This window comes from Mesoplodon densirostris, chromosome 19 (assembly GCF_025265405.1).
Source record: "Mesoplodon densirostris isolate mMesDen1 chromosome 19, mMesDen1 primary haplotype, whole genome shotgun sequence".
NCBI lineage: Eukaryota > Metazoa > Chordata > Mammalia > Artiodactyla > Ziphiidae > Mesoplodon > Mesoplodon densirostris.
Genome location: NC_082679.1, coordinates 922,584 through 1,049,314, shown reverse-complemented (window position 1 = coordinate 1,049,314; position 126,731 = coordinate 922,584). Strand labels below are relative to the sequence as shown.

Sequence of the window (126,731 nt, the reverse complement as noted above, 5' to 3'; positions counted from 1 at the left end):
AGGCAAAATTGGGGGTGAGAGCCGCAGGGTGTGTGACTTTCTTCTGACTGGTTGGTAGTGAGGTAACAGGGTGGGAACCTGTGCTCAACCTGAAGTTGCCATCTTCCACCTGGGTGAGGGCCTTAGTTGCTGCAGAAGAACTCAAAGATACTGAGTTCTGCAGCATTATGCAGGATTATGTATATCCCTTGAGCAGCAACCAGGATCTTGCTGCATTGCCACACTCTTGTTTGTTGACGGCTCTTCCTTTGTTTCTGCATCCCCTCACTTCCCTGATCAGCAACTGTTTGAATCTGTTCTTTGGAACTCAGGGAATGTCTAGGAGGCTGAAGGAAGCCTATCTCCTACAAATAAGAAACAGGGGGCAAAAAGGGTCCTGCTTGGTTTCAGTACCTTGCCCTATGCATTTCTTCCATTTGGCTGTTCTTTGGTATACTTTATCCTATCCTTCAGTAAAGTGGTAAACATAAGTAATGTTTCCCTGTGTTCTGTGAGCCACTCTAGCAAATAATTTGATCCAAAGGGGAGGAGGTCATGGGAACCTCCAATTTGTAGCCAAGTTGGAGAGAAGTTGTGGGTAACTTGGGGACCTACTACTTGAGATTGGCATCTGAAGTGAGCTGCAGTCTCTGGACTGATGTGGTCATAGACTTTTTTCATGAAGAATGTCAAAGGCCAGATTCTGCTCACAGAGATTTATACATGGATGTGACTTGCAGTAATATGAGAACCTGTTGTTTCTAATTTTCTGCCACTCTGAATTGCCAGGGAACCTCCTAGGTAAATGCCCGAAGTTCTGTTCCATGTTCCCAAGGAAACAGGCAGCTCCACTTTGCTACTTCTGAAGCTTATCTTCCCATTTCAATAATATCTTTCAATTTTCCCTCTAATCCTTCTTGTGATGGCCTCTCCTCCCTGAGGACTGTAACTGTTTCATAGCACTAAGGCAGATGTGACCATCTTACTGGAGGAAGGGAAGGAGGCTTAGATGCTGGCAGAAAAACCTGTCAAAAGGTATGTTTCTGGGTAAGTTGTGGTGAATTAGCCCAAGTAAGTCTTTGTAGAAAAGATCCTTGTAGGAAGCGTGAAGACATTTTAGGATATTGTAGGGATACTGTATTCTAGGATCCCAGATGAAAAGGAAGTTGAGGGATCTTCAGCATAGGCTCCAAAAGGACCATTCCTCTATCTCCATTTATTATCTGTCTATATCTGTTATGGTGTCACCAGAAGGGGGACCCCTTTCAGGGTCTGAGAGTGGGGTCTTGTCTAACACCCAGAAATGAATTGTCCGAGGAGACACACGTACTGACAAAGCAAAAGACTTTATTGGGGAGGGGCGCCCGGGCGGAGAGCAGCAGGGTGAGGGGTCCCAGGAGAACCACTCTGCCATGTGGCTCCCAGTCGCAGGTATTATGGTGATGGGGTTAGCTTTCCAGGTTGTCTCTGGCCAGTCATCTTGCTCGTGCCCATATTTGGTCTGGCTCAGGGTCCTTCCTGGTGGCACGTGTATCGCTCAGCCAAGATGGATTCCTGCGTGAGGGTTTCTGGGAAATTGGCAGGACATATGGACTGGCATCTCCTCCCTCCTTTAGGCCCCTTCTGAATTCTTCTGTTTAGTTTTTTTTTTTAACATCTTTATTGGAGTATAATTGCTTTACAATGGTGTGTTAGTTTCTGCTATATAACAAAGTGAATCAGCTATAGTATACGTATATCCCCATATCTCCTCCCTCTTGCGTCTCCCTCCCACCCTGCCTATCCCACCCCTCTAGGTGGTCAAAGCACCGAGCTTTCTGGTTAGTTTTACAAGACATATTCTGGGCTGGCGTCTCCTCTCTCTCCCTTTCTTTTTTTTTTTTTTGGTCACGCCAGGAGGCAGATGGGATCTTACTTCTCCACCCACGCCCCCTGCATTGGAAGTGCAGAGTCTCAACCACTGGACCATCAGGGAAGTCCCCTCCTCCCTCCTTCTGGCCTCTCCTGATTTTTGGCAGCAGCACCATGTTCCTTATCAGGACCTCCTGCCATGAGACAACTCCTGCAAGCGGTTATTATCTATCATGCCTGGCCAAGGCGGGCAGTTTCGGTCAATGGTTCCCTAGCAATGGCATCTTCTTTAAGGTGGAGGTGTTTACCATCATAACAATTTACATAGGTACTTTATTTATTTATTTTTTTGTGGGGCCTCTCACTGTTGTGGCCTCTCCCATTGCGGAGCACAGGCTCCGGATGCACAGGCTCAGCGGCCATGGCTCACGGCCCCAGCCGCTCCGCGGCATGTGGGATCTTTCCGGACCGGGGCACGAACCTGCGTCCCCTGCGTCGGCAGGTGGACTCTCAACCACTGCGCCACCAGGGAAGCCCCGTACTTTATTTTTTTAATGGCAAATCATTCTTCTTAAGTTCACTGAAGGTAAATATACTACTGGGTTTTGGCTAAGAAAAGCTGTCAATTAGGTTGAAAAACACTTTTCCTCTAAAGCTGAGGTTCAGAGACCAGATATGACCATCTGTGTTAGAGGAAATGAAGAGCACACGCAGTGGTTTCCAGGGACAGCACGGCCAGTCCCCATAAATGACTGAATGTATTCACAGACCCTGAATAGAAGCCGATGTCTAAATCTTTGTTTGCCCTAGGGGCATTTACATTATTTTGTTGGCACTCCTATTGTTTTTCCTTAATGCAGCACTATAAATTGCCCATCTTAAGCCAATTAAAATGGCAGTAAATTCATGGTAGTTGTAGGTTGGAGAGCCAAGGCAGTTAGACAAAGTGTGACCTTTTCACATGAATATAGGCTCAAAATGATGGTTCTGAATCTAGAATGCCTTCCTCTCTTTCTGAGTCTACCATTTTTCACATTTAACATATTCCCTTATCACTCTCTGTTTATGCCTCTGTGTTTGGACTGTATTCTCTCTGGTGTGTTTAATTATCATTGAAATGTCTGAGTGGAAGGGGGCTTTATTTTTGTCCCATTCTCTAACTTCCAGCATAGAAGTTTATTTTCAAGAAATATAGGGGAAAGGGCAATGATTTGCTTTATTGATATATTTCAGGTTGGAGTTCAAGATGGAAAATCAATGAATATCAGAACAGGAGGGTATTTATCCAAACAATTCATCCCAAAGTATAGTAACAGAATAAAAATCATAAAGTAGTATCTCAGATGCTCTAAGTGTGACAAGGACTGTGAGTATCTGGTGCAGTTGGATGGGCAGTATGGAAAACAGGTAGAACACTTCTTGCAGAAAGCCCCACTGGGGAAAGAGTTTATTTATACAGTATGTTTGTAAGCAGCTTCTCTTTAAAATTAATTTATGAATGTGTGAAAGTGTTTGACCATCCTGATCCATTCCTAAGATGAAACAACTTCTCCAGGAAGTGTGTTTGGGCAGCTGAAATACAGTCAACACCATTTAGAAGCCATTCATTATATATCTGAGAGTATTTTATGTTTGTTATATTTTTCCCATTCTCAACAACATGAGCATTTTAAAATGTTGATCATAGAGAGAATGAAGTTACCAGAGGCAGGAAATAAGTGAAGCAGTGAGTTCCCTGAGAAAAAATGAAGGTGACATTTAGGTTCAGATGCAGATAATGGCTTCAGCCAGAGTCAGGACCACTTCTGCAGAGGTGAGAAAGGAAGAAGCAAGGAGGGTACAGCTCTACATGAGTGTGTAAGGGTCAAGGAGTGAACACAAAAGTACAGACTCCTCATTTTTTTTTTTTTTGCTGTACGCGGGCCTCTCACTGCTGTGGCCTCTCCCGTTGCGGAGCACAGGCTCCGGACACACAGGCTCCGCGGCCATGGCTCAGGGGCCCAGCCGCTCCGCGGCATGTGGGATCTTCCGGGATAAGGGCACGAACCCGTGTCCCCTGCATCGGCAGGCGGACTCCCAACCACTGCGCCACCAGGGAAGCCCCAGACTCCTCATTTTGAACATGAAGTAGGTTATATGAGGAGTGAGCAGCTGTGTGGGAGGTGGTGGCGGTCTGGAGCAAGGTCTGTGTGGATTTGGGAGCTGATGCAGGAGTCTGAGCTGAACAGTGCGCAGTGCAAATGTGGGGAAATCACACTCAGGCAAGACACGATACCTTGGAATAGGATAGTAGTGTCGGAGCTCATCGAGTTGGTTGACGTGGTGAATCTAGGGGGTGAAAATAATGTCAGATGGACAAGACATGTGGGTGTCTATGGCTTCATGTTGGGTTTCATAGAAGAGGGACTGAGGAACCTGAGTTTGTTTCCAGCCTTCTCAACCTCTTGGAAGTCAGGGACCACTAAAATTGGGGGATTTGGAGGACTGGGAAAGATTATGGGCCCTTTTTAGGAATAAAGAGTCTGTTAGCTTGTCATATTAAAGTGGAGACGTGGTACTGAGGAGAGGGGTGAAGATTGGGAAAAGCGTTTGAGGAACAGTGGAGAATCTGGCCAGCTGGAGAAGCTACCAGAGGGAAGAGACCATGACTCTGCGTGATAGCTATCAATATGCCTCATGGCTCCAGCTGCCTGCATCCACCCAGATACGAAAGAAGAGCAAGTTACCTCTTGATGTTTTACAGGACAGTGAGAACAGGATGACATGGGGGAAAAGACTTTTTCAGTGTCTCACTAATAAACAGAAGGATAAACATATACAGTGAAGGTATAAGGTGCGGGATGAAGAGTATTCATGGGTGTACACACACACACACACACACACACACACACACACACACATTGGCTGCTCTGGGTCTTAGTTGCGGCATGTGGAATCTTCATTGCGGCATGTGGGATCTTTAGTTGAGGCATGTGGGATTTTTAGTTGTGTCATGTGGGATCTAGTTCCCTGACCAGGGGTCGAATCCGGGCGCCCTGTATTGGGAGTGCAGAGTCTTAACCACTGGACCACCAGGGAAGTCCCTTATGGGTATATTTAACTAGGAAGTGTGACTTTTCAAGTGAGTCTGCAAATAAATTTGAGATATTAATATTATTCATTATGACTATCATTGTTACATAACTAATATTAATAAGTAACTTTTGTTGAGCCACACACTGTGACCGAGGTCCTATGTGGATCATTTCCTGCGTTATCTGCTTACACGGCATCGAATCTATTACGGCTGTCCTTTTTCAAGAGTATGCGGCGTGCAGCCAACTACGTTCACCAGACTCATTTGGTCTTCTCTTGGGCACACAGCTCAACCTCATTTTCCTGCCCATGCACAAAGGGGTGGCCAAAAAGACTAGTTCTTGTCAACAGAATGTGATTGGAAGTCAGGTATGTGATAGTGGGTGTGACTTCTCCCTTTCCTCTTGTTTCCTCTTGGTCAGCTGGATGGTGCCAGGAAACGTTAAAGCCACATGTTTACAATAGAAGGCATCTTGGTCCCTGAATCACTGTGTGGTGCTGAGTTCACTGCCCTATACATAGGAACATATCTATAAATGAGAAAAACTCATCCTGTGCTAAGCCAAGATGAGTTTTGTACATCTGTGAAATCAGCTATATTGAACTTAGGCTAACTTTTATCTTGAGGTACAAAGACATTTTACAACTCTTCCAGGGTCCAGAGCTGGTGGGGACAAACCCATATGATAAGTTTCAGCAGTTGGAAAGCAGAGCTAACTCTTACCTGATGCAAACATTTCCTTCCCCAGTAGTGGCAAAGAGTGGGTTGGGCAGAAGGGTAAATGGACTACAGGCCTCAGGGTTCCATATCCTCCTGTGTCCTTAGGGAGGTTACAACAAATTTCCACTGACTGGTAGCTGCAGTGGGCCCACCACAGTCTACAGGCTGCAGTGCCTTCCACCTACTTGGCTCTAGTGTGCCCACACTGAGTGGGTACCTATAGGTTAATAGACTAACAAGGCACAATAATTGGCTAAATATATATTTTGTTTCCAGATTGCAATAAATCCTCCCTAAATAACGAATACGACAACAAGAAAATTCAGCGCTAACATATTTATAATTTTATTTATTTTTTTAAATATTTATTTATTTATTTGGCTGTGCCAGTTCTTAGTTGCTGCACACGGGATCTTTGTTGTGTCGTGCTGACTCTTAGTTGCGGCATGCGAACACTTAGTTGCAGCATGCATGTGGGATCTAGTTCCCTGACCAGGGATGGATCCCGGGCCCCCTGCATTGGGAGTGCAGAGTTAACCACTGGACCACCAGGGAAGTCCCTATAATTTTAAATATTATGATTTTATGTGCTAACGTTATTGGATTTATGAAAGAACCCTTACATTTAAAAAACACATTCTGTAGAGTTTACACATTAAAATACAAGCTGTCTAGGATTACAGGTGAAATATTATACTAAGGTGCATGGGGTAGATGAAACAAGACCAACCATGAAATGATAAATAATGATGGAATATGGCAAAAACTGCAGCCATTGTCCCATGCCAAAATGGCATTTGTTTTGTTTTTCTCTTTTTGAGACTGACGTCAGATTCAGAAAGGAATTGAATACATGTGAGGATATGGAGTAAGATATATTAAGTAGATGAAAGTGTTGCTCAATGAAGTGGACACAGTATTTAACTGTACAGGCAGGAGACCTGTACTCTGTGGGAATCACCGTCAAAGACCCATCTTTGTACTCCTTCCTCAAGGTGGCGCAACATCCTTCTATCTTTCTTATCGCTACACTTTCTGGGGTGTTTATTTTGTCTTTACCAAACATACTCAGACGGAGAGTACACTATTGTTTATTAGCTTCAGTTTCCAGTGGCTCCATTATTTGTCTAAATGACTCTGCAATGGTATGTACATTTGGATTAATGGATTTGAGAGCATCTCGAAAGATACTCTTCGACTCTAGGAACACGCTGAGCTTCACAGAGCCTGAAATAACGTCTCCAAACACTTGGGTGATCAGCTACAGTTAGTATTCCTGAAACATCTGAGTGCACTCTCTTTAAGAAGAGGCAATGCCCGTCCTCCGTCTCTGGACTTTGGTTGGTTTTCCTAGCGGTAAGTCCTCGCGGTGTAGCTTTGCCTTTTCTCCAAGATGTCAGAGTTGTAACATACTGGACCTACGTTTGTGGATCTGTGGGAAATACATTACCCAGACGGCTGTGCGATGGGTGGCTGCGAAGATCAGCCAATTAAGGCAAGAGAAGCCGGGTTTTCCTGGGACGCATTAGCGTCAGGGCGGGACTTCCGGCCGCCTCGTTGTGGACGTCATTTTGAATGTGCTTGAGCGTTTTCACAATTTGAAAGCTTTGGTTACCGGTGCTGGGAAGAGGTGACGAGACTGAGAAGGTACCCGCTGCACAGAGGCGGGTCTGAGGCTCGGCGACGCCGCCTGGGGTCACCGCACCAGGCCCGGGAGAGTGACCGCCGTGCCCGCGTCTCGTTTCCTCTCCCGCAGCTCCGGCCCCGCTCCGCCCACAGAGTCCGATGGCGGCGGCAGCGCCGAGGGACACGCGTCAGGTAAACGCTCGTCCTCCGACCACTCACCACCCTCACCCTACCAGACACCAAAGCCCCCAGTGCGGGGCGCCTGCTCACGTGCCCGCAGCCCAGGCCCCGGTGTCCAGGACGGTGAGGCGGCCGTGGGTGGGGCCCTGTTTCTTCTGACTGTGCTGGCGCGTGGCAGAGGGTCACAGGCGGAGGGACCGGCACCGTCACGTGCAGAGGTTTGGAGGTCTGACTGATCAGGGACTGGGGCAATTCTCGATTTTTTTCTGCTAGGATCAAGATGCTGCTGCCCAGAGTTAAGCTTGCAGCGTTGCTGCATGAAAAGTTGGCCGGTTATGAGACTTCCCTGGCGGTCCAGTGGTTAGGTCTCGGCTCTCTCACTGCTAAGGGCGGGTTTCAATCCCCGGTCGGGGAACTAAGATCCCACAAGCCGCATGGTGTGGCCAAAAAAAAAAAAAGTTAGCCGTTTATTACACAGGTGATATAGGGTTGAATCGCAGGTGGGAAGTGATGTCACCCAGACCAAAATAGGCTTCCTCTGGCCGCGAAGAATAGAACAAATCAGGGGGGTAAGGGAGGAGACAGGAAGCACAGACGGATTAATAGCAATAGCCTAGGTGAGTGTTGATGGACCAGAGTGACTGTCTTGGATATGCGAGAAGTGGTTGAATTCTGGATCAATTTTTTGAGAAGGGACAAAGCAAATTGTGGGTGTTGCTGGTGCCAAGAGAAAAGAAGTAGTGAGGGATGACCCTAGGGGTGTTGGTCCTAGTAGACGAAGGGAAGGAAGACCCATGAGCTGGATGGGGACGTCAGCAGCAGGTTAATTTTTCTTGGGAATGTTATACGTTTGTTTGGGCTCTATTAAGAGTCTGAGATGTTTCAGAGAAGAGTGAGTAGTGGGCAGTGGGCAGGCAGGTCTGGAAAACTGGGGAAGGCGTTCAGGAATGGAAACTTTCAAAAGTGATGGCCATTGTGTGGACCAGGGTGGAGCTGTGGATCACATTTAGGAGGAGATGCAGGTTATAGTGGCCACAGTATTAGTAGGTCAGAAAGACTGGTGTGTGCTGAGGAGTGGTTCTCTGGCTCAGGGCCTGGTTGGTTTGCTGGGCATTGCAGACCCGAGTGAGGTGGAGAAGTGGCGGTGGGAACGGTATGGGAGAGAGGTTGATCTGGCGGGAGGCCGAGGCTTCCATGGGACGAGTGGACAAGTGACGGCTGAGGAGACTTAGGAGTCGTTGAGACAAGAAGGCAGTGAGACTGGGTCTGTTGCTTATTTAGTATTACTGCTGTGTGGCTTCTCCAGAATTTTGTGGTGAGCTTTGACGGGGTCTGGGACGTTTGAGGCTTGCCAGTGGATCTGGTCTGCGGCAAATGTCGTCATTTGTGGGTCACTGTGCCTGGCAGGGAGGTTTTTAGGACTGGGTTTGTTTGTTTGTTTGTTTGTTTATTTCAGAGGTTGAGTGGAGAGAGAGAGAAGTGTTGTGGCTGCTGAAAGGGCAGAACTGGCAGTAAGAAAGTTGACGAGAGTTGAAGGAATATGAAATTCACCGTGGTTCTGGGTGGCTAACACTGAACCAAGGATTAGAGGCAGTTGGGGAGATCTTGTAAGCAGCGTTTGTGGCTTACTCCGGTGTTGGATCCATCAGAGGACTGGGGTTGTACCAAATCTTGTCTGAATTTCTTAGCCCTCTCTGGATGCCAAGCGCCAAATGTGTGGGTATGTTCAGGGAGAATTCTGTGGTGTGGTGCAGGGATGCAGCAGTGCTGTGGAAGCGCAACTGTAGGGTCAATTGTGAGAGAAATGTCATCTACAGAATCGTGTGCACGTGGAGAGGAAGTGTGAGCTGATGGCCCCCAGGCCCTGGTGTTGAGGCTTTACTGGTGAAGCATGAGCTGACATTTGGCTGTGTCTCGATTCCCACAATTTGGGAGACTCCAGGGGAATTGCTTGGCTGGAGGGACGGGATATTACCGGCCAAGCCCAGAGCTTAGATGGCATCTGGGTGCCACCCCCCTGCCAGTTACTGCTGAGGGCTGAACACAGTGGTAAAACGGGATGATGAAGAGAGAGCAGGCATCAGTGGCCAGGGCCTGGTATCTCCTCTGAGGTGGGGAGCTCCAGTGGAGGATGGGAATGGCATAGGTGTGTGGGGAGATGTGTTGTGATTTCTCATGTGTCCCCTTTGTGACAGGTTGGTGTGACCTTTGAAGACATTGCTGTGTACTTCTCCTGGGAGGAATGGCGGCTCCTTGATGAGGCTCAGATATGCCTGTACCTTGATGTGATGCTGGAGAACTACGCACTTATATCCTCACTGGGTAAGACCCTCCCCCTCCCCAGTGACCTGGGCTAGCGTCTGTATTCTGCCTCACCGCCCCCAGAAGGTGCTCTGTGCTGCATGTGGTGTAGGCACTGCTTGCTTCCCCAGTGTTCTGGGTAGTTGTGGTAGTTATTAGGGCTGGGGTGTTTGCACTACCCTCTTTTCGCCCCTACAGCCCTAATTCCTGTTGTACCAAACCCTCATAGGGAAGGATTTGAGGTCAGTAGTCTTGCAGTAAGGCTAATGGATGCAGCTTGCTTGCCCTTTCCATGGATGCATCAGTGTGTCCAGATCCATGCAGTTTCTGTGGCCACTCCTGTGTCTGACAATTTCTCGTGCCTGCCTGTTTATGGAATTGCAGCCGCTGTCATGGTGACTACGTACGTGGACTACTATTGAACTCTATCCTATATACTTCTTTTTGTGATGTTTAGACCTCTTCTATCCATTTCATCCTGCCCCAACTTTATGGAGGTATAATTGACAAAATTTCTGCATTTAATATATATAACGTGATGATTTGATATACATATATATTATGAAATAATTACCATTGTGAAGTTAATTAACACACCTATCACCTGACATAATTACTTTTCTATGTGTGCGTGTATGAGAACACCTAGGATCTACTCTTTTAGCAAATTTCAAGTGTACGATACAGTGTTAATAAATAACTATAGTGGACTTCCCTGGTTGCACAGTGGTTAAGAATCCACCTGACAATGCAGGGGACCTGGGTTCGAGCCCTGGTCCAGGAAGATCCCATATGCCGTGGAGAACTAAGCCTGTGTGCCACAACTACTGAGCCTGCGCTTTAGAGCCCTCAAGCCATAACTACTGAGTCCACGTGCTGCAACTACTGAAGCCCATGCTCCACAACAAGAGAAGCCACTGCAATGAGAAGCCCGCGCACTGCGATGAAGAGTAACCCCTGCTCCCTGTAACTAAATCCCACATGCAGCAAGAAGACCCAATGCAGCCAAAATAAATAAATTACTTAATTAATATAGAAAAAAAATAAAAATAAATAACTATAGTCACTATGCTACACATTCGATCCTTAGAACTTACTCATCTTATAACTGAAAGTGTTTTTGACCAACATCTCCCCATTTCTTTAACCCTCAATATCTGGCATTCTGCTTTATGTTTCTCTAAGTTTTACTTTTTTTAAGAGTCTATATATAAGTAATATACAGTATTTGTCTTTCTCTCTGTGGCTTATTTCACTTAGCATAATGTCCTCTAGGTTCATCCTTGTTGCAAGTGGCAGTTTTTCCTTTTTCATGGCTGAGTATTTGTACACACATATGCATGGGAAAGTTGGTGCGTGTGTCTATGTGTATATCGTATTTTCTGTATCATTTCATCCCCTGATGAACACCTTATAATGTTTCCATATCTTGGCTCTTCTGAATAATGCTGCACTATTATATATGTATATGTATGTGCGTGTGTATGTATATATATATATATCTATTTGTATACATGCACGTGCATGTGTTTCATGGAGATACTGGTTTTGTTCCTGTTGGCCATCTGTATGTCTTTTGGAAAGATGTCTCTTCAGCTCCTCTGCCCATTTTTAACTTGGGTTGTTTTGGTTTTGTTATTGTTGAGTTGTGTGAGTTCTTTATATATTTTGGATAGTAACCCATTATTACATATATCACTTGCAGATATCTTCTCCCACTCAATAGGGTGTCTTTTTTTTGGGCGGGGGGTGGGGGGGTGGTTTGCTGCATGGCATGCAGGATCTTAGTTCCCCAACCAAGGATCGAACCCGTGCCCCTTGCAGTGGAAAGGCAGTCTTAACCACTGGACTGCCAGGGAAGTCCCAGGATGTCTTTTCATTTTATTGATGGTTTCCTTTGCCGTGCAGAAGCTTTTTGGTTTGATGTAATCCCATTTGTTTATTTTTTCCTTTGTTTCCCTTCCCTGAAGAGACATATCTAGAAAGTTATTGATTGGTAAGACCGATGTCAAAGAGTGTGCTGCCTGTGTTTTCTTCTGGGAGTTTTATGGTTTCAGATATTACATTCAAGTTTTTAATTCTTTTTGCGTTGACTTTTGTGTATGATGTGAGATAGAGATCTAGTTTAATTTCTTTGCATGTGACTGTCTAGTTTTCCCAACACCATTTATTGAAGACCTTTCTTCATTGTATGTTTTTTTCTCCTTTATCAATCTTAATTGTCCACATATCTGTGGGTTTATTTCTGGATTCCCAATTCTGTTTCTTTTGATGTATGTATATGTTTTTCTGCCAATACCATGCTGTTTTGATTACTATGGCTTTGTAATATAGTTTGAAATCAGGGGGTGTGATACCTATAGCTTTGTTTTTGTTGTTGTTTGGGGGTTTTTTTGTTTTTTGGTGTTTGTTTATTTCTTTGTTTGGGCCATGTAGTGTGGCTTGTTGGATCTTCGTTACTGGACCAGGGATTGAACCCGGGCCACTGCAGTGAAAGCGCTGAGTCCTAACCACTGGATTGCCAGGGAATTCCCCTAGCTTGGTTTTGTTTTTGTTTTTGTTTTTGTTTTTTTTTTGCGGTACGCTGGCCTCTCACTGTTGTGGCCTCTCCCGTTGTGGAGCACAGGCTCCGGATGCGCAGGCTCAGCAGCCATGGCTCACGGGCCCAGCCGCTCCACGGCATTTGGGATCTTCCTGAACCAGGTCATGAACCCATGTCCCCTGCATCGGCAGGTGGACTCTCAACCACTGTGCCACCAGGGAAGCCCTGATTTTTTTTTTTTTTTTTTTTTTAATTTCAGGTTGCTTTGGCTATTTGTGATCTTTTGTGGTTTTATATAAATTGTAGAATTTTTTGTTTTATTTCTGTGAAAAATGTCATTGGGATTTCAATAGGGATTACATTCAATCTGTAGATTTCTTTAGGTAATATGGACATTTTATTTTATTTATTTTTATAAATTCATTTTTTTATGGGATTTCAATAGGGATTGCATTCAATCTGTAAATTGCTTTAGGTAATATAGACATTTTATTTTATTTCGTGTTTTTTTTTTTTTAGCTGTGTTGGGTCCTCACTGCACACGGGCTTTCTCTAGTTGCGGCAATCGGGGGCTACTCTTCATTTCAGTACGTGGGCTTTTCATTGCAGTGGCTTCTCTTGCTGCAGAGCACAGGCTCTAGGTGTGTGGGCTTCAGCAGCTGTGGCATGTGGGCTCAGTAGTTGTGGCTCACAGGCTCTAGAGCACAGGCTCAGTAGTTGTGGCGCATGGGCTTAGTTGCTCCGCGGCATGTGGGATCTTCCCGGACCAGGGCTCGAACCTGTGTTCCCTGCACTGGCAGGCGGATTCTCAACCACTGCGCCACCAGGGAAGCCCCTATTTAGTTTTTATAAATTTATTTATTATTTATTATTATTATTATTATTTTTGTCTGCGTTGGGTCTTCTTGCTGCGTGCAGGCTTTCTCTACTTGCGGCGATTGGGGCTACTCTTCATTGCGGTGCGTGGGCTTCTTATTGTGGTGGCTTTTCTTGTTGTGGAGCATAGGCTCTAGGCGTGTGGGCTTCAGTAGTTGTGGTGTGTGGGCTCAGTAGTTGTGGCTCGCGAGCTCTGAAGCACAGACTCAGTAGTTGTGGCACACTGGCTTAGTTGCTCTGTGGCAAGTGGGATCTTCCTGGACCAGGGCTCGAACCCATGTCCTCTGCATTGGCAGGCGGAGTCTTAACCACTGCGCCACCGGGGAAGTCCCAATATGGACTTTTTTTTTTTTTTTAAGTATATTTATTTATTTATTTATTTAGGCTGTGCCGGGTCTTAGTTGTGGCATGCGGACTCTTAGTTGCAGCATGCATGTGAGATCTAGTTCTCCGACCAGGGATTGAACCCAGGCCCCCTGCATTGGGAGCTCAGTCTTACCCACTGGACCCCCAGGGAAGTCCCTAATATGGACCTTTTAACAATGTTAATTCATCCAATCAATGAGCATGGAATATCTTTCCATTTGTTTGAAAAGATTTCTTTTTCAATCTTTCAATAATGTCTTATAGTTTTCATTGTACAGGTCTTTATCCGTAGTTAAGTTTATACCTATGTATTTTATTCTTTTTGTTGCCATTTAAATGAGGTTGTTTTCTTAATTCCTTTTTTTTTTTGCTAGCTCATTGCTCGAGTTTAGACATTCAACTGAGTTTTGTATGTTGACTTTGTACTCTGCAATTTTATGTGTTGATTATTTCTAATAGTTTTTTGGTGGAGTCTTTAGAGTTTTCTATGTGTAAAATTATGTTATCTGCAAATAGTGAAAATTTTACATCTTCCTTTCCACTTTAGATGCCTTTTGTTTTTCTTGCCTTACTGCTCTGGCTAGGACTTCCAATACTGTGTTGAAGAAGAATGGAGATAGTGGACATCCTTTTTTTGTTCCTGATTTTAGAGAGATAGCTTTTGACTTTTCACCATTGAGTTTGATGTCAGCTGAGGGGTTTTTCATATATGGCCTTTATTATGTTGAGGTATGTTCCTTTATCCAATTCTTTCAGAGTTGTTAATCATAAATACATGATGAATCTTGCCAGATACATTTTCTGTATCTATTGAGATGATCATATGGTTTTAATCCTTCATTTTGTTAATGTGATGTATCACATTGATTGATTTGTAGATGTTGAACCATCCTTGCATCCCTGGAATAATCATGGTGTACGGTCCTTTTAATGTTGTATTTAGTTTACTAATACTTTGTTCAGTATTTTTGCATCTGTGTTCATCAGAGATGTTGTCCTATAATTTTCTTTTTTTGTATTGTCTTCGTCTGTTTTTGGTATCGGGTGATGTTAGCCTAGTAAAATGAGTTAGGAAGCATTCCTTTTTCTTCAATATTTTGGAAGAGTTTGAAAAGGATAGGTATTTAATCTTCTTCGAGTGTTTGGTAGATGTCAACTGTGAAGCCAAGATTTTTATTTTTCTATAAATGCCTACATTAGGCATTTATTTATCTAAATTTCCTTCTTTGAACTGCTTTTGCTGTGTCCCATAAGTTTTGGTACTTTGTGTTTCTGTTTTCATTTGTCTTAAGGTGTTTTTTTGTTTCTTCTGAGACCTATTGTTTTTTCATGATTGTGTTGTTTAATTTACACATATTTGTGAATTTCCCCACTTGTGTTACTGATTTCTTGTTTCATACCATTGTGGTCAGCAAAGATACCTTGTATTATTTCTATCTCCTTAAATTTGTTAGATCTGGTCTTATAACCTCTAACATATGATCTGCTCTAGGGAATGTTCTTTTGTTGTTGTTGTTTGTTTGGGGTTTTTTTATTTTTATTTTTTAGGGAGTGTTCTGTGTGCACTTGAGAATGTGTATTCTGCTGCATTTGGATGGTATGTTTTGTATATGTCCATTTGATCTAAAGTATAGTTCCAGTGCAAAGTTTTCCTGTTGAATTTCTGTCTGGATGATCTACCTTTTGTTGAAAGGAGAATTTTGAAGTCCCTTATTATTGTGTTCCTGTCTATTTCTGCCTTCAGATTGGTTAATATTTGATTCATATATTTTTGTGCTCCAATGTTAGTTGCATATACACTTACCATTGTTATAGTCTCTTGATGAATTAACTCCTTTATCATTATATCACGAACCTCTTTGTCTGTTGTGGCAGATTTTCACTTAATGTTCATTTTGTCTGATATAAGTATAGCTACTCATGCTGGCTTTTGGTTTTCCATTTGCATGAAATGTCTTTATGTTGCCTTCACTTTCAGCCTATGTGTGTCCTTAATCCTGAAGTGAGTCTTTTTTTGGCAGTGTATGATTGGGTCTTGTTCTTTTATCGATTTGGCTGCTTGGGTTTTTTTGTTTTGTTTTTTGTTTTTGGCCACACCACATGGCATGTGGAATCTTAGTTCCCCGACCAGGGATCAAACCCATGCCCCTTGTGGTGGAAGCATGGAGTCTTAACCACTGGACCGCTAGGGAAGTCCTTGCTGCTGTTTTCTTTTTCTTTTCTTTTCTTTTTTTTTTTTTTTTTGCGGTATGCGGGCCTCTCACTGTTGTGGCCTCTCCCATTGCGGAGCACAGGCTCCGGACGCGCAGGCTCAGTGGCCATGGCTCACGGGCCCAGCCGCTCCGTGGCATGTGGGATCCTCCCGGACCGGGGCACGAACCCTTGTCCCTTGCATCGGCAGGCGGAGTCTCAACCACTGCGCCACCAGGGAGGCCCCTCTTTTTATTTTGAAATAAATAAATGAATGAATGAATGAATGGCTGCATTGGGTCTTCGTTGCTGCACATGGGCTTTCTCTAGTTGTGGTGAGCGGGTGCTACTTTTCGTTGTGGTGCATGGGCTTCTCATTGCGGTGGCTTCTCTTATTGCAGAGCATGGGCTCAAGGTGCATGGGCTTCAGTAGTTGCAGCATGTGGGCTCAGTAGTTGTGGCATGCGTGCTCAGTAGTTGTGGCACATGGGCTCAGTGGTTGTGTCTCACAGGCTCTAGAACGCGGCCTCGGTAGTTGTGGTACACGGCTTAGTTGCTCTGTGGTAAGTGTGATCTCCCTGGACCAGGGCTTGAACCCGTGTCCCCTGCATTGGCAGGCAGATTCTTAACCACTGCACCACCAGGGAAGTCCCCTTGCTGCTGTTTTTGAATTGTAGAATTTTGTAAGGACTTACTGTTGCCACCTTGTTAATTGTTTTCTGGCTGTTTTGTAGTTGAGACAGGTGCACATCTGTGATGAGCTTGACCCTTCCCTATAGTCGACATGCACTTGACCAGCATTTCTTTCTGTTCAGGTTGCTGCTGTGGAGCAGAGGCTGCAGAGGCACCTTCTGAACAGATCGCTTCTCTAGGCGTGTCACAGGCTAGGACTCCCAAGGCAGCTTTGTGTTCCCAGAAGACGCACCCCTGTGAGATGTGTGGTCCAGTCTTGAGAAACGTTTTCCACTTGGCTGAGGATCAGGAAACACAGCACAGCCAGAAACTGTTGAGGTGTGGGGCGTGCGTGAAACTATTTCATTTTAGTGCAAACTTTAAACAGCACCAGGAGCAGCACATGGGAGAGAAAACTCTCAGAAGCAGTGTGGATGAGGCCTCGTTTGTGAAGAGCTGCAGGTTCCATGTGTCACAGAAGCCATTTACCTATAGGGAGTTTGAAAAGGACTTCCTGACTATTGTGGGACATCTGCAGCAACAGGCCACTTGTACTGTCGAGAAGCCAAACACAATCACCCAGTGCGGGTCAACTTCACAAGGCAGGAGAAGTCATCACACCTGGGGAGAATGCAAGAAAGCCCTCAGCCCCAAACACACACTTCTTCAGGACCAGGGGTTCCACACTGGAAGACCTTGTTTTGTGTGCAGTGAGTGTGGGAAAACATTCAGGTACAAATCCTCATTTGTTGTACACCAGAGAGTCCACGCTGGAGAAAGGCTTCATGTGTGTGGTGAATCTGGAAAATCCTTTAGGCAGAGCTCAACCGTCAGTCAACATCAAAGCATTCATACTGGGGCAAGGCAGTACAAGTGCAGCAAATGTGGGAAATCCTTACCCTACAAATCTGTCCTCATTTCTCCCCACACATGGTGCAATGGAGAAAACAGTTACGTGTGCAGTGAATGTTCGAAATCTTTTACCTCTAGCTCAGCCCTCACTTATCATCAGAGATCTCACACAGGAGAAAGGCCTTATGAGTGTAGTGACTGTGGGAAATCTTTTATCTCTAGGCCTGCCCTCAGATACCATCAGAGATCTCACACAGGAGAAAGGCCTTATGAGTGCAGTGAATGTGGGAAGTCTTTTACCACTAGCTCTAACCTTCATTATCATCAAAGAGTTCACACTGGAGAAAGGCCTTATGAGTGCAGTGAATGTGGGAAATCTTTTAACAATAGGTGGGTTCTCATTCAACACCAGAGAGTTCACACAGGAGAAAGGCCTTATGAATGTAGTGAGTGTGGGAAGTTGTTTAAATATGGATCCCAATTGAATCAACACCAGAAAGCTCACACTGGTGAAAAGCCTTTTAAGTGCACTGAATGTGGGAAATCTTTTAACAATAGGTGGACACTCATTCAACACTGGAGAGTTCACACAGGAGAAAGGCCTTTCGAGTGCAGTGAATGTGGGAAATCCTTTAATCGGAGAAATAACCTCATTTTACACCAGAGAATTCATACAGGAGAAAGGCCTTACGTGTGCAATGAATGTGGGAAATCTTTTACCTTCAGCTCCAGCCTTCGTTACCATCAGAGAGCTCACACTGGAGAAAGACCTTATGAGTGCAGTGAATGTGGGAAATCTTTTATCTCTAGGTCTGACCTCCATTATCATCAGAGAGTTCATTCTGGAGAAAGACCTTATGAGTGTAACGAATGTGGGAAATCCTTTATCCAAAGAAATAACCTCATAATACATCAGAGAATTCACACAGGAGAAAGGCCTTATGAGTGCAGTGAATGTGGTAAATCTTTTACCTGTAGTTCCACTCTCCATTATCATCAGAGGGTTCACACTGGAGAAAGGCCTTATGTGTGCAGTGCATGTGGGAAATCTTTTATTACCACGTCCAAACTGCGTTGTCATCAGAGAGGTCACAGTGGAGAAAGGCCTTAAGAGTGCAGTGAACGTGGGAAACCTTTTACAGAAAGTCTCATATGAACTAACAAGTTCTGTTCCGAGAGTGAGTTTGTAAGTCCTATTTGTTCTTAAGTCCAACAGAGTTAGCCTAGGTACCCAACTAACACAATGAGCTATATAGTACTGTACTGTAATAGGTTTATAATACTGTTCGCACAAATAATACGTAAAAAACAAACAAAAAATAAAACATTTTTTTTTCTTTCTTTTTTTTTGCGGTATGCGGGCCTCTCACTGTCGTGGCCTCTCCCGTTGCAGAGCACAGGCTCCGGACGCGCAGGCCCAGCGGCCATGGCTCACGGGCCCAGCCGCTCCGCGGCATATGGGATCCTCCCAGATCGGGGCACGAACCCGTATCCCCTGCATCGGCAGGCGGACTCTCAACCACTGCGCCACCAGGGAGGCCCAAAATAAAACATTTTTAATCATACTTTACAGTACCTTGTAAAGTACAATACTACCAGCTCCATCACCATTGCTTTTTTTTTTTTAATCAAAAAAGGAAACAATTCAGTGTAAAGAAAGAAACCCAGAAGTTGTCTGAAAAAAGTGGGGCAAATGAACTCCTGAAAAAGTTCTGCATCTTGGTGATCACATTTATTGGAAGCGTTGGAGAAAATGAAACTGCCATTTAGCCTAAGAATTTGTGACTTATCTGAAAATCAACTTATTTCAGGAGTGGAAGAATTCTTGGTTTTTTCTTAATATCAAACTACGCCAGTTTCTCTTTTGAATATCTTCTACATTTAAAGAGGCAATCATACAAAATCTCATTTTCCACATAAGGTAGATTCTTTGTTTCAGCCAACTCTCAATGGTGGGGCAACTAGGACAACACCATCTCCCCAGGAAAAGAGCATTGGAATAGTCCATTTTGTTGATTTATATATTTTTTCATATGTTTGTTCATCAATTTCTATAGTTGTCACAGTTTCTTCCACATCTCCCAATATCATTTAAATGTAACCTGCCTTGAAGCTCTGTGTTGTTTCTCATTTTCACTCATCCAGGCTGAGCCTGATGAGATCCAGGGGCTTTTCTACAGTGTTCGTAGTTTGTTGCTGGTCCACATCGTCCAAAATCTTTCACATCACCTCTGCTTTTATACTTGTTCCTGGACATCCTGGGCTTGAAATAAAGAGACTGTACTACTATATACAGTACTGTACAGTAAGTACGCAAAAGCACAAGCACTTGTAGAGGATAAACACACGTTAAAATATACACCAGACACATGAACTAACTCGTGATTGGACATGGGAACGAATGTTCACATTTCGAAAGCTCACTACTTGAAGGTTCGTATGTAGGGGAGTTACTGTATAGGAAAATGTAACCTCTTTCAACACCAGAGAGTTCACACTACACAATGGCATAGATGGGCAGGAAATGTGCAGTTTCAGTGGTCAGTATAAGGGCACTTGAGGAAACTATCTGAGGAGCCATCTGTCTGAATTGACTCTCATACATCTGAGCATGCACAGTGGGGAGAATCCCCAGTTATGTGGGGAGGCCATTTTATCTCTACCGGCCAGCAGGCCCACACAGTGTGCATCAGTCACCAACCCAGTTTGCTCAGGGAAGCTGACTCTGTCCCCTACTCTGTTGGCCAAATTAGGAGTCGCCTGAGCCCTAGGGGATATTTCCCTCCTCTTTGATTACCTTGGGCATGGACCTGACCCAATGTTCTTCCATAGAACATCATTTGAGTTTTCTGGCAGCACTCCAACAAAGACTACAATTTTCAGGGACATGTTGGTGTCACGTGATACTTGTGTTGTGTCTTTCCAGCTTGCAAGTCACAGACTCTAGAAGTCTTGGCCACACATTGCCTTGGCTTGAATAATAACTAAGGCCTTTAAGTCCTCATTAATTTGGGGAGTTCTATTCCGGTGTAGGGTAGTTTATAAATGAGTACAAATTTGTGCTCTACAGGCATGAAGGGGGGAAGAAGATTTTATGGGTCACACGCTGTGCCTGAGGAGGGACAGCATGATGGCAGAAAACAGCTTGGCAATTTTTACCAAATTTGCATTGCTCCATAGAGCCTCCTAGGAAAGAAAGACTGCTGGGCTTTCTCTTCCTCATTTGAGGCCTGTATCCTATGTTTTTTATGAGTCTTGGATGACTCTAAGGAGGGGGACATGTGAGAATCTTAAGAGTGCTTCTGAGAGCCGCATGATTTTTTTCTCTTACTCAAGGTAGATATCACAGGGTATCCCAGCACTGTTGAGGGGATATTTTCCCCAGGTCTACAAAGATCCACATTCCCTGATGGCCACAAGTCACTGGGCTAGTCTCACTGGTTATAAGACTGTTGGTTCCAAGGGAAACCATAATAGGTATGGAAACCCTACTTTAGTAGGTAGTGGAGGAGTCTGCAGCCAGCTAGATGAAATGTTCCTCTTCTAAAAGTGTAGCCAGAAATGTTTCTGTGACCGCAGGATCTGTGTGTACACAAATCTTGGGACCTCTAGGCATGCTTATCTTGTGTAGCTGAGGACATTGTCAGAGAAATTAATCAGGTTTTGTGGATTGCTGTAGCCTCTCGGTGGTGTTTGCCTCAAGGCCCTTACTGCGCAGGGAAGAAAAAAGAGAAAAGGGGATTCATATTCTGAGGATGTGGCTCTCTAGACCCATGCAGCACTCCTCTTGACTTGGGTGGAGACGTTCATTGCTCCCTATATTTGCTGCTACTGAGACAAGACTGACCTTCCAGAGGGCATGAGGAGAGAGATGCTGGAGTCAATACAGGGTTGCCCAACCTATTTTCCATAAAGAGTGGGACATCGGTTTTTTTCTTCTTTTTTATCAAGCTAATTTTTAAAGCCTTATAAAGATATAATTTACATGTACTCAACAGCTTATATTTAAAGTGTACAGTTTGATAGCTGTTGACATAGGTATGAACCTCTGAAAACATCATCCTAGTCCCGATAATGACCATATATGTCATTTACTTCATGTCTTTTTATAATCTCTTCTTACTTTTCCAGCTTCTCCAGGTAACCATTGGTTTACTTTCCCTTACAATCGATAACCTTTGCATCTTTTTGTATTTATATGCTTGGAATAATAAGCTGTTTATTTTTTTCTGATTTCCTTTATGTTTTGTAATTACTTTGAGATATGGGTAGCTCATCTCTTTTTTTTTTTGAGTAATATTCTTATCCTTGGATATACCACTGTTGGTTTACTTATCCATCTCTTTATGGGTCTTTAGGTTATTTCTAGGTTGTGACTATTGGAAATAAACCTGTTACAAACATTTGTGTCAGTTTATATGGATGTGTGTTTCTTTGATCTTGTGCCAGTAACTTAAAGTGGAGTGTCTGAGTCACAGGGTAGATCTAAAGTGACTGTACTTTTTTTTGCATATTAACCAGCAGTATGTTAGAGAGTTCCATTTCTTTCACATCCCTGCCAGGGCTTGATATGGTTAATCTTTTATGTCAGCCTTTTCATAAGTGTATAGTGCTCTCTCAGTGTGGTTTTAATTTCATTTTTCTAATGATTCATGATTTTGAGCATTTTGCAGGTCTTTGCCACCTGTATGTATGTATGTGTATATATATATATATATACATATATATATATTTGTGTGTGTGTGTATGCGTGTGCTGTTTCAGTTCTTGTTATTTGCTTATTTTTTTAAAATATGCATTATGGCTGTTTCCCGTTTCATTTACAAATAAGACATCGAAACAACAAAGACATGTGGAACTTCACTCATTCTTAAATGAAGTGAGCAACATTTGCCATACAGAATAATTGTTTTTAATACAGGTAGGATATACCTGTATTAAGGTAGGATTTTTCCTCACATTTTCTGTGTTGTGCAAAATGTCATGACCACAAATCCCACACATGTTTAAGATCAGTATGTATTATTAACATAATCTCCATCACTTAAGTCCAGGCATTCAGTAATACATTAAATATAGTCCTGCTTTGTAGTATTTCCCAATTTCTGAAGTGTAAATTCTCCCACCACTCATTTGGAATGTGATCAGAGAAGGAACTGAAAAATTCTACTCAAGGTCCCCCAGGTTTTTTGATGGAAAACTAAACTTAGCATGTGCAGGAGGAGACTTTACAAGGCCAGGCAGACAACAGCTGCGGGGGCTGCGGGCTGGTTGGAGGCTCAGACGCCTCAGAGACATAATTCTGACTGGCCAGGGGGAGGTATGTCCCTGAACATCCTGGGGGGTCAGTGGAAACTCTAGTTGGCCTCACCTTGTTAGTGACAAGGTATCAGAGCAGTCACACTATCCTGAGTTGCCTCTTCTGACCCCACCAGTTACCTTGCAAGGGATTCTCACCCTCTGAACTCTCCAAAGTTCGTTTCATCTCTACCTTTCTGTAATTGTTGACTGTTTATTTCCAACTGTGTTTACCTTCTATGGGTCTCCCCACCTACTTGGATACTATTTCAGACACCTGCACCCCAGGACCGCATTCTAGATGCAGGGCCACTGCCTACCTTCACGGTTTAGGCAGTGTTTCATAAGTACTGGGGCTGGGAGTGTGCAGGGCAGGGGTCTGGCGCACGCTTTCTCTGCTCTACACCTTAAGAAGGACCTGGTTACATCTTTTCCTCCAAGATGCACATGTGTCAAGTCAGCGGGGACACCTGTGATCTGAGGTTGCATCTCTAAACAGAGGGAGGAGGAGTACAGGTTTGGTGGTGATGGAGGACCACAGCAGGGAGAGCCAGACCCACAATGCTGGGTGGGAAGGCTGGGACAGTGCAGGGACCAAAGGAGACACCTAGCATTTGTCTGCCCCATGTGGAGACTCAGGAAGGACCCACTGGGCTGAATCCCTGCTTCTCCCTCTAGAAGCTAATCGTCTAAGGCTGTGTCCTTCCCAGAGTTCTGGTAGATCTGCCCCTGGAGTCCCCTGAGGGATGCAGCAGAGTTCATGGGGATCCACAGGCTCCCCACCCTGCCCAGGAGCACCCCACCGTCCACCGCTCGTGCATCTGGTAGGGACACTCAGTCGTCCATGTCCACAGCTTGGGCACACCCTGGTAACGGCATGCAAAAGTTGGGATTCTGACTCTGAGGTGGAAAAACAGGACTCAGTCTTTGAGTCAAAAATCTCATATTTGGGGACTTTCCTGATGGTGCAGTGGTTAAGAATCCACCTGCCAATGCAGGGGACATGGGTTTGAGCCCTAGTCCAGGAAGATACCACAGCCGTGGAGCAATTAAGCCCGTTGAGAAACTAAGCCCTACTGAGCCTGTACTCTAGAGCCTGCAAGCCACAACTACTGAAGCCTGCATGCCTAGAGCCCGTGCTCCACGAGAAGCCACCACAATGAGAAGCCTGTGCACCACAATGAAGAGTAGCCCCCGCTCGCTGCAACTAGAGAAAGCCCGTATGCAGCAAAGAAGACTCAACACAGCCGCAAATAAATGAATGAATGAATGAATGAATGAATTTATTTTAAAATCTCATATTTGGTCTCTGGAGCCAACTAGGGACTCACACACTTGATTGGATTATCCAAGATATATTGTTAGGGGAGAAATTAATGTCAGACAAGGAACCACAGAACCAGGAAGTTCAGAGAACACTAAGGAGGATAAATGCTAAAATTCTACGTGTGGTATCATTTTCAAATTATAGAAAATCAAAGGTAAATCCTGAAAGAAGTCAGGGCAGGGGGAGGAGGGAGATCCCTTACCTATAGCAGAACAAAGATAAGAATTAGATTCATTTTCTTAGAAACTGTGCAGGCAAGAAGAGATTGAAGTGAAATAATTGAAGTATTGAAAAAGAAAAAAAACAACAACCTAGAGTTTTGTTCCTGGCAAAATTATCCTTTGATAGTGCAGGGTAAACAAAGCCTTTCTCAAATAAACAAAAATAGGGAATTTGTTCCCATTGAACCTGCAACCTTAGTCCATTCTGGTTGTTATAATTAAATACCACAAACTGGGTAGTCTATTAAAAAAATAAACATTTATTTCTCATACTTTTGGAGGCTTGGGAAGTCCCAGATCAGGGTGACAGCATGGGTGATTCTGTGCTGAGGTCCTGCTTCCTGGTTCATAGCTGGCACCTCCTTGCTGTGTGCTCACATGGTAGCAGGAACTAGGGATCTCTCTGTAGCCACTTTTATAAAAGCACCATTCATGAGGATTCCACCCCCAGGAAACGCCTCTTAAAGTCCCTAACTCCTTATTTATTTATTTATTTATCTATCTATCTATCTATTTATTTGGCTGCGTCGGGTCTTAGTTGCGGCACGTGGGATCTTCGTTGAGACATGCAGGATCTTTAGTTGCAGTGTAGAGGCTCTTCGTTGCAGTGGGCTTCTCTCTAGTTGTGGCACAGCGTCCTCCAGAGAGCATGGGCTCTGTAGTTTGTGGCACGCAGGCTCTCTCGTTGAGGCACCCGAGCTCAGTAGTTGTGACGCGTGGGCTTAGTTGCCTCACGGCATGTGGGATCTTAGTTCCCCGAGCAGGGATGGAACCCGCGTCCGCTGCATTGGAAGGCAGATTCTTTACCACTGGACCACCAGGGAGGTCCCTCAGAGTCTCTAACTGCTAATACTATCATCTTTGGTGGTTAGAATTTCAACATAGGAAGCTTAGGGGACATAAATATTTAGACCATATCACTTGCCTTGGAGGAAATGTTAAAAGAACTTTAGAGACAAGGAGAATTATAGAGGTCAGAAAATTAGACCTGCATAAAAGAACATCAAAGAAGTAATAAGGTAAAATAAAAGTTTACTTTTTTTTTTAAGCAGAAGGAATTTTTTTAAATTAATTAATTAATTTATTTTTGCCTGCATTGGGTCTTCATTGCTGTGCGCGGGCTTTCTCTAGTTGTGGCGAGCGGGGGCTACTCTTTGTTGCGGTGCACAGGCATCTCATTGTGGTGGCTTTTCTCGTTGCGGAGCACGGGCTCCAGGGTGCGTGGGCTTCAGTAGTTGTGGCCTGCAGTCTCCAGAGCTCAGGCTCAGTAGTTGTGGTGCATGGGCTTAGTTGCTCTGTGGCATGTAGGATCTTTCTGGACCGCGGATCTAACCTGGTCCCCTGCCTTGGCACGTGGATTCCTAACCACTGCGCCACCAGGGAAACCCCAAATGTTACTTTTCTTAATTGATCCCCATCTTAATTGATGTGCATCCTGTGTGTGTGTGTGTGTGTGTATGTGTGTATTTATATGTGAAATGAATGACATCAATGATACGAAGTATTGGAAGAATTCGGAATATTTTATTATTATAAGGTACTCGCTGTCTGTGAAGTGATACAGTGTTATTTGTAAGTGGACTTGGATTAGTTGTCAATGTTGATTGGAAACTAGAGCAAGCACTAAAAAATGTTGAAAAAGAAGTGTAACTGATACGGTAAGAAACAAGAGAAAATAAAATCTTATAAAAGCTCAATTTAAACCACAAAAAGCAGTAAGAGTGGAGTACAAAATGTGGAACAGAGAACGAGGGTAACAAATAGAGGGACGTCCCTGGCGGCGCAGTGGTTAGGAGCCACCTGCTAATCCAGGGGACACGGGTTGGATTCCTGGTCCAGGAGGATCCCACATGCTGTGGAGCAACTGAGCCCGCACACAGCAACGAAGACCCAACGCAGCCAAAAATAAATAAGAATTTACAAAAAGAAATAACAAATATGGTAAATATTAATCCAACTGCATCAATAATCACTTTGATGGGAATGGTCTAAATGCACTAATTAAAAGATTTTCAGGGTGGATCAAAAAGCAAGACCAGGGCTTCCCTGGTGGCGCAGTGGTTGAGAGTCCTCCTGCCGATGCAGGGGACACAGGTTCATGCCCTGGTCCGGGAAGATCCCACATGCCGTGGAGCGGCTGGGTCCGTGAGCCATGGCCGCTGAGCCTGCGCATCCGGAACCTGTGCTCTGCAACGGGAGAGGCCACGGCAGTGAGAGGCCTGCGTACCGCAAAAAAAAAAAAAAAAAAAAAAAAAAAAGCAAGACCAAACTATATGTTGTCTACAGAAACTGTGCAATAATACATCTGTACTGTTTTCAGGTTCTACATTTATAGTAATTTGTTGCAGGGGCAATAAGAAATGAATAGAGGGATAGGCATGCGAAGAAATGAAATAACTGAGAAAGACAAAGTTAGAGCAAGTTGGGGAGTGCTCACTTTGTGAAGGTTGTGTGTGTGTGAGGTGGTGGCATCAGTATGGTTAAACTAAACTGTTTTATCTGTTGGGGCTTCATTGTTTAACAGTATTCATTAGCTATCATTGGGCAAAGGTATAATTTTATATTGGGGGCAAATGTTAGTTGGTGATCCATTTAGCTAATTGGAAAGTATTCAAGTCTTTGTGGTTTACCGAAACACACCCTTGACCTGATTATAAAGATTCCGTAAATGGAGGCATGGGAAGGACACAGCCTCATTACAGCTTATTGCATGAACTTATTCCCAATAAATATTTACAGACTGTATGAAATTGTATAAATATGAAGTCATATTCCAAGAATAATATGAGAGTTGGGAGTTAAATAAGCTTTTACATCTCAGCATTTTGGCATGCAAATGACTATAAGGTTGTACATTCTCAAGGAGTGGAAATCAATCTGAGGGTTTATTGAGATAAAATATAAAGCAGCTGCATAAAATGTCTGACTGTCAGGTAAACTAAAAGATCAAATTGAGTGGTTGTCAGAGCTGGGGATGGTAGTGGAATGTGACTACCCTCAGAATATCCGTCTTCTTTCTTCCCAGTCATGGTTCTGTACGGACTGTTTTGCTCATAGCCAATCATAATACAACTAAATGCACACACACACTTCCAATGGATAGCTTCAGGCTACATGCATTTGAATGACAAGTATATAATATATCCAGCTATGCACTGAATCATTTTATGTCTGAATGACTCTATAGTAAAATGGCTACTTAGAACAGTAGATCTGAGAGCATCTCAAATGATTTTTTTTTTTTTTTTTTTTTTTTGCCACGTTGCGCGCCTTGCGGAATCTTAATATCCCGATCAGGGATCAAACCCGCGTCCCCTGCAGTGTTAGCACTGAGTCCTAACCACTGGAGCACCAGGGAATTCCCTTAAATGATATTTTAATCCTTTGGCAGCTGAGATTCACGAAGTCTAAAATTATGTCTTTTTGCTGCAGTTAACAAGCAAAGCCCTGCCTTTCTTTCTTTCTTTCTTTTTTCTTCGGCGGTACGCGGGCCTCGCACTGTTGTGGCCTCTCCCGTTGCAGAGCACAGGCTCCGGACGCGCAGGCTCAGCGACCATGGCTCACGGGCCCAGCCGTTCCGCGGCATGCGGGATCTTCCCGGACCGGGGCACGAACCCGTTTCTCCCTGCATCGGCAGGCGGACTCTCAACCACTGCGCCACCAGGGAAGCCCAGCCCTGCCTTTCTTGAGGCCGGATCAGCTCGCAGCATCCTTCCTGGATCCGCGTGGAACAGGTTCTAGTTGGTCAGGAACGAGAATACCCTTCGCTGCGGCCTCTAGGACTCTAGGAACTCTATTACCCAGAAGAAATTGCGGCAGGTTGAGCCACTGATAGTTCAGGATAATGGCTCTTCCGGGAAAATTCCTCGGCTCGGGGCGGGAGTTCCGGCCTCTTCCTAGTGACGGCTGTTTTAATTGTCCGGGTCTGTTTTGGCTCTGGGGCGCTGGGTCGGGACCAGGGTGACAAGGTGAGAAAACGCGACAGGAGGTGCTGTCCCCGCGGCACAGAGGCGGGTCTGAAGTTCGGGGACGCCGCCCGGGGTGCCCCGCGCAGGCCCGGGAGAGGGTCCGACGTGCCCGCGTCCCGCCTGTCCCCGCCCCGCTCCGTCCACAGGGTCCGATGGCGGCGCCGGCGCTGAGGGACCCGCCTCAGGTAAACGCTCGTCCTCCGGGCCCTCACCGCCCTCACCCCATCAGACACTAAAGCCCCGAGTGCGGGGCGCTTGCTCACGTGCCCGAAGCCCAGGCCGCGGTGTCCAGGACGGTGAGGCGGTCGTCGTTGGGACTCTGTTTCCGACAGTGTGATGCCGCGTGGGAGAGCGTGCCAGGCGGAGGGACCGGCAGGTGCAAAGGCTTGGAGGTCGGACTGAGGCGGGAGGATTCGGGAAACCTAGGATGAGCCTTCCGCTTGCAGGGAACAGAGCGTGTGGTAGAGTGGCGCCTGGTTCGGCAGAGAGGTGGCTCCTTTTTCTGAGGGACCTGGAGGCCACGGAGGGTAGTGGACAGAAGGGAGACATATTATGTGTTAGGGTTTTAAAAGTTATCACGGACTTACCTGGTGGTCCAGTGGTTAAGACTGCGCGCTTCCAATGCAGGTGTGCATTCCTGGTCACACCCTGGTCGGGGCACGAAGATCCCACATGCTGTGGGGCAAGACCAAAAAAAAAAAAAAAAAAGTAAAAATAAATAAAATGAAAAAAAATGTTATCAAGAGGCTGCCCAGAGGGGGAACAGACTGGAATGTGGTTGATGAAGACATTGAGGCAAAGAGAATAGAGCCTTTGTCCAAGGTCAGAGATCTGGTAAGAGGCAGCTCTAAGATTGAGACACAGACGTTAGTAAGTTACCCGAGGTCCAGGTTCCGGGGTCGGGTAGGAATACAGGGGAGTCCTGTGCACATGGAGCCCAGCCATGGTTGCCTTCCTCTTCCCACAGGTTCTGAAGGTTGAAAAAGCACTTGGGGGAGGGTGGGAGGGAGACACAAGAGGGAGGAGATATGGGGATATATGTATATGTATAGGTGATTGACTTTGTTATAAAGCAGAAACTAACACCATTGTAAAGCAATTAGACTCCAATAAAGATGTTTTTTAAAAAAAGCACTTAGGGATCCTACACAAGGCAGGAGAGGGTGTCCCAGTCCCTCACTAGTATTGACACCACCCGTAGGTTATCTGGGTATTGTGTCTTGAGACTCTTCCCTAGATACAGTCTCAGCTCTTGGGTATGGGGGCCCTGAGGATATCCCCAAGCCCGGGGTCCTGAGTGCAGGACAAGGATAACATACAGGAGTTCCCATTCCTGACAACCAGTATAGAATGGTATGGAAAGTTATCCCAGGAATAGATACCAGCATGTGCAAGTACTTGGAGGTGTGACTGAGCTAGAAACAGGGTACAGCAGGTCTTCATTCTTTTAGTTAAGAACAAAGAGCAAGGGCTTCCCTGGTGGCGCAGTGGTTAAGGATCCGCCTGCCAGTGCAGGGGATGTGGGTTCGAGCCCTGGTCCGGGAAGATCCCACATGCCCAACTAAGCCCATGTGACAAAACTACTGAGCTTGCACTCTACAGCCTGCGTGCCACAACTACTGAGCCCGTGTGCCACAACTACTGAAGCCTGCGCACCTAGAGCCCGTGCTCTGCCACAAGGGAAGCCACTGCACTGAGAAGCCCAGGCACCACAACGGAGAGTAGCCCCCACTTGCTGCAACAAGAGAAAGCCCAAGCCCAGCAACAAAGACCCAACACAGCCAAAAATAAATAAATAATTTTTTAAAAAAAAGAACAAAGAGCAGGGGATCAGTAATCAGGCCTGTAATCTGGCTAAGAACTTCAACATCATTTATGGAGGTAATGAGAGGTTTGGATAAGAGGAAGTAAGTGGTATTAACCAGGTTTTCGTAGGCTCCATCTGGCTGGAGAGAAAAGACTGGAGTTAAGGAGGGCGGCAGGGAGCCCCGGAAGAGGTCACTGCTGTAATCCAGACTCGTGGTGAAGCCCCAGAGTTTTGGCCATGAAGGTGGGAGACAAGTTTGGATTCTAGATACATTCATTCATTCATTCATTCATTCATTTATTTTTGGCTGTGTTGGGTCTTCATTGTTGCACGCGGGCTTTCTCTAGTTGTGGCAAGCGGGGGCTACTCTTCTTTGAGGTGCATGGGCTTCTCATTGCGGTGGCTTCTCTTGTTGCGGAGAACGGGCTCTAGGTGCTCGGGCTTCAGTAGTTGCAGAGCGCAGGCTCAGTAGTTGTGGTGTACGGGCTCAATAGACGTGGCTCGCGGGCTTTAGAGCACAGATTTAGTATTTGTGGCACATGGGCTTAGTTGCTCTTCCTGGACCTGGGATCAAATCCATGTCCCCTGCATTGGCAGGCAGATTCTTAACCACTGCGCCACCAGGGAAGCCCCTCTAGGTACATTTTTAAAGAGCCAAGTAGATTTTTGGATGTTGTAGGTAAGGGAGAAGTTAAGGATGACTCCAGGGTTTTGGCCCTAGGAGCTGAAGGAATGGATCCTTCATCAACTTGGATATGACAGGTGCAGTATGTTTATTTCCTTGTGCGTATCAGAAATTTTGTTTTGGGCTTTTTATGGGTCTGGGGTGGTTCAGAGTACAGTGAGTGGAGCCATCAAAAGGGCAGCTGGACATATATGTCTGAAATTTAGGGAAGGTCTCAGGATGGAGACTTACAAGAGTGGTGGCTATTATAAGGACCAGAGCAGAGATGTGGATGACATTTCAAAAGTGGAATGCAGGTTAGAGTGGTAATGCTATCAGTGGGTCAGAAAGACGGGTGCATGCCGAGGAGTGGGTCTCTCGCTTAGCACCTGGTTGAGGTTCCTGAGTATAACAAACACAGGTGAGAGAGAGAATGGCTCTGGTTGGTCTGGGAGAGAAAATGATCCGGCAGGTGGCCAAGGCTTCCATGGGATGAATGGGTGCAAAGTACGTGGTTTGGGAGGCAGAGAAATAATTGAGACAGATTGACACTGAGGCCAGGGCTCCTGCTAATTCACTGCTGTCCAGAGTCTCCAGAATCGTGTAGCGAGCCTTGTTGGGGTCAGGAGTGTTTTAGTCTTGCTGGTGGATAAGATCCAGGGTAAATGGAGTCATTTGTGAAAGTCGTCATGCCTGGCAGGGAGAGTGTAAGGGCTGGGGTTGTGAGGAAGTTTGAGTAGAGAGAGGAGGGTTGTGACTGTTGAGGGGACAGGCAATCAGACAGTGCATCACAGAAGTAGAAGAATGTCATGGGTGTCTGTAATTCACATGTGGTTCTGAGTGGCTGATACTGAAGCAAGGATAGGAAGCAGGTGGAGAGGCCTGCAAAGCACCATGAGGGGCTTTCCCTGGTATTGGGATGCATCAGAGGTCTGGGATTGTACTGAATAGTTGTTGAGTGTCAAGCAGTCTCGAAGGAAACTATGGGCCAGGTATATGGTTAAGTCCAGGGAGATACCTGTATTGTAGAGCAGGAAGGTAGGCAGCACTGTGGGAGTGTAAACCTGGAAAATGATGATGTTAGAGAGTGAGAGTCTACAGAAGGATGTGCACATACATAGGTAATGTGAGCTTATGGCCCCCCAGCCCTGGTATTGGGGACTTAATGGTGAAGCATGAGCCCAGGTTTGACTGTGTCTTGTACGTACAGTCTGGGAGACCTCAGGGGAATTGCTTGGCAGGAGGGATGGGGCTCTGCTAGCCAGGCCCAGAGCTTACATGGCATCTATATGTCTCCCTGACTGTCATTGCTGAGGGCTGAACACAGTGGTTCATGGGACCTGAGGAGAGAGTGAGCATCAGTGGCACCAGGTCCTGGTATCTCCTTTGAGGTGGGAAGCTTGGGAGGAGGATGATAGTGGGGTAGATGTGTGACGTGATGGACTGTGGGTTCTCAGAGTGTTCATTGTTTCATCTGTCCCCATGTTGACAGGACAGTATGACCTTTGAGGACATTGCCCTGTACTTCTCGTGGGAGGAATGGAGGCTCCTTGATGAGGTTCAGGGCACTTGTACCACGATGTGATGCTGGAGAACTTTGCACTCATATGCTCCCTGGGTAAGACTCTCACAGGCTTCCCAGTGACCTGGAGGGAGCTCTGTATTCTGGCTCACCCCCCTTTTCTGCAGGGATGCTCTGTCCTTGTGACATGTGGACCTCAGGCACTGCTTGTTTCCCCAGCTTTCTGGGTAGTTGCTGTGGTAGGTATGCCTGGGTTGTTCGCAATTCCTTCTTCTCTCCCCTGCAACCCCAATATTTGCTGTACCGGATCCTCACGGGGAAGAATTTGAGGTCTGTAGTCCTGCAGTGCGTTTAATGATCTGTACCATCTTGTAACAAGGTTTGTGCTTTTCGAGCAACAACTTCCCATTTGTCCCATCCCACAGCCCCTGGCCTTCTACTCTCTGTTTCTATGAGTTCAATGTTTTTTGTTTGTTTTAAACTCTACATATAAGTGATATCATACATTATTTGGCATAGTGTCCGTCTGGTCCATCCATGTTGTCCCACATGGCAGGACTTCCTTTGTTTTTAAGGCTAAATGATATTCAAGATGTGCACGTGTATGTGTGAGTATATCACACCTTGTTTATCCATTCCTACGTGGATGGACACTTAGATTGTTTCCACGTCTTGTGTATTATTCATAATGCTGCTGCAAACATGAGAGTGCAGGTTATCTTTTCCCCATTGGATTTCATTTCTTTTGGCTATATTCCAAGCAGTGAGATTGCTGGATTGTATGAGATCGTTCTGTTTTGAATTTTTGAGGAACTTCCATACTGTTTATTCATAACACCTGTACCAGATTATCTTGCCAACAAGTGTACAAGGGTTCCCTTATTTCTGTACCTTTGCCAACATTTGTCTTCTTTTTTTTTTTTTTTTTTTGCGGTATGCGGGCCTCTCACTGTTGTGGCCTCCCCCGTTGCGGAGCACAGGCTCCAGACGCGCAGGCTCCGGACGCGCAGGCTCAGCGGCCATGGCTCACGGGCCCAGCCGCTCCGCGGCATATGGGATCCTCCCAGACCGGGGCACGAACCCGTATCCCCTGCATCGGCAGGCGGACTCTCAACCACTTGCGCCACCAGGGAGGCCCTGTCTTCTTGATGATAGCCATCCTAACAGTTATGTAGTAATATCTCATTGTGGTTTGAATTTACATTTCTGTGATGATTAGCGAGGAAGAACAATTTTTCTTATACTTGTTAGCCATTTGTATATCATCTTTGGAATAATGTCTAATCAGATCCTCTGCCCATATTTTAATCAGATCATTCTGTTTCTGCCGATTTCTATGTGTATGCTGTGTGTTTAAAATATCATCCCTGGGGTCTTCCCTGGTGGCACAGTGGTTAAGAATCTGCCTGCCAATGCAAGGGACACGGGTTCGATCCCTGGTCCGGGAAGATCCCACATGCCAGGAAGCAACTAAGCCCGTGCCCCACAACTACAGAGCCTGCGCACCCCAACTACTGAAGCCTGTGAGTCTAGAGCCTGTGCTCTGCAACAAGAGAAGCCACCACAGTGCGAAGCCTGTGCACTGCAGCCAGTATCCCCTGCTCGCCACAACTACAGAAAGCCCGCACACAGCAATGAAGACCCAGCTTGGAGCAAAAAAAGCTGATGTAAACATTCATCTGAGGATTTTGTGTGGACATAAGTTTTCAGCTGCTTTGGGTAAATATTAAGGAGCTCTATGCCTAACTATATGATAAGAGTATGACGAGTTTTATAGGAAACTGCCAAACTGTCTTCCAAAGTGGCTGTACCATTTTGCATTCCCACCAGCATTGAATGAGAGTTTTTGTTGCTCCATATCCTCGTCAGCATTTGGTATTGTCAGAGTTCTGGATTTTGGCTATTTCTAAAAGATATGTAGTGATACCTCATTGTTTTAATTTGAAATTCCTAATAACAAATGATATTGAGCATCTTTTCATATGCTGTTTGCCATCTATATATCTTCTTTTGTGAGGTGTCTGTTTATTGTTATATAAAGAAAAACAACAGCAAAACAAGTTTATTAACCACATTTACATGAAAACAATTTTTTGTCTTGTTTTTTGGCTGCGCTGCACCGCATGCAGGATCTTAGTTCCCCGACCAGGGATGGAACCTGTTCCTCTGCAGTGGAAGCATGGCGTCTTAAGCACTGGACCGCCAGGGAAGTCCCAACAGCAATTTTTTTAAACCACCTAAAATTTAGATGCTTCCAAAGAATTCAAATTAGGATTCATCATCACATCACATCCTTCAGATTCATATTTTACTTGTTTATGTTAATGGTCAATAAATTATTAAATAAATTATTTTATATTTACTTATTTATTTTTTGGCTGCATCAGGTCTTAGTTGCAGCACACGGGATCTTTCATTGCGGTGCATGGGCTTTTCTCTAGTTTTGGTGCACGGGCTCCAGAGTGCACGGCCTCTGTAGTTGTGGCACGAGGGTTCCAGAGCGCATAGGGTTTGTAGTTGAAGCACGTGGGCTCTCTAGTTGTGGTGCGCAGGCTCAGTAGTTGCACCATGGGGTCAGTAGTTGTAGCATGTGGGCTTAGTTGCCCCATGGCATGTGGGATCTTAGCTCCCTAACCAGGGATTGAACTGGGGTCGCCTGTATTTCAAGAGTGATTCTTAACCACTGGACCACCAGGGAAGTCCCAGTCAATAAATTATTAAATAACAAATGGTTAATTCAAACTAGAGCTTAGGGGACATCTAACTTTTGATGAAGTACAGCCTAGTTATCATGATTATATGCTAACAAATAAAATATTTCTGGCAGGATACACAGTAGTTGATAACAGAACTTAACTCCTGTATTATAGAGGATGGGGAGTAAACAGAAGAATGAGGAAATAGCATTTTATGTATATGCACTTAAATCTACTCAAAAGTTTCTAAACAAAAAGTCTAGGTTTTATAGTACAAATTGAAAAAATAATCAGGAAAACACTGGTAAAACAAAATAAAAAATGTGTGGAGGGATATGTATGAAATTAATCAATACATGCAAATTATAGAAAGATATAGAGAATTATAATAAAGAGAAATTACATAAATGAATTTAATAATAACCAGATACATCATTTAAATGGGAGTGAGCACCACAAAGTTTGGGTAATTACAAGAGATCACAAAATATCTTTGAATCCTGGATCAGTTGTGGTCACATGTCTCATCCCCATTAAAAACTGCAGTCATTCATGAAAAAAATCTAGTCTGTGTCCTGCCTTTTTTGGAGTGATTGCTGTTGAAGGACACTTAGGGACTGAATCAAGCACATCTTATTTTCAGGGGATGTGACAGGAAAATCCCCCCCCAACCCCCACCCAGGTCTGTGGCTTGAATTTTGGAGGTCAGATCAGACCAAGTTATCACTGCTCAAAGAAGGAGTGGGGTGAAATCGTTAAAAATCCTCAGATCTGGAGCCACTGGTGACTTTCAGGGAAGCACTTAGACCTTAACACCATTATGCACCTTCATTAGTCCTTCCCTCTAAGCTTGGCAATCTTTCATTCATTCTTTCTTTTATCAAATGAAGTGTTTATTATTTCGAATGAGAGGTACCTTCTTTGCACTGATCCCAGTAATTTGCTGTAGACATAAAATTACTGATAAAGTGCATCCTGTTCCCCAGAACCAGTAAGAAAGAAGATGGAGGTGTTCAGTTCTATACTAATCACAGAAAGTTTACAGAGACTATTCAGAGTTCTCTGTAGTAACAGAACCGATATATAGACAGGGAGAGAGAGAGACTTAATTTATTATTTGTTTATCTGTTTATCTTTTCTCAGTGATAACAGTGGTAAGAGAGAGACATTTTAACGAACTGGCTCACAAAATTGTGGTGGATGGCAAGTCCAAAACCTGCAGGGAAGGCTGGCAGACTGGAGACCCCGGGAATAGCAGATGTTGCAGTCTGAAGACAGCTTATAGGCAGAGTTCCCTCTGTAAGTGTCTGTGTTCTAATCTCCTTCTATTATAGGGACACCAGTCATATTGGGTTAGGGCCCACCCTAATGAACTCACAGTAACTGAATTACCTCTTTAAAGACCCTGTCTCCAAATACAGGCTTATTCATAGGTCCTGGCGGTTAGGATTTAAACATATGAATTTGGTGGGGGGCATGGGAGGACACAACTCAGGCCATAATACTTCATACTGTGGCATCACTGAATTCATGTCCTTCTCACATAAAAAATACATTGACTCCAACCCACCTGCCCTCAAAGTCTTAACCCCTTGGATCATGCATCACATGCCCATCATATCTTCAACAAATAATCATCCAGCCACAGCCTTGATGTTCTCTCAGGAGCAGCCTTCCCCAGTTTTTAGAAGAGAGATAGGCTTAGAATTCCCCTAGTCTTCAAGTTCCTGTTCCTTTTTGCTTAACAATTCCTGCTTCAGTTTCTCTCTCTCTTCTTGCATGTACTGTGAACAGCAAGGAGAAACCAGGCCATGCCTTCAAGAGCTTGCTTAAAAATCTCATGTCAGTATCCAGGTTCATCACTAACCAGTTCTACTTTCCACAAAACATGAAAATGCAGTTTGGCCAAGTTCTTTGCCACTGTAACAATGATTGCCTTTCTTCCTGTTTCAAATAACATGTTCCCACATTTCTGTTTCAGGCCTCATCAAAAGCAGCTTTAATATTTACATTTCTACCACTCTTCTGTTTACGATGATGCATGTATATCTGTAAGATGATAGGAGCTTTTTCTACAGCTCTTCTTTTTTTCTCTCTGAGCCCTCTTCAGAATCACCTTTAACTTTCATGTTTCAATCAGCAGTCTCTTCAGGGCAGTCTAGGCCTTTTCTAACTTGTTCTTCAAAACTCCTTCAGCTCTGCTCATTACCCAGTCCTAAAGCCACTTGAATATGTGTAGGTATTTGTCATAGTAGCACCACTCTTCCTGGTGCCGAAGTCTGTGCTAGTCGGTGTTCTTCAGAGAAACAGAATCAGTGGTTGTGTGTGTGTGTGTGTGTGTGTGTGTGTGTGTACACAACGTGGAGGCACAATTCCTTCTATCCTTGTGTGTACCCTTATCATCTTACAATATATTGCATATTTTATTTATTATTTGTTTTGTCTGATGTATATCTTTTTTGTTGCTAGTATTGGCTTAATAGAGGCAGGTCCTTTACCAGATATTTTTCTTTCTGATACCTCTTACAGACAGGAATAATGTTTGACACACATCAGATGGTTAACACATGCCTATTGAATCAGTGAATAAAAGTATACCCATTTTGTTCATGTTCCTTTTTAAGATTCTGTAAGTTCTTCCTACTTCTCTCTTTTCTTCTTCTTCCAGGCTGCAATAGTTCTCAGAAATCAGAAATGAAAAATAATAATATTTTCTAGGTAAAACACTTGGGTTGGCGAGAAACACAGCCCATGAAGCCCATCCTTTGTCTTAGCTGTTTTCTGTCACTTTTTAGACTGTGTCTTGCCTATCAGTTTTACCTGATCTTTTCCAGCCGTTTCAGATATGTTATGGCCTGGGTTCCTGGCTTCTCCCCCTCCTCAATAAATTACTTAATCACTACTAATAGTTCTCAATAATTTGATCATTTTAAAATGTTTCTCTAAGATCACCTCAAGTCCCCATGCTCACACTACCACTGCATTTGTGTGTGGAATAAAAATTCCTTCCCAGCAAGTACATGACCTGATGTTGTCCCAGACCTTTATCTACCGGGTAAAACGACCCCTGTGTACATGTGCAAAGATAGGAATTTGGAAAATTTTGGCTTACAGTGGTATTCATGCCATGACATTGAATGAGATCACTAATGTGTGCAGATTGTGAGGAGAGATGACTATTGATTAAACTCTCAGGAATTCCATTACTAAGTGGATGAGAGAAAATGAAGAATCAGCAAATTTAAGTTAAAAATACAAAAATTATCAATGGTGTCTAAAGCTACTGAGAGGAAGTTTAACCAAAATCTTACCTATCACTGTTATGTTTAGGAGTTTGCTCATGACATTGGTTTTGTGAGGATAAAACCACATGTAGAATGAGTGAAGAATTACCTGAGAGTTGAAATAATAGAATAAGAGAGGGAAAACGCTCTAAAAAAGTGGAGTTGTAGGGACTTCCCCAGTGGTGCAGTGGTTTAGAATCCGCCTGCCAATGCAGGGGACACGGGTTCAATCCCTGGTCCGGGAAGATCCCAGGTGCTGTAGAGTAAGTAAGCCCATGCGCCACAACTACTGAGCCTGTGCTCTAGACCCTGCGAGCCACAACTACCGAGCTCACACGCTGCAACTACTGAAGTCCGCACGCTCTAGGGCCCGCGTGCCGAAACTACTGAGCCTGCCTGCCTAGAGCCCATGCTCCAAAACAAGAGAAACCACAGCAATGAGAAGCCGGTGCACCGCAATGAAGAGCAGACCCCACTCACCACAAGTAGAGAGGAAGCCTGTGCGCAGCAACGAAGACCTAATGCAGCCAAAAAATAAATTAAAAAAAAACAGTGGAGTTGCAAAGGGTGTGAGAAATGGTAGAATCAGAAAATGTACTGGATGAAAGAGTGTTGCATAATTGTTTCAAGGTGTCCAATATTTATCAAGTTATTTTTAAGTGATTCAAAGAGACTGAAGTGCATTGATGGGATTATCTTACAAGAGATTTGATAAAACAGCTTGTCTTGGCCAAGAGCTTCTCCTTAGGGTGTCTCCGTAAAGGGTCTTTGAAAACAGTGGCACTTTTGGAAGGAAATATTTTCTAGATGATATTGGATATAAACTTGTCCTTTGTCTTCACAGAGTGGGCAGGAGGAGTTATCTTAGCCATTAAGCTTTGCCCCAGTATTTCAAGGTGGGTGGAATTCAGAGTGACATCCCCCAAGTGCATTGGATTCTGCTCTTTCCTCTGCTGGATACTGTAGCACCTGATAAATACCTTTAGTTGCTGTGAGTAAACTGGACCAAGAAAGAGGAAAAACAACTACAGAAAAAATTCATAGGTACTGTTTTTCAGTCATTTCAGAAAGGTGTATTGCCTCACTACATGCATTCATGTTGTTCTTCATTGACCTGATATGTTACGGGCTCATGGTCTACCAGCGGCTCCATGGGTTTTCTCCCGCACAGACACAAGCAGAGAATCCAATGCGTTCACAGCAGCAGCCTCTCCCCTAGACTTTCCCATGAGACCAAAGCACCATTCTTATCGTGCTGAGGAAAAAAGCCGTGTTCACCATTCTCATTCTGGTGAATATGTTGTCTGCTTTTACCCTCTCTTTTTATTTTATCTTTTTGGATAACCCTGATCATGAACCCACACCATTTTCAGGTTTCCCGACATTCATCCCTTAGTGCTCTTTGGCAGTGACACTCAGCTCTCTCCGTTTAGCTTTCCTGTTGGGTAAGGAAAACAAATATTCTGAGTGTAGTTCCTGGGCTATAAGTTCTCTCTAGAACACCCCACCATTTATTTAATCAACTTTATATGTTTGTAGGCTCATGTTTTATGTCATTTCATCTTCCAGAATATTTCATCTTCCAGACGCAAAAGTGATAACAGTGATAATAGCTCTGCTTCGTATTACATGTAGAGTGTAAAAACACGAAAGCTACTCATAATTATTCAAAAATAATTTTCTAAAATGATATACTGTTATTCACTACAGGTTCAGGGAATTTTACGATAATATAGAGAATGTTCAAGATTTAGGAGTATAGGTTATAACAGCACTTTAATTTAAACGTTAAACTTTATGTTGACACTTAAAAGATTTATTTGAATTTACAAAGCATAGTGGGGAAAATAGATGTTTCATTTGGAGAGCAAAAGACCTGGGACTACTCTTGAGCTGTAAAGTCACATATGGAATTCAAAGACTGAAGGAAGATCAATGTGTTTGTGGTATAGTGTGCGATGGGAAGAGTGATGAGGAAAGAAGCAGGGGAAGCAGGTGAAGGCTTCTTTTGCCAGGTATCAGAGGATACCTCAGTGATGAGAATGATCCGAACTTTTTGTAGGGAAGATGATGAGTTTGTGAGGGATTAGTCAGGTGGGATAATAATCAGTGTTGTAGATGATAACAAGTGTAAGTATTCGATTCAAATAAATTTACTTTATTAAACTCTACATTTTAGCCTCATTTAATATTTGTTTTAATTGAAAACTTTGTGTTTGTTTGAAGTAGTTCTTAGAAGTGATGCATTTATAGTATTTAATAGGCATATTTTGGAAATTAATACTTTTATGAAAGTGAATTTTAGAAATTGTGATCTATTGGAAATTGGAGGATACTTTTAAAAGTTGAATGCTCTTTTCCTCTTTATTACCCAACTGTAGTAAGTTATTTGCCTTTTATTACCACTAACATTTATTAACATAATACCTGTCAAATGTTGAAGCACTAACTCACAAAGGGACTATATTTGGACACAGGGCATTTATAGAGGTAAATAAGGATAAGTGAGGTTATAAGCGTGTGGCTGTATTCCATTAACACTGGTTTCCTTCTGTTGACAAAAACTCAGTTAACAATCAAGAAGAAAAAAGTGAACTTTATTCAATTAAACAGGTTTATAACCCGGGAGACAGAGTCTCAGAATGTCTGAGATCTGTTCTGCCTGTTAGAAGTTGAAGGCACAACGCTATACATGTATGAGACAAAGGATCATACAACAAAATGACATGCTGGCATTTTACACAAAGTTCATAGGCCAAGTAAGCATGTACAAAGCAGTCAGTGAGTCACCGTAACTCCCAATAGAGTTGGGAAACAATGCTAATCTTTTAAGAAGTTCCATTGCTAGCATCAGAAGAAAGGGAAAAAAAATTGATCTTTCCCGTCAAGAAAGCATTCCCATCTTTGAGGAAGACTAGTTAGTGTGTAATGCAGAGGCACACTGCACATTCAGGAGGTAGAGAGGCCAAAGCAGAAAATTTTATGTTCAAATTTTCTTGTCCTGCCTTGAAATATAAATTTCATTGCATGACTCATAAGATGAGGGATAGACACCAGGAGTATGCACACGGGGAGAAAAGGCCATGTGAGGACAGAGCAAGACGCTGGCTACCCCAAAGCCAAAACAGAGGCCTCCGGAAAAACTACACCTTTTGACAACTTCCTGTTAGACTCTCAGCATCCAGAACTGCAAGAAAATTAATTTCTGTTATTTAAGCCACCCAGTCTATACTCTGACTAAACCAGTTTCATTTGCCCGATGCACAGCAAGCCAAACGCTGAGACGCTGAGGTTTGCAGCAGAGAAACTGTTTATTCATAAGGCAGCCAGTCGAGCAGAAGCAAAGACAAATCTCAGATCCACCTCCCCAAAGGGGAGGGGCTAGGAATGTTTATGGGATAAAGCTGGGGGTGGGTGGGGGCGATGGGAAGTGAAGATAAGAAAAGGTGATTGTTGTCCTGCACAGGTAAAAGTAAGCTACAGACTTTTTCATGAGACACCTGTTCAGAAAATGGCAGCGTTAGCATGTTCTGAGGGTGGCCTGTTGGCCCTCTGACATCAAAAGGTCACTGAGCCGACATTTGCACGTGCCCAGATCGGGTCGGTGGGGTCGGCGGTCTTAACCAGTTTTAACCAGCTCGAGCGCAAACTGGACACAGCTGACTCCCAATTTCCTAAAACACAACTTGGGCGAAGATCTTATTGTTTAGGCTATTTGCCGCTTGGGGGTACCCGCAAGTTTTTGTAAAAGCAAAGTGAGCTTGATCAGTGAAGGCAGGTTACAGTTCATAACTTATGACTCCCCGAGGTTTCAATAGTATTCAAATGTTATGGCAGCCCTAGCAGACTAACGCAGTTCTCATTCAGTATTTTCTCATCACCAAGTAGATGAGCTCAACACCCAAGAAATATAGTTAGCCTACAGCACCACGTCTGCCGTCACAGTCAAGTCTGCCATCAGACAACTGAAGGAATCGAAGGACCATAGAAGCACCGCCATTCGAAACCTTGCTAGCCTTTAATAATATATATATATAGAGAGAGAGGGGACACAATTGTAACAATTCTAAAACAGCCACAAAATAAAAATTAGCTTTTATACAGTTTAGGGCGTTTAGTTCGGCAGCTCCTGTTTTTCTTCCGCTTCTGATGATCCTGTTCATTTTTGCTTCTACTCCTCGAAATGACTGATAACACAGGCAGGGGAACCGTTTTCTGTGGGAACCAGAGGCGGAGCTCCTGCTTGTCCCTCCGCTTCGGGGCAGCCTAACATCGCACTACTTGCTTTTCTGTCGTGGACCTGTCTGGAGTCTTTTCTCTTCTTCCTGACCAAACAAACGGAAACTTAAAAAACTGAATAACACTTCAGGCCACATGCATTTGAAGAGCAATGAACAATGTTGCTAGCGATGTGTGGACTCCTTTTATGTACGAATGACTGGAATGATACGGCCACTTAGATGAGTAGGTTTGAGAGCATCGCAAATAATAGTTTTATTCTCTGGGAGCTGCCTGGGCTTCCTGGAGTCTGAAGGTCTTCGCGGCCTTCAACAACGACCAAAGCCCCTCCCTCCTTTGAGGTAGGAACACCACCAGCAGCGTTCCTCAGGGGGCTGCAAATCCAATGCTCCGGTTGAACATCATGAACTAGCTCCGCCGCGGCCTCTGGAGCGCTGGGAACTACATTACCCTGAAGGCAAGGGCCGAGAGGCAGCCGTTACGAGGCAACGGCCAATCAGGGTGAGGGGTTCCCGCGCGTGCGCGTCTGGGCGGGACTTCCGGCGACCCCGTTGTGGCGGTCATTTTTGCTTCCCTACGGTTTGTTCGCGTTCCGGAGCGTCGCGTCAGGATCGAGGTGACTGGACCGAGAAGATCCGAGAGGAGCGCCTGTCCCCGCAACAGAGAGGCAGGTCTGAGGCTCGGCGACGCTGCCCGGGGTATCCTGCGCCAACCCCGGGAGAGTGACCGCCGTGCCCGCGTCTCGCCTCCTCTCCCGCAGCTCCCGGCCCCGCTCCGTCCACCGAGTCCGATGGCGGCGGCGGCCCTGAGGGACCCGCCTGAGGTAAACGTTCGTCCTCCGGCCCCTCACCGCCCTCACTGCACCAGACACTAAAGCACCGAGTGCAGGACGCCTGCTCACGTGCCCGCAGCCCAGGCCGCGGTGTCCAGGACGTGAGGCGGCCGTGGGTGGCGCGTGGTCGAGGGTGACAGGCGGAGGGACCGGCAGGTACAAAGGCTTGGAGGTCGGACTGAGCCGGGAGGATTCGGGAAACCTGGGGCGCATCTTACGACTGCAGTAAAGAGAGTGTGAGGGGGAATCACGCCTGGACCGGCAGAGAGAGAGGTTGCTCCTTTATTCTGAGGGACCTGGGGGTCACGGAGGGCTGTGAACGGACGAGGAGCGGTGTGTGTGCGGGCTTTAAAGGTTTTCAAAAAGCCGCTCAGAGAAGAGAACGAACGGCTTGGGTTGGAATGGGGGTGACAGAGAGGCACAGGGAGCTGAGTCCTCGTCCGAGGCCACAGGATCCGATGAGAGGCCGCCGAGGTTGGTCAGTCAGCCTGAGGCCGCTAGGTTCCAGGGCTGGGTGGGGGTGCGAGGGGGTCCTGCACACACGGCGCCCAGCCATGGTTGCCTGCCTTTTCGCCCAAGTTCTGAAGGGTGAAGAGGCACGTACGGAGCCTGTGTAAGGCAGGAGGGGGTGTCCCAGTCCCTCCCTGGTTCTGGGTGGCTAATACTGAAACAGGTCAGAAGCAAGGCAGGCAGGGCTTTCCCTGGCTCTGGGCTCCGTCGAGAACTGGGATCGTACCCGATCACGTTGGATTTTGTTCAGCGCTCTGTGGGTGCCATGTTCCAAGTCCCGGGGGGCGGGGTCCAGAGAGGTGCCTGTGACGTGGGGCGGGGGGGCGGTAGGGCCGTGGGAGGGCGGCTGTGAGGCCGGAAGCTGCGAGAGAGGTTTGGTCGACCGGACGCCGTGCACGTCAAGGGCGGGTGTGAGCTGAGGGCCCGCAGGCCCGGGTGTGGGGTTAAGGGTAAAGATGAGCCCATGTTTGGCCGTGTCTTGGAGGCACAGTGTGGGAGCCCTCAGGGGAGTTACTTGGGGGAGGGATGGGACCCTGCAGGCCAGGCCCCGAGTTCAGATGGCGTTTATCCCCCCGGCCACCGCCTTCTGTTGCTGACGGCTGAACGCAGGGAGGAGAGATCAGGCATCACGGGCACCAGGCCTGACGTGGGGAGCTCGGATGGAGGAGGACCGTGGAATACACGTGTGAGGAGATGCACTGTGGGTCCTCCGAGAGAGAATGTTGATGTTTCATCTCTCTCATTCATGACAGGGTGGTGTGACCTTTGAGGACATTGCCCTGTACTTCTCCTGGGAGGAATGGAGGCTCCTCGATGAGGCTCAGAGACGCCTGTACCGTGATGTGATGCTGGAGAACTTGGCGCTCATATCTTCACTGGGTGGTAAGAGCCTCACCCTCCCCAGTGACCTGGGCTGGGCTCTGTATCCTGCCTCACCCTCTTTTCTCCAAGGTGTGCTCCGTCCTTCTCACATCTGGACCTTGGGCACTGCCTGTTTCGCCAGCTTTCGGGGTCGTTGCTGTGATAGGTAGGGCTGGGTTGTTTGCACTGCCCCCTTCTCTCCCCATAGCCCCAGTACAGTCTGTACTCAACCCTCGTAGGGATGGATTTGAGGTCAGCAGTCTTGCAGTGAGGCTAATGGATTGCATCTTACTTGCCCTTTCCCTGGTCAGGTGGTGAATCCAGGTCCATGGCACTTCTGTGTCCCAGATTTTGTTCTTTCTTATTATCTGACATTTCCTTCTGCTTCCATATGCCAGGAATTGAAGGTATTGTCATGACCATTACTTACCTGGACCATGGGCTGTTTTCCAACGCTGTCCTTAATGGTTCTACTTGTGGTGTTTAGATCTCTTTTCTTGTTTCTTTTCTCCAGCTTATTGAGGTATAATTGACAAATAATACTGTATATATTTAAAGTGTACAGGGAGTTCCCTGGTGGTCTAGTGGTTAGGATTCAGCGCTTCCACTGCCGTGGCCCGGGTTCCATCTGTGGTCAGAGAACTGAGATCCCACAAGTCGCGCGGTGTGGCCAAAAAATGAAAAAAAATTAAAAAGTACAGGGAAGTGTACAATGTCATGATTTTATATATACACACATACAGTATGAAATGATTACTATAGTCAAGTTGATTAACACATCCATTACCTCACATAATTGTATTTACATTTTTCGTGTGTGTGAAAACACTTAAGATCTACTCTGTTAGCCCATTTGAAGTATACCATACAGCATTATTAAGTATAGGCTCCATACTGTATTAGTTCCTCAGAGCTTATTCATCTTCTAAAACTGACCAACATCTCCCCATTTCTCCTAGACCTGAGCACCTGGCATTCTACTCTTTTTTTTTTTTTTTTTTTTTTTTTTTTGCAGTACGCGGGCCTCTCACTGCTGTGGCCTCTCCCGTTGCGGAGCACAGGCTCCGGACGCGCAGGCTCAGCGGCCATGGCTCACGGGCCCAGCCGCTCCGCGGCATGTGGGATCTTCCCGGACCGGGGCACGAACCCGTGTCCCCTGCATCGGCAGGCGGACTCTCCACCACTGCGCCACCAGGGAAGCCCTCTACTCTTTGTTTCTATGGGTTCAACTGGTTTTTTTTCAAGATCCCATGTATAAGTGATAGCATACAGTATTTATCTTTCTCTGGCTTATTTCACTTTGCATTATGCCCTCCAGGTTCATCACTGTTGTCACAAATGCATGATTTCCTTTTTTAATGGCTGAATAATACTCCATTGCATGTAAATACCAGACTTTATTAATCCATTCATTCGTAGACAGATACAGGCATATTGCAGGTTAGGTTCCAGACCACCGCAATAAGGTGAGTAACACAATAAAGCAAGTCACAGAAAGTTTTGTTTTCCAGTGCCTATAAATTTTATGTTTACACTGTATAGTAGCCAGTAAGTGTGCAATAGCATTATGTCTTAAAAAACAGCATATATACCTTAGTTAAAAAATACTTTATTGCTAAAAAAATTTTAATCATCATCTGAGTTGTATCTTTTTGCTGCTGGAGCAATTTATTTAAAAAAATTTTTTTAATAAATAAATTTATTTACTTATGGCTGCGTCGGGTCTTCATTGCTGCGCACAGTTACAGCGAGTGTGGCTACTCTTCGTTGCGGTACAGGGGCTTCTCATTGCGGTGGCTCCTCTTGTGGAGCACAGGCTCTAGGTGCGTGGGCTTCAGTAATTGTGGCGCGCGAGGTCTAGAGTGCTGGCTCAGTAGTTGTGGCACACGGGCTTAGTTGCTCCACGGCACATGGGATCTTACCGGACCAGAGCCTGAACCCATGTCCCCTGCTTTCACAGGTGGATTCTTTTGTTTGTTTGTTTGTTAATTTTATTTATTTATTTTTGGCTGTGTTGAGTCTTCATTGCTGCACGTGGGCTTTCTCTTGTTGCGGCAAGTGGGGGCTACTCTTCGTTGCAGTGCGCAGGCTTCTGTTTGGGGTGGTTTCTCTTGTTGTGGAACCTGGGCCCTAGGCACACGGGCTTCAGTAGTTGTGACATGCGGGCTTAGTAGCTGTGGCTCGCTAGCTCTAGCGCTCAGGCTCAGTAGTTGTGGCGCACAGGCTTTGTTGCTCCGCGGCATATGGGATCTTCCCAGACCAGGGCTCGAACCGTGTCCCCTGCATTGGCAGGCAGAATCTTAACCACTGCGTCACCAGGGAAGCCTGGCAGGTGGATTCTTAACCACTGTGCCACCAGGGAAGTCCCTTGCCTTAATTTTGACTGATCAAGGTGCTGACTGATCAGGTTGCTGAAGGTTTTGGTGGCTTTGGCAATTTCTTCAAATAAGACAACAATGATGGTTGCCACATCAATGGACTCTTCCTTTCAGGAATGATTTCTCTGTAGCATGTGATGCTGTTTGATAGCATTTAACACACAGTAGAACTTCTTTCAAAATAGGAGTCAATCTTCTCAAACCCTACTGCTGCTTTATGAACTAAGTTTATGTAGTATTCTAAAGCCTTTGTCATCATTTCAACAATCTGCACAGCATCTTCACCAGGAGTGCATTCCATCTCAAGAAACCATTTTCTTTTCTCATCCGTAAGAAACAACTCCTCATCTGTTTTCTCTTGAGATTGCAGCAATTCAGTCATCTTCCAGCTGTACTTCTAATTCTAGTTCTCTTGGTTTTTCCACTACATCTGCAGTTACTTCCTCCACTGAAATCCTGAACCCCTCAAAGTCATCCAGAGAGTTGGAATCAGCTTTTTCCCAACTGCTGTTAATGTTGATAGTTTTACCTCTTCCCATGATTCATAAATGTTCTTAATGGCGTCTAGAATGGTGAGTCCTTTCCAGAAGGTTTTCAATTTACTTTGCCCTTATCCATCAGAGGAATTGCTATCTATGGCAGCTATAGCCTTATGAAATGTATTTCTTAAGACTTGACAGTGTGAACTACTTGATCCATGGGCTACAGAATGGATGTTGTAGTAGTAGGCATGAAAACAACATTAATCTTGTACGTCTCCACCAGAGCTCTTGGCTGACCAGCTGCATTGTCAGTGAGCAGTAATATTTTGAGAACATTTTTCTTTTTTCAGAGCAGTGGGTCTCAACAGTAGTCTTAAAATATTCAGTAAACCATGTTATAAGGAGACGTGCTGTCATCCAGGCTTTGTTGTTCCATTTGTAGAATATATGCAGAGTAGATTTAGCATAATTATTAAGGGCCTAAGATTTTCAGAATGTTAAATGAGCATTGGCTTCAACTTTCAGTCACCAGCTGCATTACCCTTAACAAGAGAGTCAGCCTGTCCTTTGAAGCTTTGAAGCCAGGCGTTGACTTCTCCTGTCTAACTGTGAAAGTCCTAGATGCCATCTTCTTCCAGCATAAGACTGTTTCATCTACTTTAAAAATGTGTTGTTTAGTGTAGCCATGTCCATTAATTATCTTAGCTAGATCATCTGGATAACTTTGGTACAGCTTCTACATCAGCACTTGCTGCTTCACTGTGTACTTTTTTTTTCACCTTGTACTTTTATGTTATTGAGACAGCTTCTTTCCTTAAATCTCATGAACCAACCTTCATACTTTTTTTTTCCAGCTTCTCACCTCTCTCAGCTGTCACAGAATTGGAGAGAGTTGGGGCCTGACTCTGGATTAGGCTTTGGTTTAAGGTAATGTTGTGGCTGGCTTGATCTTGGATACAGATCATTAAAATTTTCTCCATATCAGCAATAAGACTATTTTGCTTTCTTATTATTTGTGTGCTCACTAGAGTAGCACTTTTAATTTACTTGAAGAACTTTTCCTTTGCATTTATTGATACAACTTGGTTAATACTGTTTGGTCCAAGGGCCTGGCTTTCAGCCTGTCTTGGCTTTTAACTCGCCTTCCTTACTACGCTTAATCATTTCTGGCTTTTGATTTAAAGTGAAAGACATGTGATCCTTCCTTTTCCTTGAGCTCTTAGAGGCCATTGTAGGGTTATTAATTCGCCTAATTTCAGTATTGTTGCATCTCAAGAAATACGGAGGCATGAGGAGAGGGAGAGAGACGGATTGGCCAGTTGGTAGAGCAGGCAGAACACATACAGTGTTTATCGATTAAGTTTGCTGTCTTATGGGTCCAGTTCGTGGCACCCCAAAACAAAGATCACTGATCACAGATCACCATAACAAGTATAACAATAATGAGAAAGTTTGAAATAGCGCAAAAATTACCAAAACGTGACGCACAGACACAAAGTGAGCAAATGCTGTTAGAAAAATGGCGCCAGTAGACTTGCTTGACACAGGGTTACTGCATACCTTCAATTTGTAAAAAAATGAGTTATCTGTGAAGCACAATAAAAGAAGGTATGCCTGTACTTAGGTTGTTTTTATACCTGGGCTATTGTGGATCATGCTGCGGTGAATATGGGGGTGCAAACACCTGTTTGAGATACAGATTTTGTTTCCTCTGGAAATAGACACAGAATTGGGATTATTGGACCATGCAGAGTTCTATTTTTAATTTTTAGGAAATTCCATACAGTTTTCCCTAATGGCTGTACCGATTTACATTGCTACCAACAATGTAGAAGGGTTTCCTTTTCTTCACATCCTCAAGAACATGTATCTCTTGTCTTTTTGATAGTAGTGTTCCACACAGGTGTGAGGTGATATCTCATTGTGGTTTGGATTTGCATTTCCCCGATGTTCGTGATGTTGAGCACCTTTTCATGTACCTGATGACCATTTGTATGTCTTTGGATAAATATCTGTTCAGGTCCTGTTGCCCATTTTTAATTGGATTCTTTCATTTTTTATTGTTGAATTGTATGAGTTCTGATATTTTCTGGATATTAACCCCTTATCAGATAAACCCTTTGCAGGTATTTTCTCCTTTTCCTTAGGCTGTGTTTTCATTTTGTTTCCCTTGCTGTGCAGAAGCCTTTCCATTTGATAGACTCCCACTTGGTTGTCTTTGCTTTCATTGCTTGTGCTATTGGTGTCGTCTAAAAAAAATCATTGCCAACACCAATGTCAAGGAGCTTTTTCTCTGTATTTTCTTCTAAAAGTTTTACAATTTCAGGGTTTATGTTTAAAATTTTTAATCCAATTCAAGTTAATTTTTGTGAGTGGTGTGAGATAAGGCTCTAGTTTCATTGTTTTTTCATGTGGATAACCAGTGTTTCCATCACCATTTTTGGGAGAAGCTGCCCTTTCTCCATTGTGTGTTCTTGTTGTGCCTATCAAAGATGAGTTGACCATATATGCGTGAGTTTATTTCTGGGCTCTGTATTCTGTTCAGTTGGTCTATGTGTCTGTTTTTATGCCAGTACCATAGCATTGTAATATTTTGAAATCAGGAAGTGTGATGCCTCTAGCTTTGTCCTTTTTCAAGATGGTTTTGGCTATTTGGGATTTTTCATGGTTCCATACAAATTTTAGGATTGTTTATTCTATTTCTGTGGAAAATGTCATTGGAATTTTGATATGGATTGTTTTCAATCTGTAAATTGCTCTTGGTAAAATTAACAATATTAATTTTTCCAATCCAAGAATGCTGTATATCTTTCCATTTATTTGTGTCTTCTTCAGTTTCTTTCATCGTTGTCTTATGATTTTCAGAATGTAAATCTTTCATCCCCTAGGTTAAATTTGTTCCTAGTATCTTATTCTTTTGATGCTATTTAAAATAAGACTGTTTTCTTAATTTTCTATTCAGACAGTTTTTTATTAGTGTATATAAATGCAACTGAAATTTGTATATTGGTTCTTTTTATCCTGCAATTTTACTGAATTCATTTGTTAGGGTGGAATTTTGGGATTTTCTACAGATAAGAGTGCGTTACCTGCAAACAAACACTTTTCCTTCTTCCAGTCCAATTTGAATGCCTTTTCTTTCTTTTTTCTTCTCTTCTTACTCTCGGTGGGGCTTCCTGTACTATGTTCAATAAAAATGGATAGGGTAGGCATCCTTGTCTTGTTCCTGATGTTAGAGGAAAACCTTTTAGCTTTTGAATATTCAATATGATGTTAGGTATGGGCTTGTCAGACATGTTGAAGTACATTCCTTCTATACCTAGCTTTTTTTTTTAATAATTAATTAATTAATTCGGCTGTGTCTGGTCTTACTTGTAGTGTGCAGGATCTTTTACTTGTGGTGCACAGGCTTCTCTCTAGTTGTGGTGTGCGGGCTCAGTAGCTGTGACCTGCAGGCCCTCTAGTTAGAGCGCATGGGCTCACTAGTTGCAGCACAAGGCTCTCTAGTTATGGCGTGCGGGCTCCAGGGCACGTGGGCTCAGGAGTTGCAGTTAATGGGCTCTCTAGTTGTGGCGGGCGGGCTACAGAGCGTGTGGGCTCAGTAGTTGCAGTGCGTGGGCTGAGTAGTTGCAGTGCATGAGCTGAGTAGTTGCCGTGCGTGGGCTGAGTAGTTGCAGTGTGTGGGCTTAGTTCCCCAACCCAGGACCGAACTCGTGTCTCCTGCATTGGAAGGTGGATTCTTAGCCACTGGACTACCAGGGAAGTCCCCCTTCTATACCTAACTTGTTGAGAGTTTTTATCATGAATGGATATTGAATTTTAAAATGGTTTTTCAGCATCTATTCATATGATTATGATTTTTATCCTTCGTTCTGGTAATGTGGTGTATCACATTTATTGATTTGCACATGATGTTGAACCATCTTTGCATCCCAGGGATAAATTCTACTTGACTGTGATGTATGATCCTGTAAATGTGCTGTTGGATTTGGTTTGCAAGTATTTGGTTGGGGATTTTTGCATCTATATTCATCGGGGATTTTTTTTTTCATTTACTTATTTTATTTATTTATTTTTGGCTTTGTTGGATCTTCATTGCTGTGCGTGGGCGTTCTCTAGTTGCGGCAAACAGGGGTTCCTCTTTGTTGTGGTGGACATGCTTCTCATTGTGGTGGCTTCCCTTGTTGCAGAGCACGGGCTCTAGGCACGCAAGCCTCAGTAGTTACAGCACGCGGGCTCAGTAGTTGTGGCTCGCAGGCTCTAGAGCACATGGGCTTAGTTGCTCTGCGGCATGTAGGATCTACCTGGACCAGGGCTCAAACCTGTGTCCTGTGCATTGGCAGGCGGATTCTTAATCACTGTGCCACCAGGGACATCCTCATCAGGAATATTGACCTGTAATTTTCTTCTGTTTTATTCTTCTTAAATGGCTTTGATATCAGAGTAATGCTGGTCTCATAAAATGAGCTTGGAACTGTTCCTACTCCAATTTTTTGGAAGACTTTGAGAAGGATTGATATTAATGTTTTAAAAATTTAGTAGAGGGCTTCCCTGGTGGCGCAGTGGTTGAGAGCCCGCCTGCCGATGCAGGGGACGCGGGTTCGTGCCCCGGTCCGGGAGGATCCCACATGCGCGGGGTGGCTGGGCCCGTGAGCCATGGCCACTGAGCCTGCGCGTCTGGAGCCTGTGCTCCGCAACGGGAGAGGCCACAACAGTAAGAGGCTAAATAAATAAATAAATAAATAAATATTTAGTAGAATTCCCAGTGATTTTGTCTAGTCCTGGGCTTTTCTTTGTTGGGAGATGTTTTTATTAGTGATTCAATCTGCTTACCAGTTATAGGTTAATTCAGATTTCCTATTTCTTCACGATTTTATTTTGGTAGGTTTTATGTTTATAGGAGTTTTATTCATTTCTTCTGAGTTATCCAATTTGTTGGCAAATAATGGTTCATTCTAGTTTCTTCTGATTGATTGTATTCCTGCAGTATCAGTTGTTATGTCTCCTCTTTCATTTCTGATTTTGAGTCATGTCTCTTTTTTTCATAATCTAGCTAAAGGCTTGTCAATTTAGCTTGTCAAAAAAACCAACTGTTGGGCTTCCCTGGTGGCGCAGTGGTTAAGAGTCCGCCTGCCGATGCAGGGGACGTGGGTTCATGCCCTGGTCTGGGAAGATCCCACATGCCGCGGAGCGGCTGGGCCCGTGAGCCATGGCTGCTGAGCCTGCGTGTCCGGAGCCTGTGCTCTGCCAACGGGAGAGGCCACAACAGTGAGAGGCCCGCATACCACACACACACACACAAAAACCCAACTGTTGGGCTTCCCTGGTGGCGCAGTGGTTGAGAGTTCGCCTGCCGATGCAGGGGACACGGGTTCGTGCCCCCGTCTGGGAAGATCCCACATGCCTCGGAGCGGCTAGGCCCGTGAGCCATGGCTGCTGGGCCTGCATGTCCAGAGCCTGTGCTCCGCAACGGGAGAGGCCACAGCAGTGAGAAGCCCACATAATGCAAAAAAATAAAATAAAATAATAAAAAAAAAAACCCAACTGTTGAGACTTCCCTGTGATCAGTGGTTAGGACTCTGCGCTTCCACTGCAGGGGGTCCAGGTTCGATGCCTGGTCAGGGAACTAAGATCCCAGAAGCCATGCAGAGTGGCCAAAAAACAAAGTAAAAAGTTAAAAAAAAAAAAGCCTCTTAGTTTTATTGGTGTTTTCTGTCATTTTTCTAGTCTCTATTTCATTGATTTCTGCTCTGATCTTTATTATTTGTTTTATTTCTGCTAACTTTAACCTTAGTTTTTTCTTTTTCTCATACCTTGAGATATAGAGTTAGGTTGTTTATTAGAGATCATTATTTTTTCTTAATGTAGTCATTTATTGCTATAAACTATCCTCTTACAATTGCTTTTACTGCATCCCATAAGTTTTGGTGTGTTATGTTTCCATTTACATTTGTTTGAATATTTTTTTTTTAATTATTTATTTAACCCATAGGTCGTTCAGGAGTGTGTCATTTCAATTCTACATATTCGTGAATTTCCCAGCTTTCCTCCTGTTAATGATTTCTAGTTCCGTACCATTGTGGTTGGAAAAGATATGTAATATGTTTTCCATCTTCTTAAATTTGTTAATACTTGTTTTGTGACCTAACATGTGATCTATCCTAGAGAGTGTTCTCTGTGTACTTGAGAAGAATGTGTTTTCTGCTATAGTTGGATGGCATCTTTTGTACATGTCTGTCAGGTCCATTTGGTCTTAGGTGCAGTTCAAGACCAACATTTTCTTATTCAGAGTGGAGCATTGAACCCCTAATATTACTGCACTGCTGTCTTTTTCTGCCTTCAGATTTGTTTGTATTTGCTTAATATATTCAGGTGTTCCAATATTGGGTGCAAATATACTTGTAATTGTTATATCCTCTTGATGAATTGACTGCTTTATCATTATATAATGACCTCCTTTGTCTATTTACTTGAAGTCTGTCTTTTCTGACATAGTATAATTACCCCTACTCTTTTTTTGTTTCATTTGCACGTTTGTGGTTGGGTTGCCCCTTCCAATAAAGTGAATGTGTACCTCATCGGTGTTTCTTTGCATTCAGGTTTCTGGAGTGGAGAAGAGAATGTTGAGGCATCCTTTGAACAGAGTGTTTCTGTGGTAATGTCACAGGTCAGGACTTCCAAGGAACCTTCATCTTGCCAGAAGACTCACCCCTGTGAGATGTGTGGTCCAGTCTTGAGAGACATTTTCCATTTGACTGAGCAGCAGGGAACACAACACAGCCAGAAACTATTCAAGTGTAGGGCATGTGCAAAAGGATTTTATTTCAGTGCAGACACTCAGCAGCACCAGGAGCAACACATGCAAGAAAAACCGTTCATAATCAGTGTGGACAGGGCCTCATTTGTGAAGAGCAGCAATTTCCATGTGTCAGGGGAGCCTTTTACCTGCAAGAAAGTTGCAGAGGACTTCCCAGCCACCTCAGGACATCTGAATCAACAGGCCATTCACACTGGGGAAAAGCCAAACACAGTCACCCACTGCATGGAAACTTTACAAAGCAGAAAAAGTCATTGCACCAGGGGAGAATGCAAGAAAGCCTTCAGCCCCAAACACACACTTGTTCAGGCCCAGAGTGTCTACACTGAAAGACAGTGTTTTATGTGCAGTGAATGTGGGAAATCATTCAAGTATAAATCCTCATTTGTTGTGCACCAGAGAATTCACACTGGTTACAGGCTTTATGACTGTGGCGAGTGTGGAAAATCTTTTAGGGGAAGCTCAGCCCTCATTCAACATCAAAGAATTCATACTGGGGCAAGGCAGTACAGGTGCAGCAAATGTGGGAAATCCTTTAGCCAAGAATTTGTCCTCATTTATCCTCAGAGGAGTCACACTGGAGAAAATTGCCACATTTGCCATCCGTGTGCACAGTCTTTTAGCCATAGCTCCATCTTTTTTCAACAACAGACAGTTCACACTGGAGAAATGAGTTATGAGTGCACTGAATGTAGGAAGTCCTTTAGACGAAAATCTGACCTCATTGAACACTGGAGGGTTCACACAGGAGAAAGGCCTTATGAGTGCAATGAATGTGGGAAATCCTTTACTTCTAGCTCTGCCCTCCGTTATCATCAGAGAGTTCACACTGGAGAAAAGCCTTATAAATGTGGGGAATGTGGGAAGTCTTTTACCTCTAGCTCTGGCCTACGTTATCATAAGAGAATTCACTCAGGAGAAAGGCCATATGAGTGTACTGATTGTGGAAAGTCTTTTACCCAAATAAATCACCTCATTATACACCGAAAAGTTCACACAGGAGAAAGGCCTTATGAGTGTAGTGAATGTGGGAAATCCTTTAGCTACAAATGTTACCTGTCTCAACACCAGAGAGTTCACACTGGAGAAAAGCCTTATGAATGTAGTGAATGTGGGAAATCTTTTACCTCTGGTTCCGCCCTCTGTTATCATCAGAGAGTTCACACAGGAGAAAAACCTTATGAGTGCAGTGAATGTGGGAAATCCTTTACCAGTGGACCGATACTCATTCGACACCGTAGAGTTCACACAGGAGAAAGGCCTTATGAGTGCAGTGAATGTGGGAAATCCTTTACCCAAAGAAATCATCTCAACATACACCAGAGAGTTCACACAGGAGAAAGACCTTATGAGTGCAGTGAATGTAGTAAATCTTTTACCACTGGTTCCGCCCTTCGTTATCATCAGAAAATTCACATGGGAGAAAGGCCTTATGAGTGCAGCGAATGTGAGAAATCTTTTTTCTCTAGCTCTGCCCTCCGTTGTCATCAGAGAGTTCACACAGGAGAAAGGCCTTTTGACTGCAGTAAATGTGGTAAATCTTTTAGGGGCAGTTCCCAATTGAATCAACACCAGAGAGTTCACACTGGAGAAAAGCCTTATGAATGTAGTGATTGTGGGAGATCCTTTAGCCAGAATTCATACCTCTCTAAACACCGGAGAGTTCACACTGGAGAAAGGCCTTATGAGTGCAGTGAGTGTGGGAAATCTTTTACTTCTGTCTCTGCCCTTGGTTATCATCACAGAGTTCACACTGGAGAAAGGCCTCATAAGTGCAGTGACTGTGGGAAGTCTTTTACCAATAGCTCAATACTGATTCGCCATCGGAGAGTTCACACAGGAGAAAGGCCTCATGCATGTAGTGACTGTGGGAAGTCCTTTACCCAAAGAATTCAGCTCATAATTCACCAGAGAGTTCACACAGGAGAAAGGCCTTATGAGTGCAGTGAATGTGGGAAATCGTTTACCTCTCGTTCCACCCTTCATTATCATCAGAAAGTTCACACAGGAGAAAAGCCTTATGACTGCAGCGAATGTGGGAAGTCTTTTAGCCGAAGATCTAACCTCTCTCAGCACCAGCGAGTTCACACTGGAGAAAGGCCTTAAATGTGTAAGAAATGTATCATTTCCTTGTTCAGTGTAATGACATTGGATGAAACTGTGAGGCACTAGGTGTCCCATGCATCCAAACATCAGGAGTAGAGAGATTCCTCATAATTTTCAGCTTTGTGGGAAGCATGTGTGACTGTGTTGCACTCTCTAACCTACCCAGGGCTCTTGATAGATTTATGTCACTGCCACTTTCTGTAGCCAGATCCATTTCGCCTTTATAACCTGGCATGTCCCCACAGTGCGCATCAGTCACTACTGCAGTGTGCTCAGGGAAGCCAACTCTTCTCTCATTTGTGGGAGGAAATTAGGAATAGCCTGAACCTTTAGGATGTCCTCATTCTCTTTCTGACCAGCTTGGGCATGGGCCTGACCTACTGTTAGCCCACAGAACATCATACGAGTTCATCTGGCAGTTTGCAGAGAAGGATTACCATTTTCAGGGACACGTTGCTCTCAAGATACTTGTGATGAATTTTTCTACCTTCTGAGTCACCAGCTAAAGAACTGACAGCCATTGCTGGCAGATCTGCCAGAATATTGCTTTGGTTTGAACAGTAACAAAGACCTTACTGTTTAAGTCCTCTTTAATCTTGGATAGTCTATTTACCAAATAGGGTAGGTTGTAAACAGATTTGGGCATGAAGGGGTGAGCAACTTTTATGGGGATATCAAACCTTCTAGGCCTCAGAGGAGACATTACAAAGGCAGAAATTAACTTACTAGTTTTTGCCAAATTTGCATTTCTGCCTGTGGCCTCCTAGGAAAGACTGCAGGACTTTCTTGTCCTCATTTGAGGCCTGGATGCTATGAGTTTTAGGAGACTCAGAGGGCACCCTGAGGAGGGGTCAAGTGTGAAACCATCATTGTAGTCATAGTAATGACTGTATCTGTTACTGTATATTTATCTCATGACCTTTTATAATCTCTCTCTCCTTGCCGCTCACACCCCTTCAAGTAAGCATTGATTTACTTTCCATTATAATATATAACTTTCCATTTTCTAGAATTCATGTGATGGGAATCAAAGTATTTACTCTTTCCTGCTTTTATTTATGTTGCATAAATACTTGGAGAGTCATCAATGATATGTAAGCAGCTCATACTTTTTTTTCTAAGAAACATTCTTATATTTGAATATACCACTATTTATCCATTCGTTTGCTTATGGACATTTGGGGTTTTTCTAATTTTTGACTATTGGGGGAAAAAAGCTGGTACAAACATTTGTTTATAAGTGTTTATGTGGATGTATGTTTATCTTCAGTAACTCAGAGTGCAAAGTTTGAGTCATAGGGTAGGTGAATGCTTAACTTAAACAAACTAGCAAATTGTGATCTGAACTAATTATACCTTTTTCTTTTCTTTTTTTGACCGCGCTGCACAGCTTGCAGGATCTTAGTTTCCCAACCAGGCCTCATCAGTGAAAGTGCAGAGTTCTAACCACTGGACTGCCAGGGAATTCCCATTTTTTTCATTCTTACCAGCAGTGTATGAGAGCATTTCTTCCACATCCTGGTGAATACTTCATTTGTTCAATCATTCTTTTTTTTTTTTAACAAAAGTTGTCACTTTATTATATTGTACATATGTGTCTTTCTACATAAATGGGATAAAAGATAACATTCCAGAATATTAGTGTTTTTATTGGGAATGTGTATTTCTTTTTTTTATTATTTGTATTTTTTTATAGTCGATCATTCTTAATTTTAACTCTTTTTGTAAGTTTGTCCAGCTATCTAACTGTTGTTTTATTTGCATTTCCCTAAAGATTCATGATGAGCATTTCTTCAGATGCATATTTGCTACCTCTATATCTTTAGTGAAATGTTCATATCTTCTGCCTATTCTATGAATTTTGGCTATTTTCTTCCTTTCACAAAAGAACAGTGAAACAGCCAAGCTGTATTGGAATTTCACTCATTTTGTGACTTTAATTTATGGAATAAATTTATGGAATAATTGTTTTTAATACTGGAATAATATGTTCTCATTTTTTCAATTTTTTATGCTATGTGCAATGTAATGGACACATATACCATATACTTTTAATTTTAATCTGTGTTATTAATGTACTCTCCATCACTTTCTAAAGTCCAGACATTTAATAATACCACAAACCCTTGCCTAGTAGTGTTCGCCCCTTTGCCTGGTCTATCATCATGGGGGTTGGTGGGTTGGAGCAGAACTCTTGGGGAGGGAGACGAGATGGCATCGGGATGAACAGGGTGTTTTTTGAGTCCCAAAGCCTAGCAGGACTGGAAATAGGGCAGTAATCAGACTCCCCAAGCCCTGGGTCAGGCAGCCTGGGTTTGAATCCTGATCCCAAAATATCATTGTGACTCACAGGCAAATGACCACCCACTCTGAGCCTCAGCTTCCCCCTTTGTAAAACAGGTATAAGGTGTGGCTCTCCCAGTGAGCTGTGAGAGGTGAAGAGCTGAAACGTCCATTTGCTGTGCCATGGCTATACCCGCAACCTCATTGAACCTCGGCAGCACTAGCCCTGCCTGCCGTGACATTCCCTGGCCAGGCACCCCTCATTTTCCCCAAAGTCCCCGGGTACATTTGGGAAAGAAGTGGGGCCTCTCAGAAGCCACTGACCCACCCACTCCGCCCACCCACAAGGAGGCAGAGGCTGCAGAGCACTGACCTGTCAGTGTGGGTTCCCCACCTGGGAATCTCGGGACGACTTGCTAGAGCTCCCTGAGCTTCCGTTCGCTGACTGACATGGAGGTGATGAGGCGCTTACCTTGGTCCCTGTGAGGATTAATAAAAGTAGCAAAACACTGAGTACCTAACGGTGCCAGGATTTCAGGGTTTGTTTTATGAACATATTCTCTTTAATTCTCACAACAAGCCAAGAAAGTGGGAACTATTATTGTACTGCCGGGGAAATCCAGGGTCAGAATGATGTTGTGGGTTCCCCAAGGTCACACAATGGACAAGTGTCTGATTCAAGATGCTGTATTCATACCCCTAAGTCTAGCTCCAGAGCTGGGGATGTTTAATCCCTTTACCTCAGCACGTGAAGCACTCATCCCTGGGCAGGCACGCACAGAGTTCAAGGAGTCTCAGCTGCTGTTACCTTTGTTGGAGTTACCAACATGACCATTTCCCCACTTACCACCTGCCCTCACAGTTCTCACAGGAATGCCCTTGTCTGTCATTACCAGTGGCTTCCCCCATGGGAGGTTTTTCTCTCAGCTGCAATTGCATTCTGTCCAAAGGCCGCACCTTCCTCCCCTTTGAGCACAGCACAGAGCTTAACCCTCGAGAATCAGTGATTCAGGGCTGGGTCTCTCCACCTTCATCAGAGACTGAGTGACAGCCTCTGATGCCATCTAACATCCCAATATGAGGTTTGACTTTTTCAGGTGTTTGTAACCTTCATCCTGGAGGAGTAGAGACAGCCCAGCCCAGAGGACCTGGTACCAGGAGGTGATAATGGAGACCTTTGGGCTCCTGGTCTCACTGGGTAACAGCTCACCTCTGCTCCATTCATGGACCTGCTGCCTATTTGGTTCTGTCCTCTCTGTCCAGGACTGGCTGGTTGAGAAGACCACTGGCACGCACCATCATTCTTCCCTGCACTCCTCACCATGTTCTGGACCGACATCCTCTATTCTAACCTTTCTGTCTGCACCCAGGGTCTTTTGGTAAAAAACACAAGTCCTCATCTGAGTGCCCATCACACTCTAACCATATCTGAGGTCCCCACTCCAGATTCCACAGAAGGAGAACTGACTAGCCTATCCTGGTTGGGTCATGTGTCCCCTGGGTCCAGTTAGCAGGGTCATGGGTGATAGGCTGCTTCAGAGAAGAGGGTGAGTCAGGCAGTACTTCTTTAGAACCATATAGCATCAGTTCATCCAGGGTATCTTCTTAAACCATACAATCCCAGTTAAAGCAGGCTCCTGGTGACTTCCCTGGTGGTCCAGTAATTAAGACTTCACACTTCCAACGAAGGGGGCACTGGTTCGATCCCTGGTCGGCGAAGTAAGATCCCACATGCTGCGCAGCACGGCCAAAAAAAAAAAAGGTGGGGATAGCTCCTGAATGCTACACCATTGTCCCTTGTTTCTTAAGGCCTAGACCATGCTCCTGTGCTGCTTCAGGAGATGATTTTAGAGGGTGCACAGATCCGACATCAAGTGGAATGCTTGGACACCCTGAGAAAGCAATTCTTTTTCCCTGCTCTTTCCCTTGCTGCTGTCAGGAGAAAGTCTTCTTGGTATAGTGCTAGATCTCTATTGCCCACTGTTACTAATATTCCCCTCCCCTTTTTTGGTGCCCAAACAGGGACATGAAACTAATATCCCTTTTTAATAGAGGGGGCACCCGTGAGCATACCCCATGAGGTCCCTGGGACTTAAGAGCATTATTTTGATTTCATTGTATTTTCATGGTAAACTTCCACTTGTCCCAAGTCAAACTGGTTTTCCCAATTAGAGAGATACAGATACTTTTTTAAAGATGCAATCTATATAAGAAAAATAAAATGTAGGTCATTTAAAAGAGAATTGTAACACTGGCCACAGCCAAGTTCCCGTAAGCACAGACCAGGTGTCAGGTTTGTTGCAGGCACTGTTGAGACTCCATTCCTTGAATTCCAACATTCTGTCCTCAGCAAAGTAAGGAAAATACAGCCACTGAGTGAGTCCCTCAGAAACCTCAAGTTATTCAATGTAGAAGATGTGCCTTCTTTATGAGGTGCAACCTGTGCTTTCTTTGCTGCTAAAAGTCCTTTTTGTGCCCATGCTGCACGGCATGCAGGATCTTAGTTCCCAGACCAGACCAGGGATCGAACCCCTGCCCCCTGCAGTGGGAGCACCGAGGCCTAACCACTGGATCAGTAGGGAATTCCCTAAAAGTCCTTTTTAAAAATGAAATGTGAGTGAGTGTAGATGATAGTTGATGTCCTCTCTGCACCAAATCACCATGTAGATTTTCTGATTTAAAAAAAAATTTTACAAGTCCATGAAATGTCAAAATCTGGGAATGACCAAGTCATCCCCTCACACAGATTCCCCTTTCTCGAGGATTAAATACTCCAGATCACCTCCCTCTCACATGGCTACCTTCTCCAAGAATGCTGGCCCTACACAGTGCTGTGCACTGTTTCCTCCTCAGTGTAGCACTCAGGAGGCCGAGTCCTGGAGCCAGAGCTCCAACTCTGCTTCTCACAGGCTGTATGGCCCCAGGCAAGTTTCTGAACCTCTCCCTGCCTTAGAGTCCTCCTTGACAGAATGGGGTAATATGGTATTTATGTCACAGTACCATTGTTTGTCTAAATGGGTTCATGTATGAAAACAGACCAGTCTGTTACTTCCTGACTGCAGGTCTGAGGTATGATCTCTGTTGCCATCACTGCTCCTGTTGATATCACTGTCATCATCATCATTATCCTCATTATCAACATGCCTGAACTTGGCACCTTCTAGAGCAGTGTTGTGAAGTGCTGTAGTTCAATAGTACAGATGCCAGAGACAGCCAACCTGGGTCCCCAATTGGATCAGCTGAATATCAGTTACATGCCATTCACCCGTCTCAATTCACTTGTTATTGATAGTTGAGTTATTTCTAGCTTGGGGATGTTAAAGATAAAGCTGCTGCAGACGTTTATAGCTAGTCTTCATGTGGAAATGTGTTTCATTTATTTTGAACTAAGATTTGTGAGTATAATTCCTGAGTCAGATGGTAGGTGAATTTTTTGTTGTTAAGAAACTAACAAAATTTCAAGTTTCATTGACCTTTTCAATTTTTTTTTAGTCTCTATTTCTGCCCTGATCTTTATTATTTCTTCCTTCTACTAAATTTGGGTTTTGTTTGTTCTTTTTCTAGTTCCTTTAGATGTAAGTTTAGGTTGTTTGAGATTTTTCTTGTTTTCCTGAGGTAGGCTTGTATCACTATAAACGTCCCACTTTGGACTGCTTTTGCTATATCCCATAGATTTTGGATTGTTGTATTTTTGTTTTCATTTGCCTATAGATTTTTTTTTTTCCACACTGGGCAGCTTGAGGGATCTCAGTTTCCCAACCAGTGACTGAACCCAGGCCACAGCAGTGAAAGCCTGGAATCCTAACCACTAGGCCACTAGGGAACTCCTGATTTTTTTTTATTTCTTTGATTTCTTCAGTGATCCATTGGTTGTTAGCAGCATATTATTTAGTCTCTATGTATTTGTGTGTTTTGCAGTTTTTTTTTCTTTTTCTTGTAGTTGATTTCTAGTCTCATAGCATTGTGGTCAAAAAAGATACTTGACAAGTAGGAAAAGTTATGGTCAGAGAAGTTTCTTTGAAAAGAAAGATAAAATTGATAAATCTTTAGCCACACTCATCAAGGAAAAAAGAGGGCCAAAATCCATAAAATCAGAAATGAAGAAGCAGAAGTTTCAACCAACACAACAGAAATACAAAGGATTGTGAGATTAATATCAAAAACTATATGCCAATAAAATGGACAACCTAGAAGAAATGGATGAATTCTTAGAATGTACACTCTCTCAAGACTGAACAAGGAAAAAATAGAAAATATGAACGGACCAATTAACCAGTAATTAAATTGAATCAGCAATTTAAAAAAAATACCAACAAACAAATGACCAGATGACTTCACAGGTGAATTCTACCAGAAGTTCAGAGAAGAGTTAACACCTATGCTTCTCAAACTATTCCCCAAAACTTACAGCAGGAACACTTTTGAACTCATTCTACAAGGCCAGCCTCACTATAATACCAAAACAAGACAAAGATATCACAAAAAAAGAAAATTACAGGCCAATATCACTGATGAATATATATGCAAAAATCCTTAACAAAATATTAGCAAACCAAATCCAACAATACATTAAAAGGATCATACACCATGATCAAGTGGGATTTATTCCAGGGATGCAAGGATGGTTGGATATCCACAAATCAATCAATGTGATATACCACATTAACAAGTTGAAAAATAAAGATCATATCATCTCAATAGAATGCAGAAAAAGCTTTTGACAAAATTCAACACCCGTTATGATAAAAACTCTCTAGAAAATGGGCATAGAGGGTACATACCTCAACATAATAAAGGCCATATATTATAAGCCCACAACTGGTATCATACTCAACAATGAAAAGCTGAAAGCATTTAATCGAAGACAAGGATGCCCACTCTTGCCACTTTTATTCAACATAGTTTTGGAAGTCCTAGCCACAGCAATCAGAGAAGAAAAAGAAATAAAATGAAATTCCAAGGGATTTCAGAGCTTGGTGGCAGGAACTAGTGGTAGAGACCAACATATTTCCACTGTATTTTACAGTATATTAAAACACACCGCCTCATCCATAAAAAGGAATGAAATTGGGTCATTTTTGGAGACATGGATGGACCTAGAGAGTGTCACACAGAGTGAAGTAAGTCAGAAAAGCAATTATCGTATAATAACGTATATATGTGGAATCTAGAAAAATGGTATAGATTCTATTTGCAAAGCAGAAATAGAGACATAGACATAGAGAACAAATGTATGGATACCAAGGGGAAAAGGGTGGGGAGGGAGGAATTGGGAGACTGGGATAGACACATATACATTATTGATACTATGTATAAAATAGACAACTGATGGGAACGTACTATATAGCACAGGGAACTCTACCTAATGCACTGTGGTAACCTAAATGGGAGGGACGTCCAAAAGGGAGGGGATATCTGTGTATGGATGATTCATTTTGTTGTCAGTGGAGGCTAACACAACATTGTAAAGCATACTCCAATAAAATTTAAACAAAACAAAAACACACCAGAAAATATCTCTAGCACCCTGGAACTGGCACAATGGTCATATGAGTGGTCTGGCACTCCAGGCAAACAGCTACCCTTGGGAAAGTGTACTAGCTATTTCTTCTCCATGTAACATCTTTCTGATGTATCCTTGTCACTCTCTCCATTAAATATTTGCTCGAATATTATCTGCACTATGAGAACATCTCTGACCCCTCTATTTCCTACTGAAATCCTCAGACTCCACATGCCTGCATTCCTCATTGCTGCTCTTTTACATTTCCACACCACCTATCACCTTATAATTACTATAATATAGAATATTTTCTTTGTGATTTATTGACTATTCCTTCAATAAAGAGTTGGATTGAAGGCTGCATGAGAACACATTTCTTTGGTTGCTGATGTATAACTCATATCTAGATGAGCCTCTGAGCCAGATGAGATGTTTAGTAAATGATTATTGATGGAATAAAACATGATGCCTTATCTTTCCTTCCATTCTTCTACCTCTTTCTGCTCACCTTACTATTTCTTTTTCTCAAGTTTGTTTTCCCAGGATTGTCATGAATGGAAAGGATTCACACTTTGTGGAAACAAGAATTTCATGGTAGCCAAGTCTCCAGCATAACCACGGACTCAATTCTCTCACATTTTAGGACTCAGTGTTAGGACTTCATTTGTCACCCATTGAGACTTACCTGTTCTCAGGTTTCACAAGTCCTTTTCTCTTCTAGTGATTTCCACAGTGCTTAATGGATGACTCCATTAATCAACATTAATAACTTTCTGTAATTTGCTCACTCTACAACTATTTTTCAGAGATATTCTTGAGTCCCCTTACAGACACTGCCACTGCATTTACAGGTGAAATAATAATCACTGCCCAGCAAGGAGATGAGATCATGGAATTAAAAACCTTTATCTCTTGTTTGGATGCCCACTTTTTACCCCATACACAGATGCCGATATTTTGGCCATCCTGGCAACAAATGCAAATTTGGTAAGTAAGCACTATTCCCAGATACATGTCATATTCTTAGAAGAAATAGACCATATCTCAGAAAGTTCAATAAGAAACATATGGGGGGGGCTTCCCTGGTGGTGCAGTGGTTGAGAATCCGTCTGCCGATGCAGGAGACACGGGTTCGTGCCCCGGTCCGGGAAGATCCCACATGCCGCGGAGCGGCTAGGCCCGTGAGCCATGGCCGCTGAGCCTGCGCGTCCCGAGCCTGTGCTCCAAAACAGGAGAGGCCACAACAGTGAGAGGCCTGCGTACCGCAAAAAAAAAAAAAAAAAAAAGAAACATATGGTGGGGGGAAGTCTGCTTTCTGGGATTGGAACACAAATACTGACAGAGATAAAAAAGGGATGCATTCTGAGGGACCAAGAGGCATGGTGCCACTTCATCTACTTGCTTTAGGGCTGCCTAGTGTCTCTCCATGTTTCCTCTACAACCTGTCTAGATTATACTTGCTCTTATTGCTGACCAAACACATTGAACCTCACAATGTCCATTCTAAGAGCTTTGCTCCCCACGAAGAGTAAGAAGACTGTTTTATTCAGTTTTTGAGTGTACATTTATGTCAATTGTTGGATGTGCATTTTTTATCTTTTGGGTGCATGATTTGCAAATGGAATCTGTAGGAGTGTTTTACTAAGATGTCTTTGATGAGTGCAAGTGTTAAAACTTCCTGTCAGATTTCGTGAAAGCAAGACACACTTAAAAACATGTGAATAAAAGACTGTAAGATACAAAGAGCAAGATAATCAGGGATGTAAAGAATCTCAAAGCTAAAGGTTATCTTGTATGACGGCATGTTTTATATACATAATACCTTCATTATTATTAATATTTTGCCTCCTCTCTCTGGAAAGATCTCCGATGATTCAGTGGTGAATCAGTAGGTATCTAGTTCATTATCTAGAAGTCATGAGACGGTTCTAACAAATCATATCCTGATCACACACACTGACAGGTATCTTTCAATCACTTTGTGGAGAGTGAAGTTTTCTTGATTAAACCTTATTTGTGCTCACATAGAACCTCTCTAATCAGGGGAATTTTAAGAGCCTTTGTTATCAAAACTGCAGTTTGTAAAGGGCAATGTGTACAATAATGAGAGCAAGTTTAGAATTTGCAGGCCCTTGTCTCTTTAAATAAAACAAGTTTTGTTACGCCTCACAAAACAAGTAGTGCTGCTTGTATATGACTTAAATTCATTTCAAAGGTTTTATATAAACTTTCCATTTTTTTCCTTTTTATAATTCTCTTACTCTAATTTAGTATTTTTATTGGACTACCAATTTGCTAGTGTTGTTCAATTTTATAGAATGCTATATAAATTAAAATACTGAGAAAAAAATTTTAATTTAATTAATTCATTAATTTATGGCTGCATTGGGTCTTTGTTGCTATGCACGGGCTTCTCTAGTTGCAGCGAGTGGGGGCTACTCTTCGTCGTGGTGTGCAGGCTTCTCATTGTGGTGGCTTCTCTTGTTGTGGAGCACAGGCTCTAGGTATGCAGGCTCAGTAGTTGTGGCTCGCAGGCTTTAGAGTGCAGGCTCAGTAGTTGTGGTGCACGGGCTTAGTTGCTCTGCAGCATGTGGAATCTTCCCGGACCAGGGCTCAAACCTGTGTCCCCTGCATTGGCAGGCAGATTCTTAACCACTGCACCACCAGGGAAGTCCCATCACAGAGAAAATTTTTACCCAATCCATACAGATATGATTTTTCATGTGTAGGTTTGATTAAATTATTTTCAATTTGAGAATAATTTTCCATCTCTCTTTTTTTTTTTTTTTTTTTTTGCGGTACACGGGCCTCTCACTGTTGTGGCCTCTCCTGTTGCAGAGCACAGGCTCCGGACGCACAGGCTCAGCGGCCATGGCTCACGGGCCTAGCCGCTCTGCGGCATGTGGGATCTTCCCAGACCGGGGCACGAACCCGTGTCCCCTGCATTGGCAGGCGGATTCTCAACCACTGTGCCACCAGGGAAGCCCTCCATCTCACTTTTTAATCCATTTTAATATTTCATTGCATTATATATTTTCTTTCCAAATTGATAATCAAGTTTAATATATATATGCCCCCTTAAATTATTCAATATGTACATATCAATAAGGTGTGTTTCCAGGCTCACTGCTATGTACTGTTAACCCCACTACTATTTTCTCTGCCAGAATAAGCTGTTGGATATATTTATAATTTCTTCTAATAAATACTTTTGTTATCCCTTTAAGTAAGCTTTAACTAATAAGCTCTGAAACACTAGCATTTTGTTTGAAATACATAAAGTGAATGACCTCTTTTAGTATTTTTATTCATAATAGCCTTTCTATATAGAAACTTGCTTTATATCTATTTTTATTTAGAGGTGGTTTTTATAATTTCTGGTTTAATTTCTGTGGTTTTCAATTTTCTTCAATTCTTTCACATTTCTTTAATGTTTTTCAAATTTTTGTTTGTATTTCAGTAACATTTGCTTTAAATTTTTAAATAGGAGAAAGCTTCTTACAAGATTAATATTGATTTTTAATTTTTATTGCATATATGCATACCCATAATCTCTTGTTAACTATAATATTTCAAATGATTTTAAAAGGATTCTTAGCTATATATAGGTCAACTTTCAATATAAATATGTACTTTTTCATTTTCTCTATATATAATTCATAAATATGTTCCTAAACTTACAACATTGAAAATGCCAGACACATCACCTCACTTATAAATCTTTCCAGTATGTCTATAAAGTACACACTCTCTTTCATTATGACAATCACAATATCATTTTCACACTAACAGAAATACCAATAACTGAAATTCAATTTTCCTACTTTTTCTAAAATTATTTTTTCATAATCATTATGTTTAAATCACAAACAATATACTCCCATTTTATGTGTAATTATGCATCTTAGTTCTCTTTTATTTCAAAGATTTGTCTTACATTTTTGTGTTATATTTGTCATATATTTGGTGGCATAACTAGGTCATTTGGTATAATTTCCCACATCTTCTAATTGCATTTCTCTGATGGCCTAACATGTTCTGCATTGCTTCCAATAAATGTATAACTAGAGCCAGAGGCATTGATCAAATTCACTCTGGTCACTGTACTCCACAGGCAGGGCTGAGACTTATGACTTCATCACCAACAGATGCTCTGAAGTCTGAGTGTCTCTGCTTTTCAAAGTTAACGACTGATGCAATAAAAATTTGTATTCTGAGGCAAGTCAAGGATAATTTAAACATAAAAAATTTTCTGTGTCCTCTGGCCTCCTCTTTCCCCTCTACTGTGCGTTGTATATCTGCATTATGCATCCACCAAACCTCCCCATTGGCAGAAATACCTGCTCAACCATAAAGAGCAACATTCTCCTAGCACCAACAAGAAAACTCCTTAAAAGATAACATGCCTTCTTGATCTTGTAAGGTGTCACGATGACCCACCATTTTGTACTTACAGATCTGGATGGTGCAAACTATCTACGGCATTTAAAGTACAGCCCTCTGTCTATATAATTATAAACCTATATAACTGCTTTGACCTTTAACGACCAGAACAGTTCTTGGAGCTTTCTGAGAGGGTGTTCCCGGATTATAATCCTACTTGGCTTGAATAAAATTTTCCATTTCTTTCTTAGGTAGACCGATTAAATTTTCTTGGACACTTCACACAGTGGGTCCAAATGTTATTAGGTTTTTTTCATCCAATGTCATTTTTCCCTCACTGGACTTTTATCTGTTGTGTTAGCTGTCCCTTGCAGTTATTTGGCTGAAGTAATTGGTTGGTGATCATTGATTAAATTCATTACTTTATGCGCTGTAGACCAGTCCCTATTCTACCTAATTCTTATCAGGAATTCTGCATATATAAAGAAGAAACTCCTAATTTTCTATTTGTTTACCCCTAAAGTGCAGTCTGTACAGCAAAGTAAGGAAAATGCTTGATGCCTTCGCTTTCATTAGCCATTTTCAAAGTGTCTCTTACACGTTTTGCACGCGATTTTCCAGCGCATCCTCGCGGTGGATCTTGGCCTTTTCTCCTGGAAATGGGAACTACATGACCCAGAATGCCTTGCGTCGAAGGCAGGGTCCCTGAGCCAATAAAGGCTCAGGAAAAAGGAGTTTCTGTTTGGGCACAAAGGGTCGGGCGGGACTTCCTGTCTCCTCCTTCAGGCGGCCATTTTAATTGGCATTGGTCTGTTTCAGCTCCGCAACGCTGGGTAGGGACGGAGGTGACGGGACAGAAGAGGTGCGAGAGGAGGGGCTGTCCCTGTGTCATAGAGGCGGGCCTGAGGTTCGGCGCTGCAGCTCGGGGTGCCCAGCGCCAGACCCGGGAGAGGGACCGCCGGGAGAGGGACCGCCGTGTCCGCGTCCCGCCTCCTCTCCCGCCGCTACCGGCCCCGCCCCGCCCACAGAGTCCGATGGCTGCGGCGGTGCTGAGGGACCCGCCTGAGGTAAACGCTCGTCCTCCGGCCCCTCACCGTCCTCACCCCACCAGACACTAAAGCCCCGAGTGCGGGGCGCCTGCTCACGTGCCCGCAGCCCAGGCCGCGGTGTCCTGGACGGTGAGGCGGTCGTGGGTGGGGCCCTGTTTCAGACAGACAGTGTGATGGCGCGTGGGAGAGGTTTCAGGTGGAGAGGTTTCAGGTGGAGGGACCGCAGGTGCAAAGGCTTGGAGGTCGGACTGAGGCGGAAGGATTCGGGAAACCTGTTCTGTCCGCAGGGAACAAACAACATGAGGCGAAGCCTGGAATAGCAGGGTGAGGGTTCTTCATGTTAGAACTCTAGAAGCCATGGGGAGTTTTAAGAAAAGAAATACAGGATCTACGTCAGAGGTTAAAATTTTCCCAAAAGCTGTTAAAAGAAAAATGAGAGAGGCTTTGACAACATTGAGGTACTGGGAGGTTGAATCTTTGTTCAGGTTCTCGCGCAGCTGGTAAGGACACTGATCATTGAGATTAGACCATCAGCCTGAGGTCACTTGGCTCCAGGGTCAGGGAATGGTACAGGGAGGCGATCAGCATACGGAACCCCACCATGGATCCCTTCCTCCGAGACCTGCCTCTTTGCACAGGTTCCCATGGCTGCAGAAGTGCTTGTGGAATTCACACAGGTAGGTGGAGCGTGTCCCAGTCCCTCAGGGCCACAAACCCCACTCCTGTGTTTTCTGAATTGTGGTTTCCTGGGACTCTTAATGCTATCCCTCCAATTCTTGAGTCTGGGAACTCTGGAGAAACTCCAAACCCATAGCCCTGAATCCATGTGAGGCTTTATATAGAGGTATTCTCATGATAGGCAACCAGTGTAAACAGGCGTGGAGGGTTCTTCCAGGAACTGGTTCCAAGATTTCCAGATGTTTAGAGGTAAAACTGAGCAGGGATTGTTCAGGAAACCACAGGTCTCCTTTCTTTCAGGTGAGAACAAAGAGCAGGGACAGGAGTCAGTATAGAAATGGTTCTCTGAAAAGGTGGATGTCTGTTCTAGAGGTGAAGGGAGATTTGGATCAGAGGAGGGAGGTGTTCTCACCAGTGTCTATAAACAGGCTCCATTTGGCTGTAAAGTGGAGAACAGACTGAAGTTGAGAGAGGAGGAGGGGAAAATCAGGGTAGAGGCTCCTATCATAGTCCAGGAGAGGGTTAATGGACCATCATGGTGGCTTAGGAAAAGTGGTTGGATTCTGGATGCATGTTTTAAAAAGGGACTAGATTTTTTCCTAATGTGAACAGTGAGGGAGTAAAACACAGGAGTCAGAGATTACCCCAGGGTTTCCAGCCTTGGCAGTTGTAGGGATGCAAACTCCATCATCTGGGATGAGAAAGACTGTAGTCAGTGATAGTCACTGGGGGTAACAAGAGCTTTGGTTTAGCCATGTTTAAAGTCTGAGGTGTATCAGAGATCACTGAGTGGAGGCGTGAAAGGAGTAACTGAACACATAGGTGTGGAAATGTGCGGAGGGGTTCAGGGTGGAGACGTCCAAAACGTGCTCGGTACTCTGTAGACCATGATGAGCAAGCTGTGGTGACATTAAGGAGGGGCCGTCTTCAGGTTACGGTGTAAAGCGATTAGGCGCCCAGGAAAGGGAGGGTGGGGCTGTGGACTCAATATCTGGCTTCAGTACTTGGGTCATGGTATTGGGCTTCACAAACAAAAGTGAGGAAGGTAAGTGGCCATAAAGGGAGGTTGTGTTGGGGACAACACAGTGTGGCAGATGACTAGACATTCTGAGTGGCCAATGGAAGTGAGATGGATGCAGAGGCCTAGAAGTAATTGAGGCAAGATGACAGTCAGGCTGGAGTTGGTGCTTACTTCCCTATGGATGCTCCAGGACTTTTGGATGACTTTGGTATGCTCTGGCGTGTTTCATTCAGCCTGGAGGATAAGATCGGGGGGAAATGTGGTCCTATGTGAGCATCAGTAGGCCTGGGGTGGGCCACCGATGGGCTAGGCTTTGAATGAGGGTTAAGTGGACGGAGGAAAGTTGTGCTTGGTGAGGGAACAGCAAGTACAGCATAGAAGTGGAATAAGGCCATGGGTGTCTGAAATGAACAGTCGATTCTGTGCGGCTAAGTGTGAGGTAAGGAATGGAGCCTGTCAGGGCGGCCATTATAGAAGATTTTGTTACTGCCGCTGCTAGTGGGAGCCATGGAGGCCTAGAGAATTACTGGATCCCTTATGAATTTGCCAAGCATCCTCTGGATGCTGTCAGCCAAGTTGTGGTGTAAGGCCTAAACTTAACTCCCAGTATTCTATGCCTCCTTGACACGTGTTGAAACTGGCAGGACCTCAAATGGCCTGAGCAGCAGCTCCCCACTTTGCTCCAGTGGATAAGGTCTCCTAACCAAACGACCCCTTTTAGAAAGGGGACCAGGTATAACTCCTGCTTATCCCTTTGTAGTGAGTTTCAGTTCCCTGTCAGCTCTTTGGAGTTATTCAGAAAAGGAAATTGCATCCTCCCATGGAAACCAGGGGCACCTTACCCTCTTGATACTACAAAACTTGTGTCCCACAGCTCTTGGTGGTTCACTGTTTTCCAGAGTGTAACTCCATGTAGCCCTGTGTGGAATGTGGTGTCCTCCTATTCCAGGCTGTGGATATATATGATTAATAAGATGCTGCTGATAACATCTGTCCTGTGTCAGGTGCCCTAACCCTAGGCAGAAATCCCACCCTCACCAGTGGAGTGAAAAGGAGGTGATCAGGGCTTCCCTGGTGGCGCAGTCGTTAAGAATCCGCCTGCCAGTGCAGGGGACATGGGTTTGAGCCCTGGTCTGGGAAGATCCCACATGCCACGGAGCAACGAAGCCCACAAGCCACAACCACTGAGCCCTTGTGCCACACCTAGTGAAGCCTGTGTGCCTAGAGCCTGTGCTCAATAAGAGAAGCCACTGCAATGAGAAGCCTGTGCACCACAACAAAGAGTAGCCCCCGCTCGCCTCAACCAGAGAAAAGCCTGCGCGCAGTAACAAAGATCCAACACAGCCAAAAATAAATAAAAAATTAAAAAAAACTTTATAAAAAAGAAAGGAGGTGATAAAAATATTTCAACGTGTGGGGAGATCAGGGAGATGCTTATAGAGTGGGATGGTGAGGTGGTGGTGACCGTGGGCATGTCTAGATCTGAGGGATGTGCAGTCTCCAGAGTGATACGTACCTGGAGAGGGAGTATGTCTGATGGTCCCAGGTCCCTGGTATTGGGACTTACATGACCTTGATCACACCAGGGGTGTTGCCTGGCAGGAGGGTTGGGTGCCTCTGTGTCAGGCCCACAGTTTACATATCTGTCTCTTGTTGCTGATGGCTGGACCCAGCAGTCCTTGGGCCCATAGGGCGACAATAGCACCCATGGCGCCAGGGCCTAGTTTCTCCTCTGACCGGGGAGATTGGGAGGAGGACAGACATAGAACAGATAAATAGGGGAATTCATTGTAGGGCTGCTTGGGAGAGGCTTGTTTGTGATTTCTTCCGTCCCAATCACGACAGGGCAGTGTGACTTTTTTTTTTTTTTTTTTTTTTTTTTTGCTGTACGCAGGCCTCTCACTGTTGTGGCCTCTCCCGTTGCGGAGCACAGGCTCCGGACACACAGGCTCCGCGGCCATGGCTCACGGGCCCAGCCGCTCAGCGGCATGTGGGATCTTCCGGGATCGGGGCACGAACCCGTGTCCCCTGCATCGGCAGGCGGACTCTCAAACCACTGCGCCACCAGGGAAGCCCATGGGCAGTGTGACTTTTGAAGATGTGGCCGTGAACTTTTCCTTGGAGGAATGGGGTCTCCTTGACGAGGCTCCGAGTTGCCTGTACCGTGACGTGATGCTGGAGAACTTGGCACTTACACCCTCCCCGGGTAAGGCCCTCAAACCCACCCCTGTGCCCTGAGCTGGTCTCTGCCCTTTCTTTTTATCCATTGGCGAGTCTCCCCTCCTCACATCAGGACGCTGGGCACTGCTTTCTTCCCCAGTTCCCGGAGTAGGTGTCGTGGTTGGTGGGGCCGAGGTGTGAGCACTGCTGTCCCTTCTCTGTGACAGGTCCAGCACCTGCTATCTCTTGCCTTGCAGGGATGGATCCAGAGTCGGTTGTCTTGTAGGCATGAATCCCACCTTGTTTGCCCTCTCCACAGCCAGGTGAATTTTCCAGATCCAAGGCACCTGTGTGCCCCAGGTTCTCCTTCCTTCACCTAGCTAACATCTCCTCTTTCTTGCTTGTGCCAGAAATGGCTGTTACTGACCTGGTCACTGTTATTATATGGACCATGGGCTATTCTTGCTAGATATTCCTCTGAAGTTCTTTTCGTAAGATTTAATTTTATTTCTTTTTTTTTTTTTTTTGCTGTACGCGGGCCTCTCACTGCTGTGGCCTCTCCCGTTGCGGAGCACAGGCTCCGGACACACAGGCTCCGCGGCCATGGCTCGCGGGCCCAGCCGCTTCGCGGCATGTGGGATCTTCCGAGATCGGGGCACGAACCCGTGTCCCCTGCATCGGCAGGCGGACTCTCAACCACTGCGCCACCAGGGAAGCCCTAATTTTATTTCTTGTACTGTATCTTTTTGGCCAATGCTGGCTGCTTATCTGTCCTGTCTTTACTTTAGTACCTGAATCATCCAGGTTCTGCGTAGCTGCTCATCAAGGGGGTGAAGTGGAGAGGTTCACAGAATAGAAAGGACTCCAACTACAGCAAGGACTCATACATAGTCTGGCCCTGATAAGTGGCACCTGGGGGAGGGCGTGATGTCAGGGCCATATACAAATCATACCAGAAAGCTATTCTCTGACTAGCCTTTTGATGCCAATCACAGTGGCGGCCACACCTCATTTCTGCCTGTACTTCCCCATTCAGCCACCTTCTCAACTCTACTACTTGTCACTTTTTATTTCCAACATAGGGCTAATTCTCACCTCCCTGGACTCCATCTCTCAATGCTTTTTCACACTGGTCCGTCTGCAGTGCTGTCCAACATTGGCCTATACCATTTATGTCATGAGGTGTGCACATTCTGAATCCTTGAACTCCAGCTGCTCTGTTGCAGTTGGATTTTCCTGAGCCTGGATACAACCTACTACATAGTACTCATGTGTCACCACCAAACAAGATCCTGCTGAAAGTTGTTTGCAGAATGAGCTGTAGACCCTGCCTCTTCTCTTTGTGTCACTCCACATGGTTGTGTTCCTCACCTTGTGAGGCCTCCCCCATTCTGTAATCTTTAAAGGCCCAGTGCTGCTAAGCAGCCTCATCCTCAACTTGAACCCAACCACCTTGTCTTGCAAGCAATCCCATGGACTCATCCTTGGATTTGTGAGACACAGATTTGTATTGGGGATTTCTCCTTGCACAGAGTCAACATGTACATCTCCAGCATTTCTCTGCTTTCAGGTTGTTGGCATGGAAAGAGGATGAGGAGGCACTTTCTGAGCAGAGTATCTCTGATCAAGGAAGCTCACAGAGCAAAATTGTTAAGGCAAGTGTGTCTCCCCAGAAGGCCAATCTCTATGAGATGTGTGGCCCGATCTTGAGTGACATTTTTCACTTGGCTGAGTACCAGGTAGCACGCTGTGGGCAGAAACTACACGTGTGGGGCGTGTGAGAAACCATTCTATTTCAGAGCAAACCTGCATCACCAAAAGCAGCACACTGGAGAAAAACCATTGAGAAGTGATGTGAGGAGAACATTGTTTGTGAACAGCTGCAAATTCTATGTATCAAGGAAGCCCTTTGGGGATGTTGGGACGGACTTCCTGGGCAACTCAGGATTTCTTCACCAACAGGCCACATGCACCTGGGAGAAGTCAAATAGTGGAACTGAGCGTGAGACTCCTTTTCCAAGGGGAAAAAATCATTATAAATGGGGAGACTGCCCAGAAACTTTCAGTGGGAAACACACTTGTTCAGCACCAGAGAGTCCTCACTAGAGGAAGATGTTACACATGCAGCTAATGTGAGAAATCATTTAGCAAAAGCTCCCATCTCATTAGACATGAGAGTTCACACTGGAGAAAGGCCTTGTGAGTGCAGTGAATGTGGGAAATCCTTTAGCCAAAGCTCTAACCTCATCACACATCAGAGAGTTCACAGTGAGAAAAGGCCTTACAATTTGGGGAATATGCTGAATTCTTTACCTACAGCTCCAGTCTCTTAAAACACTAGACTGTTGACACTGGATCAAGGCCTTGTTAATGTAATGAATACGATAAGGCCATTAGCCCAAGGTTTTGACTCTGGAACCACAGATTTCAGAAGGAAAAAAACATCTTACATGTGCAGGGATGTACAGTTTCCTTTTTCAGTATGTCAGCACTTGAGAGCCCTCCTCGTGGTACCATCTGAATTGAACCTCATACATCCAGACATCTGCAAACACCCCAGGTATGTGGGAGCTGCATTGTACTTTTTAACCTGCCCAGGTCCCTTGCCAGATTTCTGTCATTGACAGTTTCTGTGGCCAAAGCCATTTCACCTCTCCCACCTGGCAGGTACTCACAGTGTACAGCATTCACCCACCCCAGGGTGTTCAGGGAAAGAAGCCTTGGTTTTTCCCATTCACAGGAGGGACTGTGAGAAGCCTGAGCACTTACTCCTTTCTCATTTCTTTGATGAGTTAAGTCACAGACCTGACCCATTTTTGGCCCAAAAGACTCTGCTTGTGTCTTGCAAAAATGGACGACCTTATTCAGGGATATTGTTGGCCTCACATAACTCCTATGATAGGATTTTCTAGCCATCAAGTCACCAATCCAGGAGTAGCTTCCCTCCCATTGCTCTGGTTTGTGCAATTATAAAGGTCTCACTGTTTAAGCCACATTTAATCTTGAGGTTCCATTCACTGTAGGGGATGATTTGAAAACACTTGGGTTCTGCTAACATAAAGGAGTGATCAGCTTTTGTTGGGAATCCCACGCTTTGTGGGCCTTAAGGGCACAGTATGGTAGCAGACATACCTCTCTCCATTTTGGCCTGGTTTGCATTATTGCCCAAGGCTTCCAAGGAAAGACTACAGAACTTTCTGGTTCTAATTTGTGGCCTGAGTACCATATTTTCTTGGTTCAGAGGTCAGCCTGGGGAAGGAGCAATTGTTGTGACAACCTTCCTTGCTTCTGAGAGTAACATGAAATTGTTCACAGGGGATATTGCCTTGAGCTCAGCATTAGTGAGGAAAATATTCTCCCAGGTCCTGCAGTACAGCCATGTGCCCTTATGTGCAGAATTCTGTAGCATAGCACCACTGGTTGTAAGATTACAGGGGGAATGATAATTGTTACAGAAAACATTGGATTAATAGTGGGAGGAGGGCCTCCCTGGTGGCGCAAGTGGTTGAGAGTCCGCCTGCCGATGCAGGGGTTACGGGTTCGTGCCCCGGTCTGGGAGGATCCCATATGCCGCGGAGCGGCTGGGCCCGTGAGCCATGGCCGCTGAGCCTGTGCGTCCGGAGCCTGCGCGTCCGGAGCCTGTGCTCCGCAACGGGGGGAGGCCACAACAGTGAGAGGCCCGCATACCGCAAAAAAAAAAAAAAAAAAAAAAAAAAAAATAGTGGGAGGAGAACACTATTACAAGCTGGTTGGAATATGCCTCATTTAAAAGGGCATCCATGATGACAGTGTTGCAGTCACTGTGGCTGTGAAGGATGAGCATGTACAGAAATTCTCAGATCTCCTGAATTGTGAAGCTTGTATAGCAGAGAGCATTACAAGAGAAAATAATCTGAAGGTTTTGTGGATTTCTGTAGCCTCTGTGGGCTATCCTCCTCAAGGCCATTTCTGTGCAGACAGAAAAATGAGAATAGAGAGAAGGGATATTTTTTCATTGAGTAATGGACTTTGTGTGACCCAGACAGTATTCCTGTTGAATCAGGTGGGAACAGTCTTCATTGCTTACTTATATTTTTGACCACTGAGGCAAGGTGACCCTCCCAGGGCGTGAGGCAGAAAGTGGTGTAGTCAATATAGGGGATTTTACAAAAAGAGTAAGAAATCCAGATTTTTATTTTGGATAATATTTTTAAGCTTTAATAAGGTATGAATACATGCAATAAAATGCACATGGTTAAAATATACAATTTGATAAGTTTTGACATTTATATAAATCCATGGAACCACCATCACATCCATAATAAACCTAGCTACCTTCATATTTACCTTGTTTCCTTTATTGATGTTACTCTGACCTCTAGTCAATCATGGATTTATTTTTCTTTACAATAGATAAGTTTGCATTGTCTAGAATTTTATATGATTAAAGTCATAAAGTGTTTATTCTTTTCCTCTCAGGTGCCCGCATGTGACATATTTATTCGAGAGTCATCAGTGAGTAGTTCATTCTTTTTATATTGATATTGAGAAGTATGATGTTCTGAGGATATACCACTATTTGTTTATTCATCTGTTTATCCGTATTTGAGTTGTTTCCAGTTTTTGACTGTTGGAAGTAAAATTGCTGCAGACTTTTGAATATAGTTCTATACATGGTTATATTTCACTTTTCCTCTATTAATACTTTGGGGTGCAGTGCCTGAGTTACAGGGTTAGTGAATGGATGACGTTTTAAAGAACTCTACAGTGTGATCTGAAATGGTGGTTTCCTTTTGTATTCCTACCAGAAGAGTTTGGGACTTCCGGTTATTCCATATCATTGCCAATATGTTTAGTCTTTTTAAACTTTTTTTTTTCTTTTTAATTTGGCTGCATCGGGTCTTAGTTTGTGGCACATGGGATCTTCATTATGGCATGCGGGATCTTTTGTTGTGGTGTGTGGGCTCTTCGTTGCAGCATGCGGGTTTCTCTCTAGTTGTGGTGCACAGGCTCCAGAGAGCATGGGCTCAGCAGTGGTGGCGCAATGGTGCTCTGGTTATGTCGTGTGGGCACTCTAGTTGTGGCATGTGGGCTTAGTTGCCCCACAGCACGTGGGATCTTAGTTCCCCAACCAGGGGTCGAACCCATGTACCCTGCACTGGAAGACAGATTGTTAACCACTGGACCGCCAGGTTAGTCCCAAGTCTTTTAATAAGACTTTTTGACCCTTTTAATAAGTGTGTAGCAGTATGTCACTGTGGTTTTAGTTGCATTTCTCAGATGTTTTATGATGTGGAGCATTTTTTTCATTTTTTAAGTCCTCTTTTGGTAAAATGTCTTTTCATAGCTTTTGTCCATTTAAAAATAATTAATTTTGACTATTTCTCTCTTCATTAATAAATAAGATAATGAAACAATGAAGACTTGAAACTTCATTCTTTAGTGATGTGACTCCTAGCCATAAGAAATAATTATTTTTGAATTCTGAAATACTATTTCCTAAATTTTTTTCTGCTGTACACAGTGCAGTGGCCACATACAGCATATACTTTTTAAAGTTTAATCAGCATTACTAACATATTCTCCGTAATCAAGCCAAGATTTGTATTGTTTGCAGTTTCCCCAGTGTGAATGTTCCCACTTTCGTCAATTTAAAACTTCCAATGTGATAGCACTGAACATGGAGTTTGTAAGTTGACGGTAGCACACCAATATATTCTTCTTCCACTGTAGTGATACAGTAGCCACAAGCTTCAAGAACATAGAAGAAAAATGTAGTGAGATGACTAAGAAGTTAGAAGTTTTTATATATTTTTAAACAGTTCAATTGTGGTAAAATTACATAAAGTAAACTGCACATATTTTAAATGTACATTTTAATGGTTTGACACATGCTTACAACGGAAACCAAAATTTTCCTGCTCCCTATTTTAACTCAGCCTTCTCCACATATAAAATTACTGATACAGGGCCTCCCTGGTGGCGCAGTGGTTGAGAGTCCGCCTGCCGATGCAGGGGACACGGGTTCGTGCCCCGATCCCGGAGGATCCCATGTGCCGCGGAGCGGCTGGGCCCGCGAGCCGTGGCCGCGGGGCCTGTGTGTCCGGAGCCTGTGCTCCGCAACGGGAGAGGCCACAGCAGTGAGAGGCCCGCGTACCGCAAAAAAAAAAAAAAAAAAAAAAAAAAAAAAAAAAAAAAAATTACTGATACAATGCATATCATTTGTTATTTCTAATATACACAAAAATGGAAAAGATTGTATTAGGAAACTGGATGAACCCCTTTCCAATCTGCCACCATTATTTATCATTTCTTGGCCATTGTTTCATTCATCTCCATACATGCTAGTGGATTGTTCTACTTTTAATCCCAGACATGACATATAATGCGTAACCTCTTCAGGATGCATTTTTAGAAATTGAGTGCTCCTTCATAACTCTAATAACTATCACATAAAATGAAAACACTTAAGAATTTGGAAGTATGCTCAGTTTTCTCAACTGTCTCAAAAATGTATTTAAGGCAGACTAATTACTGTCAGGATCCAAAATGTATTCTTAGGGTTTTTGGTAGCTGTGTCGCACTAAGTCTCTTAACCTTTAAGTCTCACTTGCCATTTTTATTATTTGTTGATCAGAATTAGGCAGATTGTAGATGTGGTTTATTGAATCTCTGATACTGTTTAACTGATCACCCTTTCCCCATAATCCTGTGCAGTAGATATTAATGAGGTAGGTGATTAAAGTTTGGTCCCAGCAAAGTGTGTGATGGTGACTATTGGGTAAATAAAAATAAACTCTCTGGACTCAGAAATCCTCTCCTCAAAGGTGGTAGTGACAGAAAACACTTTTATTATTGAGTAAGCATTAAACCAGAGTTTGATGTGTATCACAGGTCATATGCTAAGAAATTGCAAAGGCTGAAAAAAAACTCCACCTTATGTAGCTAAGCAGATACAACTCGTTACATACATGTTTTGATGATAATAACTAGTCGCCTAGCTCTAGTACCCGTGCCATGCCCAGTCACTGGCTGAGAACAGCTTTCTGAGAGTGGCTTTTGGAACGCTGTGGTGGCTCCCAAGGCAGCACAGCTGGGGGCTGTTGGCCAGCTACACTCAGAGCAGGATACATCGTAAAGGAAGAGCTGAGCAGCCTACTTTCATGGCTGCCCAGAACTGAAACTATATGGATAATATTTGATTAATTTTAAATATGGTTTGGTCAGAGCAAAGAGGCAACAGAATAATCCTTTGGAAGGTCTCTCTCAGATTCTTAAACTTCCATCTGATTCCTTGTCTTAAAACCATCAAAGTAGGTCTACTCTAAAAGTAAGAAATAGGCCCAGAAAACAAACAAAAAAATAGTCAAGAGAATTTGACTGTACCACTTGTCGCACATGGTTCTTCTTCTAAATTTATCTGGCAATTGGGGTGACTATTGTGAAAGGAAAATAAAAATGGAGTCGATATTGCTCAGGGCTGTCTAAAATGGAGCCGGGAATCTATTAAGGAAGTGTGACTTATGCGCCTCTCAGCCTGGATGGAATCTGATCTTTTGACTACTTATTGTCCTAATGAGGCCATCCAGAACATCTGCCAGAAAGTCAAGATTCTTATCAAACCCTCATCCTAAAATAATTCATGACAGCCTGTCTACTTATCAGACCCAAACCCTAAAATAACTCCTGATTGCTTAAGGACAAATAATTCCTAAATTGCATCAGACTCAATCACAATTCTCAAGAGGCAGCTTTAACAAACTCAGAGCTTTTTGTCTTTGTAAGCCCCTTACTCTCTTCTCCTGGAACATCTTTTGGGGTTACCTGAATCTGTGTCTCCTGAATTGCAGACTCCAAATAAACTCTTTTCCTTTTTTATAACTTTTTTTGTTTGTTTGTTTGGTTTGGGGTTTTTTGGCCATGTTGGGTTTTCGTTGCTGCGCGCGGGCTTTCTCTGTTTGTAGTGAGTGGGGGCTATTCTTCGCTGCAGTGCGTGGGCTTCTTGTAGTAGCTTGTCTTGTTGCAGAGCATGGGCTGTAGGCACGCGGACTTCAGTAGCTGCGGCTTACAGGCTCAGTAGTTGTGGCACATGGACTTAGTTGCTCCGCGGCATGTGGGATCTTCCCAGACCAGGGCTTGAACCCATGTCCCCTGCATTGGCAGGTGGATTCTTAACCACTGCACCACCAGGGAAGTCCCTAAACTCTTCTTATTTGCAGCCTCCTACATTGTTTTTTGGTTGGCATTACATGGTGTCAGAAGTGGGATACAGAGCGACCTGCAAAAGCCTTTACCAACTCTTATCTAACACTGCCTTGGATTCAATTAAGGTGCCTGCAAGAGCCTGTTATACTTTATCATCTCCTTGGTGATCCCAGATCGTGGTGGTGAGTCCTCCTGTACCTAAGCCACCCATGTTGGTAGAAGTTCTAGTTTATTTGGGTGTCCTCTATTGCCGGCCTCTGTCCTCTAGGATTTTGTTTCCTGTTTTGAGTGGCCTCCAGCATTTTGCTTCCTGTTTGTTTTGGGTTTTTTTTTTTATTTTATTGAAATATAGTTGATTTACAATGTGTTAATTTCTTCTGTGCAGCAAAGTGACTCAGTTATACATATATATGTATAATCTTATTCATATTCCTTTCTACTGTGGTTTGTCGCAGGATATTGAGTTCCCTGTGCTATATAATAGGACTTTGTTGTTTATCCATCGTTTATATAATAGTTTGCCTCTGCTAATCCCATACCCCCAATCCTTCCCTCTACTCCCCGCCCTCCGCCTTGGCAACCACATGTCTATTCTCTATGTCTGTGCGTCTGTTTTTCTTTTGTAGCATACCCATTCCACAGGCAGGGAAACTGAGTGTCCAGAACCAGGGGACAGTCCTGTGGCTGGGAAGAGGCAGAGCAGAGACCCGAACCCCTGTGGCAGAAGTATCTCAGGGTCCCTCCTGTGTAGACAGGTGCCCTGGGCAGTTCCCTGCTGGCTGAAGACACAGGTGTAGCCGCCAGGTAGGACCCCAAGTAGGGATCAGAGCTACTATGGGAAGGGGCCCCTCAGCCCCTGGAACTCTCTCCTGTTGTTGCAGTCTCCCCAAGGGCACTGCCACCACTCTCCAGGGTATCAGGACTCCAACAGCTACCTCCTTGGGGGCCTTACTATGGGCCCGGCCCTATGCATCCTCCCAGAGCCCCTGAGGCAGCTCCATCATTAGCCCCGTTTTGCACTGGGGGAAACTGAGGATGTGTGGGACTGAAGGGGGTATCTCTTACTGTGACCCCGGCAGAGGTGGGGATGCAAAAATCAATCACAAGCTCACCCACTGTGTCCTCCCTTCCCTCTGGCCTGGTTCCACCCCAAGAAACCTCTCCTTATTCCCTCGGGCTCCTCTTAGGAGCCTTCTCAACCTCTTCCCTGTTGCCCTGCAGATCCTCTCCCAGATGCTGATGGTCCCTGTGTTAATTTGCTAAGGTTGACAAAACATGGCACCATAGTCCGGGTGCTTTAAACAACAGAAAATTATTTCCTCACAATTCCAGAGGGTAGAAGTCTGGGATCAAGAGGTTAACAGTGGTTTCTTTGGAGGCTTGTAAATAGCTGTCCTCTTCCTCTGTCTTTACATGGTCTTCCCTCTGACATGGCTCCCCACCCCCACAGGCATGCAGCACCTTCCCCAGGTGTCACCCGAAACACATGACTTGCTGCCACATGTGAGTCATCCCAAGGCTGTTGGTCTTCCTACTAACATCACCTCAGGGCGTCTTCTCCGATCAGTGCCCCATTACTCAGCTGTCACTGTTGTGGACATTGGAAGAGATGCTAAGGACTAAGAATGTCTGCTGTAACACTCCCCTGTCCCTGTCCCCATGGTGGTTCTTCTCCCTCCAGCTGGTGAATTTGGTCCTCCCCAATACTCTAGGTAAAAAGCAAACCAATGACTGCTAATCTCTAAGAATATTCCTGCTCCCTCTTGGGCAACTAAACTTGACCACCATTCCCTGAATGGGCTAGATGAAGTCTGGCCTGTCTTGTAAATCCTGCATCATTCACATATCACAGGATGACAGTGTCCCACACTTGTTACACCGTGTCCCCAGATATATATAGGCAGGTCATATCCAATACCTGAAACGTTTGTTTCCAGGCTGTGTTATGGTGTGGTAGCAAAACACAGTCACACTATTTGTGTTTCTAGGTGTGTCACATACAAATTATTTTATTTGACAAATACACACGTAAAAAACAAGGGATTTACTTCTCCCTGTTGAAAGTGGGGAAAGAGATTTCCTTCCTCTCCCTCAGACCATTTACCTTAGAAAACTTGCAGGAACTGTCTCGTCTCTTTTAAAATGCATGTCTTTGAAGACTAGAGAGGCCTTTTTTTTCTTCCAGTTTTAGGACTCAGAAATGTCTTTCTCAAGAACCTGCTTTCTCAAACTGCAGACATCAGGGAGGTAGCTCATTTATCAGTTCTTGTGTGAGGATAGGAATCTCATCTTAGTGGATGCTGTGCTCCAACTTAAAAAACTACCTCCTATTACAAAGATGAGAAGTTTGTGTTTCCTGTGGCTAAAACCAATAAGCAAACACAGATAGTCACCCCAATTACCAGGTAAAATTAGAACTCTGTGTGACAAATGTTACTGTCAACTCCTCTTACTTGAGGACTAGGTATCGTTTATCTTGAATATACATATGCAGTGGGTTGTATCTGTTTGGATAAATAGGGGAGTTAGGCTTTTTCTGTCTTTGCAGTTTCCTAGTGGATTGCCTGGGATGCACGAGTACTTTGCTTTAATGCTTATTCAATAATAAAAGTGGTTTTCTGTCTCTACTACCATTGTGGAAAGGATTACCAGGTTGGGAGAGATTTTTGTTTTTATTTCCCTAACAGTCATCATCAGGCACCTGTCTGCAGGGATCAAACCTCATCACCCATCTCATCAACATCTAGTATACAGGATATATGGGGGGAGGGTGACCAGTTAAACAGTATTAGAGACTCATTAAGACCCATCTTTAATGTGCCAAATGCTGATGAACCAATGACAGCAAATTATGAGAAACAAATAAGAATTTTAAAAGATAAGTGGACCCCACATGTTAAGAGATCTGTGAGACACAGCTACTGAACCCTGTAAGGATATATTTTGGATTCTGATTGCAACTAATTTGACTTAAGAAACAAACACATTTTTTAGACAATTCAGCATTGATACAATATTTATATTTTTCTGATAACTATTGTGTTATGAAAAATCCATTCTGAAGAGATTATGCATTAAATGATACTATGTCTGGAATTAGTACAGTAGTTCCCCCTTATCTGCAGCAGATGTGTTCCAAGACCTCCATGTAGATGCCTGAAACTACAGATAGTACCGAACCCTATATGTACTATGTTTTTTCCTATATATACATACCTATGATAAAGATTATAACAATAGCTGTAATAAAAGTTAAATGAATGTGGTGTCTCTCTCTCTCAAAATAGCTTATTGTACTGTAGTTGCCCTTTTTGTGATGATGTGAGATGATACAATGCCTATGTGGATTCACTGGACAAAGGGATGATTCATGCTGTGGGTGGGACGAAGAGGGCGGTGAGAGAGTGCAGCATACAGAAAGGCACGCAATTTAAAACTCATGACTTATCTCTGGAGTTCTCTATTTAATATTTTCAGACCTTAGTTGACCTTGGGTCACTGAAACCCCAAAAAGCAAATCTGTGAATAGGGGAGAGACTGTGGTAAACTAAGGCACTGGTGTAAACGGGGATAGATGAAATACGAATGGCCATGAAATGATGGAAGATGGGGATGGATTCATCTGGTTTCATAACAGTCTCTTTTTTTTCATAACAGTCTTTTTTTCATAACAAAAATATATATGCCCTTGTATCAGTAATTTTATATGCTGAGAGGATAAATTTTAAAAGGCAGGAGGAAACTTGGTTTCAGGGTTGCAAGCATGCATCAGTAGATCAAAAGGTAGATTTTAAGTGTGTGTGGTTTAAACTGTTTTCAATGTATAGTACATCATCTGCAAACACTGACAGTTTTACTTCTTCCTTTCCATTTGGATTCCTTTTATTTCGTTTTCTTCTGATTGCTGTGGCAAGAACTTCCAATACTCTGTTAAACAAAAGTAACAAGAGTGGGCATCCTTGTCTTGTTCCTCATATTAGAGGAAATGCTTTTAGCTTTTCACCATTGAGTATGATGTTATCTGTGGGCTTATATATGGCCTTTATTATGTTGAGGTATGTTTCCTTTATGCCCACTTTCTGGAGAGTTTTTATCATAAATGGATGTCAAATTTTGTCAAAACTTTCTCTGCATCTATTAAAATGAAATGTTTTTATTCTTTAATTGTTAATGTGGTATATCACATTGATTTGTGGATATTGAAAAATCCTTCCATCCCTGGGATAAATTCCATTTGATCATGGTGTATGATCCTTTTGATGTATTGTTGGATTCAATTTGCTGATATTTTGTTGAGGATTTTTGCATCTATGTTCATCAGTGATATTGACCTGTGATTTTCCTTTTTTGTGATACCTTTGGTTTTGCTAGCAGGGTGATGCTTGCCTGGTAGAACGAGTTTGGAAGCATTCTTTCCTCTGCAATTTTTTGGGAATAGTTTGAGAAGGATAGGTGTTAACTCTTCTCTAAATTTTTGGTAGAATTCACCTGTGAAGCCATCTGGTCTTGGACTTTGGTTTTCTGGGAGTTTTAAAACTAGTGATTGAATTTCCTTACTGGTAACTGCTCTGTTCACATTTTCTATTTCTTCCTGGTTCTTGGGAGATTGTAACTTTCTAAGAATTTGTCCATTTCTTCTATGTTGTCCATTTTATTGGCATATAGTTGTTTGTAGTATCCTCTTATGATCCTTTGTATTTTCATGGTTTCAGTTTAACTTCTCCTTTTTCATCTGATTTTATTGATTTGGGCCCTCTCCCCTTTTTTTCTTGATGAATCTGGCTAAAGGTTTATACATTTTGTTTATCTTTTCAAAGAACCAGCTTTTGGTTTCATTGATCTTTTCTATTTTTTTTTTGTCTCTAATTCATGTCTTTCTGCTCTGATCTTTATGATTTCTTTTCCTCCTTCTAACTTTTTGTTTTGTTCTTTCTCTAGTTCTATTAGGTATAAGGTTAGATTATTTGAGATTTTTCTTGTTTCCAGAGGTAAGATTGTATTGCTATAAACTTCCCTCTTAGAATTGCTTTTGCTGCATCCCATAGGTTTTGGATCTTTGTGCTTTCGTTCTTTTTTTTCATTTCTGCCTCGTTTTTTTGTTTGTTTCTTTCTTTGCTGCACTGTGCAGCTTGTGGGATCTTAGTTCACTGACCAGGGATCAAACCCAGGCCCTTGACAGTGAAAGCATAGAGTCCTAACCACTGGACCACCAGGGAATTCTCTGTCTCTAGATATTTTTTGATTTCCTCTTTGATTTCTTCAGTGATCCATTGGTTGTTTAGTAGCATATTGTTTAGCTTCCACATGTTTGTGTTTTTTACAGTTTTTTTCTTGTAGTGGATTTCTAATCTCATAATGTCGTGATTGGAAAAGATACTTGATATGATTTCAATTTTCTTAAATTTACCAAGGCTTGCTTTGTGGCCCACCATAGTATTAATCCTGGAGAATATTCCATGTGCATTTGAAAAGAATGTGTATTCTGCTGCTTGTGGTTGGAATGCTTTATAAATATCAATTAAGTCCATCTGGTCTAATGTTTCATTTAAGGCCTGTGTTTCCTTACTGATTTACTGTATGGGTGATCTGTCCATTGATGAAACTGGGCTGTTAAAGTCCCCCACTATTGTGTTACTGTTGATTTCTCCTTTTATGGTTGTTAGTATTTTACTTATATATTGAGGTGCTCCTATGTTGAGTGCATATATATATTTACAGTTGTTATATCTTCTTCTTGATTGATCCCTTCATCATTATGTGGTGTCCTTCTTTTGACTCTTTTTTTTTTTGGAGTATAATTGCTTAACAATGGTGTGTTAGTTTCTGCTTTATAACAAAATGAATCAGTTATACATATACATATGTTCCCATATCCCCTCCCTCTTGCGTCTCCCTCCCTCCCACCCTCCTTATCCCACCCCTCCAGGCGGTCACAAAGAACCGAGCTGATCTCCCTGTGCTATGCGGCTGCTTCCCACTAGCTATCTACCTTACGTTTGGTAGTGTATATATGTCCATGCCGCTCTTTCACTTTGTCACAGCTTACCCTTCCCCCTCCCCATATCCTCAAGTCCATGCTCTAGTAGGTCTGTGTCTTTATTCCTGTCTTACCCCTATGTTCTTGATGACATTTTTTTCTTAAATTCCATATATATGTGTCAGCATACAGTATTTGTCTTTCTCTTTCTGACTTACTTCACTCTGTATGACAGACTCTAGGTCCATCCACCTCATTACAAATAGCTCAATTTCATTTCTTTTTATGGCTGAGTAATATTCCATTGTATATATGTGCCACATCTTCTTTATCCATTCATCCGATGATGGACACTTAGGTTGTTTCCATCTCCGGGCTATTGTAAATAGGGCTGCTATGAACATTTTGGTACATGTCTCTTTTTGAATTATGGTTTTCTCAGGGTATATGCCCAGTAGTGGGATTGCTGGGTCATATGGTAGTTCTATTTGTAGTTTTTTAAGGAACCTCCATACCGTTCTCCATAGTGGCTGTACCAATTCACATTCCCACCAGCAGTGCAAGAGTGTTCCCTTTTTTCCACACCCTCTCCAGCATTTATTGTTTCTAGATTTTTTGATGATGGCCATTCTGACTGGTGTGAGATGATATCTCATTCTAGTTTTGATTTGCATTTCTCTAATGATTAATGATGTTGAGCATTCTTCCATGTGTTTGTTGGCAATCTGTATATCTTCTGTGGAGAAATGTCTATTTAGGTCTTCTGCCCATTTTTGGATTGGGTTGTTTGTTTTTTTGTTATTGAGCTGCATGAGCTGCTTGTAAAGTTTGGAGATTAATCCTTTGTCAGTTGCTTCATTTGCAAATATTTTCTCCCATTCTGAGGGTTGTCTTTTGGTCTTGTTTATGGTTTCCTTTGCTGTGCAAAAGCTTTGAAGTTTCATTAGGTCCCATGTGTTTACTTTTGTCTTTATTTCCATTTCTCTAGGAGGTGGATCAAAAAGGATCTTGCTGTGATTTATGTCATAGAGTGTTCTGCCTATGTTTTCCTCTAAGAGTTTGATAGTTTCTGGCCTTACATTTAGGTCTTTAATCCATTTTGAGCTTATTTTTGTCTGTGGTGTTAGGGAGTGATCTAATCTCATACTTTTACATATCCCTGTCCAGTTTTCCCACACCACTTATTGAAGAGGCTGTCCTTTCTCCACTGTACATTCCTGCCTCCTTTATCAAAGATAAGGTGACCATATGTGCGTGGGTTTATCTCTGGGCTTTCTATCCTGTTCCATTGATCTATCTTTCTGTTTTTGTGCCAGTACCATACTGTCTTGATTACTGTAGCTTTGTAGTATGGTCTGAAGTCAGGGAGCCTGATTCCTCCAGCTTCATTTTTCGTTCTCAAGATTGCTTTGGCTATTCGGGGTCTTTTGTGTTTCCATACAAATTGTGAAATTTTTTGTTCTAGTTCTGTGAAAAAATGCCAGTGGTAGTTTGATAGGGATTGCATTGAATCTGTAGATTGCTTTGGGTAGTAGAGTCATTTTCACAATGTTGATTCTTCCAATCCAAGAACATGGTATATCTCTCCATCTATTTGTATCATCTTTAATTGCTTTCATCAGTGTCTTATAATTTTCTGCATACAGGTCTTTTGTCTCCTTAGGTAGGTTTATTCCTAGATATTTTATTATTTTTGTTGCAGTGGTAAATGGGAGTGTTTTCTTGATTTCACTTTCAGATTTTTCATCATTAGTATATAGGAATGCCAGAGATTTCTGTGCATTAATTTTGTATCCTGCTACTTTACCAAATTCATTGATTAGCTCTAGTAGTTTTCTGGTAGCATCTTTAGGATTCTCTATGTATAGTATCATGTCATCTGCAAACAGTGACAGCTTTACTTCTTCTTTTCTGATTTGGATTCCTTTTATTTCCTTTTCTTCTCTGATTGCTGTGGCTAAAACTTCCAAAACTATGTTGAATAAGAGTGGTGAGAGTGGGCAACCTTGTCTTATTCCTGATCTTAGTGGAAATAGTTTCAGTTTTTCACCATTGAGGATGATGTTGGCTGTGGGTTTGTCATATATGGCCTTTATTATGTTGAGGAGTGTTCCCTCTATGCCTACTTTCTGCAGGGTTTTTATCATAAATGGGTGTTGAATTTTGTCGAAAGCTTTCTCTGCATCTATTGAGATGATCATATGGTTTTTCTCCTTCAATTTGTTAATATGGTGTATCACGTTGATTGATTTGCGTATATTGAAGAGTCCTTGCATTCCTGGAATAGACCCCACTTGATCATGGTGTATGATCCTTTTAATGTGCTGTTGGATTCTGTTTGCTTGTATTTTGTTGAGGATTTTTGCATCTATGTTCATCAGTGATACTGGCCTGTAGTTTTCTTTCTTTGTGACATCGTTGTCTGCTTTTGGTATTAAGGTGATGGTGGCCTCGTAGAATGAGTTTGGGAGTGTTCCTCCCTCTGCTATATTTTGGAAGAGTTTGAGGATAGGTGTTAGCTCTTCTCTAAATGTTTGATAGAATTCGCCTGTGAAGCCATCTGGTCCTGGGCTTTTGTTTGTTGGAAGATTTTTAATCACAGTTTCAATTTCAGTGCTTGTGATTGGTCTATTCATATTTTCTATTTCTTCCTGATCCAGTCTTGGCAGGTTGTGCATTTCTAAGAATTTGTCCATTTCTTCCAGGTTGTCCATTTTATTGGCATAGAGTTGCTTGTAGTAATCTCTCATGGTCTTTTGTATTTCTGCAGTGTCAGTTGTTACTTCTCCTTTTTCATTTCTAATTCTATTGATTTGAGTCTTCTCCCTTTTTTTCTTGATGAGTCTGGCTAATGGTTTATCAATTTTGTTTATCTTCTCAAAGAACCAGCTTTTAGTTTTACTGATCTTTGCTATCGTTTCCTTCATTTCTTTTTCATTTATTTCTGATCTGATTTTTATGATTTCTTTCCTTCTGCTAACTTTGGGGTGCTTTTGTTCTTCTTTCTCTAATTGCTTTAGGTGCAAGGTTAGGTTGTTTATTCGAGATGTTTCCTGTTTCTTAAGGTGGGATTGTATTGCTATAAGCTTCCCTCTTAGAACTGCTGTTGCTGCATCCCATAGGTTTTGGGTCGTCATGTCTCCAGTGTCATTTGTTTCTAGGTATTTTTTTATTTCCTCTTTGATTTCTTCAATGATCACGTCGTTATTAAGTAGTGTATTGTTTAGCCTCCATGTGTTTGTACTTTTTACAGATCTTTTCCTTTAATTGATATCTAGTCTCTTAGCATTGTGGTCGGAAAAGATACTTGATACAATTTCAATTTTCTTAAATTTACCAAGGCTTGATTTGTGAACCAAGATATGATCTATCCTGGAGAATGTTCCATGAGCACTTGAGAAAAATGTGTATTCTGTTGTTTTTGGATGGAATGTCCTATAAATATCAATTAAGTTCATCTTGTTTAATGTATCATTTAAAGCTTGTGTTTCCTTATTTATTTTCATTTTGGATGATCTGTCCGTTGGTGAAAGTGGGGTGTTAAAGTCCCCTACTGTGAATGTGTTACTGTCGATTTCCCCTTTTATGGCTGTTAGTATTTGCCTTATGTATTGAGGTGCTCCTATGTTGGGTGCATAAATATTTACGATTGTTATGTCTTCTTCTTGGATTGATCCCTTGATCATTATGTAGTGTCCTTCTTTGTCTCTTCTTGTAGTCTTTATTTTAAAGTCTATTTTGTCTGATATGAGAATTGCTACTCCAGCTTTCTTTTGGTTTCCATTTGCATGGAATATCTTTTTCCATCCCCTTACTTTCAGTCTGTGTGTGTCTCTAGGTCTGAAGTGGGTCTCTTGTAGACAGCATATATATGGGTCTTGTTTTTGTATCCATTCAGCCAATCTGTGTCTTTTGGTGGGAGCATTTAGTCCATTTACATTTAAGGTAATTATCGATACGTATGTTCCTATTCCGATTTTCTTAATTGTTTTGGGTTCGTTATTGTAGGTCTTTTCCTTCTCTTGTGTTTCTTGCCTAGAGAAATTCCTTTAGCATTTGTTGTAAAGCTGGTTTGGTGGTGCTGACCTCTCTCAGCTTTTGCTTGTCTGTAAAGGTTTTAATTTCTCCATCAAATCTGAATGAGATCTTTGCTGGGTAGAGTAATCTTGGTTGCAGGTTTTTCTCCTTCATCACTTTAAATATGTCCTGCCACGGGCCTCCCTGGTGGCGCAGTGGTTGAGAGTCCGCCTGCCGATGCAGGGGATACGGGTTCGTGCCCCGGTCTGGGAGGATCCCATATGCCGCGGAGCGGCTGGGCCCGTGAGCCATGGCCGCTGAGCCTGCGCGTCCGGAGCCTGCGCGTCTGGAGCCTGTGCTCCGCAACGGGGGAGGCCACAACAGTGAGAGGCCCGCATACGGAAAAAAAAATAAAATAAAATAAATATGTCCTGCCAGTCCCTTCTGGCTTGCAGAGTTTCTGCTGAAAGATCAGCTGTTAACCTTATGGGGATTCCCTTGTGTGTTATTTGTTGTTTTTCCCTTGCTGCTTTTAATATGTTTTCTTTGTATTTAATTTTTGATAGTTTGATTAATATGTGTCTTGGCGTATTTCTCCTTGGATTTATTCTGTATGGGACTCTCTGTGCCTCCTGGACTTGATTAACTATTTCCTTTCCCATATTAGGGAAGTTTTCAACTATAATCTCTTCAAATATTTTCTCAGTCCCTTTCTTTTTCTCTTCTTCTTCTGGAATCCCTATAATTCGAATGTTGGTGCGTTTAATGTTGTCCCAGAGGTCTCTGAGACTGTCCTCAGTTCTTTTCATTCTTTTTTCTTTCTTCTGCTCTGCAATAGTTATTTCCACTATTTTATCTTCCACGTCACTTATCCGTTCTTCTGCCTCAGTTATTCTGCTATTGATACCATCTAGAGTATTTTTAATTTCATTTATTGTGTTTCTAATCATTGCTTGATTAATCTTTATTTCTTCTAGGTCCTTGTTAACTGTTTCTTGCATTTTGTCTATTCTGTTTCCAAGATTTTGGATCATCTTTACTATCATTATTCTGAATTCTTTTCCAGGTAGACTGCCTATTTCCTCTTCATTTGTTAGATCTGGTGGGTTTTTATCTTGCTCCTTCTCCTGCTGTGTGTTTTTCTGTCTTCTCATTTTGCTTATCTTACTGTGTTTGGGGTCTCCTTTTTGCAGACTGCAGGTTCGTAGTTCCCGTTGTTTTTGGTGTCTGTCCCCAGTGGCTAAGGTTGGTTCAGTGGGTTGTGTAGGCTTCCTGGTGGAGGGGACTTGTGCCTGTGTTCTGGTGGATGAGGCTGGATCTTGTCTTTCTGGTGGGCAGGTCCACGTCTGGTGGTGTGTTTTGGGGTGTCTGTGGACTTTTTATGATTTTAGGCAGCCTCTCTGCTAATGGGTGGCGTTGTGTTCCTGTCTTGCTAGTTGTTTGGCATAGGGTGTCCAGCACTGTAGCTTGCTGGTCGTTGAGTGAAGCTGGGTGCTGGTGTTGAGATGGAGATCTCTGGAAGATTTTCGCCATTTGATATTATGAGGAGCTGGGAGGTCTCTTGTGGACCAGTGTCCTGAAGTTGGCTCTCCCACCTCAGAGGCACAGCACTGACTCCTGGCTGCAGCACCAAGAACCTTTCATCCGCACAGCTCCTCAATTTGGGATGATTCATTGTCTATTCATGTATTCCACAGATGCAGGGTACATCAAGTTGATTGCGGAGCTTTAATCCACTGCTTCTGAGGCTGCTTCTCCTCATGGCGGACCCTCCAAGCAGGCGGGTTTTGAGGCCCCGACCTGCTCCATGCAGGTCCGAGTGCAGCAACCACCTGCAAGCACCAGCGGTCTCACTCCCAGTAGCCGTTCTGTGAGCCGTTAGGCCTGCGCAGAATTTCAAACCCCTTTTGACTCTTGTAACAGTCTATTTTAACATCTGTTTTGTCTGATATGAGTATTGCTATTCCAGCCCTCTTTTGATTGCCATTTGCATGGAATACCTTTTTCAATCTCCTCACTTTCAGTCTGTAGGTGTCCCTAGATCTGAAGTGGCTCTCTTGTAGACAGCCTATATACTGGTCTTATTTTTGTACCCATTCAGCCAGTCTGTGTCTTTTGGTTGGAGCATTTAATCCGTTTACATATAAGGTAATTATCAATATGTATGTTCTTATTGCTGTTTTCGTAATTGTTTTGGATTTGTTTTTGTAGGTCTTTTTTCTCCCCTTCCTCTTTTGTTCTCTTCTCTTCTGATTTACTGAGACATTTTTTTTTTTTTTGGTTGTCCTGTGTGGCTTGCAGGATCTTAGTTCACTGACCAGAGATTGAACCTGGGCCCACAGCAGTGAAAGCGCTGAGTCCTAACCACTGGATAGCCAGGGAACTCCCTCTTCTCTTGTGACTTGATGACTAACTTTAATGTTGTGTTTTGGATTCCTTTTTTTTTTTTTTTTTGGTGTGTGTATCTACTTTAGATTTTTGGTTTGTGATTACCATGAGATTTGATATAGCAGTCTATATAAACAAGATCGTTTTAAGTTGCTGCTCTTTTAATTTCAAATGCATCTCCAGTATCCTGCATTTGTACTCTCCTCATGATTGCTGGTTTTGATATCATATTTGTGTTTGGTTGCTTTCCTACTTTTTCTGTATGTTTGCCTTTACCCGTGAGTTTTTCCATTCGTAATTTTCTTGTTTCTAGTTGTGGCCTTTTTCTTTTCTTTTCTTTTTTTCTCCACCTAGAGAAGTTCCTTTAGCATTTGTTGCAAAGCTGGTCCAGTGCTGCTGAATTCTCTTAGCTTTTGCTTGTCTGTAAAGCTTTTGATTTCTCCTTCAAATCTGAATGAGATTGCTGGGTAAAGTATTCTTGGTTGTAGTTTCTTCCCTTTCATCACTTTCAGTATATGGTTCTAGTACCTTCTGGCCTGCAGAGTTTCCGTTGAAAAATTAGCTGATACCTTATAGGAATTCCATTGTATGTTATTTGTTGCTTTTCCCTTGTTGCTTTTTTTATCTTTGTTTTTAATTTTTGTCAGTTTGACTACTATGTGTCTCAGCATGTTCCTCCTTTGGTTTATCTTGACTGGGGCTCTCTGCACTTCCTGGAGTTGGGTGACTGCTTCCTTTCCCATGTTAGGGAAGTTTTCAGCTATTATCTTTTCAAATATTTTCTCAGGTCCTTTCTCTCTTCTCCTTCTGGGAGCCGTACAATGTGAATGTTGGTGTGTTTAATGTTGTCCTCATTATACTGTCCTCATTTCTTTTCATTCCTTTTTCTTTATTCTGTTCCATGGCAGAGATTTCCACCATTCTGTCTTCCAGCTCATTCCAGCCTTTCTTCTGACTCATTTATTCTGCTGTCGATTCTGTCTAGTGTATTTTTCACTTTAGTTATCTTATTGTTCATCTCTGTTTGTTTAGATCTTCTAGCTCTGTTAATCATTTCTTTTGTCTTCTCAGTCTGTGCCTCCATTCTTTTTGTAAGATCTTGGATCATCTTTACTGTCTTTACTCTGAATACTTTTTTGGATATATCAAGTATCTCTCCACTTCACTTAGTTGTTCTTCTGGGGCTTTATCTTGTTCCTTCGTTTGGGATATATTCCTCTGCCGTCTCATTTTGTCTAACTTTCTGTGATTGCGGTCTCCGTTCTGCGGGCTGCATGGTTGTAGTTCTTGCTTCTCGTGTCTACCCCTTAGAGGATGAGGCTGGTCTAAGAAGCTTGTGCAGGCTTTCTGGTGGGAGGAACTCGTTCGTGCCCACTGGTGGATGGATCTGGGTCTTGTCCCTCTGGTGGCCGGGGCCGTGTCAAGGGGTGTATTTAGTGGGAAGCAGTGAGCTCAGGAAGACTTTAGGCAGCCTATCTGCTGATGGATGCAGATGTGTTCCTGCCCTGTTGGTTTGGCCTGAGGAGTCCCAGCACTGGAGCCTATAGGTTGGGTAGGGCCAGGTCTTGGTGAGAAAACAGCAGCCTCCAGGAGGGCTCATGCCAATGAGAATCCCCCAGAACTACCACCACCAGTGTCTTTGTCCCTGCGTTGAGCCACAGTCACCCCCCACCTCTATAGGAGACTCTCCAATACCACCAGGTAGGTCTGGCCTAGGCTCCTATGAGGTCACTGCTTTTCCCCCCAGGTCCTGATGCGCACAGGACCTTGTATGCTCTCTCCAAGAGTGGAGTTTCTGTTTCCCAAAGTCCTGTGGAGTTTCTGCGATCAAACCCCACTGGTCTTTAAAGCCAGATACTCTGGGGACTCCTGCTCCAGATGCCACACCTCCAAGCTGGGGAGCCTGATGTGGAGCTCAGAACTTTCACTGCTGTGGGGGAACCTCTTCGATATTATTATTTTCCAGTTTGTGCTTTGCCCACCTGGTGGGTATGGGATTGGATTTTTATCACAATTGAGCCCCTCCTACCATCTCATTGTGGTTTCTTCTGTGTCTTTGGATGTAGGATAATTTTTTTGGTAGGTTCCATTGTTTTTCTGTTGTTATTTGCTGTGTTGTGATCACAGCAGTTAGTTGTGATTTTGGTGTTTTAGTGAGAGGAGGTGAGCTGACATCCTTCTCTGGCACCATTGTTTTTTTTTTTTTTTTTTTTTTTTTGTGGTACGTGGGCCTCTCACTGCTGTGGCCTCTCCCGTTGCGGAGCACAGGCTCCGGACGTGCAGGCCCAGCAGCCATGGCTCATGGGCCCAGCCGCTCCGTGGCATGTGGGATCTTCCCAGACCGGGGCATGAACCCGTGTCCCCTGCATTGGCAGGCGGTCTCTCAACCACTGCTCCATCACGGAAGCCCCACGCTTTTTTTTTTTTTTTTTTTTTTTGGCACTGTTATTTTTAATAAGAGTTTGTGCCTAACAGTTTAAAGACCTCTGGCCACATGTATTTGTAGAACAAGAGTTTCCTGAATCTGGTCCTTTTGCTTATTATTTCTCTGTTTCTCCCTCAGGTGCAGCCTTTAAGTAGTCATAATAAACCAGGTGAAGGCATCTCTGGGTGTGGGGGTACAAACGGCCAGCGGCACCTCTTCCTGCTATTCTCTTGGTGTTGGTAGTGGTGGTATTTTTTTTTTTTTTTCTTTTTGCTGTATGTGGGCCTCTCACTGTCGTGGCCTCTCCCGTTGCGGAGCACAGGCTCCGGATGCGCAGGCCCAGCAGCCATGGCTCACGGGCCCAGCCGCTCCGCGGCATGTGGGATCTTCCTGGACCGGGGCACGAACCCGTGTCCCCTGCATCGGCAGGCAGATTCTCAACCACTGCGCCACTAGGGAAGCCCCAGGTGGATTCTTAACCACTGCAGCACCAGGGAAGTCCTATTGCTATTCTTATTAGCCCCAAGTAGAGCCTGGTTACAGAAGCTGGAAAAGGTCAGAGCTGCGGAAAGGAAAGGGGTGACTTGGCATTCAGTGATGGGTGGGAAGAGGCAAAGTTTCAGAAGAGAGTTGAAGTAAAGCCCTTGGGGTTTCAGATGCTGACGTCTTGGAGCCCTTGTTTTGCTATTGTGTGGAGGAGGCAGGCAGCCACATGGTCTGCATTGTGAAACCCAGTGTGGAAGTACTCACTACTTTCAGTGAGTCAGAGGCTCTGCTTCCTGCATGTGGCAGCAGCCTGGCTTCTCCCAACATGAGTGTGGACCCAGCTGTGTGCTGTGCCACCGAACAGGCTAGAAAGCATAAAGGCTGTTCTTTCAGAATGTTTTGTTTGTCCCAGGAGATGTTTGTTCAGTTCTTCAGTGAAGATGTATGAAGCCCTTGAACAGTATCACTAAGATATCTCTGTGCTGTCTGAAAGTCAATTTATTCCTGTTATTTTTTTTTTCTAGATTATTCTGTCTCCTGGTTTGGGTTTTAGTTCTTAGGATTGGGAGCTTCTGGAAGCTTGTTTGTCCTTCTGTGTTTTTTGTTTTTATTTTGGCTGTGCCAAAAGTCTTCTGGGATCTTAGTTCCCTGACCACGGATTGAACCCGGGCCACAGCAGTGAAAGTGTGAAAAGGCCAACTCTTAACCACTGGACCATCAGGGAATTCCCATTCTGTTGTTTTTATTTGAGCTGTAAACATAGTCAACCAATAACCCCTCCTGTGGGAGAGAAGGGCCTTCTGAGGATTCTTTCCAATATTCGATCCCAGGTGTGGATTTTGTCTTTTTACAGAAATTGTCCTGTCCTGTCACTTTATTTTGAAAGGGTACTTCAGATCTTTTTGGAACACGGTAAAATTTAGGACATAAGGAGAGACATTCATGTATTATTTTCTTCTGAGTTTGATAGACATTATTGTATTTCACCAAAGCCAAGATTTCATCCATTATAAGAAGAACCACTATTTTATGTACCTCTAAAAAAGTACACTGCCCACTAAACCGTGTCACACAGTCATTTAAAAAATCCTGATTTCAGAGAAGTGAAAAAGGATGTGTGTTTTAAAACTGACGAGGTGTGATATACAAAACTGGGCAGGCAGAATGACCCAGGAGTCAGAGTTCAGACGAGCACACCTTTATTCCACCGGGGCTTTCACAACGTGTCTGACACCCATCACTGAACTGCTCCTCATCTGTCCGCACCTGCTTTGTGACCCCTCTACTTCCAGTGTGCCAGTTGGTGCAGTGTTAAGTCCAGTTGTCTGAGCCAGAAATCTGAGTATAGACGGGACTCCTTCCCTGCCGTCCCGCCTACAACAAACTCCCGGTGCTTGATTCTGCCACTAGAATGTCTGTACTGCCTCTTCCCGGTGACCCAGCCTCACAACCATTGCCCTGGCGCAGGACTCAACTTTGTCTTACAGGAATGTCCCAGGAGTTTCCCAACAGGACCCTCTACATCCAGGCTCACCGCCTCCCATTGAATCACTGCCTGGCCGACCACTGAAACATCCCTGCCTAGTTGAGTGCCCGTCTGTGCTCTTAACTGTCCTGGCAAGATGTCCACGAAATCGGGGAGTCCACTGAATTTATTCCAACCCATGGCATCGATGCCCCAGACCCTCTTGCACACTCCGGCCCTGTCTGGCAGCTTTGTCACTATCGTCCACACAGGAGCACACACTCGAAAAGCAGACACTCCTTGGCCCTTTCCCCAGAGCTGCAGGTGTTGCCCATCCTGTCTATTCAGATGTTTATGTATTTTGAGTGTAGTTGATGCTTTTCTAGTTCTATGTCTTATGTGAGTAAATATTCTTTATCCCATGTGTATTCAGCAAATATTTTTCTCTGCCAGTTTCAAGGTTTGTTTTTTTTTTTTTTTTGTATTCATTACCTCCATTTTTTTGTGGCTGCACTTTTGGCTTTCAGATTAAGGTATGTCAGCGAGGAGAAATGTTCATTTAATAAAGTACATGTTGTTGCTTTTTGTTTCCTCTTGTGTGAGGGCTCTTCAGGGTGTGTGTTGAAAATTACAGCTTGTGACTGACATGACCAGACACATGGCCGTGTCGATTTTCTTTGGGAAAATGTGGAGCTGCATCCACATGGAGGGTAGCTAAGTTTCCTCTGGACCTGCTGGAAGGTGCTGGCCTGGTAGGGAAAGGTGAGGAAATGAGGGGAAGATGTTTCCTGACGGGGGCTGCTGGTTGGGGGTACTGGGGGCAGGGAGGTCCATCTCAGAGGTCCCAGCAGAGGAATAAATGGGGGAGGAAAATTGTGAATTTTAGTCAATCTTGGGTGGGGAAGGAGTCTGGTGCCCTCTTTTAGGGTCATGATGTACCATATTTTAGGTCTTTTTATTTTGTTAGCATGACTGTCCTTTCACTACTCTAGGTCCCTGGCAGCATTGTCTTCAGCTAAGACACCAGGGACGTGTGTGTTCTTCCTGGGGTCTCTCGACTCTTCCCCACAGACCGATGGATTTATTTCTGGGATCACCTTTCAATTCCATTCATCTCAGTATATATCCTCATGCCAGTTTCACCGTGTTTCACTTCCCAGGGGCTGTGTTCAGAGCATTTGAAAGTGGTAGGTCTGAGCCTTCAATCTTGAGGTTTTTTTTTTTTTTTTTTTTTAATAACTCTGGTAGAGCTGTGGGGTCTGTTGACATTCCATATTTCGGGGTGTTCTCTTCTCCCCTTTGCTGATATGTACACCCCCCTCCCCTTTGTGGGGGCACACATATATTGAAGACCTCTTGATTCCTTTAAGGTGTAGACAGCATGAGTGGAACTTCCGAGCAAAACATTGTTTTTGTTTTTGTTTGTATACAGGTTTTCAAAGCAACTGCGTGAACGCTTGGAGGCCTACGAGCTGGTCTGCAGGTGTTAGCCTGTTTTGGCTTTGGCAAATGCTACCCAGTGGTGTCTCTATGGGCTGTAATATGGGTTTCATCAGCAAGAAAGGAGCGTTGCTGTTGTTCCTCATCCTCCAGTGATGGGTATCATGATTTCGGGAGGTTAGCAGGACTAAGGGGTGCGTACTGCTGTCTTGTGGTTGTAATTTTGCATTCCTCATAAATCCGATCGGGATCATATTTCTGTCCACTGATGTAATATCTGTATATCTTTGTAGGCCAAGTGTCTCTTCATATCTTGACTTACCTTGAATGGAGCTTTTGTTTTCAAGTTCTTTGTCTACTCTGAGGAAAAATTCTTTATCTTTGATCTGTGTTTGGCAAATAGGTTTTTTCTTCCAGTTTGTGGCTTGTTTTCCGGCTTTGGGCATAAGGTATTTCAGCATGGAGAAATTTTCATTTAAAAAAGTAATTGTTGGGCTTCCCTGGTGGTGCAGCGGTTGAGAGTCCGCCTGCCGGTGCAGGGGACACGGGTTCATGCCCTGGTCTGGGAAGATCCCACATGCCGCGGAGCAGCTGGGCCCATGAGCCATGGCCGCTGAGCCTGCGCGTCTGGAACCTGTGCTCCACAACGGGAGAGGCCACAACAGCGAGAGGCCCGTGTACTGCAAAAAAAAACACACAAAAAAACAGGTAATTGTTACTTTTGTTTCCTCTAGTGTGAGGGCTCTTCATGATATGTTTTGAAAATCACAGCTCATGATTGACGTGATGAGACCCATGGCCATGCCGATATTCTTCTCTGTCATCCTCTAATTTTTTATGGTTTTTTGTATATTTTCAACTTGCATGCAGACAGTTTGGAGTGACTTTTAGCGTGAGTCGTAAAGTCTGTGCCTACATTCGTTTCGTGGCACGTGGTTCCTAACTGTCCTATGATTAGGATTCCAGAAGTTCTGGGATATTGGCCTCCGTCCCTTGGAACTTGGAGAGTGTGGTGCATTGAGCGGGACTGCCTGCAAAAACTTCAGCCTCCACTGTAGTGGGAGTGGGTCCCCCCTGCATTTTCCCAGTTGGCCAGAGGAGGGTGACAAACCAGCCTCTCTCACCAGTGCGGGATCTTCCTCTTCTGCCCACAGGCTTGGCCTTGTGCACAGCTCACAGGCGTTAGGTTTCTCCAAGACAGGCCAGGGCTTTGGCTTCGGGAAAATGCAGAGCTGCATCCATATGGAGGTTAGCTAGGTTTCCTATAGACCTGCTGGGACATCTGGCCTGGTAGGGAAAGGTGAGGAAATGGTGGGGCGGGGGGATGTTTCCTGACGGGCTGCTGGTTGGGGTTACTGGGGGCAGGGAGGTCTGTCTCAGAGGCCCCAGCAGAGGAAAAATGGGGAGGAAGATTGTGACTTTTCGTCTTGTTTGGGGTGGGGAAGGAGTCCAGTGTCCTCTTTTAGGGTCACGATGTTCCATATTCTAGGTCTTTTTCTTCCTGTTGTTAGAGTGACTGTCCTTTCACTGCTCTAGGTCCCTGGCAGCTTTTATCTTCATCTAACACACCAGAGAGGTGTGTGTTCTTGCTGGGGTCTCTCGACTATTCCTTACAAACTGATGGGTTTACTTCTGGGAGATCCTTTGAGTTCCATTCATCTCAATATACCTCCTTATGCCAGTTTCACTGTGTTTCATTTCTTGGGGTTCTGTTCAGAACATTTGAAAGTGGGAGGTCTCAGCATTCTAATGTGAGGTGTTTCTTTTTTAAATAATTATGTTAAGCTGTGGGGTCCATTGACATTCCATATTTCGGGGTGTCCTGTTCTGCTCCCCTTTGCGGAGGCACAGATGTATTGAAGATCTCTTGATTCTTTTAAGGTGTAGACAGTATGAGGGCAGCCACGGGTCTGGTCACATAGCTCATGAAGCAGGATTTGGAACAAAAAGCCCTCCACAAGAGGAAACAAACAGCAGTAACACCTGATGCATATGTTATTATTTTCTGTGAATTACCTTCCTCCCCAAGCAAAAAGAGAAGCCACACACTGAGAGAAATATATATTTCCCAAACATATATCAGTTAAAATTTTACTCAGTTTGTGAAAAGAATGAGAAACCAAACAGCTACATTCAGAATGGGTAAAGATCTGAACAGACACCTGACCTGAGATGATCTTCAGATAATGAAGTGCAGACAACAATATGACTTGGGACAGGAGTCAAGATTTCAGACTAGGTTGATGCAGAATTCACATCTCTGCACAACTAGGGCACCTACCAGGCACCGGTGGGGGACCTTGGACACCTAACGGGATGGGAGGGACCCCCAGCGACCGGGTAGGACATGGGGCGTGGCAGGGGAGTGAGGGGTGAGGAGAAGAGGAGGTGGGCCTGTACTGGCGACCCTGAGGGGTGGCTGGGGGAGAAGGGATCCTGTGCCCAATGGGGGAAATTGGGGGACCATTGGGAGGGCAGAGCATCAAAAGGGAGCATGGGACTTCCCCGGTGGCGCAGTGGTTGAGAATCTGCCTGCCAATGCAGGGGACACGGGTTCGAGCCCTGGCTTGGGAAGGTCCCACATGCCACGGAGCAGCTAGGCCCGTGAGCCACACTACTGAGCCTGCGCGTCTGGAGCTTGTGCTCCGCAACAAGAGAGGCCGTGATAGTGAGAGGCCCGCGCACCGCGATGGAAGAGTGGCCCCTGCTCACCACAACTAGAGAAAGCCCTCGCACAGAAATGAAGACCCAACACAGCCAAAAATGAATAAAATTTTAAAAAAAACGGAGCGTGGCCAGGTTTCCCCTGCCCTCTTGGGCCCCCAGGAGCCTGCTGAGTTCCTGGTCCTGATACTCTGCTCACAGAGGCCCCCTCCAGCCACACAGGTCCGAAGGGAGTGGGAGGGAGGGAAGGGGGAGCAAAAGTAAAGGCTGGACCTACAGAACTGGCACCCCCTGAGGGGTGGTTGTGGGAGGGGAGGAGTTCCTACACCCATGGTTGGGGTCCAGCAGGAATGTGGGAGACCCTGGGGGAGACATGGGGGTTTGCGGAGGAACAGAAGGGAACACGGGCAGTGATTTCCCTGTCCACTTAGGCACCGGGGAGCCTGTTGGGCTCCCAGGCCTAATCCTCTGCCCTCAGAGCCTCCCTACTGCCCACAGACCCAAGCCCTGCCCCTACACCCCCAGGGCCTACCTCTATACTCAGAGACCCCCCTCCAACACACTGGGCCTAAACCCCACCCACACACCCTTGCTGAGAGCCTTACCTCCAAATTCCAGAACTCCACACTCTGTAGGCTGCCTCTCCACTTCCGGGCAGGTGCTAAGCAGAGGTCCCGCCACACACTTGAATGTCGCCCTACCTGGGCTCTGCCCCCAAGGCCTTTTCTGGCTGCCTGGGTCCTGTGCCTAGGCGCCGCCTCACACTCAAACGTCACCCCACCCACCCACCTAGGTCCTGCCCCACCCTAAACCCTGCCCTTGCCTGAGTTCCACCTCTGCCTACACTCCACACCAGCCACACCACCCTGTAGCCAAGGCTTTTTTTTTTTCCTCTTTTAGATTGGGGTTCTGTTCTACCTTGTTGATTCACTGATGTTGAACCCTTTATATATTTTTTCTAATCTTTTATTCTTCTAATTTTATTTTTTATACTTTGTTTCTGTTCTGCTGCTTTTGGCTTTTTTTTTTTCTGTTGTGGTTTTGTTTTACCTTATTGCAGTTTCAATTATTATTTTTACATATATATATATATAATTTTTTTTTTTTTTTTTTTGCTGTAGGCAGGCCTCTCACTGTTGTGGCCTCTCCCATTGTGGAGCACAGGCTCCAGACCCGCAGGCTCAGCAGCCATGGCTCACGGGTGCAGCCGCTCCGTGGCATGTGGGATCCTCCCGGACCGGGGCACGAACCTGTGTCCCCTGCATCGGCAGGCAGACTCTCAACCACTGCACCATCAGGGAAGCCCCCAATATATTTTTATCTTTCTAATTTTATCTTTAATTTTTTGTGATTTTTTTGTTTTTTTGCTTCATCACGTGGCTTGCAGGATTTTTGTTCCCAGGCCAGAGGTCAGACCCAAGCTCCTGTGGTGGGATCTTCGACTCCAAACCACTGGACTAACAGAGAACCTCAGACCCCAGGGAATATTAATCAGAGTGAGGCCTCCTGGAGGTCCTCATCTTGGCACCAAGACCCGGTTCTATCCAACTGCCTGCTAACTCCAGTGCTGGAAGCCTCAGGCCAAACAACCAGTAAGACAGGAATACAGCCCCACCCATCAAAAAAAAAAAAAAAAAAAAAAACGTGGCAGACGAAAGAGCAAGGTAAAAACCTACAATACCAAGTAAATGAAAACAGAATAGGCAGCCTACCTAAAAAAGAATTCAGAGTACTGACAGTAAAGATGATCCAAGATCTCAGAAACAGAATGGAGAAAATACAAGAAACATTTAACAAGGATCTAGAAGAACTAAAGAGCAAACAAACAGTGATAACACAATAACTGAAATTTAAAATGCTCTAGAATCAATAGTAGAATAACGGAGGCAGAAGAACGGATAAGTGTCCTGGAAGATAAGATAGTGGAAATAACTGCCCCAGAGCAGAATAAAGAAAAAAGAATGAAAAGAATTGAGGACAGTCTCAGAGACCATTGGGACAACATTAAACTCACCAACATTCTAATTATAGTGGTCCCAGAAGAGGAAGAGAAAAAGAAAGGGTCTGAGGAAATATTTGAAGAGATTATAGTTGAAAACTTCCCTAACGTGGAAAAGAAAATAGTCATTCAAGTCCAGGAAGTTCAGAGAGTCCCATACAGGATAAACCCAAAGAGAAACATGCTGAGACACATATTAATCAAACTATCAAAAATTAAATACAAAGAAAAAATATTAAAAACAGCAAGAGAAAAGCAACAAATAACATACAAGGGAATCCCCATAAGGTTAACAGCTGATCTTTCAGCAGAAACTCTGCAAGCCAGAAGGGACTGGCAGGACATATTTTAAATGATGAAAGGGAAAACCTATAACCAAGATTACTCTACCCAGCAAGGATCTCATTCAGATTCCATGGAGAAATCAAAAGCTTTACAGACAAGCAAAAGCCATGAGAATTCAGCACCACCAAACCAGCTTCACGACAAATGCTAAAGGAACTTCTCTAAGCGGGAAACACAAGAGAAGAAAAAGACCCACAAAAACAAACGCAAATCAATTAAGAAAATGGTAATAGGGACATACATATCAGTAATTACCTTGAATATAAATGGATTAAATGCTCCAAGAGACACAGACTAGCTGCATGTATACCAAAACAAGACCCTTATATGTGCTGTCTATAAGAAACCCACTTCAGACCTAGGGATACATACAGACTGAAAGTGAGAGGATGGAAAAAGAGATTCCATGCAAACGGAAATCACAAGAAAGCTGGAGTAGCAGTACTCATAAAAGATAAAATAGACTTTAAAGACTGTTACAAGAGATAAGGAAGAACACTACATAATGATCAAGGGATCAATCCAAGAAGAAGATATAACAATTATAAATATTTATGCACCCAACATAGGAGCACCTCAATACATAAGACAAATGCTAATAGCCATAAAAGGAGAAATCAACAGTAACACAATAGTAGTGGGGGACTTTAACACCCCACTTACACCAATAGATCATCCAGACAGAAAATAAATAAGGAAACACAAGCTTTAAATAACACAGTAGACCAGATAGACTTAATTGGTATTTTTAGTACATTCCACCCCAAAGCAGAAGAATACATTTTCTTCTCAAGTGCACATGGAACGTTCTCCAGAATAGATCAATTCGTGTGTCACAAATCAAACCTTGGCAAAAGTAAGAAAATTGAAATTGGATTAAGCAACTTTTCTGACCACAACACTATGAGATTAGAAATTACAGGAAAAAAACAGCAAAAAACACAAATACATGAAGGTTAAACAGTGCACTGCTAAATAATCAAGAGATCACTGAAGAAATCAAGAGGAAATTTAAAAGTACCTAGAAAAAAATGGCAACAAAAACACGATTATACAAAATCTATGGGATGCAGCAAAAGCAGTTCTAAGAGGGAATTCCATAGCAATTGAAGATCACCACAAGAAATAAGAAAAATCTCAATCTAACCTTACAGCTAAAGCAACTAGAAAAAGAATAACAAAGGAAACCCAACATTAGTAGAAGGAAAGAAATCACAAAGATCAAAAATAAATGAAATGGAAACAGAAAACAACAGCAAAGATCAATAAAAATAAAAACTGGTTCTTTGAGAAGATAAACAAAATTGATAAAACTTTAGCCAGACTCATCAAGAAAAAAAAGGGGAGAGAGCTCAAAACAATAAAATTAGCAATAAAAAAGGAGAGATTACAACTGACAGCACAAAAATACAAAAGATCATAAGACACCACTACACGCAACTCTATGCCAATAAAATGGACAACCTGGACTTCCCTGGTGGCGCAGTGGTTGAGAGTCCGCCTGCCGATGCAGGGGACACGGGTTCGTGCCCCGGTTTGGGAGGATCCCACATGCCGCGGAGCGGCTGGGTCCGTGCGCCATGGCCGCTGAGCCTGCGCATCCGGAGCCTGTGCTCCGCAACGGGAGAGGCCACAGCAGTGAGAAGCCCGCGTACCACAAAAAAAAAAAAAAGGACAACCTGGAAGAAGTGGACAAATTCTTGGTAAAGTAAACCTTCCAAGATTGAACCAGGAAGAATTAGAAAATATAAACAGACCATTCACAGGTAATGAAATGGAAGATTTTTAACTACAGTTTCAAAGAAACAAAAGTCCAGGATCAGATGGCTTCACAGGCGAAGTCTATAAAACATTTAGAGAAGAGTTAACACCTATCCTTGTCAAAATCTTCCAAAAACTTGCAGAGGAAGGAACACTCCCAAACTCGTTCTATGAGGCCACCATCACCCTGATGCCAAAACCAGAGAAAGATATCAGAAAAAAAGAAAATTATAGACCAACATCACTGATGAATATAGATGCAAAAATCCTCAACAAAATACTAGCAAGGAGAATCCAACAACAAATTAAAAGTATCCTCCACCATGATGAAGTGGGATTTATCCCAGGAATGCAAGGATTCTTCAATATATGCCAACCATGTGATACACCATATTAACAAATTAAAGAATAAGATCCATATGATCATCTCAATAGATGTAGAAAAAGCTTTTGACAAAATTCAACACCCATTTATGATAAAAACTCTCCCAAAAGTGGGCATAGAGGGAACCTACCTCAACATAATAAACGCCATATATGACAAACCCACAGCAAACATTACTCTCAATGGTGAAAAACTGAAAGCATTTCCTCTAAGAGCAGGAACAAGACGAGGATGTTCACTCTCGCCACTATTCAACGTAGTATTGGAATTCCTAGCCACAGCAATCAAAAAAGAAAAAGAAATGAAAGTAATACAAATTGGAAAAGAAGAATTAAAACTGTCTCTTTTTGCAGATGACATGATACTATACATAGAGAATCCTAAAGATGCCACTAGAAAATTACCAAAACTAATCAATGAATATGGTATGGTTGCAGGATACAAAATTAATGCACAGAAATCTCTGGCATTCCTATACACTAAAAACGAAACATGAGAAAGAGAAATTAAGGAAACAATCCCATTTACCATTGCACAAAAAGAATAAAATACCTAAGAATAAATCTACCTAAGGAGGCAAAGACCTGTTCTCAGAAAACTATAAAACAATGATGAAAGTAATCAAAGATAACATAAGCAGATGGAGAGATATACCATGCTCCTGGATTGGAAGAATCAATATTGTGAAAATGATTGTACTGCTGAAAGCTATCTACAGGTTCAATGCAATCCCTATCAAATTACCAATGGCATTTTTCACAGAACTAGAACAAATAATCACACAATTTGTATGGAACCATGGAAGACCCTGAATAGCCAAAGCAATCTTGAGAAAGAAAAACGGAGCTGGAGGAATCAGGCTTCCGGACTTCAGACTATATTACAAACCTACAGTAATCAAGACAGTATGGTACTGGCACAAAAACAGAAACACAGATCAATGGAACAGAATAGAAAGCCCAGAGATAAACTCATGTACATATGGTCACCTTATCTTTGACAAAGGAGGCAAGAATATATAATAGAGAAGAGACAACCTCTTCAATAAGTGGTGCTGGGAAAACTGGACAGCTACATATAAAAGAATGAAATTAGAACACTTCTTAACACCATACACAAAAATAAACTCAAAATGGATTAAAGACCTAAGTGTAAGGCCAGACACTATAAAACTCTTAGAGGAAAACATAAGAAGAATACTCTTTGATGTAAATCATAGCAAGGTCCTTTTTCACCCACCTCCTAGAGTAAGGGAAATAAAAACAAAAACAAATGGGACCTAATGAAACTTAAAAGGTTTTGCACAACAAAGGAAACCATAAACAATGAAAAGACAATGCTCAGAATGGGAAAAGATATTTGCAAATGAAGCAGCTGACAAAGGATTAATCTCTAAAATATAAAAGCACCTCATGCACCTCAATATCTCAAAAACAACCCAATGCAAAAATGGGCGGAAGACCTAAAAAAGTCATTTCTCCAAAGAGGACATACAGATGGCCAACAAATACATGAAAAGATGCTCAACATCACTAATCATTAGAAAAATGCAAATCAAAACCACAATGAGATATCACCTCACACTGCTTAGAATGGCCATCATCAAAAAATCTACAAACAATAAATGCTGAAGACAGTGTGGAGAAAATGGAACCCTCCTGTACTGTTGGTGGGAATGTAAATTGATACAGCCACTGTGGAAAACAGTATGGAGGTTCCTTAAAAAACTAAAAATAGAATTTCCATACGACCCAGCAATCCCAATACTGGGCATATACCCTGAGAAAACCGTAATTCAAAGAGTCATGCACTCCAATGTTCATTGCAGCACTAGTTACAATAGCCAGGACATGGAAGCAATCTAAATGTCCATAAACAAATGGATAAAGATGTGGCAATACAATGGAATATTACTCGGCCATAAAAAGGAATGAAATTGAATTATTTGTAGTGAGGTAGATGGACCTAGAATCTCCTTCCTTGCTGATGGAACACACTGAAGGCCCCTCGAGACACCCTTTGGAAACATGTTCCAAAGCCAATCAAATCCAACACTGAAGACCATCTTTCAAGCTTCCAACGAGTCATGGAATTGTTTTCAGAAACTGTATCTAGACAAAAGCAAGGACCATTTTTTGCATGGAAGCTCTGTTCATACTGTTGACACTTTAAAACAATCAGGAGGTCATAGGGACGTGAGGTCATAAGCAAAGACGGAGGGGGTACATTCAGGTAATGGGGAAACAGAAACGGAACCCACAAAGTATATAATATTCAGACACCCCACAGGTCTAAAAAATTTTTTCTCACAAGGAAAATTTAATTTGAAGGCTCACACTTCCCAGTTGCATATGTACTTACACAGCCACAATGAGGGAAACACTGTGATACTGGCTTGAAGATATACAATGAGATGAATGGAATTGAATGGAGATCCCAGAAATAAACTCATCAGTCTGTGAGGAAGAGTCGAGAGAGCTTATGAAGAGACCCACACATATGAGGTTTGTTAGTGTGAAACAAAGCTGCCAGGACCCAACATCAGTGAAAGCACAATCAGCCGAATCAGTGACCTGGAAAACTGATCAGGACCCCCTTAAAGGATGCAGGACTCCTCCTGCCCCACACACATGACTAAGTAAAATATTCCTCCCCAAGCTTTCCTCTGATGGGTCTTCTCAAGACGGACCCCTGCCTACCCTCATCCCCCAGCAGGAAGCATCCCCGCACATCTTCCTCACCTGTCCCTCCGAGGGTGGAACCTCCTGAGAAGTCTTGAGGAAAACTGCTCCTCTAGTGTGGATGGAGCTCCACATATTCCCGAAGCCAGACCTGGCTGGTCCTGTGTAGACCTAATACCTGTCAGCCGTGCACAGGGCCAAGCCTGTGGGCAGAAGAGACAGGGCCTGCACTGGCATGAGAGTCAGGCTGGTTGCCCTCCGCTGGCCACCTGGGAAAATACAGGTCGCACCCACTCACACTTCAGTGGAGGCTGAGTTCCATGGGGGCAGTCCTGCTGAATTCACAACACTGTGGAAACTCAAAAACGCATGGGGGTAAATATCCCTAGACTTCTGGAACGCTCGTTGTTTCAGGACAATGAGGAAACACATGCCCCAAAATGAGTGTGGCCACAGACTTTTACAACTCACACCAAAAGTCACTCCAAGTTCTCCACAGGCAAATTTAATATATAAAATATTATAAAACCACTTAAACTATAAGAATTATTAAAACCACTTACATTGATATTGAGAGGTAATACACACTTATACTTTTTAATTTTTTGGTCTGTGTTTTAGACAGATGTAGAAAACAAAATAATAATTTTTTAAAAGCTGGGAAACGAGATGGATTTTTTTCCTTGGGTAGATGATTATGTAACTGGAAAATTTAGGCAATTTGTTTAAAACTAGATTTGGTACATTGCATTGATAAATCTACAATGAGTTTCTGGGGGGAAAATTATTCACAGTAATGATCAAGACCTAGAAAATACTTAGTTGTAACATTAACAAGAAAAGTATATGATCTTAATGAGAAAACTGCACAATTTCACTGATGGGTATAGAATAAGACCTGCAGGAATAGAAAATATAGATAATCATATTTTCTAGGTGAGAAGGCATAATAACGTAAAGAGAAAATCATTTCTCTCCTAATAATATATAATTCAATTTTATATCATACCTCTTATGCTGTTTTACATTTAAAAGCTGAAAGCTTATATAAAAGGAAAAATGCACGAGAAGCTAGAAAAAGAGGTGTCACAGTGTATGACAAAGGCACTATTAAAAAATTAATATGGGGGCTTCCCTGGTGGCACAGTGGTTAAGAATCCGCCTGCCAATGCAGGGGACCGGATTCGAGCCCTGGTCCGGGAAGATCCCACATGCCGTGGAGCAACAAAGCCCGTGTGCCACAACTACTGAGCCTGCACTCTAGAGCCCTCAAGCCACAACTACTGAGCCCACGTGCCACAACTACAGAAGCCTGCACGCCTAGAACCTGTGCATCGCAACGAAGAGTAGCGGCTGCTCGCTGCAACTGGAGAAAGCCTGCACACAGCAATGAAGACCCCACGCAACCAAAAATTAAAAAATCATACGTTCCTCTATTGAAAAAAAATATGGAATCTGGGGAAGAAGATTGTTTAAAATGAGGCGTTTTCAAAGAAACAGACTGATGCAGGGGGAGAAAGAGACCACATGTAAAAGACACACCGACAACACCCAAAGGATGAAAAGAACGTAGCAAATACTGAAGTGAGCCAGTCATCATTGTTGTCACCACTGTACCTGCTGTTCATTCAGGCTCTGGGCTTTAGAATAAATGCTGCTGTCACTGGTGTGTTTGAAGTACTAATTGACATAACAACAGTCATTCAGCTGTTGCTTAAATCATTAGAGACTTGGCTATAAATAGGACAGTCACAGGACTCCTAGGGAGAAATTATTCTCTAAACACAGCGTGAGCCATGATTTCCTCAAGTTGCCAAGTTACCCACAAAGCCCAGGGCAAGACTCGGTTCATGGACTGGAGACTCTATCCTTTCTGAGACAGGCAATGCCTGTCAGCCAATGCAGGGGATATGGGTTTGAGCCCTGGTCTGGGAAGATCCCACATGCCATGGAGCAACTAAGCCTGTGCACCACAACTACTGAGCCTGTGCTCTAGATCCCATGAGCCACAACTACTGAGCCCATGTGCTTCAACTACTGAAACCCACACACCTAGGTCCCATGCTTCGCAACAAGGGAAACCACCTTAATGAGAGGCCTGCGCACCACCATGAAGAGTAGCCCCCACTCGCCACAACTAAGAAGAAAGCCCACGTGCAGCAACGAAGGCCCAACACAGCCAAAAATAAATAAATAAATTTATTTTTAAAAATGGTAAAATAAAAATGCTCCTTAAAAGCCACTACAGGGCTTCCCTGGTGGCGCAGTGGTTGAGAGTCTGCCTCCTGATGCAGGGGACACGGGTTCGTGCCCCGGCCCGGGAAGATCCCACATGCCGTGGAGCGGCTGGGCCCGTGAGCCATGGCCGCTGAGCCTGCGCGTCCAGAGCCTGTGCTCCGCAGCGAGAGAGGCCACAACAGTGAGAGGCCCGCGTACCACAAAAAAAAAAAAAAAAAAAAAAAAGCCACTACATACATATTATCATCCACAGTTTGAATAACACCAAGGTTTTAACCTTATGTGCTTCATGAGATTTAAATACACAAGAGTAAACTTTTATCTAGTGACAACTGGGATATATTTATATACACTGCTGCATAAATTATGAAAGCTTTTTTAAATTCTCAAATTTTGGTTTAAAAATGTATCACTTGGGCCTCCCTGGTGGCGCAGTGGTTAAGAGTCCGCCTGCCGATGCAGGGGATACGGGTTCGTGCCCCGGTCTGGGAGGATCCCATATGCCGCGGAGCGGCTGGGCCCGTGAGCCATGGCCGCTGGGCCTGCGCATCCGGAGCCTGTGCTCCGCAACGGGAGAGGCCACAACAGTGAGAGGCCCGCATACCGCAAAAAGAAAAAAAAAAAAAAAAAAATGTATCACTTATTTGAAAGTGATATTGAACTTTGGAATTTTGGGGGGTATATATTGAGGCAGACTTTTCTAATTCTTTTTATTATCATTGTTATTGGCACGATCATATTGGCATGGCCAATACACTTCTCTACAGACATTTATTTTTATCTTTTAAAAGAACAAAATATACAAGGAATTTGATAAATATATACAAATGACAAATATGTGAAAAGATTTTCAACCTTACTAGTAATCAGAGAATACAAATTTAAACCACAATGACAACTGGCAGATCAGTCTGATGTATTCCTGGTAGTAATACGGACAAAAATAATTATGTATTTCTTTTAGGGATATGTATTCAAACAAGCACTGGGTAAACATTTTAGCATTTTCTAGGAAACCTGAATGTTTATATAATCTAGTAAGCAACAATTCTCCCAGATTTATACTGTAGAAAAAAAATTTATATAAAAATAGACTTGGAAACATGTAAATAATACTTATGACAGCAACATTCATAATAGCACAGACAGGGAAAAGCCCAAATGTTCACTGACAGTAGAATGGATAAATAAACTATGGTTCATTTATACAAAGTTATTTTACACAATGGTGAAAAAGAATGAATTCCATCCACATGTAACAACGTGGATGAATCCTGAAAACAATATTGTGAGCTGAAAACAAGCAACAGAAGAATTTATAGTGTAAGATACTATTGGGGACTTCCCTGGTGGTGCAGTGGTTAAGAATCCACCTGCCAATACAGGGGACACGGGTTTGAGCCCTCACCCGGGAAGATCCCACATCCTGTGGGGCAACTAAGACCGTGAGCCACAACTACTAAGCCCGTGCCCTACAGCCTGCGAGCCAAAACTACTGAAGCCTGCGCACCTAGAGCCCGTGCTACACAAGAAGCCACAGCAATGAAAAGCCCATGCGCCGCAGCGAAGAGTAGCCCCCGTTCGCCGCAACTAAAGAAAGCTTGCACACAGCAACAAAGACCCAACGCAGCCAAAAATAAATAAATACACTTAAAATAAATATACTATTGATTTCATGTTCAAAAATATTCAAGCTAGAAATTATATTAGGTAGGGATTCATACATATGAAAACAGAAAAGTCAGAAAAGACTAAACTAGAAACTCATGTTAGTACATACCTCTTGGGGGGAAAGTGAAAGTAGTGTTTGCAGTGGGATACACAAGGTACAGACATTTTTTTCATTTTTATTATTTTTTTATTTTTTGCATTTTCCATTCAATTAGGACCTTTAGTAATATCAAAAAGATGAAGCCTGATATGAAAAAAAAATTTAACATCTTTATTGGAGTATAATTGCTTTACAATGGTGTGTTAGTTTCTGCTGTATCACAAAGTGAATCAGCTCTATGGATACGTATATCCCCACCGTCTGGTGCCCCCCTTCCACCCTCCCTATCCCACCCCTCTAGGTGGTCAGAAAGCACCGAGCTGATCTCCCTGTGTGATGCAGCTTCTTTCCACTAGCTATCTGTTTTACATTTGGTAGTGTATATATCTCAGTGCTACTCTCTTCGTCCTAGCTTACCCTTCCCCCTCCCCGTGTCCTCAAGCCCATTCTCTACATCTGCGTCTTTATTCCTGTCCTGCCCCTAGGTTCATCAAAAACATTTGGGTTTTTTTTTAGTGGTAAGAGTGGGCATCCTTGCCTTGTTCCTGATTTTAAAGGAAATGGTTTCAGTTTTTCACCTTTGAGAATGATGTTGGCTGTGGGTTTGTCACAGACATTTGTTTTAAAATGTCCAAAAGCAAAATTGAAAATTTGAATAGTACCCAGAAATGACCCCTGTGGTGGAAGCATGGCCTCCTAACCACTGGGCCTCCAGGAAATTACCAGACATTTTTATAAATTTGCTTGAGTTAATTAACTTAGCCTGGTGATCTTCAGTTATTAATAAATATGCAATATAATATTTATTTCATCTCAGGAATACATATTACACTTTTAGAAAGACTTAAGTGTTCTCACAGCAATTAAGAAAAAAAAAAGACTCTTACTCATGAATCATGCCTTTCATTTCAATCTGACTCTTCTAGCTAAAAATTTAGAAAACTAATACAGAAAATGTCTCAATTAGAGTATTTTTTCTTTTTTCTTTTCTTTTTCTTTGATTTATTTTATGTTTTGGCCATGAGGCATGGGGGATCTTACTTCCCTGACCAAGGATGGAAACCATTCCCCTGCATTGGAAGTTTGGAGTCTTAAACACTGGACCACCAGAGAGGTCCCTTGTTATGTTTGTTTTTTTTTAAATATATAAGCTTCTATTTTAAGTATTACATACTTATAGAAAAAGTACACAGATCTTGAATGAATGAATGTATAGCTCAAAGAATTATCACTAAGGGAATTATCACCAAGTGAACCTGTGTGTTAGTGAGAAGTAAAGATCAAACTATCCCACTAAATAAATTTGAAGTAGGTCATAATCAAAATCATAGAAGCAAAAACAATCGAATACATCCAAGAAAACAGGATAAAATATGCCCAACGTGTGTCCATCTATGTGTGGGGGAGAGATACGTATCTGACAAAGGACTTACATCCAGAATATAAGAGCTCTTATATCCAGAGCTGCGATCACAGTAAGACAAATAAGCCCCCAACATGAGCAAAAAACTTGAAGACACTTCACAAAAAATAGTTGACCAATGAGCACAGGAAAAATGTTCAACATTATTAGTCATCAGGGAAATTCAAATTAAAGTCATCATGAGATACCACTGAAGACACACATAAATAAATAAAATTAGAAAGATGGACATAGCAAATGTTGGTAAGGCCTTGGAGCAACTGGAAATCTCATCTACTGCTGGTGGGAATGTTATCAACACTTTGGAAAACAGTTGGGCAGTTTCTTAACAAAGCTAATACAATATGACCTAGTAATTCTACTTTTAGGATTTTTTGCCAAAGGGAATGAAAAATACGTGCACAAAGACTTGCACGTGAATGTTTTTGTCAAAATAGCCCAAACTTGGAAAACATCCAAATATCCAACAGCTGAACAACACATGTGTATACAATGTAATCTTAGCTTTATAAAGAAGTGAACTGCTGATACAATACCCAAGAATATCAAGAACCTTATGCTGAACAAAAGAAGCCAGACACAAAGGAATATACATGATTCGGTATGTATGAAATTCTAGAAAAGTAGATCTAATCTCTGAAGACTAGTAGATCATTGGTTGCCTTGTGCTGATGGAAATGGTTGGGAAGGGGACAAGGGAATATTTTGGGGTGATGGAAATATTCTGTATCTCGATTGTGGCGGTTGTGACATGGGTGTATATATTTGTCAGAAGTCATGACGCTCTACCCTTAAGTTTTATTGCATGCAGATTATATTAAGCTCATGAAAGGGTACTTCACACCAGTAGTCATTAGAGAAAAGCACATCAAACCCACAATGAGAAACCACCTCACATCTAAGATAGCTACAATTTAAAAAGCAACAACAGAAAATAACAAGAATGGAGAGAAGAGTTGGGAGGAGAAAGTGGAGATATTGGAACCCTGTACTTGGCTGGCGAGAATGTAAAATGATGCAGCCACTGTGGAAAACAATTTTGTCGTTCCTCTAAGTGTTTTTTGTATGTATGTATGTATGTATGTATTTATGGCTGCGTTTGGTCTTCGTTGCTATGGGCAGGGTTTCTTTAGTTGCAGCCAGCAGAGGCTGCTCTTTGTTGTGGTGTACGGGCTTGTCATTGCAGTGGCTTCTCTTGTTGCAGAGCACGGGCTCTAGGCATGCAGGCTTCAGTTGTGGCACATGGGCTCACTAGTTGTGGCATGCAGGCTCAGTAGTTGTGGCTCGTGGGCTCTAGAACGCAGGCTCAGTAGTTGTGGCACACGAGCTTAGTTGCACCAGCATGTGGGATCTTCCCGGACCAGGGCTCAAACCCGTGTCCCCTGCATTGGCAGGTGGATTCTTAACCACTGGGCCACCAGGGAAGTCCCTCCTCTAAGAGTTTAGATTACCATATGAGGGCTTCCCTGGTGGCGCAGTGCTTAAGAATCCACCTGCCAATGCAGGGGACACGGGTTCGAGCCCTGGTCCGGGAAGATCCCACATGCTGGTGCAACTAAGCCCGTGTGCCACAATTACTGAGCCTGCGCTGTAAAGCCCATGATCCACAACTACTGAAGCCCGCGTGCCTAGAGCCCCTGCCCCACAAGAGAAGCCACTGCAATGAGAAGCCTGCACACTGCAACGAAGAGCAGTCCCCGCTCGCTGCAACTAGAGGAAGCCCACGTGCAGCAACAAAGACCCAACAAAGCCAAAAATAAATGTTTTTAAAAAAATTACCACATGACCTGACAAATCTACTCCTAGGTCTATACCCAAAAGAACTGCAAACAGGAATTCCCACAGATACTTGTAAATGAATGTTTACAGCAGCGTTATTCACAACAGCCAAAAGGTAGAAACAGCCCAACTGTTCATTGGCAGATGAATGGATACAAAATCGTGTTATACAGTTGACCCTCAAACATCACGGGTTTGAACAGCAGGAGTCCACTTATACTCGGATTTTTTCCAATAAATATGTACTACTACACTATCCATAGTTGTTGCATCCACGGATGTGAAACTGAGGATACAGAGAGCTGACTGTCAAGTGTACACAGATTTCTGACTGCATGGAGGGTCAGCGCTTCTCACCCCTGTATTGTTCAAAGGTCAACTGTACATACAGTGGAACGTCTTTCAACCATAAAATGTAATGAAGCTACGATACATGCTACAACATGCATAAACCTTAGAAACATTATGCTCATGGAAAGAAGTTGGATGCAAAAGGACAAATATCTAGAAAAGACTAATTCTGAGAGACAGATTTGTGGTTACAAGGAACTAGGAGGAGGGAAGAAATGGAATGATTGGGTACAGAGTTTTGGAGTGATGAAAACAATTTGGAAATGGGGTGATGGTTGCAAACATTCTGAATGTAATTAATGCCACAGAATTATACAGTTAAAAATTATACACTTAAAAAAGTGTAAAATTATACACTTAAAATTACCAATTCTCAAAGAAATAAAAAGAAGCAGTAATGGCAGTTTTTAATTTCAGCAAAAGAATTGAAAGCAAAAAAGCATAAAGACTGGGACTTCCTTCACAGTCCAATGGTTAAGACTTCGCCTTCCAATGCAGGGAGTGCGGGTTCGATCCCTGGTCAGGGAGCTAAGAACCCACATGCCTCACGGCCAAAAATATATATATAAAGCAGAAGCAATACTGTAACAAATTTAATAAAAACTTTAAAAATGGTCCACATCAAAAAAATCTTTTTAAAAAAAGTATTAAGATTTAAGGAAAAAAAAAAAAAAAGGCCAAGGAGTGAAACAAGAGATGGCAGGGGCAGTGGGGGCATGGAAGCTTTAATTTAAAGCTTCATCATTTCTCAGAGTGGTTCCACTGAGTGCATCAAATTCACTGGAGACGCTTCTGCAAAATGGGAACTTCTGGGCTCTTTCTAGGGCTGGGAGGGGTTTTGGAATTACGATGCTATTTACTTCTGTATTTGTTTGAAATCTTCAATACTAAAATTTTTTTAAATGAAAAAAAAAGTATTAAGATTTAAATTTTATAAAGCTAATGGTTCTCAGAGATGTAATTTGATACTTTCATCTCCACCTGCCTCTCCTACATCTTCACTTTGATGTCTAAGAACTGCCTCAACCTCACCCACGTCCAAAGCTATGACTTTCCACCCCCACTCTGTTCCTCCAGGTGCCTCCTCCATATCTGACACCTCTTCTTGTTTCTCAGGCCAAACCAACCGGGTCATTCTTAGCTCCTTCCTCTTCCACAAACTCCAGATCTGAATTGAAAAATAAAGCTGATTCTGATTTTGAAATACATCTATACCTACCCATATATGATCACTTGCTTTATTATGAGTACTGGTGAGCAGTGAAGCAGATTCTCAGTAAATGGTGCTTCATCAACTGACCATCTAGATAGAAAAAAATTCATCAAGAGTCAATTCCAAGTGAATAGTGAATCTAAATGGGAAAGGTAAGAAAAACCAGAAGATGACATAGGAGAATGTCTCCATGGTCTCATGTAGGCAAAAATCTGAGGGCAGGAATTTGTGTCTGCGATGTCTAATGCTGCATCTCCAATGCAGACACCCAGTATTTACAGAATGAACGTAAAGGAAACTTCCACACTCTCTGGAGGGATATACACACATACAAGTACTTGGGTCATTGTGAAGACACATAATGTTCTTAGTGGTCAGACTGAATGTCATATAAATGTCACTTATTAGTCTATCATCTAATGCAATCCTAATTAAAAACCATTCAGATTTATTTTCAGAATAATATGATTCTAAATTTCATACAGAAAAATGAGCAAGAATACCTAGGAAAACCCTGAGGGGGAAAAAAGTGGGTCCAAGTAATGAGGTGTGATAAGGCCTACCAGGAGGTAAAACATTTTACAGCCACAATTATTACCGTCTTGTTGAATCTAGGACACTGTATTATAAGGTGCATCACTGGTTCGTGTGCCACTAAGAAAAACACTGGCTATTAGGCTATGACTTGCTAGATGCCTCCTGATTCAAAGATCTCACAAGTGTGAAAAGATATCTGCCTTGGGATGGCATTGATGCATGGATTCTCAGACAGATGAACAAAACAATAAAAATGCCAGACATAGACCCAAAATCATACGTGACTTTAGTAGAAGATAAATATTGCAGATAGTTGGGAAAAGAGGGGTCTTTCATTGAGTGGTATTGACAAAATTAGGTAGTCATTTAGGAAAAAAGCCTCCTATTTCACACCTGATAGACACACACACATACACACTCCAGCTGGATCAAAGATGTGAAACCAGAAACCAAAAAAACAGAAGAACAGTAGTAGAAGAACTCGAGGGATAATAATTTTTATATTATCAGAATAGGGAAGGTCTTTCCAAATACGTCATGAGTGGAGACGCCACGTAGAAAGTCTGATTATCTGACTTCTTAAAAACAAACAAAACCCAGTGGTGAGGCCAACGCTGCCCCAACATCGAAGTGAAACACCGAAAGACAAGCTGGGAGGTAGCCTGGCCACTCACCCTACCCCATCCAGGGTGTTTCCAGGGTCCTCATTCTCCTCAGACCCCCACCCACGTGGCTGCTGCCAGTGCCAGTCTATATGGGACCTCAGTCTCCTCTAAAACAAGAGAGTTATTTTACACAAGGATAGTGGGTTGAATGGTGGCCCCAAAAGATGTGTCCCTCAGAACGTGTGAAGGGACCCTGTCTGGGAAAAAGGTCTTTGCAGGATTAGTGAAGGATCTGAGGTGAGGACATCCTGGATGAGGGCGGCTCTAAATCCAATAAGTGTCTTTATATGAGATGGAAGAGGAAAGGCACAGGGAAGCCACGTGAAGACAGAGGCAGAGATGGGAGACAGGCGGCCACAAACCCAGGGACGCCTGGAGTCCCCAGAATCCAGTAGAGGCAGGAAGAACAGTCCCCTGGAGCCTCCAGAAGGAGCAAGGCCTGGCCCACACCTGGATTCATACATCTGGTCTCCAGGACTGGGGGAGGATGAATTCCTGTTGTTTTAAACCACCCAGCTTGTGGTCATTTGTTACAGAAGCCACAGAACAGTCACACAGACCCTGCTCTGTAGGATCCTGGAAATGCGGGTCTCACTAAAGGCCGATAGAGGCTGGATTTCAGAACCCTTAGAGACAGCATTGGGCCCCAGAAATCCTAAAGCAGTGGCTGGACACCGGAACGTTGAGGGGTCAGCTCGGAAGCTCATCCCTAAGGGTGCCGGCTGCACACGGCCTCCCCAGGTTTTTACACCTGTACATGCTGGGGATAAGTATTTCCATCCTGATTCAGGACCTCTGATGTCACCGTTCACGTTGCTAATTAAACCACCAGTTGGGGCTTCCCTGGTGGCGCAGTGGTTGAGAGTCCGCCTGCCGATGCAGGGGACACGGGTTTGTGCCCCGGTCCGGGAAGATCCCACATGCCGCGGAGCGGCTGGGCCCGTGAGCCGTGGCCGCTGGGCCTGTGCGTCCGGAGCCTGTGCTCCGCAACGGGAGAGGCCACAACAGTGAGAGGCCCGCGTACCGCAAAAAAAAAAGAAAGAAAGAAAAGAACCCACCAGTTATACAGGTGAAAACCCTATCAGAACACTTACTCCAGTGGTAAACAATTCTGAAGTTGGTCAGAGGTGGGGAATAGTCTCCCATGCAGCCAGCAGCCCCCCAAGGAGCGTCCTCATTGCAAAGCTGAGGGACCGTGCGGAGGCGTCTCTGAGTAAACGTGAGCTGAGCCCCAGGCCAGCTGCTGCTGAACTGTTCCCACCCTTCCCAGGTAAAACACCTGAATGTGTGCAAGGACTTGAAAGCCTAGAGGGAGGGCCGTGGAGCCACACCAGCGACAGCACGCAGGCCGATTTGGTGCCTGCAGGCCAGCCAGGACGGTCCTGGCCCCGGGGGCTCTTCTGGAAGCTTTCCATTTCCCTGCCTGAGATACCCCTCCTGTCCCGGCCCCCACTGCTTTTTTCCTTACTTACCTCTGCCCGGGGAGAAATTCCAGCGGCAGGTATGGGTGACACATCCTCTTCTTTAGCAGGTGGCAGCCCAGCAACTCCTGCAGAAAGTCCAGCAGAGCCCCACTCACACCGGGCCACCCACAAAGCCGTGGCCCCTCAATCCCTCTCACCAGCAGAGCCCCGAGACTGCTGACGGGGCAGAGAATATGGCGTCAGGCACAGCTGCAGGTACTCTTGCCTGAAGGGGTGTTTATATTGACCTCAACCCAGGCACACCTGGGGAGGGCTGGCCGCCCGAGTCAGGCTGCCCAGATCAGCCATTCCTCGCCCATCAGGGGCTCAGAGTTGCACAAAATGGGCCTTGCTGCACCGGCCAGGTCCAAGGAACAGGTGTGGGGTCCCGAGGGTCAGGATAGACACGGGGCTGCAGCTCTGCTTGTTTTCTAATCATTTTATCTGGCCCATGAGTGGGACACAACTTCAAGAAGACCCTCTCCTAATGAGAGGAACCCAGGAGTCAGGAAGAGGAGGGGCGGTGGGTGGAGACAGAGGCCTGGTGCCCCGGCTGCAGTGGAAGTCTCTGGAAGACCCGGTGGAGGGAGACGAGATAAGCCCCATGGGCTGCCCAGGTGAGTCCCATGTTCTGGAAGGTGCCTGCCCACCTTAGCCCCGTGGGCTGCTGGGTGCCTGCTCATGTGAGCTCCATATCCTGGGAGGGGCCTGTGTAGAATAGCCCTTGCAGTGGGAGGGGCTGTGCAACGAGCATCCTCTTTGCCACCAGCACACAGTTGCTTCCTCACCCTTGGGCAGTGCTGGGGTGAGATGAAAACCAGCAGACACCGTGGGCTCCTGAAACCTGCGTGGGCTCGCGTAGAGCAAGGAGGTCAGCAGGTGGGCGCTGGCTGCTGTGCTGCAGACTCGCTTTGAATGTAGCTGTTTGTTTTACAGCACTTCACATTATGTGAGTATAAATTATTTATCACATATGTATTTTGCAAATATTTTTCTCCCAGTTTCTGGCTTGTCTCTTGGCTTTCAGAATAAGGTATTTCACCAAGTACAATTTTCAGTTTTATAAAGTACGTTATTAATTTTTTCCCTTTTGTGTGAGGGCTTTTCACGTGGTGTTAGAAATCAAAGCTCGTGATCTATGTGAGCAAAACCATGGCCATGCCAATTTTCTTCTATATGATCTTCCATAATTTTTAAAGTTTTGTATTTTAAATTTGCCTGTGGACAATCTGGAGTGACTTTGGGTGCGAGTTGTAAAGTCTGTGCCTACATTGGTTTCGTGGCACGCGGTTCCTAATTCTCCTGTAATTAGGCTCCGGAAGTCCTGGGATGTTGGCCTCTGTCCCTTGGAATCTGCAGAGTGTAGTGCATTGAGCGGGGCTGCCCACAGGGAACTCAGCCTCCCCTGAAGTGGGAGTGGGTGCTGCTTGTATTTTCCCAGGTGGCCAGTGGAGGGCGACAAGCCGGCCTCTCTCACCAGGGCGGGACCTTGCCTCTTCTGCCCACAGGCTTGGCCCTGTGCACAGCTGACAGGGGTTAGGTCTCCGCAGGACCGGCCAGGGCTTTGGCTTCGGAAAATGCAGACCTGCATCCACATGAAGGGTAGCTTGGTTTCCCCAAGAACTGCCGGGAGGCTCCACCCTGGGAGGGAAAGGTGAGGAAAATGTGGGGGGATGCTTCCTGCTGGGGGTGGGTGGGGCACCCGGAGATGCAGAGCTGCCTGCAGACGCTGCTACAGAAACCCCTGATTCTTTCCTGAGAATATTGGTGGAGGGGGGCATTCAGGCAACAGGGCAAACAGCTTGCTCTGGAAGCTCTTGTGGGGAAGTGGGGGCATAGCAACAGGGGCTCAGCCCACAAAACCCCAGAACTGCTCCCAGATCAGCTCTAGAACTGCTCCCAGAATGGCAAGAAGTGGGTCTTCCACCTACTAGACATGGAGGAAAGGGGTGGGGTCTGCAGGGCCTCCCTCACCTTCGGGGACTTGCTGGGAGGTCACGGGGCTCAGCACATGCTGTGTGCTCAAGGCTAAGATGGGTCGGGACGCGCGGTAGAGATGCAAAGGCGGATCCCTGCGCCGGCATCTTCATGACCCCCCCTTTCCTCAAGGGTCTCGAGAACGTCTCTTACCCCAGTGACAAAGGATAAAACCATGACATTTCTCCCAGGGAAGCTCCTTAGACTTGGCACTCGGCTGGGGGCTGGTCACGTGATTTCCACCCTCACCCTCCCAAGTGCCAGGGCCCGGAAGGGGAGCCTTGTTCAGCACGAACCACATGGTTTGTGCAAAGTGTAGGTGCAGGGGGCTGCCCCTAATGGGAGGGAGGGTTAGATAAGGGCGGGGTGACTTTCCAACTCTCCCCCACCTCCTCGGCCCCCAGGGCATTTTACAAATGCCAGAGACTCAGCCGAGGAGGAGAGGGGGGCGGGCCCCCTCCTGATCCACGGGCCTAGGATGCCCCATATGCCAAGGGCACTAGACTCAGGGGTCTCCCACACCGTGCCTGGTAGAGGGGCCCTGCAGGTTCTAGGGCTCTGAGACCACCCCACTTCTGACCCCAACTGCAAGACTGGGAGCCCCTAGACCACCCCAGGTTTTTTTCTTAGAGGCTCCCAGGACTCACTGAAGCTTTATACTCAGGCTCAGGATTTGTTATGGTGAAAGAAATCAGATAACATCAGCTGAGAGCAGAGGTCAGGAGGAGAGTTGGGGGTCCATCAGGTGTGGCCACCTAGGGAAGCAACTCACCCTGGGGTGCAGGGTGTCACTGAGGTCCACCACGTTGACGTGGGGAACCCCGTGTGGCTGGAGTTTCACGCCAGTGCCTGTGAGGGGCTCAGGAAGCCCCACCATGCGTCACGCCGTCAGCACAGACCAGCCCAGTGTGAAGACAACGGAGCACGGACACACCCGCCTGATGCAAGGTGACCACCCGGAGCCAGGAGCAGATGCCTGGCCTCTCTGTGGGCAGGTTTGCGGGTCTTTCACTTCTTGGGTTACATTTATTCCTAGGGGTTATGTCCTTCTGATGCTATTGTAAATGGGATGGTTTTCTTCATTTCTCTCTCTCATGTTTCATAATTAGTGTACAGGAACACAACTGACTTTTGTGTATTTGTGATTTTGTATCATGCAACTTTCCTGAATTCATGCATACTGCTAACCGTGTTTTGGTGTTTGGATGTGGAAAACTGCAATTAGAAATACTACTGTTTCTAAAACATCCAGGTCATCCAGAACACCAAGACATGGTGGCTACTGACATAATCTTCCCGCCGGGCCCCTAAAACCTCTGCCATCCTACCGCGGTGAACTGAATCATCACTTTGGGGAGCAGGATCCGGGCAGGGCTTGGCCTCCAGAACGAACCATGACGTCTTCTCTACTTCTCTGTCCCGTCATGGACATGGTTGTTCTGAAAAGTAATTGACTCTGCAGTCATTTCCCAAATCTAGAAAATTGTCCCTAGCAGTAGAAAAGACTCACATTTGCCATTTCACACAGAATTCTATATTGCTTTATGCAAAGCAGAAATCCTCTTCCAGGGAAGCAGCACGTGACCTCCAAGTGAGGACATTTTTATGGTTTCCACATTATAATCCAATCCACAGGCCCACGTCCACTTTCACCAGGTGGCCCATTGCTAGGGAAATGTCTTTTTCCATTCTGATCCAGGTTTCTTTTTCTGAAACACTAACAGATCCTTTCCCTCCTTTTCACAACCTTGATGGATTGAGAGCACACAACATGAGTATGATCTGGGTGGCCTTTTCTGTGTGGTAACACCGATCAGTACTTCATTGTTTGTTGTGACTAAATGGGCATCACATTTAGCATCTGAACCATTTTCAGTACACAGTCCTATGGCATTAACCAAGGCACGCTGTTGTACAAATATCCTCACCATCCACGTCCAGATCTTTTCCACTTTCAACAGTGAAACGCTGTACTTTGACTGAACACTATTCCCCTCAGTCCCTGGCACCCACACGCTACTTTCTGCCTTTGAATTGCACTTCTCTGGATACCTCCTGTATGTAGTAACTCATCATGTGTGTCCTTTTAAAGTGACAGGGCTATTTCATTGATCATAATGCCTTTGAGGTTCGTATATGTTGTAGTTGTCAGCATTTCCTTTGTTGTTAAGGCTGAATGACATTCCTTTGTGTGGATATCGCATGTAGTTTATCCATTCATCCATCGATGGACACTTGGGTGGCATCTGCCTCTTGGTATTGTGATTCACGCTGCTTGGAACGTGGGTGTACCCATTTCTGTCCCGGGCCCTGCTTTTAATCTTTTGGGTATGATCCCCTCTGACGAGGTGTTTTAAAACTTTGAACAGACTTTCCAAATATCACATTCTTGGAACTCCAGCTAACTTTGGGGTGCTTCAAAGGGCCCCTGGAGCATCCCAAAGAGAGATCCTAAACTAGTTGGGTTCACTTGGTGTGTTAAATTACATGGAAAACATTGTCCAAGCTCGCTGTTGCCTGTGGCAGATGGAATCATTAGGCTCTCCCCAGTTTTTTCATAGCCACAAAACAGACAGGGGAAAGGATTTCGGCTTCTACTGCTCTCTAGTCTCTCACCTCACCCAACTTGCAAAAATCTAAAGAACTTCTCTGTTTCGCGGCCTCGGGTCTTGAACCCCTTGCCCAGCTCCAGTTTCTCCAAGGATTCCGCTTTGAATCTATCGGAGCCCCTTCACTCCGGGCCTTGGCAGCCCACACACTGCTACGGACAGCCTATCGGGCTGGCCGCTGCCCAGAAGCCCACATTATAAACTCTGTAGATGCTCAAGCATGAGGAATACACCCCAGTGTAGGGAAACTTGTTATAGGACACAGGCTTCATACACAACAGATCCCCCTCAGGGAGAGTCCTGGCAATGCACTGGCACTGGTTCAAATGTCCCCACCCCCAACCCCTGGGGACCCTCGTGAAAGGGACTGGGTTGACTACAGACATCTGGTTGGGCGATGGGAGAGCAGAAGACACTGAAAACCCCATTAGGTTCGAAAGGAATTCGGAGGATGCTCTGACCCCTTCAAGTTAAAGCCTCCTGGTAAATGTTTCCGGGACGCCGGATTCCATTTCTAGGAATGCTCGGTTGTAGGTTGCTCAACATGGGAGGATCCCCTTCTAAGCCAGAAGAAACAACTCTGGAGTGTATCCTTAAGAACTGGAAATTTTTAGGGACTTCCCTGGTGGCACAGTGGTAAAGAATCCACCTGCCAATGCATGGGACACGGGTTCGAGCCCTGGTCTGGGAAGATCCCACATGTCACGGATCAACTAAGCCCTGCGCTCTAGACCCCGCGGGCCACAACTCCTGAAGCCCGCGAGCAACAACTACTGAAGCCTGCACGCCTAGAGCCCGTGCTCCGCAACAAGAGAAGCCACCGCAATGAGAAGCCCGCGCACTGCAACGAAGAGTAGCCCTCACTCGCCACAACTAGAGGAGGCCTGCGCACAGCAACGAAGACCCAACGCAGCCAAATAAATAAATAAATAAAATAAAATAAAATAAAAAAGAGAATTTCAGAGGCGGGTCTTCAAGAACAGACCACGGTCCACACGAGTCCTGACCATGTCAGCGATGACAATTGCTGGCACAGGCAGGCATGAGGAGACGTCAGCTAGAGGAAAATACTAGAACCTGGTGCACACAGGTGCCTTGGATCTGGACAGTCACCTGGCCAAGGCAAGGCCAAACCGGGGGGGTCCATTAAGGGGACTGTAAAGCCTCT

At 43.9% G+C, this 126,731-nt stretch overlaps 2 protein-coding genes across 5 annotated transcripts; both read left to right on the top strand.

The window, feature by feature from the left end:
• Positions 1–7,187: 7,187 nt before the first annotated feature.
• Positions 7,188–21,396, top strand: LOC132480448 (zinc finger protein 256-like). Its single transcript, XM_060084689.1, has 3 exons — positions 7,188–7,444; positions 9,628–9,754; positions 16,523–21,396. The coding sequence occupies exons 1-3, from the start codon at positions 7,412–7,414 to the stop codon at positions 18,340–18,342; spliced, it is 1,980 nt and encodes a 659-aa protein (XP_059940672.1). The 5' UTR covers positions 7,188–7,411; the 3' UTR covers positions 18,343–21,396.
• Positions 21,397–42,839: 21,443 nt separating this feature from the next.
• LOC132480133 (zinc finger protein 345-like) lies at positions 42,840–98,805 on the top strand. Of its 4 annotated transcripts, XR_009530602.1 has the most exons (5): positions 42,840–43,080; positions 44,352–44,481; positions 53,920–56,247; positions 57,254–57,337; positions 57,634–57,779. XR_009530602.1 is itself a non-coding variant. In XM_060084042.1 (4 exons), exons 1-4 carry the CDS (start codon positions 43,048–43,050, stop codon positions 57,646–57,648), a joined length of 246 nt encoding a protein of 81 aa, XP_059940025.1. In that variant the 5' UTR covers positions 42,840–43,047; the 3' UTR covers positions 57,649–57,779. The 4 variants fall into 4 exon arrangements, 3 of the variants coding, with proteins under 3 accessions (XP_059940025.1, XP_059940024.1, XP_059940026.1); XM_060084042.1 differs by lacking the exon at positions 57,254–57,337 and having other exon boundaries at positions 53,920–53,987; XM_060084041.1 differs by lacking the exon at positions 57,254–57,337.
• Positions 98,806–126,731: the final 27,926 nt, after the last annotated feature.

Excerpts from the sequence above, each read along its gene's own strand:
- LOC132480448 (XM_060084689.1), top strand. The coding sequence starts at position 7,412 with ATGGCGGCGGCAGCGCCGAGGGACACGCGTCAG. Across the intron at positions 7,445-9,627 it reads CGCCGAGGGACACGCGTCAG|GTTGGTGTGACCTTTGAAGA; the intron begins GTAAACGCTCGT and ends CCTTTGTGACAG. Across the intron at positions 9,755-16,522 it reads CGCACTTATATCCTCACTGG|GTTGCTGCTGTGGAGCAGAG; the intron begins GTAAGACCCTCC and ends CTTTCTGTTCAG.
- LOC132480133 (XM_060084041.1), top strand. The coding sequence starts at position 43,048 with ATGGCGGCGGCGGCCCTGAGGGACCCGCCTGAG. Across the intron at positions 43,081-44,351 it reads CCCTGAGGGACCCGCCTGAG|GGTGGTGTGACCTTTGAGGA; the intron begins GTAAACGTTCGT and ends CATTCATGACAG. Across the intron at positions 44,482-53,919 it reads GCTCATATCTTCACTGGGTG|GTTTCTGGAGTGGAGAAGAG; the intron begins GTAAGAGCCTCA and ends CTTTGCATTCAG.